This window comes from Cetorhinus maximus, chromosome 19 (genome assembly GCF_964194155.1).
Source record: "Cetorhinus maximus chromosome 19, sCetMax3.hap1.1, whole genome shotgun sequence".
Lineage (NCBI taxonomy): Eukaryota > Metazoa > Chordata > Chondrichthyes > Lamniformes > Cetorhinidae > Cetorhinus > Cetorhinus maximus.
The window spans coordinates 38,783,880-38,928,058 of record NC_135897.1 but is presented as its reverse complement, the minus strand read 5'-3'; the positions used below and the strand labels follow the sequence as shown (position 1 = coordinate 38,928,058).

The window sequence follows — 144,179 nt, the reverse complement described above, 5'->3', positions numbered from 1 at the left end:
AAATTCAATTTGCTGTTTATGCCGCTTTCATGGAGTCGCAAGGTTGAAATAAGCACAGGCATGGCCAGGATATTCCCCTCCACCCTTATGGCCATAACAGTCCCAGGCCTCCGTTTTTATTAATCACACTGAAGTCTTTTGAAAGTGCCTTCATTTCAAAGCACCTAGGTGTGTTCCATTTGCCTCACAATGTCCATCTCCCCGAATGGGGTTGTCAACCATCCAGTCCTATGAGTCCTCCCAGTCAACCTCTCGTGTCTGTCTCCTGTCCATTGAGCTTAATAGGACAGCAAATGCAGAGGTAGACTGTTAATTGGCCGCCTTACGTAAGATTGCGCCAAAGGATGCATCTCTGACCCAAATGGGATTGGTAAATCCTGGTAAATGGTCCTGATGCCTGAAAATTTTTAAAGTGGAGAAGATTCTGCCCAATGATTGCCAGATTTCAAAATAGTCTGGATAGTGGATGCAGACATCGATACAACAGAAAACTTAAAGACAGGTTGAATGAGAATGAAAGCACCTATATCAGATCTGGTTATTACAGCAAAAGACAAAATTAGAACAAAAATAATGGGTGAATGAATCCCAGGAGTGTCCAACAAAGGGTTAATGGATGCTTCAGATGGGATTCAATGTATCATTTTCCAGGGAACTTCTCAAAGCAAAGAGGCAGAGTCTTCAAATGATTCATGACAAAGAATTATGAGGCAAAGGATGAATATATTGATGAATCTGAACAAATTATACTGGTCACAAGAAGTTTTAGTCTTGTGAAGGTGTTAGCTGTGGACTCCTTTAACAATGCAGTACTAGATAGTACTTGCACCTCAATCGTGTGGTACAGATGGTTAAAATTTTATTTTGATTCACTATGTAGTGAGGATCAATGCAAGGTTAAGGAATATAAAGGTACTATTCACTTTAGGTTTGGTCATAACAATACATTAAGGCCACTAAACAAATTTGAAATTTCATGTAAAATGGCTTATTTTATAAGTAGTGATGTATTGTCTAGTGAGATACCTATGCTATTAAGTAACTCTTTATGAAAAAGGTACAGATAAAACTTGACATTGAGCATAAGGTAATTATTTTTGGAAAGTCAATTGATCTTCAGTTTACCCAGTCAGGAAATTATTTTCTTCCCTCATCAAAACCTGATGCTTCTCATCAGTGAGTGTTTGACAAGCATCAATGGAATCAGGTGAGAAGAAGCAGACAAAAAATAATAGTCTTAACATTATAAAGACAATTTGCCCACCCTACTTGTCAAAGGAAAAAAACCTGCTAAAATAAGGTATATGTGCACTTGATAAAGCATACATGAGGCTAATAGAAGAGATTAGTGAGAGATGTGAAATCTGTAAAATGTATTGGAGGACACCCTATTGTAAACCTTCCATTGGCGTGTTACTTTAACAAGGTCATTTCCATGGATTGAAAGGCATGGGATAAAGACAGAAATATTTTCATCTTACATTTTATAGACCTGGCCACCAGATGCAGTCTTTCTACTATAATACATAGTATGGACAAGTAGCTTACTATAGGCAAAATCATAGAGAAATGATGAAGGCTGGACTTGGGAGACCAGAGAAGTTTCTGACTGATAATGGAAAGGAATTTACTGATGATGAGTTCAGAGATGTATGAAAATGCGAACATCATGGTTATGAATACCACAGCTGAAAGTCCTTTCAGCAATGGACTTTGATCACTGCATGATTCCTTTCACAATGAAATTCTGCCCAAAATTGTAACTGATGAACCAGGCTGCAAGTTGACAAACACCATGCATGGGCAGGTTCATGCAAAAAATTCACTCTAGATGGTTGTCCCTAACAATTGGTTTATTGGCGAAATCCCAAATTGCCTTCTGTTCATGCGTTAGCCATCCCGGTCTTGAAAGTTGTACAATTAGCTCCATTTTTTTCTGCAAATTTGAATACTTTACATGCAGGGAGATAGAACTTCATCAAGTCTGAGGTCTCAGAGATAATTCAGAGAGCACTGAGACATCATATAAGATCATCTGAGATACAGTTTAATTCAGGAGATTTGGGGTACTATAAAAGAGAGGGTCATAAGGAATGGAAAGGCCTTGGCAAGGAAATAGGTCATGATGGTAAGATAGTGCCCATCAAACATAGTAATCAAATGGTTAAGGTTCATTCCTCACAGTAAATTGGAATTAATTACAAACACTCAGACACTAAGTAGTCTATAGAAGTAAATGAGACACCTTGTTCCTCAAATGAAAAGACAGATTTGCATTTACATAGTGCCTTTTATGACTATAGGACATCCCAAAGCGCTTTACAGCCAATGAATAATTTTGAAGTGTAATCACTCTTGTAATGTAGGAAACACGGCAGCAAATATCCACAAACAACAATGGTCAGATAATTGATTTTTAATATTGTTTGAGGGATAAATATTGGCCAGGACACCAGGGATAACTCCCCTGTTCTTCTTTGAAATAATGCCATGGAACATTTTACATCCAACAGAGAGGGCAGACAGGGCCTCAGTTTAACATCTCAGCTGAAAGACAGCACCTCCGACAGTGCAGCACTCCTCAGGAATGTGGACCTTTTCATGTGTTTTGAGATGAGGGTACAGAATGTGGTAGATAAAGAGCTGGATAGTGGTAATGGGAGTGATCATGACTCAAGTGGCAGAGCTATCATGTCTAAAGTTCAATTGCCCAGAGTGGGTATTTGGGTGGCATATATTCCAGAGGAATCTAATGAGGGGAGGAATGCAACAACTGTGGGATGCGCAGGCAAAATTTATGACAAGTTCAAATATTGGTTGAATATACAGGTTGACTGCCAAGAAGTGAGGTCTGTGAACCAACAAACTGGGTGATGGAATGGAAAGTGTGAAGTAGAGTGCAAGTAGTGATAGCAAGTTCGAAGTTACTCTTTTGTCAGACAATGATCACAAACTGGAGAAAGAACCTCCAATAGTGCAAGAGGGAGATCTCACAGTGTGGTCCCGGCAGACATAAATGTGAAAGTAGAGGCTGGAATAGATTAGCCAATGAAATAAAGGTCACAGGACAGACTCACAACAGAACTAGGAGAAATCCTCATGATTCTGAAATTTTAGTGGCTAATAAACGTGAGGATAATGAATAAGAGAGGCAAAACAAAAGAAGTTGAATAGATGGAGAGAGCTTGGAGCTTACTCTGAGGTAACAAGTAAAAGTCAACCAGCTTTGTCACATAGCTGGATTTGTGCTGAAAATGTCCATGCAGATGGGACTTAAAAGGCTAAAGCAAGGCAAGTTGTTAGGGGTTTTGAAGAGTGTCTGGGTGATACAGTTGTTAGAGTGGGGCTGGAAAAGTAATCTTGAACATCTTTTTAGCTCCTTTGGCCATATATTCATGAGTGTAGGTCAATTAACATAGAAGCTGCATTTCTGCAGGGTGATAATTTTCAGGGAGAAGTGTTTCTTAAACTTCCCAAAGAGGAAGCAGATAAAGTAGGGAAACTATGGAAACTAAGCAAATGTGTCCGTAGCCTGAATGATGCTTCCAGGGTTTGGTACTTTTCAGTGAGATCTATTCTGCTGATTTTTAAAAAAATGTTCATTCTTAGCTTGTTGAGCATTGTTGGTAAAGCCAGCATCCATTGCCCATCACTAACTACCTTTGAGCTACAACTGAATGGTTTGTTAGGCCATTCTAGACGCCAGTTAAAGAGTCAACCACATTGGTGTGGATCTGAAGTCACATGTACGCCAAACCAGATAAGGATGGCAGATATCCTCCCCTGATGTACATTAGTGAACCAGGTGGGTTTTTAATAACAATCTAGTAGTTCATAACAATTATTAATGAGACTATTTTTTATTTTATTTCCAGATTTATTAATCAGTTGAATTTAAATTCCTCCAGCTGCCATGATGAGATTTGAACTTGTGTTGCCAGAGCATTAGTCCAGGCCTCTAGATTACTAGTCCAGTAACATTATCACTGTACCATCATGGGACTAGAGGCAGGACCCTCAATATTTTATTGCTATCATAAAGGAAAAATTTCAAGCACCTTTATGACCAATGTTGATCATTCCTTATGGGGTGGTACTGGAAAATGTGATAAATATGTTAATATTAAATTAGAATTTAAAATTGGGAGGCAGGTTTGTGTGGGTTTTTAAATATATTGGGTTAGATGTTAAGCAAAAGTTGGTCTGGTATAAATTTAAATAAATAATCCTGTTTAGAGAGTCACATCCTGTTTAATTATATTTACTCCCTCATTGACCAAGCTTGGGAGGATAAGCTATTGTTAGTGAAAATAAAAACTTGGTAATGAAAAAACTGAAAAAGGAATCACAACCCAGAAAGCAGGTATCTGATTGAAACATGTGCAAAGTGGAGCTGATCAATTATCATCAGGTGGGGGAATCCTTGTGATGTACTTCTCCAGGCTGGCATCAATTTTCAGTGGTTATTTCACATCTAAACCAATTAGAATTATTACTTATTTTACAAAATCTATTCCTGTCTAGCTTGGCTGTGGTGTCTGCTTACAAACTGTAAAATTCAATAGGGGGAGCTTTGATCATAAAGAAACTGCCCTTTTGATCCAACACTTGGTGGGGTTGGGAGAAACATTGTCACTGGCCTCTGAAAGCTTCATCAGAACACCCATACAAAATGCCTGAAAGTTATTGCACATTCATACCTAGTCTGTGTCATCAGGATATATAGTTGGCTTGAGAAATAGTAATTAAACCAGGAATAGATTTCATTTCTAGTCAGACATCAGAAACAGGCAATCCAGTTTACTGAATACTGAATAACTTTGTATCTTAATAACAGCAAACCACTGAGTTTGACTGACTTCCAAGAATTTTATTTTTGATTTTTAAAAATAAATTTAGTAGTATACATTGTAGCTGGGGGGGCAATTATTGGAATGCAGTTTTCATGAGATTGACCTTGTGCTACAAGGTACAAAAAGACCTGAAGAATTTATAATAAGAAACGCAAACAATAGCTTCAAGAAGGGGTCAATACATTAACCAGCAGCTAGGTTAACACCGAAATTCTGCATTTGAATTTCTGCATACAGTACAGAGTATCAGTACTGCCTGGAAGTGAAATGCACAAGCCAAATATGTAAAGGTTTATTGTTGCAATACCATATCAACTTCTTGGAAATAAATAGAGACATTGGAAATTTGCTTGGACTTTCCTAATTTGGCCAATGTAACTTAGGTGCAAGATCCACAAAAGCTCAAGACAGATGCGCTAACAGGATTTCTAAAAATCTTCCAAAAGAATGATATTAGCCAATCAAGAGAGCCTGAGAATCAACTCTTGGTGAGGTGACAAAGTTTAGCTGCAACCATGAGATAAATGATCCTAAAAGTCAAATGGGCTGTTTGGGCCACATGAACACAAGGAGGACAGGACATCTGCCTATTAGTAAATTATACTGTTGACCTGGTCATAATTAGCAAGTTCAGCACATTTAATTTTCATGTAGTAGGCAAGGAATAAAACTTCTACATGGAATGGGAATAAAGCATCCAGATAGGAAATGGAGCTTGCAGGGTTTTAAAGCTTGCACCAATATAAACTGGCAGAATCTTCCCGGAGGGACAGCAAGACATGGTTTCTCCTCCAAGTTTTTGGAACATAGAAGCAGGGGTATGCCATTCAGACCCTAAGGTCTGTTCCACGTTCAATTGGATCATAGCTGATCTGTACCTCAACTCCATTCAGCCTTTCATTGCTCTATATCCCTTCAAAGATTTGCTTTAAAAAATCTATCAACCTTTGCCTTTTTAAATTTAATTGCCCCAGCATCTGTGGTCCTTTGTGAGGTGTTGAGTAAAGAGTTCTAGATTTTCACTGCTCTGTGAACATCTCAATTGCACTTCTAATTGGCCTAGCTCTAATTTTAAGATTATGCCCCTTGTTCTGGAATCGCTCACCAGAAGAAATACATATCAGTATACACCCTAACAATTTCCTTCATCATTTTATCATTAGATTACCCTTCAACCTTCTAAACTCTGGGACTACAAGCCAAATTTAAACAAGCTGTCCTTAATCTAATCCTTTAATCCCTGGCATCATTCTAGTGAATCTGCACTTCCAAAGCCAGTACTGTGTGTCCTTCCTGAGATTAGTTACCCAACACTGATTGCAGTACTCCAGGTGGTTCTAACCAATGCTCCAATCAACTAATGCACCACCTCCTCATTTTTGTATTCCAATGCCTTTGAGATAAAAGCTGACTTTCCATTAGCCTCTTTGATTACTTGTTGTGCTAGCTTTTAGTGATTCATAAACATGGATACTGAAATCCCATTGTTCCTCCACAGCACCTTTACTCTCACTATTACAAGAATATTCTTTGCCTTTCTAAGATTCAAAATGGACAATCACATACACCTCCACAACCTCACCAGGCACTAACAAAGGAACCCAAGAAAGAGGGTCAGGTAACTGACAGCAGAACTAAACTGAACATCTCTGAACAGATATTTGGTAAAGAATGTATCACTTAGCAGCATTATTGAGGATTCCACCCACCCCTTTGTTGATGTCTGGGAGGAGGCAATTGAAGCAGGAATTGGTCAAGTTAGATTTATCCATTTTTTGTGGATATGACATAGCTGAGCATTCTTCCATATTGCCACATTATTGCTAATGTGGAGGCTGTACTGGAATAGCCTGGTGCACAGGTGTTCAGCACTGCATCCAGGATATTGCCAGAAACAAGAGGCTTTGCTATATCCAGTATACTTAGCTGCTTCTTAATGTTACATGGAGTGAACTGAATAGGCTGCACTGAGCATTTTGACAATTAATGCCTGAACATTTCAAGTAAAGCGGTTAATGGCTTTACCAAAAAAAAGCGAACTTTCACACAAATGTGTTAATTATTCATATGCTACTGTTCTAAAACCATAATTTCAAGACATGTAGGACAAGTTAGGTACCAGGCTGATGCGTTAATATTAGTTCCTGTGGTGTTTGCTTGTGAGGTGTATAACAGGCAATTTCGTCCTATTCTGAAATCAGGCCTGGAGGTGAGCTTGTGTTTGATGAGCTGTGATTAAACTCTGTAGGAAAGTATCCAATCCAATTTATGAAAATATGATTTTCTCCAGTGTAGCCAAAAGGTAATGAAAACACCAGTGACAAAGGAAAGACAGGGATAAAGCCCATGCTTGAGTCACAGTGAATCAAGTGTTGCAGAAAATGAGATTAGTGACTGAATTTTTTATCTGTGCATACCCAACACAGAAGGTGCCAGTGAAGCAAAAATAGAATGAAGAAACAGGACTACATTTAAATCGGTATGGGATTACAGGCCCAAAGCTGTCTCATTCTAAACAAAGCAAGGACTTGCAAATGAATTCATTGAGCAGTGAGTGCTCTTTACTGCACTCACGGTTTCCACCTCATAACCAAAACCGACTTGTTTTTCTGCAAATTCCCACTAGTGAACAGTATGAAGAATTAAAATGACTCTCCAAAGTAACAGTATCTTATTTTAGTGTAAGAAAGAAAACTAGAATAAAAAGTGTTAAAGAGTTTACGTCAAGAATTTAGCAGAAAGAAAATGACCATTTAATTCTGTTCTTTCACATTTTTTTTACTATTTGTGCATAAATGCTTTTGCACTGTTGAATTCTAAATACATAAAACAGAAACATTTCCTTTAACCAGTTCAAGAATAGCATGAATTTGAATATGACCGATCTAATTTACAAAAACTACCTTGTAGTTTTAGCTGACAGTGTGAAAAAAGCTAATTCCCAATGGCAAGACTAAGAATATAATCCATTCACAGGCATAAGTAATAGCTGTCTCACATGAGAAATCTAAAGAGGCAGTTACTAGATTAGTGACAAAAGACTGATGTGTCTATTAAGAAAACATGAACTTCAGATCTTTCATGAGATGATTGTGAAAATTACATTTTGGCAAATCCCCTAACCTTTAATTTAACAAAGAAAATAACAGAAATATGATAACTCCCAAATGGTCAAACAGTGCTCCATCTTCCCATGAGAATTTGCTATAATTTTGGTTAATTTTGTTGTTAAAGTGTCTCTTGAATTAAAAAAAAAACTGACTGCAAGAAAGGGCCCAAAACATACCAGGGTGGATTTGGACATAGCTTCACAGTCTCCATTAGTCCCTCACCATTACCAAGGAAACAAATACAAACACAATGTCCAGTAATAATGCAGATTAGGGTAGTCAAACTTGTTCAAATATAGCCTAGAGCAGATCCAGTGAATGGATCCCTGTACACCATGGCACATAATGACTTGCAGCATAACACTGAGCACAATCAATTTTCTGCTGGTGCCTTATCATTTCAACTTACCTAGGCAGTCTGCCTTTACATTATTAAAAACAAACTATTTCCTTCTGGCAAAGGAAAGGGTATCATAGGCACTCGGTGTCAGTGGCAGAGGTCAGTGGAACCAACTAGGGATAAAGCTATTTTCGATCTAGTACTGTACAATGAGGCAGGGTTAATTAGTACCTCATTGTGTACGCTTGGCTGAGATCCTAGACATCTATTAGAATAAAAGAACACCTGTGCTCAAGAGGAAACATTGTTTTATTGACAGCTCAGGCTCTATGATCTTAGCCGTCAATTTCATAATGCTTGTTTTCATAAGTCAAATGGTTTCAAGCATTTGTGGTTTTTGAAACTTCAAAGGGCCTGGATGATTGACACTTTTATTAGCTTGTCCAGACTTTTTTCAAGCATAGGGGAAAGTGATCAAAGATTACATTTTTTCAAAGCTTTCTTTTCACACATTACACATTACACTGTGGTGCTCATTGGTTCTAGAAAGTGTACAGTGGGTCAATAGGCATGGAAGTTCCAAAGCTTTGCCTAGAAGGCATGGGGGGGCCTGAGGGGTGGATGGAAGGGTAAAGATTGGCATTGAGAGTATGAGTGCCTGAGGGGTGGGTGGAAGGACAGAGCCTGGCACAGAGGGTACGAGGGCCTTGAGGATGTGAGTGGAGGGCATGAGGTGGATGGATGGGGCATGGCGAGTGTTTGAGGATGAAGGGGGTGTGAGAGGTGAGGGCTGGAGGGCCGTTATGTTTTTTCTGGCCTTTTGAACAGCCTGCCTCTGCACCCAGCAGCCCTCATGACTGCCTCCACACTTCTTCCTGGATTGGCTGGCCCAACTCCAGCCCACACCTGCCCCCCAACAATGAAGATCCCACCTTTGTGGGCAATTCCTCCCGATGCGGGTAGGTGGGCTGAGCCAGGAATTTTCCAAATTCCCCCTACCCACCTCAAGGATGAAAATCTATGCTTGTGTCTTTAAACAGGGAAGGCATGTGAGTTCTTCACAATGCTACTCGGCTTGCTAAAGTGCGCACTGGATATCAGCATTGAAATGAAGATTGGGTCTACGAAGGAGCCATTCATGTGGCCATGCTTTTCATGGTGTTTGCCTGGTTGCTGCCTTGCTAAATTTCTGGTTTTACAACCCTCAAATTGAATAACTTCAATCAGGCTGTTCTTGGGAAATTTCCCTCGTCTCTCTGACAAAAGCCTTATTCTGCCTTTGTTCTTCAGCCTGTTTGGTCAGTTGTACAGCTTTGCTTAAACTTAAATATTCTCAAGACTGTAAGAAGTCAGAGAGATTCTCATCTAAAAACAGCAATGACTATTCTATCTCTTGTCATCTTATGGTGTTCCATACTCACAATTTTCAGCTAGGCAGAACAATTTGTTGATAAATGAGTCAATCTCTTCACCCTGTTTTTGACTGCTCCGATTAAATTTTTCCCCTCAATGACTATATTTTTACAAAGACTGAAGTTGAAGTCAAAGTCTCTAATGACATCCTCATTGGAGGCTGTGTCATTGTTCACCCCCTATCTGGCCAACCTGACATCTGCTATGCTCCCAATAATGTATAACAAAGTGCTAACTTGACCTTTGTTCTCTTTACTCGTAAGACCTGTAGCACCAGGTAAAACACCTTCACCCAATTTTGCCATTGCTCAGCCTTTCTGGGGCCCTCTATATTTTGAAATGCTTCTGGTAGGGGTAAAGTAGGAGCCTTTTCTCCCCCGGTTCAATGTTGTCTTTTCCTGCGATGCTCGTCTTGCCAGTCACTGGGCTGCCATTGTTATTTTGTCATCTCCTGTGTGGTTGCTGGTTGGCCTTGAAGTCCATCACCCACTGCTCTGCATGGTGGCTGGGTTTCACTTGAGGCTTTTCCTGCCATTTTCTTATGTTCCTCTGTGGGTGTAGTCACTGCTGCCACCATCTGTTATTGTGGGTTTATCTTAGGATTCATTGGCTTCTTACTCTAGAAGAGATTTTGCTGGAGGTAATGGTCTTTTTGTTCAAAAACTTTTATTTACAAGCATTAAATAAGATCAAGACGTAGCCAGAGCTACTCTCTGAGATGGTTCACACTCATCTCCTCTCAGTGAATGACACAGCTCCTTACGCATGTGCTCAGTAGCTATCTTTAGAGTTAACACTTTGCTCAACAGTCATGGTCACTATTACTGAGACTAGCTTTATATTCCAGATTTATTAATTGAACTTACCGTTGGGATTTGAACTCATGTCCCCAGACCATTAGCCAAGGCTTCTGCATTACTAGCCCAGTGACATTACCACTACACCACCATCTCCCTCTTATGTTACGTATTACAAATCTGCCCTTTTACAATCATGTAATGATTTTACTTCCCGCGGGCGGGTGCACGCTCAACCCAATCAGGTGTAAAATCACATGAGAGCATGTTGGGCGAATGTCCCAATGTCATCACGCACTCGCGCGATATTTCACTCAGTGGGCGCACACAAAAGTCCGAAGCATGCTGACCGATAATTAAGAGGGCAATTAAGCCCATTTCGTGGCCTGTCCAACCTTTTGGTTGTCAGATGAACGAATTGGTCAGGCGGACTTCACATTTTTTGTCAAACCTCATCCAAGGGCAGGGTGAGATTTCCTTTATGGAATAAAATAAAAATAAATATCTGTGGATAGCGTTTATATTGGCCATATTTTCAGGCAATTGATTATGATTCATAGACATTTTTTTTGCAGCTTTTTGAACCTTTATTTTAGCATTTTCAAGTCTGCAACTCCCTGAGACAGCTGTCTGCCTTCAGGGAGCTTTCTCGCAGTGCTCACCCGCGCCCGCGGAAACATCATTGTCTGTCCTCTCCCCACCCCCACCCTGGCAGCGCTGAGCTTTTCAGCGCACGTTTCACGCGGGCTGGCCATTCCTTGGCCAGCTAGTGTGAAATCGCAGTCGGGGGCTAATTGCGGTCAGGGGCCTGTTTCCCAATCGCTCCCAGGCCCGCTGATCACATGCACGCGCCAAAGGTAAAATTCAGGCCCATGTATGTGGATTTGACACCAAGCTGCATGCCATTTTTTGAATCATTAATTGAATCCTACAGCACTGAAGGGTGCCATTTGGCCCATTGAGTCTGCCCCTGTTCTTTGAAAGAGCTATCTAATTAGTCCCATTCCCCACCCTTTACCCCATTTCTCGCAAATTTAGGGACATCAAACCAAGCTTTTGCAGGGGGCCCTGCAAGCAAATGCCATGCTGAACAAGGTCAAATAAATTGTATATAACCAGACTTACATGCTCTCTGGAAATACAGCAGTTCATTATAGTATGGTGGCAACACTAAAATAGGATTTATCCCGGAAAAGCATAAAAAACTTTGATCAGGAGTATTTTTTTTTAAACCCCGACAGATTGCTGTACAAGAAGCAGAATATCATGAAAAGGGTATCTGTGTGCACAACTTTGATTGGGACTTGCAGCAATGTGTTAACTCCAGCGAGATTTATCTCACATGGAGGCTTCTCTATTTGATACCAAGATGAGCCATACACATTACAAAACAAAAACAGAATTACCTGGAAAAACTCAGCAGGTCTGGCAGCATCGGTGGAGAAGAAAAGAGTCGACGTTTCGAGTCCTCACGACCCTTCAACAGAACTGAATATAGTTAGGAGAGGGGTGAAATATAAGCTGGTTTAAGGTTGGTGGGGTGGGGGGGGTGGGGAGGGGGGAGAGAGAGAGAAGTTGAGGGTGGGGTGGTTGTGGGGACGAGCAAGCAGTGATAGGAGCAGATAATCAAAAGATGTCACAGACAAAAGGATCAAAGAGGTGTTGAAGGTGGTGATATTATCTAAGAAAATGTGCTAATTAAGAATGGATGGCAGGACACTCAAGGTACAGCTCTAGTGGGGGTGGGGTGGAAAGACTGACAAGGTATTAGTTGTAGATTTTAAAATAATGGAAATAGGTGGGAAAAGAAAAATCTATATAAATTATTGAAAAAAACAAAAGGGAGGGGGAAGAAATGGGGTGGGGATGGGGGGAGGGAGTTTAAGATCTAAAGTTGTTGAATTCAATATTCAGCCCGGAAGGCTGTAAAGTGCCTAGTCGGAAGATGAGGTGCTGTTGCTCCAGTTTGCGTTGGGCTTCACTGGAACAATGCAGCAAGCCAAGGACAGACATGTGGGCAAGAGAGCAGGGTGGAGTGTTAAAATGGCAAGCGACAGGGAGGTTTGGGTCTTTCTTGCGGACAGACCGCAAGAAAGCGGTCGCCCAGTTTGCGTTTGGTCTCTCCAATGTAGAGGAGACCGCATTGGGAGCAACAAATGCAGTAGACTAAGTTAAGGGAAATGCAAGTGAAATGCTGCTTCACTTGAAAGGAGTGTTTGGGCCCTTGGACGGTGAGGAGAGAGGAAGTGAAGGGGCAGGTGTTGCATCTTTTCTATGGCATGGGGAGGTGCCATAGGTGGGGGTTGAGGAGAAGGGGGTGATGGAGGAGTGGTCCAGGGTGTCCCGGAGGGAACGATCCCTACGGAATGCCGCCAGGTGGGGTGAAGGGAAGATGTGTTTGGTGGTGGCATCATGCTGGAGTTGGCGGAAATGGCGGAGGATAATCCTTTGAATGCGGAGGCTGGTGGGGTGATAAGTGAGGACAAGGGGGACCCTATCATGTTTCTACTCATTACAACTTGTTCAGCAAATAAACCTGTCACAGTCACTGACATCAGAGTCAAACCAAACTGGGCCAGTGAAAACACAATCCAACTTATTCCAATTTGAACTGGAAAATATCCAGTAAACTTGGATATAAGAAACAGCTCCATGCTCTCCCTACAGTGTACCATTGTAGTTGATTGGATTAGAAGTGAAGTAATGCAGAATGAAAGAGGGCTTTTAGTTAATTGCAGAAGAACAGGATTACTTAGGACTCTTTGTATTAGGGTTTGCATCTGAGAATTAGGAATTTCATAATGTGGAGCTTCATAATGTCAGTTTTGGAAAAGATGCAAGATTTGATACAATGTGCCCAAGTCACCTTTGACCTACAACTTTACAGTCTAGATAAACGAGAAGTACCTAGAAGTGTAGAGAAGTTCCAATTCATAATATTTAGGAATATTTATTTAATATCGTATGTAAATGTATACATTTTATTTGAATCATGATTTGTTCCTAAGTTATCTAAAGATTTTTCTGCAGTTGTAACCTTTTCCATATTGACTGAATGTTTTCACCAAATGATCAATAATCAGCACCAAAATAGTTTTCCTTCTCAAAGTTTACTTAAAATATGCCTGTTCACGTATATTTTCTTATTCATATACACATTATTATATCACTTATAAAAACCATTTAGTAATCCTTTGCCCATCTGTTTAATTGCTCCAATTCACTTTGAATGTTGGCAATCTTTATTTATGCCCATCATCTGGCCATACAGCTTATCATCAACAACATTTATTTATGACAAGTGACAGGATTCATCAGTCACTGCTTTCCACCAGAATGTTTTTCACTTATTTACATTTCTCATTCCCAAGTCAGTTTTGAATGCAGGTTGCTAATATGTTATTCCTTTCATGGGCTATCAGGTATGAAATTTTATTGATACCATACTGAAAATCCAACTGATTTATATCAATTTAATAATTTTTGTTTAGTAATTTAATTCCATCCCCAGAAAATCCCAGCACATTAATGAACCACAATTTATTGCTTCTGAATCTATGCCAGCAACTCCTGGTGGCCTCTACTCTCCAGTTTAAGGTACAGCTCCTGTAGTGATGGAGTGCCTTAGCTATTAACCAATATTTAATTTGTTTTCTCTATCACTCCTTTGTCGATCCAGGGTATAACTGGACTAGGTGCATTGTTGTCATTTGGTTCTTTACTTTTTTATAGCACATTCATTGCTGATCTTAGTGTTCAGCATTCCTGAATTAATTACCTTGCATTTTTTTCATCCTTGCATCTTTACATTACCTAAACTTTCTGCTTTTATTTTGTCTACCAGAGCCAAAAGGCCTGTTCACTCAAGAAACATCTTCACTTTATGCTGAAAGGCATAGAGGTAGACCTGTAGAGATCAAGTATGCTCCCCTGAATACGTTGGTGTTCTTTGACTACATCTAAAGAAAGATTAAACTCTTTCTCCAGTAGCCATTTTTCCTTATTAGCCTATTTACCAAGCCTACTTCAACAGCATCTTCCAGGCCCACGACTTCTACCACCTAGAAGGACAAGGGCAGCAGACAGATGAGAACTCCATCACCGGCAAGTTCCTCTCCAAGCCACACACCATCCTGACTTGGAACGATATCACTGTTCCTTCACTGTCGCTGGGTCAAAATCCTGGAATTCCCTCCCTAACAGCACTGAGGGTGTACCTACACCACATGAATTGCAGTGATCCAAGAAAGCAGCTCACTGCCACCTTCTCAAGGGCAATTATGGATGGGTACTAAATGGTATCCCGTTTACTTTGTTTTAAACATATCCCAGCATAGCCTGATCAGGAAGTCAAGTGGTAAGAAATGGTAGAATCATCACATTTGCCTAAGTGTAAGTAGATTATCTGTGATGGTCATGTCAGTCCAGTAAAACTATTTGGGAAATTGAAACTAATATTTTTTTTTAAAAAAGATAGCAACATGAAATATTGACCCTATACTTTCACAAATGGCCTCTGGAAAGTCAGATAACTTCCGTTGTGGTTTCTGCACAGAGAGAGACAATATATCTGGGAAGTTATTTAAAATGCAAATGGTTGTCTCAGGTGCTGATTGACTACCTCTCACCATTTCATTAGAAGAGTTTTAAAATGACAATGGTTGCTCGACCTGTCAGCCCCATGAAATGGGATTTCAAATAAAGCCACTCAGTGAGATGATCATAGCTGGAATGTTTGATGGGATATCAAACATTTCCCAGTTGTGTCAAATACATTGGCTCCAACCCATTATGTGGACGGTGGAATACATCAATACTGTCATCACATGACTGAAACTGGCAGGAGAGGGGGCCGATACCTTATTATCCACAAGGGAGCCTAGAAAAGCAGGCTGGGACTAGCACCTGAGAGGGAGAGATGACCTAGCAAATAGAAAGAATCCTGCCTCAAAAAGACAATAATCTCAGGCAAAGAGGGGCTGATTTGTTTCACCTATAAGATTATATTTCTTAATTATAATAACTCGGCCACAATATCATCTGAAACAGCCAGAAACTTCCAACTCCCATTTGTCTTCAAGGAACCCGGAAAAAAATCCTTCAGGCCCGCACTGTTTTCAGCCACCCTCTTAAGGGCCGTAAACAAGTGACTTGTTAAGTGCATGTTACATCTCTAGAAATCATCTTTCCTTGTGTTTGTCTATGTACATTTGGGGATTGGGTGTTTGTGTATTTACATTTTGGGTGTTGTGAAATCAAACATTTATCCTTTCTTGTGATTTAAACTTACAAGAAAGCCTAGTCATGTTGGTTCTTTAATGTCACAGCGTTCAAAAAGGGTTAAAACACTTCTCAAAAATATATCCTATTGCAGTGAGTCAAAAGGTGAGAAAAGGGGGAGAATTGTCCCACACATCTCCCTGTCCATAACACATCACATGATTGAATAGATATATATCTTACACTAAACATTTCACCCGTGGCGGAGCCTCTGGCAGCAGGTGACGATGGTGGTGGAGAGCACCGAGAACTGGTTGGCCCCTGTGTGCCCCACCCTGCAGGGAGCAGTGTCTTTGACAAGCTGAGGGGCGAAGCCAATACCGTGAGGCTAGAGAGAAAGAAGTCAGGACAAAGCCAGGACTTGTGAGTAGCAGAAGCCTCGAGCAGCTGAAACCCCTGAGAGTGGTTAAGAAGCTAGCAAGGGAATTAAAAATCTAGTCAAACTGACTGGAAGCACCTCTGAGTCTAAAAAGCCTCATGAGTGAGAGAGTGAGCGAACAGGGCTATAGCACAAGCCTGTGAGTGACTGCGTTGAGGAGCCAAGGCCATGAATAGGACAGAGGTCTGGAGCAACGGCAGTGAATATTCTCTGAAAATTGTTTGTTTTTGGAGTTACGCTTTCCCTTGAGTGTTGATACCACTTTGATGCCGGTGGAATAAACAAACCCTGTTTTATAACCTTCAAGCAGTCCATGTGCTTAAATTGCACGTTACACATAAACTTAAGAAACTTTTTCACACAGCAAGTGGTTGTGGAATGCACTGCCTAAGAGTGTGGTGGAGGCAGGTTCAATCTAAGCATTTAAATGGCAATCAGATTGTTATATGAAAAGGAAGCATGAGCAGGGTTGTAGAGAGAAGGCAGGAGAATAGCACTAAGTGAATGGCTCATTTGGAGAGTCAGTGCAGACCCGATGGGCCAAGTGGCCTCCTTCTGTGCTGTAACAATTCTGTGATCCTGTGATATAAACAAGTTTTCACAATTTCATTCTAAACCTAACTTAGCAATGTTTGACGAGAACAATGCATTTGTGTTAACCAATCTTTCAGCATATATACACACCACTAAATGTTAAATCCATATTTATGTTAAATTATTAATGCTGAGAAATATCAAAACCAACAGCATACTATGAAAGAGTGACTACGAAGTCATACTATGTGCAAAGAACAGATAAGACAGACTTATTTAATGGAGTTTATCTGAAGCAGGACAGATTGTGATGAGCCAAGCAAACTGTGCAAGTGAAAATGTAATGAAAATGTCAACAGCACTTCAAAGCCGCTACAGAGCTAGATTACTTACCATAATAATTTTGCTATCAAAACGACAGGCTTTTACACTTACATGCAGAGACCTGGGTATACCTGTAAATCTCCAGTTATGAATGTGGACAGTCTGCCAACCATTTATTTTCCAAGATAACTGGCTACAGAAGTGACACTGCAGCTCAAGGTCTACCAAAGAACAATTAAAAGCATGTATGCTGGGAAAATCTGGACCCTATAATTTTGTTCTAATAGTCAATAAATAGCAAGGCAAGATTGTCCAGGAAATTATCCATAAACGATTAAGGCTTGTAAATTGACCATCACATACAACTTATATCAGACATCACTTTATGCTCCACTCATTTTCCATCAGTCCCTTTAACTCAAAAGTAGCATCCTGTAATAATCACCTCAGGAATGAGGAAGTTGAGAGAATTCCCTACAGGGGAATCATTGAGGACAGGGACAAAAATTAATGGGAGGTCATTGGGCAAGTTACTTCCAAGTTATGGAACAATTCACGTTTTTGGAAAGTATCTAGTAAATTATGACTGTGATCAAACTGGTGCCTGTCTTTCCTAACGTCATGATTAAAACATAATACAGAGCAGACGAAAAATTTCAGACATAATTACATTATACATTAAACAGCTCGCACCAGCCATTCTTCACAACACAGGACAGCTCCTGCTGTCACAAATTGACTGATCCACCAGCAAAGATAGTTTCAATACCCTCCCATGTGTTGATTTGCACTGGAGTGTAGTATTAGATACTTTTATCCCAAGGGTGTTGTTCACCATATAGCGGACATTTCTGAAGTAGATGAAATGACACATTGGCATGATGAAGATTGCCGGAATAGTACTGAGAATACGCCCATACTCCATTGATTCAACAATCAAACACATCTGTAAGAAAATGAACTCATATGCCTAGTATGTAGGCTCTTTCCACTTAGATTAGGAGAGATAAACACGAGAGGACATGGCTTTAGGGTGAAAGGGGAAAGGTTTAGGGGGAACATTAGAGGGAACTTCTTCACTCAGAGAGTGGTGAGAGTGTGGAACGAGCTACCATTTGATGTGGTAAATGCGGGCTCACTCTTAAGTTTTAAGAATAAATTGGATAGATACATGGATGGGAGAGGTCTGGAGGGTTATGGACTAGGTGCAGGTCAATGGGACTAGCGGAATAATATTTCAGCACAGACTAGAAGGGCCGAATGGCCTGTTTTCTGTGCTGTAGTGTTCTATGGTTCTATGTCTGTGCAGATTCTTCCGATATCCTGTCATAATATGGATGGAAGGTCAGTAGAGCCCCAGGGAAATGACATAAATAGTTCAATACTTTTGCTTGGACAATCACACTCACAAGTTGCTGACATCAAAATTATGGTGGGAAATTGAGAGCCAAAAAATTCTCCACCATAGCATCAGCCAGTATTCTAGTTTGAAACCTTTACGTTCAATACATGAACTACCCAAATGCAACCAATGGAACTGAGTCTACCTGCATAACAGTGAATGTACTACCAAGTATTTCACTGGCCTGGATTTTACCGTGCTAGTGAAAGTGAAGCTGTCAATGTTGACATCACTGCATCACTGAGAGTCCCAGAAACTTCAGGGACAGGCACACTGCAGCATGTAAATTCAGAAGTTGTAGTGGGCCATTCTGCACTGCTCTGAAGCCTCTGCTGTTGCAGTTGCTGACCTCCACATTGAAAGGGAATAAATGACACTAATGAGAAGTTGGGCTAATTGCACAATAGTAATGAAGCATTTTCACCCCAACTAGTGGGGCTATTGTTTCCAGACATAAAGAGCTTCTAAAGTCAGGTTTCAAATACTTAATAGGGTGCTGGTACCAATTTCAACTTAAAAAAAAAACTGTCCGACACTTTTTCTCCCCAACTTTCCTTAAATTTATTGGACATTGATTTATTTGACTTTTTTTATGTTTAATGTGTGATGTTTTAAAATGATTCTGATCAATTTTATCTGACCAACTTTTGTTCCAATGACTTAACATGAATCTATTATGACAGATTCTGTAGTGTGGCTTTAGAAAATGTTCCAGGAACACACTGAGGCACACGCTATTAGGGAATCCTCCAGCCTTGCAAGGAAAATTCTTGCCCCCACCATTGCATTAGTCAAGTTCACACCTTAATTCAAGGTCAGTGCAAAACTGGGGCATTAAATGAATCACTTAGAAACAAACCAAAAAAATAGAGTGCTGTGTGAATGTAACTCATATCTTTCATTGCCATTAATTTGCCCATATGCTTCCTTTTGGAATTGGAAATTTTAAGTACTACCTCATTGTATTCCTTTTCAAAATAATGCAGTTGCTGAAACATTAGTCCAGACAGCTGAGCAATTTTCCAGGCAGCAATGTAGGTGCAATTTTTTAAAAATTTGTTCATAGGATGTGAGCGTCACTGGCTAAGCCCATCCTTAATTGCCCTTGAGAAGGTGGTGGTGAGCTGCCTTCTTGAACCACTGCAGTCCATGTGGTGTAGGTACATCCACAATATTGTTAGGGAGGGAGTTCCAGGGTTTTGAACCAGTGACAGTGAAGGAACGGCAATATATTTCCAAGTCAAGATGATGAGTGGCTTGGAGGGGAACTTCCAGGTGGTGGTGTTCCCATCTGTCTGCTGCCCTTATCCTTTTAGATGGTAGTGATCATGGTTTTGGAAGGTGCTGCCTAAGGAGCTTTGGTGAGTTTCTGCAACATCTTGTAGATGGTACACACTGCTGCTACTATGCATCAGTGGTGGAGGGAGTGAATGCTTGTAGATGGGGTGTCAATCTGACTTGTGCCTTGTGGACAAGCTTTGGGAAGTCAGGAGGTGAGTTACTTGCCACAGGATTCCTAGCCTCTGACCTGCTCTTGTAGCCACAGTACGTTTATGGCTAGTCCAGTTCATTTTCTGGTCAATGGTAACTCCTAATATGTTGATAGTGGGGGATTCAGTGATGGTAATGACATTGAATGTCAAGAGCATTGGCTAGTTTCTCTCTTGTTGGAGCTGGTCATTGCCAGGCACTTATGTGGCGCGAATGTTACTTGCCACTTGTCAGCCCAAGCCTCGACATTGTCCAGGTCTTGCTGAATTTGGATATGGACTGCTTCAGTATCTGAGGAGATGTGAGTGGTGCTGAACATTGTACTATCATCAGCGAACATCCCTACTTCTGACCTTGTGATGGAAGGAAGGTCATTGATAAAGCAGCTGAAGATGGTTAGGTCTAGGACACGATCATGAGGAACTCCTGCAGTGATGTCCTGGAACTGAGATGATTGACCTCCAACAACCACAACCATCTTCCTTTGTGCTAGGTATGATTCCAACCTGCAGAGGGATTTCCCCCTGATTCACAATGACCACAGTTTTGCTAGGGCTCCTTGATGCCACACTTGGCCAAATGCTTCCTTGATGTCAAGGGCAGTCACTCTCACCTCATCCCTGGAATTCAGTACTTTTGTCCATGTGAACCAAGGCTGTAGTGAGGTCAGAAGCTGAGTGACCCTGGTGGAACCCAAACTGAGTGTCAGTTAGCAGGTTATTAATAAGCAAGTGCCGCTTGATAGCACTGTTGATGACGTCCTCCCATCACTTCACTAATGATCGAGAGTAGACTGGTGGGGTGGTAATTGGGCAGGTTTGATTCATCTGCTTTTTGTGTACAGGACATACCAGTGTTGTGTGCATACTGGAAGAGCTTGGCTAAGGCGCGGCATGTTCTGGAGCACAAGTCTTCAGTATTATTGCTGGGATATTGTCAGGGCCCATAGCCTTTGCAGTATCCAGTGCCTTCAGACGTTCCTTGATATGATGTGGAGTGAATTGAATTGGCTGAATACTGGCATCTGTGATGCTGTGGACCTCCAGAGGAGTCCGAGATGGATCATCCATTCTGCACTTCTGGCTGAAGGTTGTTGCAAATGTTTCAGCCTTATCTTTTGCAATGATGTGTTGGACTTCCCTATCATTGAGGATGGGGATATTTGTGGAGTGTCCTCCTCCAGTGAGTTGTTTAATTGTCCACCGCCATTCATGACTGGATGTGGCAGGACTGCAGAGCTTGGATCTGCTCCATTAGTTTTGGAACTGTTTAGCTCTGTCTATTGCTTGCTGCTTATGCTGTTTGGCACACAAGTAGTCCTGTGTTTTAGCTTCACCAGGTTGACCTCATTTTTAGGTATGCCTGGTGCTGCTCCTGGCATGCCCTCCTGCACTCTTCCTTGAACCAGGATTGATCCCCTGGCTTCATGGTAATGGTAGAGTGGGGGATATGCCGGGCCATGAGGGTACAGATTATGGTTGAGTACATTTCTGCTGCTGCTAATGGCCCACAATGCCTCACGGATGCCCAATCTTGAGTTGCTAGGTCTATTCATAACCTATCCCCATTTAGCATGGTGGTAGTGCCACACAACAAGATGGTGGGTATCCTCAATGTGAAGATGGGACTTAGTCTCCACAACGACTGTGCGGTGGTCACTCCTGCCAATACTGTCATGGACAGATGCATCTGCGGTAGGCAGATTGATGAGGATGAGGTCAAGTATGTTTTTCCCTCTTGTTGGTTCCCTCTCCACCTGCCACAGACCCAGTCTAGCAGCTACATCCTTTAGGACTTGGCCAGCTCAATCTGTCGTGGTGTACCGGGCCACACTTGGTGATGGGCACTGAAGTTCCTCACCCAAAGTGCATTCTGTGCCTTCGCCACCCTCAGTGCTTCCTCCAAGTGGTGTTCAACATGGAGGAGTACTGACTCATCAGCTGAGGGAGGGCAGTACATGGTAATCAGCAGGAGGTTTCTTTGCCCATGACCTGATGCCATGAGACTTCATGGGGTCTGGAGTCAATGCTGAGGACTCCCAGGGCAACTCCCTTTCAACTGTATACCACTGTGCCACCACATCTGTTGGGTCTGTCCTGCCGGTGAGACAGGACATAGCCAGGGGTGGTGATGGTGGTGTCGGGGACATTGTCCATAAGACATGATTCTGTGAGTATGACTATGTCAAGCTCCTGCTTAATTAGTCTGTGGGACAGCTCTCCCAATTTTGGCACAAGCCCCCAGATGTTCATAAAGAGGACTCTGCAGGTTCTAAAGAGCTGAGTTTGCCATTGTCATTTCTGGTGTATAGGTCAATGCCAGGTGGTCCATCCTGTTTCTAAGTGTCTTGCTAGGCCATTGCAAAGGGCAGTTAAGAGTCAACTACATTGATGTGACCTTGGAGTCACATGTAGGCCAGACCAGGTAAGGACAGCAGATTTCCTTCCCCGAAGGGCATTAATGAACCAGATGGGTTTTTATGACAGTTGACAATGGTTTCATGGTCATCATTTGACTTTTAATTCCAGATTTTTATTGAATTCAAATTTCACCATCCCATGTGGTGAGCTTCGAACCTGGGCCTCTGGATTATTAGCCCAGTGACAACACCACTACACCACCGCCTCCCCCTTCTCGCGATCCTTAATCTACTTATTTTTACAATCTAAATAGAATCACAAGCCTGAGATCTACTCCAACATTTCCAAATTACAGAACAAAATGTGCCAACTGATCAAATGCAGATACATTTACAAAAGCAAAATGTGCAGATCAAACACAATAGTAAACGTCTTATGTTGGAGTCAGAAATGTACAGCTGATGTGTTTTTCATTTTAACCTACGAAAATGTGACATTTTTCAGATTTTACCTTTATAGCGCAATATGAATTTATACAACAAATTGTCATTCAAGCTGATCTTCAAAGAATTACAACTTCACAAAATTCAGATCAGTAAATTTGAAAAGATTCAAAATGTATTAAGGTACTCTGTGAGAAATACGTCTTATAAATCCATCAATTAAACTATTACTTTATGGCTGATGAATTTTGTTTACAGACAATGTGAAATATTGGAGGGTGCGGGGGCGCAGAGTGAAAATGGACCTCGTTTATCCCATATCTCAGACATGAGACAGGGACAAATAGCTCCAATTTTGCACCACTGTGAACCCATGGCTTTAAACAGTTAAGCCCCTATAATAAGGGGTTTAACACCTGCTTAGAACCCTGTTCTGAAATTGGTCAAAACCTGTGGAGCTAATACTGTACAAGCTTCCAATATTTTTTACAAGTCACGAGCAGCCTAACCTGCAGTCCTTAAAGGTACCAATGAAGGGAAGGCAAGTAAACATTTTACAGGCCAAGGAGGAGCAGATATGCACACTTAAATCCATCGGATGACTTGGGTGCCATTACCTATGCCTGAATATACAGTATAGCAGAAAGGAAGCAGGGCTAAGTTGCTTGCACAAGAGGTTCAGCCTGCAGCAGGTATACGAAAAGCCATGAGACTGCAGGCATCACAAAGGAAAGTGGGAGGGTGGAATATGCGGAAGACAAATGGAAAGATAGATACGCAAAACATTAGACTAGAAAAGAACAAGCAAGGCAATTGCATGGATAAGTCAGTCTTTGTATTTTTATCATTTTCACTGCTGACATAAATAGTAAAACTAGTGACCCATGTCATTTTGATTGCCACTTGTCAATAAGAAACCTCTGAACTGCCAGTGTTTAATTTATTTTCAAGATGGAATAAGGACCGTACAAACCTAAGTAAATGAACACAAGAAACTATGGCAGACAATAATTAAAGTTTACAAAAGATCTTTCAACTTAACATAATTGGGTAATCAAATAAATAGTTTAATTAAAATGAACAGTTTACTATTTCTGCTAGGTCAGCTAGCACTGGTGTCATGTAATAAGATGCAAGTGTTTAATTTTGTTGGTAAGTTCTTTAACTTCAGAAGATAGCATACAATATTATGGTAATGAAACAGAGCTTGAAATGTAATTTTATTAACACGGCAATAAGCATATGTTTTGTCAAACAAGATGTAATCTTGTGTAACCACACGTCATCACTGAATGCTTCAGAACAGTTTATCTAAGAAAAGTTTTCACTCATGCTGAAATGTATGACATTAATTTTCCCCGAAGTTTAAGAGATGTTGAACTCTCATGAGCAATGCCATTGGTACCAGTGCATATAGTCTATGCTGGGGAAAACTCAAGCTTTATTTTGCACTTGTCCAACTACTCTTGTATTTCAGTTTGTTACTGATAACAGTCTTTGAAACTTTTTCACTGGGGTAAAGAAAAAAATTACTTTGGGTAATTTTAAATTTAAGAAGTTCTGGTTTCAACAGAAACACCCACTGAGGGTATCGCCAGCCACCTGTACATTTAAGAAATTTAAAACATTTTATAGGCACCTCACTAATAGATACTATATTTTAGTGCAAAAATAAAATCAGTGGACATATTCCTACACAAGTTTCCAAACTAATTCCAATGTTTATTTTGAAGTGGGACAACACACTACTCCACTTACACTGTACCATTCACTAATTTTCACCAAATTAATTTTCCACAATGAACTTAGAAGGTTCCAGGTGGAATTGCCCAGTGTAAAGCACTTTTTTTATATATTCATGGGATGTGGGTGTCACTGGTTGGCCAGCATTTATTGCCCATCCCGAATTGCCCTTGTTCAGAGGGCATTTTAAGAGTCAACCACATTGCTGTGGGTCTGGAGTCACATATAGGCCAGGCCAGGTAAGGATGGCAGATTTCCTCCCTCCCTGAAGCACATTAGTGAACCAGATGGGTTATTATGACAATTGACAATGGTTTCATGGTCATCATTAGACTTTTAATTCCAGATTTTTGTTGAATTCAAATTCCACCATCTGCTGTGGCAGGATTCAAACTCAGGTCCCCTGAGTATTACCCTGGGACTCTGGATTACTAGTCCAGCGACAACACCACTACGTCACCACCTCCCCTTAATTAGTCCAATAATGTACAAGAACTTGCAAGGTAGTGCACATCAGAATACACAATAATGATAAACATCAATCATACATGCCATCAATACCTCTGAATTATTGATTAGTATCTGTGCCTTACAACTTTGTTCCATTATCCATTTCTTGAATCTACAGCTATGCCTAGTCAAAACTGCAAATTTGTTTAAGAGAACATAACCTAATGATCCTCTCAGGCAAAAATACTGATTGCAAGATATCCTATTCTTATTTACATGTACATAAGATCTCCGACCTACCCCACATGGATTCCAACTGAAGCTCCATCCCTCATGTTTCGAATCTACCCAGGATAACAGGTATCTCCGGGACATACAACATTCTTTGGACTGCTGTTCTCGCCGCATCCTGAGATCCACACTCAGTGCCATGCACCACCATATTAACACTTGGCCTCTCTCTCCAGCAGCACCGACCCGTACTACCTCAAAAATGTCCTTGTCCCCAGTTTCATTTTATTCTTCGCCTCATCTGACGCCTTAACAAGAAACTTTTCCTCTTCCTTTCAGATGCCAAGGAATGCAAGCTCCAACAACTTACCGATACCAACATCCATCCTGGACCCTCCACCCCTTCCTGTCCCTCTGACCTCATCCTGTCTTCTAATCCCAGCCCTTGCCATGTATTCACCATACCCTCTGACCTTCCCCTCTCTGATGCTGAACGTTCAGAGTTCAGCAAAGGATTCAGTTTCATACCCTTACACCCTCATCTCAATGAATTCCGGGCTTGGCACGATGCTGAACACTTCTCCGCTGCCTTTGTCTCCATGCTCACTTCTTTGGGCAGGCGTCCTCCCCCTGCTCCATGGATCCTTTCACCCACCTCCAGTATTCTCCCTCCACCTGGACCCCACACCCCCCACCCCAGGCCTCTTACCTGCTCTCGATCATTTCATTGAGAGCTGTCAGCATGACATTGGCCATCTTAATTTCTCTGCCCCTCTCTTCCACTCTAATCTGTCTCCTTCTGAACTTGCCGCATTCCGTTCCCTTAGGTCCAACCCTGACTTTGTTATCAAACCTGCCGACAAGGGTTGTGCTGTTGTTGTCTGGTGTACTGACCTCTACCTCGCAGAGGCTGAGTGCCAACTCTCAGATACTTCTTCCTGCCTCCCCAGGAACAAGACCTCACCAACGAACATCAAGCTATTGTTTCCAGGACTGTCACTGACCTCATCTCCTCTGGAGATCTTCCCCCTACACCCTCCAACCTCATAGTCTCCCAACACCGGACAGCCCGCTTCTACCTCCTCCCCAAAATCCACAAACAGGACTGTCCCGGTAGACCGATCGTGTCAACCTCGATCAGGTCGCCCCTCAGTCTTCTCTGCTCCAACGAAAACAACCCAAGTCTATCCAACCTCTCTTCATAACTTAAGTGTTTCATCCCAGGCAACATCCTGGTGAATCTCCTCTGCACCCCCTCCAGTGCAATCACATCCTTCCTATAATGTGGCGACCAGAACTGCACACAGAACTCCAGCTGTGGCCTCACCAAGGTTCTATACAACTCCAACATGATCTCCCTACTTTTGTAATCTATGCCTCGATTGATAAAGGCAAGTGTCCCATATGTCTTTTTCACCACCCCACTAAAAGGCCTGCTGCCTTCAGAGGTCTATGGACACACAAGTCAAGGTCTCTTTGTTCCTCAGAACCCCCTAGTGTCATGCCATTCATTGAATACTTTCTTGTCAAATTACTCCTTCCAAAGTGTATCACCTCACACTTTTCAGGGTTAAATTCCATCTGCCACTTATCTGCCCATTTGGCCATCCTGTCTATATCTTCCTGTAGCCCAAGCCACTCAACCTCATTGTAAACCACCCAGCCAATCTTTGTGTCATCCGCAAACTTACTAATCCTACCCTCCACATAGTCATCTATGTCGTTTATATAAATGACGAATAATAGGGGACCCAGCACAGATCCCTGTGGTACGCCACTGGACACTGGCTTCCAGTCACTAAAGCATCCTTCTGTCATCACCCTCTGTCTCCTACAATTAAGCCAATTTTGAACCCGCTTTATCAAATTACCCTGTATCCTATGTGCATTTGCCTTCTTTATAACTCTCCCATGTGGGACCTTGTCAAAGGCTTTGCTGAAATCCATATAAACTATATCAACTGCACTACCCTCATCTACACACCTGGTCACCTCCTCAAAAAATTCAATCAAATTTGTTAGGCATGACCTCCCTCTGACAAAGCCATGCTGACTATCCCTGATCAAACCTTGCCTCTCCAAGTGGAGATAGATTCTCTCCTTCAGAATTTTCTCCAATAGTTTCCCTACCACTGACGTGAGGCTCACTGGCCTGTAGTTCCCTGGATTATCTCTACAACCCTTCTTAAGTAGCGGAACCACGTTAGCTGTTCTCCAGTCCTCTGGCACCTCCCCCGTGGCCAGAGAGGAATTAAAAATTTGGGTCAGAGCCCCTGCAATCTCCTCCCTTGCCTCCCTCAGCAGTCTGGAACACCAATCGTCCGGACCTGGAGATTTGTCCACTTTTAAGCCTGCCAACACCTCCAATACCTTGTCACTCCCGATATCAATTTGCTCAAGAACCTCGCAGTCTCTCTCCCCGAGTTCCATACCTTCATCCTCATTCTCTTGGGTGAAGACAGATGTGAGGTATTCATTCAACACTCTACCGATGTTCTCTGCTCCACCCATAGATTGTCCCCTTGGTCCCTAATGGGCCCTACTCTTTCTCTGGTTATCCTCTTTCCATTGATATACTTATAGAATATCTTGGGATTTTACCAGCCAGAGCTTTCTCATATCCCCTCTTTGCTCTCCTAATTGCTTTCTTAAGCTCCACCTTGTACTTTCTGTACTCCACTAATGCCTCCGCTGATTTGCTTCCTTGTACCTGCTAAAAGCCTCTCTTTTCCTTCTCATCGTATCCTGAATATCTCTGGTCATCCATGGTTCCCTGGGGTTGTTACTCTCTCCTATCATCCTAGAGGGAACATGTTGAGCCTGTACCCTCCCCATTTCCTTTTTGAACGCCCCCCCACTGTTCCTCTGTAGAATTCCCCACAAGTAGCTGTTCCCAGTCCACCTTGGCCAGATCCTGCTTTATTTTACTAAAATCCACTCTCGCCCAATCCAAAACATTTTATTGCAACTTGTCTATTTCTTTGTCCATAACAAGCTTAAACTGTAGCATGTTGTGGTCGCTATCACTAAAATGCTCCCCCACCACCACCTGAGCCACCTGTCCGGCTTCATTCCCCAGACCCTCTACATATTGACCTAAAAAGTTCTCCTGTACACATTTCAAGAAATCAACTCCACCCAAGCACTCATCAATCACCCCAACACCTCATCCCCTTCCCACGGCACCTTCCCATGCAATCACAGAAGGTGCAACACCTGCCCCTTTACCTCCTCCCTCCTCACCGTCCAAGGGCCCAAACATTCCTTTCAGGTGAAGCAGCGCTTCACTTGCACCTCCTTCAATTTGGTCTACCGCATCCGCTGCTCCCAATGTGGTCTCCTCTACATGGGCAGGCCAATGTAGGCCCACCCAGTGTGATGCGCACCCAGAAGTGCTCAGCACCACCTGTGCGGGCAGAGGGAGGAGGGAGAGTTGGGACCTGCGCTCTGTCACGTGAAATTTCCCTGAGGCACAGAGCTGCCACAGGGAGATTCATTTCATTGTGGAAAATTGAAAAAGGTATTTAAAAAATTATTCAGACACGTCCCCTCATGTGACAATGTCACATAAGGTGGGACATGTTTATCAATTTACATGAAACATTTTATTAAATTAATAAAGCCTTCATGAAACCTCATCCGGCCCGTGCAAAGGCCGCCTGGGCTCTTCACCTGCCCGCCAACCTTAAGCTTGGACGGGCAGCCCTTACAAGTGCCTCAATTAGTTGATTAATGGCCTTAATAGGCCTTTAACAGTTCAGCGGGCGCGCACTGGAGTCGGCTGTGTGCCCGCCGAACTGAAGATCTGACCGATGCGCGGTGACATTGGGACGCACGCCTGACATCACCGCGCGTCATTTAACACATCGGCATGTGGGGCCCGCCCCCGCATGCTGACCAGAAGATTCAGGCCATGGAGTTGGGCCAGCTTTGGAAGGCAATGTGTTTCACCCCAACACAAAGATGTCATGAACCATGGGTGGGCCATGGATTAGAGTCAGGAACCCAATAAAAGATAAGTTCAAAAGGGACTGCCAACTTCATATGTCATAATGAAACGCTGTATTGAAAACATATATGACTTATGATACAGTGAGTGAAGATGTGGCTTTGTTTTGAAAAGGTAAATGACCATTAAATAATCTGTTTGCCAGGTCATCGCTTCTGACATCTGGAAAGCTGTCAAGGCAATGAACAGCATTGTGAAAGTCTTCAGATGCATTAGAGTACCTTATCACCAGGTAAAATGCTATTCTGCATTGTACAATGGTGAACTCCAGAGATAATGGTGTGAAATGTGCCCAGGGCCAGGATTTTCCAGTCATCGGGTGGGCTCAGCGGGAGTGTGCGGGGGGTTGTTGCGGAGCCGACCGCTGCCCGAGATTGGCTCCACACTGCAAGTTCACAGAGGTGGGTCAAATGGGGCCTGCCCTGCGTGGATCGTGAGCAGTAGCACGCTACCTGTGCGGGCGGGGAGAGGAGAGAGAGCGGACCTGGCGCGCAGTCCGTGCATGCGCGCAAAAGAGCACTTCAATCTCCCTGAGGCATGGAGCTGCCTCAGGGAGATTGAAGTGCTTTTTAAAAATTTATTAAATACAATAAAAACCCAATAAAAATGTCCAATCTCATGTGACTGTGTCACATGAGATGGGACATGTTTTTAATTTCAAAGGGAAGTTTTTACTTAAATTGTAGCAGCTTTAGGAAACCTCATCCAGCTCATGGATGAGATTTCCTAAAAAATATAAAGGCCTCCTGGCCTTTTTGCCTGCCCACCAACCATAATATTAGACGGGCAGCGCAAAATTAAGGTTAATTAGGTCCTTAATGGCCTTAATAGGCCTTTCAATTATTGGCGGGCATGCAGCCGACTCTTGCATGTGCCCACCGAACGAAATCTTGCACAAGTTCGCGATGATGTTGGGACACACGCCCGACATCATCATGCATCATTTTATGTTCTGGCATGTTGGGCGCGCGCCCCCACGCTGAATGTAAAATTATGCCCAAGAGCCTTGACTATTTCCTTGAAGTTCAGCTCAGCCATCTGTTTTGCTGTTTCAAAGCCTTGGCAGATGGCTGAACTTCTGGTTGTCTTCAAAAACTTTAATGGATTCAGATCAGCAGGGTCATTTATATAGTTGTGAAGTGGAATGTCATTATGAATACTTGGCTGAGTTCCAAATATACTAATGGATTTAGCTCAGCAGGTGTTGTTGACGCAGCTGTCAAGTTGTGAGATTGGCTATTTTGACAGATTTATGAGCTGTTAAGTGGATTATGTTTTTTAAGTGGATATGGAAGTAATGAGTATTTATTTTGACAGATTTATGAGCTTATGTTATTATTGGGTTTGCAAGTTCTGCTTATAGGGGATACTGGGTGAGGGGGGTATGAGGTGGGGGTGTAAGTATTATGAAGCCTCACTAACATCGTCAGAACTGGGTCAATTCCTCAGCAAATGGAGGTAGACCTTCTAACCTGGTCACCTTAGCATCAGTAAGGCTCCATCTCTGCCTCAGGCCATGAAAATAGCATGGGTAGGCACTTCACATCGGGAGGTGGGATCATGACATCAGGAAATCTCCTGACTCCTGCCCCCAAGATGGAAATCCGACCCATGTAGTGTGTCAGTTTTGGTCGAATATCAGATCATTTGCCACCAAGTTGGTGTCAAAAACCTTACATGAAGGAAATTGTTAAATAAGTTAATTTAATTAATTAGCATTTTTTAGGGAAGGAACGGGCAGATGCAGGCTTACTACAATGCAGCAAAAAACACTGCAAAGGCTAAAGGTAAAATAGCCCAATATATCATCCTATTGATTTCCTCTGAAAGTCAAAATAAACAAACAGGCGGCAGCACAATTACAAATGCTCAGCACATACCCCAGACCCATTTTATACATTGGAGAATGGGTAATACATTAGGATAGCACCGTAAATGATATTCTGCGATTGTTTAAGGCCTATTATCAGAATGACATATAGGAAGGTTTAATCTGGATTAGCCCAACCCAAGAGTGCTTGATACTGACACTGGATACCTTAAATTGAGAAGTATTGTTTGTGACAGTGCTAATACCATTTGCCTTCATAAACAGGAAGAAAAAGAGAAAATAGCACTGTGCAAAATATGATCTATAGAATTCTGGAACAACGACACTTCATTCAGGAGTAGATGGTTAATGTCATTAAATGAATTAGCTTTATGTATGGAAATAAAAATACAAAAGCTCTCTTGGGCAATCAAGACAGAAGATAACACAATTGCAGTTCTTCTTAATTGGCAACCAGCTTTAGTGTTCATGTCCTAAAATTGCTGTTGTTGAAGTCCAGGAACTCCTGTTCTACCCTATTTTGTATTAAGTATCACTCACCTATCATTTCATCCTTGTTAATCCCATTGCCTCCAAGTCTCCCAATATATTGAATACAAAATATTTGACCTTGCTTACGAATCCTTACACAAATCAGCTTCATCCTAACTCTGTAACTACTTCCAACTGTTATGTCAATAAATGTCCTCCACTCTTCTCACTTATGGCTTATGCATGCACCTCTCTGTTTCACCATAATTGGCAGAACCCTAGGTGTCTAAGAACGTTTCCTTCTCCCTAAACCTTGCAACCTCATTAACTCTCTCCCCAACTTCAGAAACCTCAAAAGCACTGCTGTATGTCTCCTCTCTAATTATTCTACTATTGCTATAAGACCATAAGAGCATAAGACATAGGAGCATAAATGATGCCAATCGGCCCATCGAGTCTGCTCCGCCATTCAATCATGGCTGATAAGTTTCTCAATCCCATTCTCCCGCCTTCTCCCCGTAACCTTTGATATCCTTAACAATCAAGAACCTGTCTATCTCGGTCTTAAATACACTCAATGACCTGGCCTCCACAGCCTTCTGTGCCAATGAATTCCATAGATTCACCACTCTCTGGCTAAAGACGTTTCTCCTCATCTCTGTTCTAAAAGGTCTTCCCTTTACTCTGAGGCTGTGCCCTCGGGTCCGAGTCTCTCCTACTAATGGAAACATCTTCCCCACGTCCGCTCTATCCAGGCCTTTCAGTATTCTGTAAGTTTCAATCAGATCCCCCCTCATCCTTCTAAACTCCATCGAGTAAAGACCCAGAGTCCTCAAACGTTCCTCATATGTTAAGCCTTTCATTCCTGGGATCATTCTCGTGAACCTCCTCTGGACCCTCTCCAGGACCAGCACATCCTTCCTGAGATACAGGGCTCAAAATTGCTCACAATATTCTAAATGTGGTCTGACCAGGGCCTTATAAAGCCTCAGCAGCACATCCCTGCTTTTATATTCTAGTCCTCTCGAAATAAATGCCAACATTGCATTTGCCTTCCTAACTACCGACTCAACCTGCAAGTTAACCTTAAGAGAATCCTGGACTAGGACTTCCAAGTCCCTTTGCACTCCAGATTTCTGAATTCTCTCCCCATTTAGAAAATAGTCCATGCCTCTATTCTCCCTACCAAAGTGCATGACCTCACACTTCCCCACATTGTATTCCATCTGCCACTTCTTTGCCCATTCTCCTAATCTGTCCAAATCCTTCTGCAGCCTCCCCGCCTTCTCAATACTACCTGTCCCTCCACCTATCTTTGTATCATCTGCAAACTTAGCCAGGATGCCCTCAGTTCCTTCATCTAGATCATTAATGTATAAAGTGAAAAGTTGTGGTCCCAACACTGACCCCTGCGGAACTCTACTAGTCACCGGCTGCCATTCTGAAAAGGACCCCCTTATACCCACTCTCTGCCTCCTGCCAGACAGCCAATCTTCTTTCCATGCTAGTACCTTGCCTCTAACACCATGGGCTCTTATCTTACTGAGCAGCCTCCTGTGCAGCACCTTGTCAAAGGCCTTCTGGAAGTCCAAGTAGATAACATCCATTGGCTCTCCTTTGTCTAACCTACTCGTTACCTCCTCAAAGAATTCTAACAGATTTGTCAGGCATGACCTCCCCTTGATGAAACCATGCTGACTTTACCCTATTTTACCATGCACTTCCAAATATTCTGAAATCTCATCCTTAATAATGGACTCTAAAATCTTACCAACGACCGAGGTCAGGCTAATCGGCCTGTAATTTCTCGTCTTTTGCCTCACTCCCTTCTTAAACAGGGGGGTTACATTAGCGACTTTCCAGTCCTCTGGGACCCTCCCTGACTCGAGTGATTCCTGAAAGATCACCACTAATGCCTCCACTATCTCTTCAGCTATCTCCTTCAGAACTCTGGGGTGTAATCCATCTGGTCCAGGTGATTTATCCACCTTCAGACCTTTCAGTTTTCCTAGCACCTTCTCCTTGGTAATGGCCACCATACTCACCTCTGCCCCCCCGGCTCTCTTGAACTTTGGGGATGTCACTCGTGTCTTCCACTATGAAGACTGACGCAAAGTACCTATTCAGTTCCTCCGCCATTTCTTTGTTCCCCACTACTGCTTCTCCAGCGTCATTTTCCAGTGGCCCAATGTCCACTTTTGCCTCTCTCTTATCCTTTATATATCTAAAAAACTCTTGCAATCTTCTTTTATATTACTGGCTAGTTTTCCCTCATATTTAATCTTCTCCCTCCTTATTTCTTTTTTAGTTATCCTCTATTGGTCTTTGTAGGCTTCCCAATCCCTTGGTTTCCCACTGCTCTTCGCCGCATTGTATGCTTTCTCTTTAGCTTTTATGCTGTCCCTGACTTCCCTTGTCAGCCATGGTTGCATCGTCCTCTCTTTAGTATGCTTCTTCTTCCTAGGGATGAATTTTTGCTGTGTCTCCCAAATTACTCCCAGAAACTCCTGCCATTGCTGTTCCACTGTCTTTCCCGCTAGGCTCATCTCCCAGTCAATTCTGGCCAGCTCCTCCCTCATGCTTCTGTAGTTGCCTTTATTCAACTGTAATACAGTTACATCTGATTCCAGCTTTTTCCTCTCAAATTGCAGGGTAAATTCTATCATATTATGGTCACTTCCTCCTAAGGGTTCCTTCACTTTAAGCTCCCTTATCAAATCTGCCTCATTACACATCACTAAATCTAGAATTGCCTGTTCTCTAGTGGGCTCCACCACAAGCTGCTCCAAAAAGCCATCTCGTAGACATTCCACGAATTCCTTTTCTTGGGATCCACTACCAACCTGATTTTCCCAGTCTACCTGCATATTGAAATCCCCCATGATCACTGTAACCTTGCCTTTCTTACACACCTTTTCTATCTCCTGGTGTATCTTGTGCCCCACATCCTGACTACTGTTTGGAGGCCTGTACATAACTCCCATTATGGTTTTTTTACCTTTGCGGTTCCTCAACTCTACCCACACAGATTCTACATCATCTGACCCTATATCATTTCTTGCTATCGATTTAATTTCATTTCTTACTAACAAAGCAACCCCACCCCCTCTGCCAACCTGCCTATCTTTTCGATAGGATGCATATCCTTGGATATTTAGCTCCCAGTCCTGATCCCCTTGCAGCCATGTCTCCGTAATGCCCACCACATCATACCTGCCAATTTCAATCTGCGCCACAAACTCATTTACCTTATTTCGTATACTGCGTGCATTCAAATACAACACCTTCAGTCCTGTATTTCCTGTCCCCTTTCTCATTGTCATCCCTTTATCTGATGTGCTTGAAGTTAGATTCCTAGCCCTTTCCAAACACTCTGTCCTATTTTGTGTTCTGGAGAATTTAATAGCCTCTCCTGGGCTCTCCTTTCTTTTCAGTTTTTTCATAGTTTTCCATGAAGTTAAATCCACCCCCCCACACGCTAACCTGCTGCTTTGTTTCCCATTAGTCATACTTCTTGGAGTTTAACCCTTCCTCCACCCCGCCCCCCCCCCCAAACCTTCTAGTTTAAAGTCCTGTTGACCACCCTATTTACCCTTTTCGCTAGAACATTGGTCCCAGATCGGTTCAGGTGGAGACCTTGCCTCTCTGTGAATTCCTTTAAATATTTACTATATTAAAAGGTCCAGCATAAATGGAAGTTATTAAGAAAGACAATGAAGTAGTCTTACAGTATATTTTGCAAAGAAAATAATTTACTATTGCTTCATGACCTTCTTGCGATTTAATTGTGCAAGACACTAGTACATCCAGTTTTGGTCTCCAAGTAAATGCCACTTCTCCCACTCATCAGTTCACAGAATCAGCAAGCTATGTTCTAACTGATCCACAGACCCATTCAATCACTATAATCAACCAGTTATGATTTAAGCTTAACCTAATTTACCTCCATTATTGGATCAAGAGTACATGAAGGAAATGACCAAATACCAATCTCTAAACACTAAAGGTTTTAAATATGAAAACTGAATCATTCATAAAAGAAACAATATTTTTTTACCACTTAGATATTTTTAAGTATAAAAGACAACTGGTGGATTGTCATTTAAATGAAATAAAATCTTACTCAATTTTTTTTTATAGCATAGGATATTTATATGGTAATGCCATCCTTGTGCAGTTACTCCTAAGGGATGACTTCATCTCCCGAAAATTTGGATTGTACTTCATTGTACTTTAACTTCACTGAATGAATACATTTTAAAAATGCTGCCACTATATGCAAAGTAAAAATTATGACAGCTCATCACTGAAGCATTTTGAGCTCATCAATTCTTTCAGAAGGCTGCCCTTTACACCAACTCCAGACAGCAGAGAATGAAAATAATAGATCGATATTCAGAGAGAGTACAATTCTAGTATTTTATGGAAAGATTTATGTGCAGAATCTCAGGAATAACTACCTTGAGTTTTTTTGGAGATTAAGTAATTAGACAAGGAGATAAAATAGAGTAATATGATTTTAGTGACTTCCATTACACAAAGTAGGAGCTTTTTATAGCATAATAAACTCAAAAACTCTGAATTAAAATTAATTCAAATTGAGATGCAAATATTCAGAGTGCTGAATAGAGAGAGAGAGAGAGACAACTGAAATCTGCTTTCATTGATAGCAAACTAAAATAACTTGACATGGACAAGGATCCTTCTGGAATACATCAATGTTTAATTTACCTTTTCTATTGTTTTCCATCATATACTGCAAAATCTGAGGCATTCAATAGCCTTCTAAATGTGGCCCCTGGAGATATCACTCTGTTTGTAAATTGGAAAGATCGCAAGAAGATTTCTTAAAACTCAATAAATTTCTTCCCAAGAATGCTTTCAATACAGAATAGAGCAAAAGCTCATACCAACCATGCTCTGCTTCAAAATAAGGTCACTGAGGGAGTCAACTCTCATGTCTCTCAGTTCATGAAATTCTGTTTCCAAATGCTACAGAAACTAAAAGCTTGGAGGTGTTTTATTGCAATGATACACATGCACTTCAGATTCTTGGGGCAAAATTTTTAGCTCGGCAGACAGGCAAAAAGGCTTAAGCGGCCTTTGCACTTTTTAGGAAACCTCATGCCCGGGCGAGATGAGGTTTTCTAAAGCAAATAAAAATAAAATAAAAATTTTAAAATTTTATTAAAAACATGTCCCTGCTCAGGGGGACATGTTTCATACCATTATTAATTTTTAAAATAGTTTTTTAAAACTCTTCATCTCCCTGAGGCAGCTCTGTGCCTCAGTTCATGAGGGGCCCGCCCCCACTGCGCCCACCCGACAAGGGCAAGATTCTGCCCTTGATTTTACTCTGTGGCAGTAAGAATAACATTGAAAGACCTGGTTTAACAGGCACACCACCAAATGAGGAATAAGAATCTGCACCTAAAGTGCTGTAAGCTGCAGGGCTATGGGCTGGGTGCAGGAAGGTGGGATTAGAAAGGGCTCCTGGGTGTCCTCGAGCTGGCATGGACAAGATGGGCCGAATTGCCTCCTTCTGTGCTGTAACTTTTCTATGGCTCTATGGTTCTAAGAACCAGATGCATTCATTGCACAATTGATTAAAGCATATATAACCAAGCAAAGCAGCATCTCCTATCTTTATTCCGATACTAATTTCACTGGCTGATGCTAAGGACAAACCCTGAGGTAGCCAAATGAACAACCTAAAACTACCCAGACCTTCCACAAGGTCAACCACGGGTTCTAAACTCTAAATTTCCTTTTGGGTTCAGGAATGCAGAGCTGTCTTTAGATAGTGAGTGTGTTAAAGGTCTGTCAATGGAACGCAGGAAACAAGCTTTGATAAAAAACAAGTTTCTCCATTCAGAAATCCACAGCAACATCGTTCTGCTTGGTCTATTCTATGATATTCAACAGAAATTAAGGCCAGGATTTTTCGGATGGAGGAGTTTCCCACTCTGACACCTGAAGAGTCAGTGGGGATTGCATCCCCACCGTTACTGGCAGCCCCGCAACCATTTAATTTCCCAAGGAGCAATAGTTGGTTGGAGGCAGGACTTCTGCCCTTCACTCGGATGGCCTCCTATCTTTATTCCAATACTAATTTCATTGGCTGATGCAAAAGACAAACCCTGAGGTAGCCAAATGAACAATCTAAAACTACCCAGGCCTTCCACAAGGTCGACCACGGGTTCGAAACTCTAAATTTCCTTTTGGGCTCAGGCCTAGGCCAGCAGCTCTGCAGTCCCAGCAACATCAGAAGCAGCAGTGGCCACTGCTGGGAGTGTAAGCAGCCCCAAGAGTCTAAGTCCCAGAGTCCAGGACCAGGTAAGTGTGGGGGCACTTAGGGCAGGAGGGGGAGGTGAGGGCTAGGGGGCTGGAGAGAGTGGGGGTGTTGATGGAGAAACTAGGGCAATGGGGGGGTGGAGGGTGAGGGAGCAGATCTTGTTGGGGGAGGGGTTGCCTGATGTTGAAATAAGCTGTTGATGGAAACACCTCCCCCGCCGCCCATCTGAGGCCTAAGCAGGGTCACTTTCCAGGCTTCCCTCCCTGCCCCTGAATGCCTCTCATCAGCCTGAAAATTGAGGGCGGCTGGAAAATGGCCCTTTGGTGGCCTGAAGGTCCTCAATTGGAGCAAGGGACAGCGGGCCAGCCTAGGCCTTGCCCACCCCACTGTAAAATTGCGGAGAAGTTGGGGTGGGTGGGAGGGCAGTGGGAGGGCCATCCGGGGAACTTTACAGGTCCCCCAATGCCTGCAAACCTGCCAGCGGGGGACCGTAAAATTCTGCCTTAAGATTTTGTTTAGGATTACAAAAGATTTTTGGAAACATCTTGCTCTGCTGAATGTGAATTCCTTTTAAAATTCTACATGTTCCAAAGTTCCAAACGAACCTGGATCAAATTCAAACCAATTTGGTACAATGAGTCAACAACATTTTAAAAACAAAATGATTCTTGGGACTATGAGCACCAGTAGCCAACATTTATTGCTCACCTCTAAATGCTACTATGAATGTGGTGACCAGCTTTCTTCTAGGAATGCTGCAATTCATGTGCTGGAGGTACTCCTGCACTGCTGTTTGGAATTGGGTGCACATATTCCAAATTGACTCTTCTCTCCCAAAAAGATTACACTTCCTTTATTACTTCCAACCTCTCAATGCAAGCTTGCAACTGAAATAATAAATTTCCCTTGCGTTTTTAGATTTGGTGAAGAAATCTGGCTTAGACAGGGAAAACATGAGGGATGGGAATCAACAGGCATATTCGGCCAGGTTTCATTAGCCAGTCCGCTCTTAGAATACATCCCAAACAAAAAAAAACTTGTAAAAGTTGACTTAAAGCATGAAAAAAACAGCTCCAAAAGGCTGACAGTACAAAAAACAATCCTGAATATAGACCTTCGGACATATTGAGATAAAATTTTAGGCTTAAAGTGTAGTGGAACACATGGCTTTAAGCTGCGGGTACACCCAACATTTCCATTACAGTAGAATAACCCAAATTACATTGAAGTGAGGTTTCTAGCATTGATACATGTAGAAATTTACAGAAGGGATACATGCATTAGATCTGCAATGTTTAGTTTTTATGGATGGGCTGGAGGAATGTGCTGCAGATAATGATTTTTAATACTTTGATTCATTTTATGCTCATTGTAATTATGCCAAAAGTTACTCCCCCTGGAAGAGTTGCAAGTTGCTCAGACACACATTTATTTATTGCTGGAAATATTTTTACAGATCTACAATAAACCCGATTGGTTGTACATTTTGCAGTCACATGCCAAAAGTGGCTTACTATCACATCAAACCCGATTCCAGATTCCAGGGTTATGCAGTGGAAGGTTGGGGTTACCCTACATGAAAGCTCTGTTCATTTAAATATTTAAAATTTTCTTTGAATAAGTATCTTCAGGAAGGATAAGAATCATAAAAACAAAACCTTAGGAACTGATTTCTAATGAAGGGTTGTAGTAAAACATAAACTTGTCTTTTCCCTTTGTAGATGCCGATTAATCTCTTGTACTCTTCATAGCTGTTAAGGGACAAGGCTAGTAATTGCTATTGGTGATAATGGGAGTTGAATACTTAACGGGCAGAATTTTCCGCCTGTCGGGCGGGTGGTGTGGGAGCGGGCACGGGCGGATGCGGACCCAATCGTCGCTCACGATCAGGTCCACACCACCATTTTACACAGGCCAATTAAAGCCCACCCAGCGTGAAACACGGCTCCCGAGGACAGCGGGCGGCGGTGGGACTGCAATGGCCACCGGGTCCAATGGCGACCCGGCGGCCTGTTTTAAAAAGCTGCTGCAGCCTTTCAAAGGCTGTGAATCATGGTTGCTGGTGAGCAGGACAGGCAGGAGGCTAGGGCAGGGGGGCACTGTGCCCCTCGTTTCTCTGATGATTGCCTTGCTGCCCTCTTCAAGGAGCGTGACAGCACGGTGGGAGGTCCTCATACCCCAGGATGGGAGGGGAAGGCCCCCCTACATGACCAAACGTGCCTGGGAGGCCCGCCCCCGGCGCCAACTCCGCCGCCCCCAACCCCACCAAGCCTGAGTGATGACTGCATTGAATCATTGATGGCATGTGTCCTACGCTGGGTGGGCCAGCAGATATTGGCCATGCCGTGGTCACCCTGAGAAGGTGGTGAAGAGATGAGTTCTGCACCCGCAGCATGTGGTACACTGAGACCCACATTAATGTTCTGGGGGCAACCTAGAGGAGCTGCACCTAGGTGCAGTGCTGGAACTCCAGGACATGACAAAGTCAGGGTGATGACATGCTGGGAGGGGAGCTTCAATGTGGCGTGGCACCGATCGATCTGCTGTCCTCTGCGCTCCATGTGCTTGCGCCTCCTTACTATGGAAGGTTAGACCGTGTGGTGCCTAATGTGATGAAGGCAGCATTTGGCCAAGGAGATGGGGGAGGGGTGGGGGACAGGCCTAGCATCTTTGTGTGAGTATGTGGCAGCAGTGGGGTGAGGAGGCACTGGAGCCCTGATATATCCCACTCTGGTTGGGTTGGGCCGTGCGCAAAGGCAGTCCCGGTGCAAGTAGCACTAATCAATGCTCTTCTCTCCTTTTCAGGAGAAGAATGCACATAATGCCACCAAGCGGGTGAGGAGTGGCGGAGGGCTGGCACAGTTGGCGATTCTCAGCTGCTTCGAGCAGGAGGCCCTAGATTTGGAGAGGTGCCATGTGCCCAGGTCCACCGGTGTCAGTGAAGCTGGGGTGCCACGGGCAGGTATGTTTGCCCACCAGTGAGGTCACCATTGTTCTCCCAACAGCCATAGCAGTGCTGAATGTTCAGTGATTGAGGTTTGCAACATGGCTTGACCATTGCTTATGGACGGATGAGCACATAATGACCCGGGAGATGGGGATGCAGATTGACATTGTCTCCATGTTAACTGATCCAACGTCCTTGATCTTCCTTTCAGCATCAGTGGAGCAGGGTCGGAAGGAGGAGCAGCAGGGGCCCCTTCTCACACCTGAAGTCACGGACTCACCAGCATCACACCATCTCTGTCAAGCAGGCACCAGTGCAGATACTAGCACCTCGTTGGGAATTAGAACGTCGGCTAGTGTCCCGGGGCACAACGGTGAGGGCACTTCACAGTCGCTGGAGGAGCTGGCAGAGACAGAGTGTGCCCATGGCGCCAGCAGTCGGAGGACTGCACGGGACCAGGCACATGCTCAGTCGGTGGCTGATGATGTGCCTCTGGAGTCGTCCGCGACGCAGAAGGTGCAGGAAATGCGGCCGGGTGTGTGGGAGCATCTGGCGGAGATACATGAGGTTATGCTTGGCATGGTCTCCGTGGTGGAGGAGTCTACGCGGATTATTGCCAAAGCAACGAGCCTCATGGCCAAGTGCTATGCGTCCTCCATGGAGAGTTTGGTGACTCTCATGGAGAGGCTCCTCCATGAGACCTGTCAGGGCTTCCTGGGGATGCGCTCTGACCAGCAAGCCCTCACATCGGCATTGACCTCAGCTGGTCAGTGCCAGTTTGGGAGATGGTCTGGGCATCAAGTTCCCCAGCTCGGTGCCCATCCATCCACAGTGAGCAGGGAGGCCCGAAGCGACCTCACATCGGCACAGCAGCTGCCTGTCATCTCTGCGGGCTCCTCTCTGGGTGCTCCGGATGAGGACGGCAGCTCCTCCACTCCTCTGCCAGTGACTGTTGCATCCGGTGAGGTTGCAACGACTGGGGAGATGTCAACTGTGGAACTGGCAGCTCCCTCCCAGGCAGGGCCAGCACAGGCTCCACAGGCCAGAGGACAACCACCAAGGTCATCGAGGCCAACAGGACAGCAGTCAGCAGGCTGTCTCAGATGCCATTCCCAGCAAGGGGTCAGCACCAAGATGTAGCACCCGAAAACATAAACGTAAGACACCGTAGGCACGCCACGGGTTTATCACTGGTGCTTTTGTGTTGGCCGCAATGAGGTCTTTATGAGTTGGTGTGATTTTTAACACCTTTGTCATTTTGTTTTCTTAAGTTCCTTTGGTTGTAATATTAAATTCAGACATGTCACCATGGCTGAGGGTGCCTCTTTTCTTCTGCAGGTGGATGATTACCAATAATGTTATGAGTGCTTTGTGGGACATTCAGCTTTATTAACAAGGCCCTTAGTTAATGTTCCTAACCAGGCAGATTTTGCACTTAGGTATCAAGTATGGAGCCTGTAGCCCAGGCTTGTCCTGGAGGTCCACCTGTGGTGTGCTAGCTGAAGGTTCATTGGATTAAAGTCTCCCGGGTGTCCCTGTCTCCCTGGAGTATGCCCGGGTCAGCGTCCACCCCCTCAGCATCTCCCTGTGCATGCTCATCCTCGGACTCACTGCTGGACTCATCGTGTGCAGCCACAGCCACTGTGTCTAGATCTTCATTGTCCACAGCGTCCCCTCTTTCCAGCGCAGAGCTGTGGAGTGTGCAGAATGACACACGATCTGGGGGGTACTGGAGTGCGCCCCCTGAACGCTCCAGGCATCGGAAGTGCATCTTGAGAAGACCAATGGCTCTCTCCACCACAGCCCTTGTGGAGGCGTGGCTCCTATTGTACCGCTGCTCAGCTTCTGTTCTTGGATGGCGGAGAGGCGTCATGAGCTACCTTCTGAGGGGATAGCCCTTGTCACCCAGCAGCCATCCATCCAGCCGGGCTGGAGCACTGAACAGCCCCGGCACCTGGGAGTGTCTGAGGATGTAGGCGACGTGGGAGCTGCCTGGGTACCTTGCACAGACTTGTAGAATCAGCATCCTGTGATCACACACTATCTGCAAGTTCATGGAGTGGAAGCCCTTCCTGTTGACGAAGGCACCGGGCTCACCTGCTGGCGCCTTGATGGTCACATGTGTGCAGTCTATTGCACCCTGGATGCTGGGGAAGCCAGCAATGGCCGCGAAGCCTCTGTCTCGCTGTGTCTGACTGGCCTGGTCCCAGCAGAAGTGGATGAAGGTCAATGCCCGTCTGAACAGAGTGTCTGTAACCTGCTTGACACAAGTGTGTACAGCTGATTGGGAGACACCGCAAAGATCACCCACTGAGCCCTAGAAGGTGCCAGAGGCATAGAAGTTGAGGACAACTGTGACCTTTAGAGCTACTGGCATGGGGTGTCCCCCCACACAGTTAGCGGAGATCTCAGGCCCAATCATCTGACAGATATAGTTGACTGTTTCCCTTGACAGACGGAGCCTCCTTCGGCACTGCACAGACATATTGAGGTAGCTGCTTCACCGCCTGTATACCCTGGCAGCAGGATAGTGGCGCCTTCTGCGGCCCCTTCCGCCTTGGACTACCTCCTGGCCCTGCACCCCTTGTGCCTGAGCCTGTCTTCCCAAAGGTGTCTCCTCTGGAGGCTGAATGTGCACTCCTGGCCTCCTCCCCCTTCTAGCCCTCCCTTCCTCCTCAGAGGAGGTGCCTCCAGTGGAGAGTTCAGCTCCCAATCCCAGGCTAAGGGAAGGCTTCCTGAAACCTGCAGGCCTGAAAAAGATTCCTCACTGCAGAGTGCTGACCTGAAGATTGTGAGTTCAGACCAAGCAGCTGGTGTGCATTTTGAGGTATTGCAGATCTCACAGGCAAGTATCAGTAACGTTGAAAAAACAATATTTAACAGAACACACTCGCGACCCCACTGACCCCTCTTATCCCGCCCGTGGATGAGGTTTATACAAATGTGTCCTACCCGCCTGCCCGTTGCACCCGTGCACCAACCCAAAGATTGCACGGTCGCCGAAAAATTGCCATTGATTGGCGCCTCAAGGACCTTAAATGGCCTGTTAATTAATGGCGGGCGCGCATTGAAGATCAACGTGTGCCCACCCACCGCAATGTCGCGGTGACATCGGGACGCTTGCCCAATGTCACGTGCATCATTTTACGTGTGGGCATGCGGAGCCCACCCCCAGACGCCAATGGGAAAATTCTGGCCAACACGTTTGAATGAATTTCCTCCTTCATAAATTAAATAGATTAATTTCACCATTAGAGTGGTGGGCAAGAATGTCATACAAATTCATAAGAATGAGATATAGGAGCTGGAGTGGTCATATGCCCCCTGATGCATGCTCTGCCATTTAATAAAATAATCGCTGATGATCTACCTCAATTCCTCTTTTCTGTCATATCTCTGCATTAAACATGAATGCTTTATTAACTGGCAATAGATTTATTTTCTTGCCTTGAGAATAAAAAAGCAATAAAGCTGTCGTCATTACAATCAAGCTTAAGTGCATCAAAATATGATTTGAAGACAGGCATAATGAGGTGTATTTTATACTCCCATGGACAACTCAACTGCCTCCAGTATAAAGTTTGAAATTGATTATACTCTTATTAATCATCCATATCACTCCTTCTGGAGGTCTTGTGGTGCAGGGTAGCATCCCTGCCTCTGACCAGAAGCTGGGGGTTCAGGCCCCACTCCATAACTTGATAGCCAATGATGGTGCATTCATACTGTGGCCAGACAGGTTAAATGTCAACTTGAAAACCTTTCCAACACATGCCAAAGGCAGACGGTAAGGACAGGAGAGATTCCTGGTCAACCATGTGATGGGAAGAAATTAGAGCCTCTACCATCACTATCCAGGCTACAATATGCATATAAAAGCGTATGTTGCCACAGCAATTCAGACTCCTTGAATGCTGACTGGCTTGGTTGGCTTTTGGCCAGCATGGATCAGATTGGTGCCAACAGCACAGGTTTCCATCCCTGTTCAGGCTGGGGTGGATTCGGGCCCTCCCTCCTTGCTCTACCTGTGGTGGAGGTCGTGGTGCTATGGGTTGGACCTGCCCTTGGGCAGAGAACTGAAAAATAAGAAGAACTGCAGTCCTTATACAGGTGTGCTATCAATCAAGTACGAGTTGTATATTAATAGTACTTAATTGGATGTAGTAGTGGACGTTAACCAGGGATTCATTTAGATTTCTTTAAATAGGAACAGAGTGGCACTAGGGTTAAGTTTATGAGATACATGTTGGTAATGTGGCAAATGTGGCTTAGTTGGTAACACTTTCACTTCTGTTTCAGGACTTGAACATAACAATCCAAGATGACAACCCAGCGCAGTACTGAGGGAGTGCTGCACTGTCAGAGGTTCATTCCTTTGGATGAGACATTAAACCAAGGCCACATTCACCTCTCAGTTGGACATAAAAGATCCCATTACACTATTTTGAACAAGGGCAGAGTGTCTTAGCTAATATTTATCCCTCAATCGACATCACAAAAACAGATTATCTGGCCATGATTACATTGCTGGTTTGTGGGAATTTGCTGTGTGCAAAGTGGCTGCTGCATTTCCTACATCACAACAGTGACCACACTTCAAAAAGGTTCTTCACTGGCCGCAAAGTGCTTTCGGATGTTTGGCGGTTGTGAAAGTCACTATGGCCAGGATATTGAGGTCGGCGAGCTGGGGGTGGGGCCCACTCGCCAACGTGTAAAATGACGCGGGATGATGTCGGGCGGAACTCCCGAAGTCATCGCGCATCATTTCAATTTTCAGGTCGCCTGGGGCGCAGCCAAATCAGTTGTGTGCCCACCAACCTGTCAACAGCCAATTGAGGCCATTTAAAAAGTAATTCAAGTAGTTAATGGACCTGCTCGTCCAACCTTAAGATTGATGGGCAGGCCGGGAACCCTGGCTGCCTTCAGAAAAAGCATGAAACCTCATCCACGGGCAGGATGAGGTTTCATGAAGATTTTTAAAAATTTAATAAAAGTTTAAATAAAAGTGATGGACATGTCCCAACTCATGTGACAGTGTCACATGAGGGGATATGTCAGGGAAATTTTATGTTTGTGCATTGACCATTTTTGAATTTGGTCCCAATCTCCCTGAGGCAGCACTTAGCCTCAGGGAGATGAGTGCACTCCTTCGTGTGCATGCATGAAAGAGCGCACTCCTGGCTTAGGGTATCCCCCCACCATCCGCACAGGGAGCGCATAGCACTTCCTGGCGGACGTCATGCTGGGTGGGCCTTAATTGGCCCGCCCACGTAAAATGGCGGCACGTCCCCAATCAGGGGCGTCGATCGGAGGCGCGCCTGCATGCGCCCTCTCCTACACGTCCCCCCCCAACGAGGGTGAAATTCTTCCCTATATAAATGTAAGTCATTTTTCATTGAAATGGGTAACTGAATAAATGCTCATGAAAGTATGTAAAGATTAGCTCCTGTTTTATCCTTCACCACCAAGCTTTCCAGGGAGTAACATCAAGGATGTTCCTATCTCAAATCTGTTTCTGTAATATATGAATTTGCAACTTGTTGAAGACTCTTTAAAAGTGATAAGTTAAACTGAAATTATGCTAGCATGAGGGATGACACTGTTTTAGTTCTTTCCAATTAGCTAGAGATTGGGTAAGTAACAGTAAGTCCCTCCTCTCAGTGTTTGTTTTCACATGTTTTCAATTTTGTTTTGCAAAGATGGCTTCTCAGGGTGAGCCCTCACTAGTATTACAATAGGCTTAGCTTCTCCCTCCACAGGCATGATGTTGTCCAACTGCTGTTATAGTAGCCCCAGCTTCTGCTCACTCCCTCCCCCAGATTCTTTCCAGGTATGGTAGACTGTCACCACAGTCTTCCTCCAATGAAATAAGCAATGACCAGGATTTTTCAGTTGGCGTGCAGGGGGGTCTAACACGCCAGTGCGTAAAATGACGCGCGATGATGTCGGGCATGCGCCCCATTCGGCAGGTGCGCGCCAGAGTTGGCTGCACGCCCACCTATAGACTGATAGACCTATTAAGGCCATTAATGAACTAATTAATGTCATTGTTTAGGCTGCCCATCCAACCTTAAGGTTGGCGGGCAGGCGAAAAGGCCAGGCGGCCTTCACGTTTTTTAGGAAACCTTATCCACGAGCTGGATGAGGTTTCCTAAAGCTTTTACTACTTAAATAAAAATTTTATATGAAAAATAAAAACATATCCCATCTCATGTGACACAGTCACATGAGGGGACATGTGTCATTAATTTTTAATGTCTGTAAAGATGCTTTTCCAAACCGTTTCAATCTCCCTGAGGCAGCTCCGTGCTAGGGAGCCCCAACTCTCCCTCCTCCCCCCAACCCGCACAGGTAGCGCTGAGCACTACCACTCGCGTATTATGCTGGGCGGGCCTTAATTAGCCGGCGCACGTAAAATGGCGGCGCGGAGCCGATCGCGGGCGGTGGTCAGCTCCGCGACCACCCCCACCCGTTCCTACTGAGCCCGCCTGACGCAGGAAAAATTCTGGCCAGTGTAACTGAAGATGAACTCAGAGTAGACACAAGTGCCTCCAAGTAATTTTATCACATTTCTGTCAAGTAAACCCAGGAAATGTTTGAGAGGGATGCTGCAGAAGTGTGTATGCATCTTTCTGAAGCTGCAGCGTCCATGCAAGTGCTGCCAGGGTGAAGTGTCAGTATATGCTCTACATTTGACAGGTTACCTTTTGCGGTTAAATCAAGCAGGCTGATACTGCAATCACTGAATGACAGCAGACCTTGTATTGAATAAGTTACTGCTGCAGTCACTGTGGTAAAGAGGCAATTGCCATTTTATATTAGTGTAATATCCACATTTATACTGCTTTTTAATGAACAGTGCAATTAGCTAATATGCTAAAAATTGATTTGCTTTTAAGCAGTCTTTTGAAAGTGGAAATTACTGATCTAACATAACGATACCAGTAAAAGCCAAACCCAATTACAGAAATTGGAAATGGATCCTTCCTCCAGCTTTTAAGTAGCAAACTGACAGAGGTCATCAAAAGGTGGAGACGAGGTCATTGAATATTTTTAAAGCGGAGGTAGATTGATTTCCTCGCCTAACAAGAATCTAAGGTTATCAGGGATTGATAGGAATGTGGAATTCAAAACACAAACAGATCAGCTATGATCTTATTGAATGACGGAGCAGGCTTGAGGGCCGAATGGACTACTTCTGCTCCTATTTCATATGTTTGTATTATCAGGGGAAGTACTGTTCATTTAAAGTGACCGATTAACAAAGATTTGGGAATACTGCAGGCTATACTTGATGGTACAAGGTTTTATATTGATTCTTTAACATGTGTATAAATTCTTTCTGTTTCTCACTGTATTAATTGACCCATGAATGGAGTAATTAATAGAAATAAGTAAAGGGGTACAACAATAAAATTGCTTCCTAAATGTGATTTCCTCTGGTGACAAGGAGCCTAAGAAAGTGAGGAGAGAGGTTAGGAGAAATGCCTTTACTCAGGGTTGTTGGAGCATGGAATGCTTTGCCACAAGCAGTGATTCATGCAGAGACTTTATCATCTTTTAAGGGAAAAGTAAACAAACGTTTGAAGCAAATAACGGTACTGTGCTTGTGAAGAAAACAGGGCAGAAGGATAAGTTTTGGATTGCTGTTGCCAGGAGCTGGCACAGGTAGAAGTCCAAATGGCCTCCTTCTGTGCTGAAAACTTCGAAGGCTCTAAGGTTCTAAATTATGCAGCAAAAAATGTTTTGTTAAATCTAATCAGATGGAGTAGAAAGCTCACTTTGTGCTGCATACCCTTGTGACCCAGGATTATTTTCTTGACCCTCTCAGTAATTGAGTTCTAAATGCTTTCAGGATAACATGTTTAAGAATTGTTACATTTCTTTGCTTCATGTTTGCTTCTTGTTTACTCAGGGTGAGGAATGGGACAATATAATGATTCTTAAACAGTGTTCCTGTTTGAAATATTCTCACGTCATTTTAAAGCTTAACAATTCTTGATGAATATTGACTGGAGCATAACATCAATATTTTAAATGTAGCCTTAAACACCATCCGGTAAGTGGAATACAGTTCCATCTGTTAATTCCATTGTATGGATGAACTAAATTGTGCAAAGCTTGCAGCGATGACAAGTAGTCCCCAGTGAACATCACAAGAGTAATTAATCACGATTATGCTACTTCTTTGAAGAGCCATCATTATGTTATAGAACATTGTCTATATAGCATAAAATGATCAGATAATTGGCCAATTAATTCATTGGGAGCCTCTGTTATCCAGGACTATCAATAAAGCCCACTAGACCTACAAGAGAAGTTAGACAAAATCTGTAAATGGATAGAACAGTTGCAGTGTAATGTAATGCAGAAAAATGAAAGGCCGTGCACATTGAAAGGAAAAAAATGAACATAATAGAAAATTCATCAGAAGAAAAGTATCAAATACATCTGACTAGTCCTATAAGTTAATAATCCTCAATTGCCCATTCTGTCAAATATTTATCCAATTCTCCATTAGATGTTTTCTGTATTAATTGCCTCCATTGTCTCACAATTTGTCCGCCATCTTTTGCACAATACAGACAAATCTCAATATGGTTTATGCATTTCCCTTTTCTAATCTTCTGACCCCTGGTTCTAGAGTTTGTGGCAATTTTAAAGATATTATCAGGATTCAATTTATTACTTGTCCTTAGCCTCTTCCATGCTTGAATAGAGCCAATTATTTTCCAAAATAAACAATGTCAGACTTCTCAACCTCTCCTTGTAGCTCAGAGGCCCTAAGATAGGTATCAGCTTGATTGTCCTGTCTCCAATGCCTGGGTGCCCTTGCTGTAATACTATTGTGAATCATATTTCAGGTGTGACTTTAAAATTGTCTTATACAGACATATTACTTTCTAATGGTTTTCTGCTCTATTCATATAGCAATACATGCAAAGATCTCATTTGTTTTCCTTACTGTTCAAGTTTGATCTTGTGAGAGGGATATGGACCCCGGAAGTGCAAAATGTTTTAGCTGACGGGCAATATGATTGGCGCAGGCTTGGAGGGCCGAAGGGCCTGTTCCTGTGCTGTACTTTTCTTTGTTCTTGTTCTTTGACTGTGGTCTCTTCATACCAGCAAGTATTCCAAAAGAGCTTTTAAATTAAGTTTTTTTTAATGATATTCCCTGTTAACATGAAAGAATAATCATTGACTTACTGTAAAAGGTAAGTTCAAAAGAGAAAAAGAATCAACTAACTCTTCAGATTCAAAGTGAAGTAGGGCATTAACATTCAAGACAAAGGATTAGACTAATTCTCATGCTCAGAAGCAGAACCAATGACTTCCAATTAAAATAATTTTCATAAGATAATTTAGCATTTATTTGCATATTTACAATATTAGCATAAGTAAAAAGAGGTGGGATTTCAAACTTACAAATGTAGATAATCATACTAATTTAAAAAAGAACTTTATTTTTGTTTAAACAGGTAATCACCTCCATTGTAATAAAAAAGGGCTCGAAATGTTAATTTTGTTTTTTTCTCTCTCCACAGATGCTGTCAGACCTGCTGAGTTTTTCCAGCATTTTCTGTTTTTGTTTCACCGCCATTGTAATAGAAAAGAAAGGGATCGTGCAAGAATGTGTTAAGAGTTTCTATAAAATATTAGACTAAATTCATGGCCAAAGACAGTTTAAAAGGCACAGGAATGATTACCTGCATCTTAAATACACACCAAAGTAAGGTGCTTGTAGATTTACTGGCTTATTAAAACAGATAGAAAATTAACAGAAATGATCAATTCTTGTTTGAGTTCTTAAAGTTAAAAGGCTGTTCACCATCTACAAGGCACAACTCAGAAGTGTGATGGAATACTCCCCACTTGCCCGGATGAGTGCAGCTCCAACAACACTCGAAGCTCAACACCATCCAGGAGAAGGCAACCACTTGATTGGCACCCCATTCACAACCCAACATTCACTCCCTCCAACACCAGTCCAGCACACACAGGCAGCAGTGTGCACCTCCTACAAGATGCACTGCAGCAATTCACCAAGGTCCCTTTGGCAGAATCTTCCAAAAACCCATGATCTACCATCCAGAAGAAAAACGGCAGCAGGTGCAAGGGAAGAGCACCACCTATGAATTGCCCTCCAAGTCACATACCATGCTGACTTAGAAACACATTGCTTTTCTTTCACTTTGTGTCAAAATCCTGGAACTCAATTTTTCTTCTCTGGAAAGTCAATTGGTGAAGGATAAAGCAGGAGCCAATCTTTACACATTTTTATTTTTATTCACAAAGTTATATATTCTAAGCGTACATCTCCTAAATCCAACCACTGCTGTTTCTGTCTGTGTCAATTTATAGGGACTCAAGTGAAGCACCAGTTAATGCCCACTCCAGGATACAATTAAAGCATATTAATATACAATTACCACCCCTAACAGCACTAACAGGTACACCTAGACCACAAGGACTGCTCAACACCGCCTTCGCAAAGGCAATTAGGGATGGGCAATAAATGCTCATCCCATGAACTGAATTTTTTTAAAATGTGGACAATCAGAAACCTTTAATCACATCCTGACCTTTGTAGTCCCATCCTATTCCTGCTGAAGCTTTACTTCTCACTTGTTTGAAAAAATAGTAGCATTGCCAGAAACTGCTTAAACAATACAACACCAAAAGTTATGCCAATATTTATAACCGCAGAGTTGAAATACTGAAACTTAAAAAAACTGTTCCAAATTTATTAATCTAGGTTATGATGATGAAAGTAGATTCTTTTATTTGATCCACTGGCCAGGATTTTCACGTCGGCGTATGGGGGCGGGCATAAAATGACGCGTGGTGACATCGGGCAAGCGTCGCAACGTCACCACGCGCCATTATGATATTCCAGTGGGCAGGCGTGTTATGATCTCTGATGCGCACCCGCCATTAATTAATGGGCCACTTAAGGCCCTTGAGGCAGTAATTGATGCTGAATGTTTTGGGGCCCGTGCAATCTTCAGGTCATCGCACGGGCGCAGCCGGGCAGGTGGGTAGGCCACATTTTTATAAACCTCATGCACGGGTGGGATAAGAGGGGTGAATGGGGTTGCGAGTGTTATTTGTCAGGCATTTAATGCTTAAAGTTACTGCTTCTTGCCAGTGTGAGCAGGAATACTTCAAAACTCTTCATAGCTGCTTGGACAGGAGTAACTGGCTTCAGGTCAGGACTATGGAGTAAACATAATTTCTGGGGCCTTTCTGGTTTCAGGAAGCCTTCCCTTACCCTGGGAATGGGAGTTGTGCTTTCCACTGGAGGCTCTTCCTCTGAGGAGGAAGGGTGGGCTAGAAGGGGGAGGAGGCCAGGATCCCACATTCAGCCTTCAGGAGAGCCACCTTTGGGAGGAGAGGCGCAGGCACAAGGGGTGCAGGGCCAATAGGAAGTCCAAGGTGGAAGGGGCCACAGAAGACGTCACTATGCTGCTGCCAGGGTTTACAGGCGGCGAAGCAGCTACCTCATTATGTCTGAGGTGCAGTGCTGAAGGAGGCTCCATCTCTCAAGGGAGACAGCGACATCCATTTGTCAGATGATAGGCCCTGAGATCTGCACCAACTGTGTGGGTGGACACCCCATGCCAGTGGCGTTGAAGTCACAGCTGCCCCCAACTTCTATGCCTCCGGCTCTTTCCAGGGGTCGGTGGTTGATCTTTGCAGAGTCTCCCAGTCAGCTGTCCACACTTGTGTCAAGCAGGTGACAGAAGCTCTGTTCAGGCGTGCATTGACTTTCATCCATTACCACTGGGACCAGGCAAGCCAGACACAGCGAGCCAGAGGCTTCACGGCCATTGCTGGCTCCCCCAATGTCCAGGGTGCTATAGACTGCACACATGTGGCCATCAAGGCGCCAGCAGGTGAGCCCGGTGCCTTCGTCAACAGGAAGGGCTTCCACTCCATGAACGTGTAGATAGTGTGTGATCACAGGATGCTGATTCTACAAGTCTGTGCAAGGTACCCAGGCAATTCCCATGACATCGACATCCTCAGTCACTCCCAGGTGCCGAGGCTCTTCAGTGCTCCAGCCCGGCTTGATGGATGGCTGCTGGGTGACAAGGGCTATTCCCTCAAAAGGTGGCTCATGACGCCTCTCCGCCATCCAAGAACAGAGACTGAGCAGCGGTACAATAGGAGCCACGCCTCCACAAGGGCTGTGGTAGAGAGAGCCATCGGTCTTCTCAAGATGCACTTCCGATGCCTGGACCGTTCAGGGGGTCCACTCCAGCACCCCCCAGATTGTGTGTCGCTGATAGTGTTTGCATGCTGCGCTCTCCTAAATCTTGCACTGGAAAGAGGGGACGCTGTGGACGATGAAGACCTGATACAGTGGCTGCGGCTGCACATGATGAGTCCAGTAGTAAGTCCGAGGATGAGCACAGTCAGAAGAATGCTGAGGGGGTAGACACTGACCCGGGCATCCTCCAGGGAGGCAGGGTCACCCAGGAGGCTTTAATCCAATGAACCTTCAGCTAGAACACCACAGGTGGACCTCCAACACACGCCAGGGCTGCAGGCTCCATGCTCAATACCTGAGAGCAACATCTGCCTGGTTAGGAACATTAACTATGTGCCTTGTCAATAAAGCTCAATGACAAACAAGTCACTCATAGCATCATGGGTTCCCATACACCTGCAGAAGTAAGGAATCACCCTGAGCCATGGTCACATATCAAAATTTAATGAATTAACAAAATGAAGCAGAAAATAAAATGAATGCAAAGGTGTTCAACATCACACCAACTTGCCATCAACTCATAGCTGGACAACATAAAACCGCCAGTGAGAAGCCTGTGGTGTGCCTAAGGTGCCTTAAGTTTATGTTTCTGGGTGATACGTCTAGGTGCTCTCCCCTTGCTGGCACTGGCATCTGAGACAGCCTGCTCACTATGCTGAGCTGTTGGCCTTGATGACCTTGGTGGGCCTTCTTTGGCCCGTGGACCCTTTGATGGCCCTCCCTGGGAGGGAGCGGCCAGTTCTATGGCTGGCATCTCCCCGGTCACCGCAGCCTCATCGGATCCCATGGTCGCTGGCAGAGGGGCGGAGGAGCTGCTACCCTCACCTGGAGCACCCTGAGAGGAGCCTGCAGAGGTGACAGGCAGCTGCTGCGCCGACATGAGGTCACTTCCGACCTCCCTGCTCACTGTGGATGGATGGGCACCGAACTAGGATACTTGGTGCCCAATCCATCTCCCACACTGGCACTGACCAGCTGAGGTCAATGCCACTGTGAGGTCTTGCAGGCCCAAGCGCAACCCCAGGAGGCCCTGATTGTTCTCCTGGAGGAGCCCCTCCACGAGAGTCGCCACTCTCTCCATAGAGGAAGCATGGCGCTCGGCCATGAGGCTCATTGCATTGGATTCCTCCAGCACGGAGACCATGCCACACATTGCCTCATGTATCTCCACCAGATCCTCCCGCACACCCTGCTGGACCTCCAGCATCTGCTGCCTCACGGACGACTCCAGAGGCTCATCATCAGCCACCGACTGAGCATGTTCCTGGTCCCCAGCAGTCCTCCGACTGCCGGTGCCATGGGCACTTTCTGTCTCCGCCGCACCTCAAGTGAGTGTGAAGTACCCTCACAGCTGTGCCCCAGGTCACTAGCCGACGATCTAATTCCCACCGAGGTGCGAGTTTCTGCACTGCTGCCTGCCTGGCAGGGATGGTGTGACGCTGGTGATTCTATTTGTTCAGGGCCTTCAGGTGTCAGTGGTGACCCCTCTGCCTTCTCCTCCCAGCCCAGCTCCAGTGATGCTGAAAGGAAGAACAAGGACATTTGATTGGTTTAAGTGGAGACAACGTCAATGTGCATGCCTGTCCCCCGGATCAGTATGTGCTCCTCCTTCCATAATCAATGGGAAACCCATGTTGGAAGCTTCAATCACTGAACATTCAGGAGTGGGATGGCTGCTGGGACACACATGGTGACCTCAGTGCACGGCAATCTTACCTCCCCCAGCGCCCCAGCCTCACCGCCACCGGTGGACCTGGGCGCATGGCACCTCTCCAGTTCCATCGCCTCCTGCTCGTAAGTGTTTATAATCACCAACTGGGCCTGGCCTCCGCCAGTCTGCATCCGCTTGGCAGCTTGGTGTGTGGTCTTCTCCTGAAAAGGAGAGAGGAGCATTGATTAGTCCCCCCTGTACCTGGGTTGCCATCACATCCCTGCCACCCCCACCAGAGTGGGACATTGCAGGGCTCCAGTGAATCGTCATCCTGGAGCAGACACACACTCACACCAAGCAGCCAGGGTGGACCCCCCTTGTCCACACGCTGCCTCCATCACATTTGCCACCACACGGTATAACCTTGCAAAGCAAGGGCGCACAAGCACATGGAACGCCAAGGGCAGCAGATGGATGGGTGCCCCACCACCTGGAAGTTCCCCTCCCAGCATGTCAGCAGCCTGACTTTGATATGTTTTGCAGTTCCAGCACTGAGCCTAGGTGCAGATCCTTGAGGTAGCCCCAAAACAGTACCATGGGTGTCAGTCCACCACATGCTGCAGGTGCACAACCCATCTCAGCACAACCCTCTCAGGGTGAACTAGGCATGAGCAATATCTGCTGGCCCACCCAGCGAGGGACACATGCCGAGAATGGTTCAATGCTGTAACTGCACTCAGAGTTGCGGGGAGGTCTGGCGGGAAAGCCTACCTGCTGTGTTAAGTGACCTCTGCCAACATGGTACTCACCCTTCCCGAGCGCAAGAGGTCGTTGAAACGTTTGCGGCACTTGACCCAGGTGTGTCGCACCACGTCATGGGAGCTCACTATCTCTGCCACCTCCTGCCAGGCACGTTTGGTCAGGTGGGGGGACCTCCTCCTCCCGTACCTCTGAACGAGGACCTCTCACTGCGCTGCCACCTCCTCCAGGAGGGCAGCTAGGCACTCGTCAGAAAAGCGAGGGGCACAGTGCCCCATTGACCTGCCCTCCTGCCTGGCCTGCTCACCAGCAGCCCTTCTGTTGGCCATGATGAACAGCCTTTGAAAGGCTGCCAGCGCGCTATTTAAACATGCTGCCAAGTCGCCGTTGGGCCCGGCAATCATTGCACTCCCACCGCTGCCTGCCCACTCCCGCTGTCCCCGGGAGCCGCGTTTCAAGCTGGCGGGCCTTAATTGGCCCGCCCACGTAAAATGGCAGTGCAGAGCCGATCGCGGGCAACAATCAGCTCCACACCCGCCCGCACCCACTCCCAAATGGCCCACCCAACGGGGAGAGAATTCTCCCCACTAACTCCAACATGGTTTCCCTCACAAGCAGTGCCTGAATCTCCTGTTTCAATCATGGTGCAATGTGCAAATTTTGTAATTTTACTTTGTGTGGACTGACTAATTGGAAGCGCTGCACACAGTTCACCAAGGTACCATGCTGCATAGGGTAACAATGCACCTTACACATAAGGGGCGAAATTTTACAGCAGCGGGATTTTATGTTCCCGCCGAAGCCAATGAGGTTTAGAATGTTTCGCTGCATTTTACAGCCCTGTCCATGCCGAAACCGGGCCGTAAAATTCTGCCCAAGAAGTTCCTCTTAACAAATTCATGGAGGGCATCAAACAGAGGTGAAAAACCTATTCAAAGTAGTGGGGGGCATGGGGAAGAAAGCCAAATAGACCCAAACTGTCCCAATGTACCTGCTGTAAACAGTGTTGATGGAAGTCTAAAAGCAAATCATCTACTTTCATCCCAAATGAGGAATGGTACATGCTACAGAAGGTACAGAATTAGGGAATAATGCTTAAAGTACCAAATTATTGCCACATATGTTGCATCAAATCTTGTTTGGGTATTTTATGCTTGGTAAGATCTCTGAAATCAAAATAGTCTAAGAACAAACTTCCCCAAGTTACCAGATCCATTAAATCCTGCCTACATAAGGGGAGACATATACATCAGATTTTATAGTAGAATGGTTAAAATTAAATAGCTAGTCGAACAGCATACACTTTATCAATTTAATTAAATTACCCATCTTTTACATCAAAAACTAAACATTTTTTAAGAGTTCATGCATATTATAAAGTTGAAATTCATGAAAGGCAATTTTGGTTTCACACTAAAGCATGTGTGAAAGGCCAAGTACACTCTTTCAGAGAGTTTCACTATGACATTAGCTGAGGCCTTAACTTAAAATGTACATTTTACCTGCAGTGTTAGTGTGAAGTGAATTGTCATAACTAATGTTACAGTTATAGTGTGAATGTATGCTAAGGATAAGTAGGAATCTATTCACTCTGAAATTAAGGCAGACAACAATACACTCAGCTCCAATGCTACAATAATATTTCAGTACAGTTTTACTGTTAATCTTTTCAGAGCTGATTTGTGTTTAGTGTTTCTTCACAGATTTTTTCCCCTTTTTTAAAGAGGTCATAGACAGAGTTGTTAATTTTAGAGCAAGGAAATAACTTATTAATTTTACTGTATGCATTTAGGATACAAATCTTACTTAATAGATCTGCAGTACAATTGTACCAAATGATGTGCAAGGCCTGTTACCAGTTGCCAAGAGCTAATCATATGCATCTTCATTCAGCAATATTCACATCGACATAAAAGAAAAAAATAATTGGACTGCAGTATTTAGTTACAGCCATTAAATTATACATGTAAACAATTTTCCTTAATCTGAAAAAATCTACTATCCAAGCATTGATGATAGTTAATATAAAAGTATTTTGTAGCACTGTGAAAGAAAACTGCAAACCCCTCAAATAATTTCTACCTTGCTGCGTTGCCTTTTCATATGATCCATATTCAGCAATCTCATCCTTTCCATCTGATCACTTCCTACATTTCAGTTGGTCATTCATTTTGCAAACAGAATTGCTTTTAATAAAACTCTTTTCAATGTGGGTGTAAACCATGGTGGATTAAATAATGCTGTATTCAGTGCCAATGCAAACGGTACCAAAATTACTAGCAATACAATATAAGACTGGCACAAGATAGAGAGACATGGAAAAATTACTGTGAGCCAAGGACCTGCCTTTGGGCAGAGCACACATAATGATGACAATATAATCTCTAACCTGAAGCCCAGGATTTATTCGGGTTCTTGAAAGTCATCGCTTGATTTATTATAGCAAAATGAGAAAAGATGTTGCTGTACATCATTTGCAGCTTCCATATCAATACAGCAAGGCTTTTGACTGCTTCAGCAACAGTCAAAAGTCCTGTTAGATTATGAAGTTTGGTAATTAAATTGGCTCATACCTCGAAGTACAAAGTTTAGCAGTAAGCACATAACTCTCTCTTGGAAGTCACAACACTTAAGTAATTCCCAGAATACATACAATTCAGAATCATCTTGGTTCATCAAACAATCATGTAAAAATACTGTTTCACATTCTTTAGCATCTTCAGGTTAAGATAGGTAGAGCACAAGACAATAATTGTGGTACATCTGGGAAAAAATATGTGCAGGTTACTTTGAGATGGTCTCTCGAGAGGTTGGAAATGCTTCCTGTTCTGTTTTTATTTATGGTGCTTAATTGCTTGATAATTGAAAAAGATATCAGAAATCCAAAGCCATGCTAATCTAATACCGATTCCAAAATCATGTTTTATGTTGTGCAATGAAACAGAACAACTGTGTTAACTAAGCCCAGTAAGCTGCACATTGGAAATCTTGACTGAGCTACACTATGTCAACACAAATATAGCACCCACCTGTTTAAAAAGGCATCAGTTATCTCAGTGATTTCTTTTTAATTGGATGCTTCTTAGCACACCACAGTCAGTTCTTTTGTTGGGTGCATCTCTTGCCTGAATGTCCATTATTAAATTATATATTTTTTTAAAGAGATACTCTTCAGAGAATTTGAAAGCAGTTGTCAGTGTTTGAATACAGAAGAAAAAGCATAAGAAGAAAATTTGCAGAATATGTTCAGCACAGGACGCACAGGAATCGAATGAAAGCGATTTTTAGGCAATGCACACCCTCCAGTACCATATAGGCCAGAATTTTACGTTCGGTGTAATATGACATGCGATGATGTCGGGCGTGCATCCTGATGTCAATGCGCACCCTCGTGATATTTCGCTAGGCAGGCATGCGATGAAGATGGAGGCTTGCGTGCCGTTAATTAATGGGCCAGTTAAGGCCCTTGAGACACCAATTGTCTCAGAGTTTATGTAGCCCATGCGATTATCAGGGTGTCGCACAGGCGCAACGGGCAGGCAGGTAGGCCACATTTTCAAAAACCTCATCCACGGGCAGGATAAGAGGGGTGAGTGGGCTCGCTAATTGGAGTTGTTTGTACTTTAGCTTATAAATTGCTGCTGCTTGTTTGTGTGAACAGGGCAACTCCATTTCGCTTCAGAGCTGCTTTGACAGAAATAAGAGGCTTCAGTTCAGGACTCCAGGGGAGTCATATCACTTGGGTCCTTCCAGGTATCAGACAGCCTTCCCTTACCCTGGGAATGGGAGTTGTGCTCTCCGCTGGAGGCACCTCCTCTGAGGAGGAAGGGAGGGCCAGAAGGGGGAGGAGGCCAGGTGCCAATATTCAGCCTCCAGGAGAGCCACCTTTGGGAGGAGAGGCGCAGGCACAAGGGGCGCAGGACCAACAGGGAGTCCAAGGCGGAAGGGCCCGCAGAAGACGCCACCATCCTGCTGCCAGGGTTTACAGGCGGTGATGCAAATACATCAATATGTCTCAGGTGCAGTGCCGAAGGAGGCTCTGCCTCTCAAGGGACACAGTGATCTCCATCTGTCAGATGATCGGCCCTGAGGTCAGCTCAGTGTGGGTGGACACCCCAGGCCAGTGGCTCTGAAGGTCATGGCTGCCCTCAGCTTCTATGCCTGCAGCTCTTTCCAGGGGTTGGCGTGGGTGACCTTTGCAGAGTCTCCCAGCCAGCTGTCCGCAGTTGTGTCAAGCTGGTGACAGATGCTCTGTTCAGGTGTGCATTGACTTTCATCCACTACTGCATGGACGAGGCCAGCCAGGCAGAGCGAGCCAGAGGGTTCGCGGCCATTGAGGGCTTCCCCCGCATCCAGGGTGCTATAGACTGTACACATGTGGCCATCAAGGCGCCAGCAGGTGAGCCCGGTGCCTTCATCAACAGGAAGGGCTTCCACTCCATGAACATGCAGATAGTGTGTGATCACAGGATGCAGATTCTGCAAGTCTGTGCAAGGTACCCAGGCAGCTCCCACGACGCCTACATCCTCAGACACTCCCAGGTGCCGAGGCTCTTCAGTGCTCCAGCCCGGCTTGATGGATGGCTGCTGGGTGACAAGGGCTATTCCCTCAGAAGGTGGCTCATGACGCCTCTCTGCCATCCAAGAACAGAGGCTGAGCAGTGGTGCAATAGGAGCCATGCCTCCACAAGGGCTGTGGTGGAGAGAGCCATCGGTCTTCTCAAGATGCACTTCTGATGCCTGGACCATTCAGTGGGCGCACTCCAGTACCCCCCAGATCGTGTGTCACTGATGGTGGTTGCATGCTGCACTCTCCACAATCTGGCACTGGAGAGGGGGGGATGCAGTGAAGGAAGAAAATGTTGACGCAGCTGCTCTGGCAACAGACGATGAGTCCAGTAGTGAGTCCGAGGACGAGCAGGGTCAGGAGAACGCTGAGGGGATAGACGGTGACCTGGGCAACCCCCAGGGGGGCGAGGACTCCTGGGATGCTTTGATCCAACGCCTCTTCAGCTAGCCCACCAAATAAGAACCACCAGCACATACCAGGGCTGCAGGCTCTATGCTCAATATCTGACAGGGACATTTGCTTGGTGAACAACATGCACTATGTGCCATTTCAGTCAAGTTCAATGACAAACAAGTCACTCATAACATCATGGGTTACCCTGCACCTACAGAACTAATGGAGCACCCAGAGGCTTGTTGAACAGAAACACATTTAATGATGTGGTGCCCAGAATACATAATACAAATGAAATTGATAGGTGTTATCCATCACACCAATTAACATTTAACGTAAAAGTGGGGGAAAAAAATATCACCAGTGGTAAGCCCGTGTTGTGCTTAAGGTTTTCACTTGCAGATGCTACGTCTCGGTGCACCCACCTCACTGGCATTGGCATTGGAGACAGCCTGCTCACTCTGCCATCCTGATAGCCTTGATGACCTTGGCGGGCGTCCTCTGGCCTGTAAAGCCTGTGTTGGGCCCAATTGGGAGGGAGCAGCCAGTGCCACAGCTGGCATCTCCCCAGTCACCGCAGCCTCATCGGATGCCACTGTCACTGGCAGAGGCGAAGGAGCTGCTGCCATCATCTGGAGTGCCCTGAGAGGAGCCCACAGAGACAACAGGCAGCAGGTGCGCCAACGTGAGGTTGCTTTGGACCTTCCTGCTCACCATTGATGGATGGGCACCTAATTCGGATGCTGGGTGCCCAATCCACCTCCCATACTGACAATACCACCTGAGGTCATTGCCGGTGTGAGAGCTTGCAGGTCCGAGCGCATTCCCAGGAAGCCATGATTCAGTTCCTGGAGGAGCCTCTCCATGAGAGTCGCCACCCTCTCCATGGAGGAGGCATTGCGCTCGGCCATGGGGGTCATTGCATTGCTCACGCTCCACATGCACTCCTCCACGACGGAAACCATGGCACACATTCCCTCATGTATCTCCGCCAGATCCTCCCGCACACCCTGCTGGACTTCCAGTATCTGCTATTTCAGGGACGACTCCAGAGGCTCATCATCAGCCACCGACTGAGCATGTTCCTGGTCCCCAGCATTCTTCCGACTGTGGCGCCCTGGGCTCTCTCTGCTTCCACCTGCACCTCAGGCGAGTGTGAAGTACTCTCATCATTGTGCACCAAGATACTAGCCACCAATGTAATGCCCACTGAGGTGCTGGTATCTGCGCTGGTGCACGCCTGGCTGAGAGGGTGTGATGTAGGTGCGTTGTGATGGTTGCTGTCCTCTGGGGTCAGTGCAGGGCCTTCAGGCTCCTCACCTCGATGGGCTGCTGGTGAGCCTGAAAGGAAGAACAAGGACATGTCATTAGTTGAAGTCATTAAGCTGTTACTGTGCATGCCTGGCACACAAATCAGGGTGCCCTCGTCTTTCCATTATCAATGGGGATTCCATATTCAAGGCTCACTTCAATATAGAGACAACAGTGAAATGGTTGCTATTATAAACATACTGACCTCAGCGCACTGCACTCTTACCTCCCTGTGACACGGTCGGCTTCCCGACCGCCCCTGACTGCTCCCACCGAACCCGCCTGACGAGGGAAAATTTCTGGCCACAGAAACAATGTTCCACATATTAATTCTTTGAGGGTAACACAGTTAGATTACAACACAAGGTCATGATATATGATGGCTTGAAGCTTCAATAAACTCAGCTACAAACTGACCAATTATTTACGAACCATTTTGTGCTTGTCACAATATCATCTGCTGGAATGATATTGGAAGTCTCATCAAAATGATTGTGTTTTTCCCCCACCAGCTATTTTTGAAATTTTGCTCATCCTGAAACAGTGCGTCAACCACAATCTGATACCCCAGGCCAAATTATACAGCTCCAATAATACTGATTGAGGACAACAGATGAAGTGGTATCATTAACCATCCTCAACATTCTTGTATATTTTTCCCTTTGTTGTCAGTCGCTGTTTGGCTTGAAGCACATCTTCAGAGTTTCACATCCAGTGCCAAGTTTCTGCTCAGTGAAGAAATGAGCCGAAATTCTGGAGACAACTCAATGAACAGCAACCTCTGCTCTGTTTTAAAACAGCCACTTAAAAACAAGGTTCAAAATATTTATGATTATATCTTTAAACTATTTGGATAACTGCAATTGAAGGTTGAATTATCTGACTGACTTAAGAAATTTGACTCAATCTTGAACAATCGCACAATGCGGTTGGATCTGCATATGACAGCTACAAGCAAAGTAAATTTGTGTTTATTGAAAACAAATGAATATGAATACTGTCAAAGGCGAGATACCATCTCAAATTAGTGAATTTCATCACAGCATTTTTCCTACGAGATCAAGCCATAAGTGTCCATTCCAATAATAAAGATAATAGGTTAAGAGCTGTCATACAAATTGGAGAATAAAAAATTCTGAGGAACAAAAAGAAAAACAAAATACTTAATTTTATGTATGGCTAAATAGCTAACGGCAACACTGCATTCCTGCAAAAATAAAATAATCACTGCACTTGTGAGCTGAGTCCATAAATACTGGAAGTATGATACTGGCAGATATCGGCACTTTTCAAACATTCTTTGTGTGGGAAAACGAACGTACTGCTCGTGTGATTGATATTGTTGATAGCTCAGACTGGGGTCATTTAATCGTGCAATCAACATCAATCTTTGGTCTATGCTCCTAGCTTTGCAATCCAAGCAGTATATAGCTCTCCAAAGGGCAAATTAACAAATCCCACAGTGCAGGTTGAAGTGAGGTGTTAACTAGCAGCCAGCCTGCAGTGCTGTAATTCGGTCCAGTATGGTAGAAATATAGAGCTAAATTCCAAGCATAAAGTGGTCAAAGTTCCCTTCCAGATAATTAATACACAGATGAAGCTGTACCACTGTATATTTAGGTCTTGGTTTGAGGATGAAATAAAAACATTACCTGAGAAAGAGATATATTCTCTCCACCTTTTTAAAAAAAAATGTCCATACAATAAAACCAACTTCCTCAAAAAAGTTGTCCTCTGGTTAATCTTCAACGGTGCAAAAGCAAAATACTGCAGATGTTGGAAATCTGAAAATGAACAAGGAGTGCTGGAAAAACACAGCAGTCAGGCAGCATCCGTGGAGAGAACCCAGTTAATGTTTCCAGTTAATAACCATGTTCTGATGAAATGTCATTGGTCTGAAACACTGAGTGGTATCTTCCATTCTGGAGTGTAAATTGGCTGGTAGGAGCAGAAATGAGAGTGACTTCCACTAGGGGGCGAGATGGCTGGCCACGGGCAATCTCGCGCTGTTCAGCTCATTACGTGTAAGACCATGGGCAGAACCCGCCCCCCCCACCCATTAGGGGGTTGTGTGGGGGCAGACAGGGGCGGGCGCGAACCCAATTGGCGCCCCTGATTGGGGCCACGCCACCACTTTACGTGGACAGGCCAACTAAGGCCCGCCCAGCGTGACACGCGCCCGGAAGTGCTGAGCGCTCCCTGTGCATGCGTGCGAAAGAGCGCAGAGATCCGTGCCTCAGGGAGATTTGTTTAAGTTATGGAAATTTGAATAAAGGTGGGAAAAAAATTTAAGGACATGTCGCCTCATGTGAAACTGTCACGTGAGCTGGGAAATGTCCATTATTTATTTCAAAAATTTTTATTTAAATAATAAACCCTTCATGAAGCCTCATCCTGCCTGGATGATGTTTCATGAAAAATGCGAAGGCCGCCTGGGCTCTTTACCTGCCGCCAACCTTAAGTTTGGACAGGCAGCTCAGTTAATTACATTAATTACTTTTTAACAGGCCTTATCGGCAGTGCACCCACCGAACTGACAATCTAAGTGACGTGCGGTGACGTCGGGCATTGGCGAGCAAGCCCCGCTCCCGCTCGCCGACCCGAAAATTCTGCCCCATAAGACCATAAGACAGAGCAGAAGTAGGCCATTCAGCCCATCGAGTCTGCTCCGCCATTCAGTGAGGTCATGGCTGAACTGATAATCCTCAATTCCACTTTCTTGCCTTTTCCCCATAACCCTTGATTCTCTTACTGATTAAAAACCTGTCTGTCTCAGCCTTTAATATACTTAACAACCCAGCCCCCACAGCCCTCTGTGGTAAAGAATTCCACAGATTGACTGCCCTCTGACAGAAGAAATTCCTCCTCATCTCTGTCTTAAATGGGCGACCCCTTACTCTGAGATTATGCCCTCTGTCCTAGACTCTCCCACAAGGGGAAACAACCTCTCAGCATCTACTCTGTCAAGCCCCCTAAGAATCTTATATGTTTCAATAAGGTCGCCACTCATTCTTCTAAACTCCAATGAAAACAGGCCCAACCTACTCAACCTCTCCTCATAAGAAAATCCCTCCATTCCTGGGATCAACCAAGTGAACCTTCTGTGGACTGCCTCCAATGCCAGTATATCTTTCCTTAGATAAGGTGACCAAAATTGTTCACAGTATTCTAGGCGTAGTCTAACTAGTGCCTTATATAGTTTTAGCAAGACTTCCCTATTTTTATACTCCATTCCCTTTGAAATAAAGGCCAACATTCCATTTGCCTTTCCTATTACCTGAACTTGTATGCTAGCTTTTTGGGGTTCATGCACGAGGACCCCCAAATCCCTCTGTGCTGCAGCTTTCTGCAGTCTTTCTCTATTTAAATAATATTCAGCTCCTCTATTCTTCCTGTCAAAAGAGTTAAACAGGCTATGTTGAGTGGCAAGGGACACTGTAGATGCAGTTTAAGAATTAAAAGAGTGTAGCTCTCCACTGTGGTTTGAACAATAGAAAACCAGAGGCTTCACTGGATATTAGGACATTGATGAGGTGTGCACATCGTTCCTGGATGTCCTTGTTCAAATGTAACTTGGTCTAACATGCAGGTGAAGACTGCAAGTAAGGAGGCAATGAGCAAAATGGCCTTGGCTGCCAGTGGGATTGAATGTAGGATTAAAGAGGCTTGAGTGTTGTTGACTGCAGCCTTTGTGGGACCTCACATTGAGAGCTGTTTGGCCTGCTCGTCTCCTTTTCAAGGGTAGGATTCAATCTCACATAAACAGATGGCAAACAAAGTGCACTGGACATTATTAAAGGACCAGGGTACAATCCCATGAGGGCCTGTGGCCTGTGTGCTGGACCATGCGGAGGAATGAGAGGTTATCCATGTGAAGTATCAAGATCTCTTATAGGGCGCTGCAGAGTATATGCAGGAATGATGTTTATTTTGGCTGGGATATCCAGAATGACGGATCACAATCTCGCATTAAGACTAGGAACATCTAGGACTGAGATTTGTAGGAATCTCTGCAATTGGAGGGTGGTGAGTGGTTGGCATTCCACACCCCTCAGGGCAGTTGAGGCACTGTCATTGAGTGGACTCCAAAGTTACTTTGATATATTTCATGATGATAAACATATCAAGGGATATGGGGCTACTGAAGGCAAGTGGTAATCTGGGACCAGTTACAAGAAATTTCCTGATCAGGGTGCATGGAGGACAAAACTTGAGGGGCCACATGGTCTACTCATGCTATTCTTCCCTGTTCATCCACATTTCTGATTCCGCCTGGAAGAGCTCTCTACAAGGTCTGCTCCCCATTCCCTTCCATTTGTCAGTGTCCAGCATTAGATGTGATTCCGCAATTGGACAACATTTACTAAATAATCCTCAGTGTACTAAAAATTACACTGACAACAAATTTAAGGTTGTCAGTCAGGCTCGCAATGGGGCACATCTGCCACATACATTACTATACATGGCCCTGTTCTTTGCAGACAGAAAGAACATGCACACACATTGTACCTGTTTCAGCTAAACAAAATAAGTGATAGCCATTCGTTGTCTCTTTCCTCAGGGCAATGCCTTGACCAATCAGAGTCAAGCTGCCTGGTTTAAATTTCAAACAATGCTTGGCAGTTAAGTTTCAGTCATCATTAACTGGTGCATTCACCATGGAAATGCCTCTACCAATCAGAGTCCACTTGCCAACCAATCAGCACTCTCTTCTCATACAGGATAAAGTTGCTGCTTCCCCTGATATTAGTATTCTTGCAATTGTCCTGATAAGTGCAAGACAAAAAGCTTCGACAAAATGTTTTGTTCAGCAATACTCGAATATATATTTGTTGAGAATTAGAAAATATTTCTTTAAAAGCTCATCAATTAGTCTTTCATGAGTAGATTTTATAAAACGGGAAAATAATTTCATACACACAGTGGCAGATTTACAGTTTTTTAAAATTCATTCATGGGATGTGGGTGTCACTAGCAAGGCCAGCATCTATTGCCCATCCCTAATTGCCCTTCAGAAGGTGGTGATGAGCTGCCTTCTTGAACCACTACAGTCCCTGTGGTATAGGTACACCCACAGTGCTGTTAGGGAGGGAGTTCCAGGATTTTGACCCAGTGACAGTGAAAGAATGGCGATATATTTCCAAGTCAGGATGGTGAGTGGCTTGGAGGGGAACTTCCAGGTGGTGGTGTTCCCATGTATCTGCTGCCTTTGTCCTTCTAGATGGTAGTGGTCATGGGTTTGGAAGGTGCTGGCTAAGGAGCCTTGGTGAGTTTCTGCAGTGCATCTTGTAGATGGTACACACTGCTGCCACTGTCCATCGGTGGTGGAGAGTGAATATTTGTCGATGGGGTGCCAATCAAGCGGGTTGTCCTGGATAGTGTCAAGCTTCTTCAGTGCTGTTGGAGCTGGACTCATCCAGGCAAGTGGGGAGTATTCCATCACACTCCTTACTTGTGCCTTGTAGATGGTGGACATGCTTTGGGGAGTCAGGAGGTGAGTTACTCATCACCACAGGATTCACAGCCTCTGACCTGCTCTTGTAGCCACAGTATTTATATGGCTAGTTCAGTTCAGTTTCTGGTCAATGGTAACCCCAGGATGTTGATAGTGGGGGATTCAGTGATGGTAATACCATTTAATGTCAAGAGGCAATGGTTAGATTCTGTCTTGTTGGAAATGCTCATTGCCAAAATGTTACTTGCCACTTGTCAGCCCAAGCCTGGATATTGTCCAGGTCTTGCTGCATTTGGACATGGACCGCTTCAGTATCTGAGGAGTCGAGAATGGGGCTGAACATTGTGCAATCATCAGCGAACATCCCCACTTCTGACCTGATAGAAGAAAGGTCTATGAAGCAGTTGAAGACAGTTGGGCCTAGGACACTACCCTGAGGAACTCCTGCAGTGATGTCCTGGAACTGAGATGATTGACCTCCAACAACCACAACCATCTTCCTTTGTGTTAGGTATGACTCCAACCAGCGGAGAGGTTTCCCCCAACTCCAGTTTTGCTAGGACTCCTTGAAGCCACACTCGGTCAAATGCTGCCTTGATGTCAAGGGCAGTCACTCTCACCTCACCTCTGGAATTCAGATCTTTTGTCCATGTTTGAACCAAGGCTATAATGAGGCCAGAAGCTGAGTGACCTTGGCGGAACTCAAGCTGCGAGTCAGTGAGCAGGTTATTGTTAAGAAAATGTTGTAGCTGCACTGGAGCAGCTTGGCTAGAGGTGCAGTAGGTTCTGGAGCACAAGTCTTCAGTACTATTGACGGAATATTGTCAAGGCCCATAGCCTTTGCAGTATCCAGTGCCTTCAGCCATTGCTTGATATCACGTGGAGTGAATCGAATTGGCTGAAGACTGGTACCTGTGATGCTGGGGACCTCCGGAGGAGGCTGAGATGAATCATCCACTCGGCACTTCTGGCTGAAGATTGTTGCGAATGCTTCAGCCTTATCTTTTGTGGGGCCCAGTGCTCAGCTTCATTTTCTCATTTATGCCAACTCTCTGCTACCTGTTAGCTAGCCAATCTTCTTTTTTTTTATTCATTCACGGGGTGTGGGCTTTGCTAGCTGGGCCAGCATTTATTGCCCATCACTAGCTGCCCTTGAGTAGGTGGTAGTGAGCTGCCTTCTTGAACCGCTACAGTCCATGTGGTTATAGGTACACCCACAGTGCTGTTAGGAAGGGAGTTCCAGGATTTTGGCCCAGCAACAGTGAAGGAACGGTGATATATTTCCAAGTCAGGATGGCGAATGACTTGGAAGGGAACTTCCAGGTGGTGGTGTTCCCATCTATCTGCTGCCCTTGTCCTTCTTAGTGGTAGTGGTCGTGGGTATGGAAGGTGCTGTCTAAGGAGCCTTGATGAATTCCTGCAGCGCATCTTATAGATGGTACACACTGCTACTACTGTGTGTCAGTGGTGGAAGGAGTGAATGTTTGTGAAGCGGTGCCAATCAAGCAGGCTGCTTTGTACTGGACAATGCCCAGCTTCTTCAGTGTTGCGGGAGCTGCACTCATCTAGGCTAGGGGGGAGTAGTCCATCACATTCCTGACCTGTGCCTTGTACATGGTGGACAGGCTTTGGGAGTCAGGAGGCGATTCTTAGCCTCTGACCTGCTCTTGTAGCCACAGTATTTATATGGCTAGTCCAGTTCAGTTTCTGGTCAATGGTAACCCCCAGGATGTTGATAATGGGGGATTCAGTGATGGTAATGCCATTGAACATCAAGGGGTGATGGTTGGATTCTCTCTTGTTGGAGATAGTCATTGCCTGACACTTGTGTGGCGCAAATGTTACTTGCCACTTGTCAGTCCAAGCCTGGATATTGTCCAGGTCTTGCTACATTTGGACATGGACTGCTTCAGTATCTGAGGAGTCGTGAATGGTGCTGAACTTTGTGCAATCATCAGTGAACATCCTCGCTTTTGACCTTATGGTGGAAGGGAGGTCATTGATGAAGCAGCTGAAGATGGTTGGGCCGAGGACACTACCCTGAGGAACTCCTGCAGTAATGCCCTGGAGCTGAGATGACTGACCTCTAACAACCACAACCATCTTCCTTTGTCCTAGGTATAATTCCAACCAGCGGAGAGTTTTCCCCCTAATTCCCATTGATTCTAATTTTGGTAGGGCTTGATGCCACACTCGATCAAATGCTGCCTTGATGTCAAGTGCAGTCACTCTCACCTCACCTTGGGAGTTCAGCTCTTTTGTCTATGGTTGAACCAAGACTGTAATGAGGTCAGGAGCTGAGTGGCCCTGGCGGAATCCAAACTGGGCATCAGTGAGCAGGTTATTGCTAAGCAAGCGCCACTTGATTGCACTGTTGATGAACCCTTCCATTTCCTTATTGATGATCGAGAGTAGACTGATGGGGTGGTAATTGGCCGGGTTGGATTTGTCCTGCTTTTTGTGTACAGGGAATACCTGGGCAATTTTCCACGTAGCCGGGTAGATGCCGGTGTCGTAGCTGTACTGGAACAGCTTGGCCAGGGGCGTGGCAGGTTCTGGAGCACAAGTCTTCAGTACTATTGCCAGAATGTTGTCAGGGCCCATAGCCTTTGCAGTATCTAGTGCCTTGAGCTGTTTCTTGATATCACATGGAATGAATCGAATTGGCTGAAGACTGGCATCTGTGATGCTGGGGACTCCAGAGCAGGTGAGATGGATCATCCACTTGGCACTTCTGGCTGACGACTGTTGCGAGTGCTTCAGCCTTATCTTTTGCACTGATGTGCTGGGCTCTTCCATCATTGAGGATGGGGATATTTGTGGAGCCACCTCCTCCAGTGAGTTGTTTAATTGTCCACCACCATTCACGACTGGATGTGGTAGGACTGCAGAGGTTAGATCTGATCTGTTGGTTGTGGGATCGCTTAGCTCTGTCTATCACTTGCTGCTTATGCCGTTTGGCACGCAAGTAGTCCTGTTTTATAGCTTCACCAGGTTGACACCTCATTTTTAGTTATGCCTGGTGCTGCTCCTGGCGTGCCCTCCTGCACTCTTCATTGAACCAGGGTTTATCCCCTGGCTTGATGGTAATGGTAGAGTGGGGGATTTGCCAGGCCATGAGATTGTGTTCGAGTACAATTCTGCTGCTGCTGATGGTCCACAGTTCTTCATACATGCCCTGTCTTGAGTTGCTAGATCTGTTCGAAATCTATCCCATTTAGCACAGTGGTAGTGCCACACAACACGATGGAGGACATCCTCAATGTGAAGGTGGGACTTCGTCTCCACAATGACTGTGTGGTGGTCACTCCTACCAATACTGTCATGGATGAACGCATCTGCAGCAGGCAGGTTGGTGAGGATGAGGTTTTTCCCTCTTGTTGGTTCCCTCACCACCTGCCCCGCCGACCCAGTCTAGCAGCTATATCATTTAGGACTTGGCCAGCTCGGTCAGTAGTGGTGCTAACGAGCCACTATTGTTGATGGACATTGAAGACCCCCCCAGAGAACATTCTGTGTCCTTGCCACCCTCAGTGCTTCCTCCAATTGATGTTCAACATGGAAGAATACTGATTCAATCAGCTGAGGGGGGGTGGGTACGTAGTAATCAGCAGGAGGTTTCCTTGCCCATGTTTGACCTGATGCCATGAGACTTCATGGGGTCTGGAATCGATGCTGAGGACTGCCAGGGCAACTCCCTCCCAACTGTATACCACTGTGCCGCCACCTCTGCTGGGTCTGTCCTGCTGGTGGAGCCTGGGACATAATCTGTAAGGTATGATTCCGTGTGGATGACACTGTCAGGCTGTTGCTTGACTAGTCTGTGAGACAGCTCTCCCAATTTTGGCACTAGCCCCCAGATGTTAGTAAGGAAGTCTTTGCAGGGTCGACAGGGCTGCGGTCACAGTTGTCGTTTTCGGTGCCTAGGTCGATGCCGGGTGGTCCATCTGGTTTCATTCCTTTTTTGTGACTTTGTAGCAGCTTGTTACAACTGAGTGGCTTGCAGAGGGCATTTAAGAGTCAACCACATTGCTGTAGGTCTGGAGTCACACGTAGGCCAGACCAGGTAAGGACAACAGATTTCCTTCCCTTAAGGACATTATTGAACCATATGGGTTTTTACGACAATTGACAATCGTTTCATGGTCATCATTGGACTTTTAATTCCAGATTTTTATTGGATTCAAATTCCACCATCTGCCGTGGCAGGATTGAAACCTGGATCCCCAGACCATTACCCTGGATCAAAAACAGAATTACCTGGAAAAACTCAGCAGGTCTGGCAGCATCGGCGGAGAAGAAAAGAGTTGACGTTTCGAGTCCTCATGACCCTTCAGCAGAACACTTACCCTGGATCTCTGGATTACTAGTCCAGCAACAATACCACTATGCCATTGCCTCCCCGTCTCTACCTGTGCCAATATATTACCCCCTACACCATGAGCTTTTATTTTCTGCAATAACCTTCGATGTGGCACCTTATCAAATGCCTTGTGAAAATGTAAGTACAGATCATCGACTGGTTCCCCTTTATCCAGAGCACATGTGACTCCTTCAAAGACTCCAATAAATTGATTAAGCATGATTTCTCTTTCACAAAACCACGTTGACGCTGCCTGATTGCTTGACTTTTTCCAATTGCCCTGCTATAACATCTTTAATAATAGCTTCTAACATATTATCTATGACAGATGTTAGGGTAACTGGTCTGCAGTTTCCTGCTTTCTGTCTCTTCTGTCTCTGCCACTTTTTGAATAAAGGAGTTATATTTGCTATTTTCCAATCTAATGAAACCTTCCCCGAATCCAGGGAATTTTGGAAAATTAAAACCTGTGCATCAACTATCTCACTAGCCACTTCTTTCAAGACCTTAGGGTGAAGTCCTTCCGGACCCGGGGATTTGCCAGCCCACAGCCCCAACAATTTGCTCAATACCACTCCCCCAGTGATTGTTATTTTCCCCGAGTTCCTCCCTCCCTTCCATTTCTTGATTTATAGATATTTCTGGGATGTTACTTGTGCCCTCTATAGTGTAGACCAATGCAAAATACCTGTTTAATTCATCCGCTATCTCCCTACTTTCCATTATCAATTCCCCAAAAGCGCTTTCTATCGGACCAATGCTCACTTTGTTAACTTTTTTTTATTTAAATATCTGTACAAACTCTTACTATCTGTCTTTGTATTATTAGCTAGCTTTTTCTTATACTCTAATTTATCTCCTTAATAATCTTTTTGTCATTCTTTGCTGTTCTTTATATTCTTTCCAATCTTCAGACCTGCCATCCGTCTTTGTGCAATTATATCCTTTTTCTTTAAGTTTGACATTATCTTTAACTTTTGTAGTTAACCACAGATGGTGGGTCCTCCCCTTGGAGATTTTCTTTCTCGTTGGAATGTATCTATTCTGTGTATCCTGAAATGTCCCTTTAAATGTCTGCCACTGAACCTCTATTGACCAATCCCTTAACCTAATTTGCTAGTTCTGCTTTCATGCCCTCATAATTGCCCTTATTTAATTTTAAAATACTAGTCTTGGGCATTCTCATCCCTCCTTCAAAATTAATGTCAAATTCAATCATATTATGATCGCTGCTACCTAGGAGTGCCTTCACTGTGAGGTTATCAATTAATCCTATCTCACTGCACAATACCAAGTCTAGTACAGCCTGCTCTCTGGTTGGCTCCAGGAAGTGCAGTTCTAAGAAACGATTCTGAAAACATTCTATGAACTTTTCATTTATGCTACCTTTGCCCATCTGATTTTTTCAGTCTATATGTAGATTAAAATCCCCCATGATTATTGCTGTACCTTTCTGGCAAGCTCCCATTATCTCTTCTTTATACTCTGTCCTACTGCTTAGTTACAATTAGGGGGCCTGTACACCTCTTCCACAAGTAAATTCATTTCTCACCTCAACCTAAACTGCTTCCAGATCCTGGTTTCTTGAACTTAGGTCATTCCTCTCTAATGTGCTAATATCATCATTAATTAACAGAACCACCCCTCCACCTTTTCCTAACTTCCTGTCCTTCCTATATGTCAAGGTCCCAATCTATATCATCCTGTAGCCGTGTCTGTGTAATGGCTGTCAGATCATACTTATTTATTTTTATTTGCACCACTATTCAATTTAAAACCCTCTCTACTTCCTTAGTTATGTGGCCTGTGAGGACACCAGCCCCAGTATGGTTCAGGTGTAGACTGTCCGAACGGTACTGATCCCACTTTCCCCAGTACTGGTGCCAGTGCCCCACAAACCGGACTCCACTTCTTCAACACTAGTCTTTGAGCCATGCATTCATCTCACTAATCTTAATTGCCCTATGCCAATTTGCTCGTGGCTCAGGTAATAATCCAGAAATTATTATCTTTGAAGATCTGTTTCTCAATTTGGTGCTTAGTTTCTCATACTGACTATGCAAAACCTCCTTCCTCATCCTGCCAATGCCATTGGTTCCTACTTGGATCACGACCACTGGATCCTCCCCCTCCCACTGCAAGTTTCCCTTCAGCCCTGAGGAGATGTCCCAAAGAAATTCCTGTCCTCTTTTAAACCTTAGGAATGGAATAGACCTTGACCTCTTACCAGATGCTCACCAAACAGCTAGCTTCATCCCCTGTAATAGAGCAAGAACCAGTTCCTACAGGGTGAAAAAGATGGAAAAAGCTTAGGAGCCCCAACCTTCCGTCCTCACCGAACTCATTCAGCTCACAAAACTCCCTCGCTCCACTGGGGTTACACACTCAGTGCTGGTCGTACTGAGAATGTCTAGATGTATATGCTCTAAACAAAGGGACTAGCTGAGCCCAGGTACAGCAAGATCAGTTCAAGCTAGTTTCCTTAATTAACTATTTCAGCTGCTGCCAGTGGATAGCTTTTGTCTCCCTGCTTAGGCCCCTGGATGAAACTTAGAATTTAAACAGTACTTTCAGTCAAATGCTACTTGCAGTCAAACGGTACTTTCAGTCAAATGCTACTTGCAGTCAAACGGTACTTTCAGTCAAACGGTACTTGCAGTCATACATTAAATACAAACAATTTTAGAATTTTAATAGTCGCTTGGTAGTACAGGACTTGAGTATTGATGGAAAGAGAGACATGTCGAAGCATCAGGACATTCACAAAAATACCAATATAAGAAGAAAACAACAATTTACGGTATGTGAAGAGAGTGCTGATTGGTTGGCAAGTGGCACTGCCATGGAGAATGCACCACTGATGGTGATCGACAGTTAACTGCCAAGCATTGTTTGAAATTTAAACAAGGCAGCTTGACTCAGATTGATCAAGGCATTGCCCTGAGGAATGAGTCAGCGAATGGATGTCACTTATTTTGTTTAGCTGAAACATGCACGATATATGTACATGTTCTGTCTGTCTGCAAAGAACAAGACCCTGTGTATTAATATACGTAGCTTCCAATACATGCAAATGTGCCACATTGTGAGCCCGACTGACAAGTGGCCAGTTCATAATTTCAATGAATACTGATTCACGCAATGGTGGTGGGTCTAGATCACCATGATATAGTGCTGCAGTGCAAATATCTATTGTTCCTTAAGTGGAACATTGGTGAATAGGTTTGTAATGTCAAATGAGCACATGGACACAGCATTGCTATCGACATGCAAGTGTGTATGCTCTTTGCAAATGTGAAGGGGTCCTTCATCGTGTATGTGAAAAACATCTCTCTGACGATGCGAGAGTGGTAAAGAAGGCAAATGGTATGTTGGCCTTCATAGCCCGAGGACTCGAGTACAGGAACAGGGGTGTCTTGCTGCATGCTCCTCAGAAAGAGAGGAGTTCTTGTGGATGGTTTCAATTTTGGTGTGCCTTCATCCCAAATCAAACAGGAAGAGGTATCTGCTTAGTTCAAACTCTGCTATTCCTAACTATCCCACCATAAACCAGCGTCCACTGAAGATTCTGAATCCTTGAAAGCGTGACTAGCTGATCTAGCACAACCATATTGCGGGATTCCAAATGAACAGTCCAGCTTTCCATGGAACGCAAATGTCTTTCAGGGTTGCGAAGCCTTAAGACCAAGCCAGACATACACATCAGTACAGCTGACAAAGGGACGGGAATAGTCATCCTTAACAAAGGAGGACACTAATAACGTACCAGAAATGTTGGGGAACACAGGGTTTAGTGAGAGGGAGGAACTGAACGAAATCAGTATTAATAGGGAAATGGTGTTGGGGAAATTGATGGGATTGAAGGCCGATAAATCCCAGGGCCTGATAATCTACATCCCATAGTACTTAAGGAAGTGGCCCTAGAAATAGTGGATGCATTGGTGGTCAACTTCTGAGATTCTATAGACTCTGGAACAGTTCCTACAGATCGGAGGGTAGCTAATGTAACCCCACTATTTAAAAAGGGAGGCAGAGAGAAAACAGGGAATTATAGACCAGTCAGCCTGATGTCGGAAGTGGGGAAAATTCTAGAGTCCATTATAAAAGATTTAATAGCTGAGCACTTGGAAAACAATGGCAGAATCGGACAGAGTTAGCATGGATTTATGAAAGGGAAATCATGCTTGACAAATCTACTGGAATTTTTCGAGAATGTAACCAGTAGAGTTGATGAGGAGCAGCCAGTGGATGTGGTTTATTTGGACTTTCAGAAGGCTTTCGACAAAGTCCCACATAAGAGATTAGCGTGTAAAATTAAAGTACTTGGGGTTGGGGGTAGTGCATTGAGATGGATAAAAAACTGGTTGGCAGACAAGAAACAAAGAGTAGGAATAAACAAGTCTTTTTCCGAATGGCAGGCAGTGACTAGTGGGGTACCGCAGGGATCGGTGCTGGGACCCCAATTATTCACAATATATATTAATGATTTAGATGAGGGAATTAAATGCAATATCTCCAAATTCACAGATGACACAAAGCAGGGTGGGAGGGTGAGCTGTGAGGAGGATGCAGAGATGCTTCAATGTGATTTGGACAAGCTGAGTGAGTGGGCAAACACATGGCTGATGCAGTATAATGTGGGTAAATGTGATGTTATCCATTTTGGCAGCAAAAACAGGAAAGCAGATTATTATCTGAATGGCTATAAATTGAGAGAGGGGAATGTGCAACGAGACCTGGGTGTCCTTGTACACCAGTCGCTGAAGGTAAGCATGCAGGTGCAGCAGGCGATAAAGAAGGCAAATGGTATGTTGGCCTTCATAGCCAGAGGACTCAAGTACAGGAACAGGGAACAGAACACGCTGCAATTGTACAGGGCCTTGGTGAGACCACACCTGGAATATTGTGTGCAGTTTTGATCTCCTTATCTGAGGAAGGATGTACTTGCTATAGAGGGAGTGCAGCGAAGGTTTACCCGACTGATTCCTGGGATGGTGGGACTGACATATGAGGAGAGATTGAGTCGATTAGGATTATATTCGCTGGAGTTCAGAAGAATGAGGGGAATCTCATAGAAACCTATAAAATTCTAACAGGACTAGACAGGGTAGATGCAGGAAGGATGTTCCCGATGGTGGGAGAGTCCAGAAACAAGGGTTTCACAGTCTGAGGATATGGAGTAGACCATTTAGGACTGAGATGAGGAGAAATTTCTTCACCCAGAGAGTGGTGAGCCTGTGGAATTCGTTACCACAGAAAGTAGTTGAGACCAAAACATTGTATGCTTTCAAGAAGGAGTTAGATATAGCTCTTGGGGCGAAAGGGATCAAAGGTTCTGCACAACATGGATTAGCCAAATGGTTGGGTGAATTGTTACAACCAGTTTTGACCAAGTTTTACACATACACGGTGAAGGACTCCTTCACATTTGCGAAGGTCATACAAGACTTTCATATCGATAGCAATGCTGTGTCCATGTGCTCATTTGACATTGGTGAATAGGCTAGCAATGTTCCACTTAATGAGGCCATAGATACTTGCACTGCAACACCATATCATGGTGATCTAGACCTGCCACCATTGCGTGAATCAGTATTCATTGGAGTTATGAACTCGACAACTTGCGCAGTTGAGTTCAGTTTCAATGACACCATGTATGCCCAAATAGATGGTGTTGCCATGAGATCCCATCTAGGTCCAGCTCTCACAAACACCTTTGTTGGGTTCCATGAGAAATGTGTCTTTGATGGAATGACTCCTAACCCCCTACCCCTTGCATATTTCCGATATGCAGATAATACGTTCACTATATTTAAATCTGCAGCTGCATGTAACAATTTCCTTACATGTTTTAATGGGCTCCATCCTGCGCTCAAATTCACCTTTCAAATGGAGCAGTCAAATGGCCTCCCCTTCCTTGACATACTAAGTGAGAAATCTGCCAGGGGGTTCTTTACCACCGTCTACTGCAAGCCTACCTTCACTGGTCAATATAGGCGTTGGGATTCTTACAATTCCACACACAAGATTGGTCCTATCGGCAACCTTGTCAATAGGGCCCGAGCCATTTGATCACCATGCAAGCTTGATGCTGAAATAGGGTGCATCAAAGGCACCTTTCAGGATAATGGCTACCCTGATCAGATCATTTCACACTGTATATCACACAAACACATGAACAGGCCCAAGGCCGTCACTTTCAGCCCTTAAAAGCCCCCAGTCTACCTCAAATTACCCTGGAAGGGCTAGATATCTCAAAAACCTGAGTAACAGGTGAAGCTAGCTGTTTCACGCTGCTACTATACAGTAGCTACACGAGTGGTATTTGCCCCTAACAGGGTGCTGCCATCAAGCCAAAAAGGTGTTCTGCCTATCACACTAATGAGTAATCTGGTATATGAATTTCAGTGCCAGTGTGATGCTAGGTACGTAGGTCATATGTCCCAAAGACTGGCAGATCATATCAATCAGCATGTCCCAGCTGCTGTTCGCAATGGGCAAGGTACAGACCCCAACCAGCCCGTGCTTGCAAAACTCAAAACCCAATGTCCAACATTAGATGTGATTCCGCAATTGGACAACATTTGCTAAATAATCCTCAATGTGCTAAGAATTACGCTGACAACCAGTTTAAGATTGCCAGTCGGGCTCACAATGTGATGCATTTGCATGTGCTGGAAGCTACATACATTAAGACACAGGGCCCTGTTCTTTGCAGACAGAAAGAACATGTACACACATTGCGCCTGTTTCAGCTAAACAAAATAAGTGACAGCCATTTGTTGACTCATTCCTCAGGGCAAGGCCTTGACCAATCCGAGTCAAGCTGCCTTGTCAGTCACCATCAGTGGTGCATTCTCCATGGCAGTGCCACTTATCAACCAACCAGCACACTCTTCACATGCAGTATAAATTGTTATTTTCCCCCTTATATTGGTATTCTTGTGAATGTAAGACAAAAAGCTTAGACGTCTCTTTTTTCAGCAATATTAGATTTTTAGATATTTAAGTTTCCATCAGCTCACCAAACTCTCACACTCCATTGAGGTCGCACACTCAGTCTTGTACAACGGAAATACAAATCAGCAAAATGAACAAAGTATGAGAAAGAACATCTTCCCATTCTGTAGTCTAACATTCAAATAGACAATGGCAACTACATTGAACAATCTATGTAAGAAATAACCACTAGATGGCGACCTGGCAGTATACCAAGTAGCTTTGGTTTCGCAGCTTTAAATCCAGGTTAAACCTGCCCGTCATTCTGTTCATGAGGAAAATTCCAATTCTTGACCCATTCTAACATTTAAAGAATACCCTCCAAATTGAAGCATTTCAGCATAAAATTGTAGCTACTTCTTCTCAGGCAGTCCCAGGTAGTGGATAACTTGCTTCCACTCCAATCTGATAGACGCTGAGATGGCTGATAAACCCAATGCGCAATCTGCAAATTCTGTCACATGCAGGGCAGGTGGTGCTTGAAGGATCGGCACGAGGAGTTGGAGGCTTGTGCCCTTCATCTGTGTGTGTTCCCAAAGTCTCAGTGCCTTCCTGAATAAACCTTCTCCATTTTGGTTGGTCACAAGTCAGGGCCTCCCATGAGTCCCACCGTCCTCCTGGGAGTCTCCTGTCGTGATCAAAGTTCTGAGTAGAACATTTGTTTCGGGAATCTGGTATCAGGCGTACGAATGACATGTCCCACCCAGTGGTGCTGTTTTGAGTGATTTGTGCCTTGATGCTGGGCAAGTTGGCTTGGGAGAGGACGCTGCTGTTAGACTGCCTTTCTTGCCACTGGATTTGGAGGATCTTCTGAAGGCACCACTGATGGTGCTTCTCCGATGCTTTAAGATGCCTGCTGTAGATTTGCCCCAGTCTCCGAAGCAGAAAGGAACATGGGGATCAATGCTGCCTGGTAAACCTTGACCTTAGCATTTGGTTTGAGATCCTGGTCCTCAAATACTCTTTTCCTCAGTGGGCCAGGGGCTGAACTGGCATATTGGAGGCGAAGATGAATCTTGTTGTCTATGTCTTCCTTCACCAAGAGAAAGCTTCCAAAATATGGAAAATAGTCCATATTTTCCAAGATCTCGCCATTGATCTTAATTGATGGGGGACCTGTTACGCTGTGTGAGCTGGTTGGAAGACGACCTTGGTTTTCTGGGTGAAAGGCCTGTTTTCTCATATGTTTCAGAGAAGGTGCTAACAATGACCTGAATCTCTGAGTGAGTGCACACACAGTGAAAAACAATAAGGCCTCTGCAGCCAATAGAATCCCTGTCAAAATTCTGAAACTTGGAAGAGGTACACTCCTGCCCAGCTGTACAACTTCAAATCACTCATCTGGGAAGAGGAATGGAAGCCAGGGGATCTCAGAGACACTGTGATTGTGACGATATTTGAGAAGGGAGACAATTGTGATTGTGGTAATTACAGTGATGTCTTCCTGCTGTCTGCCACAGGGAGGATCATTGTAAGAATCCTCCTCAATCGCTTCCTCCCCATAGCTGTAGAGCTCCTAGTGTCGCAGTGCGGTTTTTGACCATCGAGAGACACCACAGACATGATCCTCACTGTATGGCAAATTCAAGAAGAAAGCAACAAACAGCACCAACTGCTGTACATGACCTATTTTGACCTCAAGAAAGCCTTTGATTCTGTCAACCATGAGGGATTATGGAGTATCCATCTCAAACTTGCCTCCCCTTAGAAATTTGTCACCATCCTCCACCTACTCCAGAATGACCTGCAAGGCATGATCCACACCAGCCGAACCAGAACCTGATCTCAGTGAAGACCGGGGTCGAACCAGGTTGTGTCATTGCACCAACCCTCTTCACCATTTTCCTCACTGCATACTGCACCTCACCTCACCCCAAGCAAATTATCCGAAGGCGTGGATATAATCTACAAAACAGACAGGAAACTTAGCTACTTACTAGATAATCAAATGTTGCAAATAAAAAAACAGAAGAATCACTGAGGAACCTCAAAAACCCACTTTATCTCATCATTGGGTTGCACCCATTGTACTAGATTGCTCATTTACCAACTCCCTTTTGCCCTGTCTACCATTATTTATTAGGCCAAGATAGATGGCTTCAATAAGTTATTCAATCCAATAAGCATTTTATCTCATTAAAGAATGCGCTACAAACTCCCCACAGCAAAAAAATGTTATCTAAGATTTTGCATGGCACTGGCTTCTTGATTTCCATCATAGTACAAAGAGTTAAATGTCCCAGGTTCCTCCATATCTATTATTGGGTGCATCTTGCCCCACCAGCAGGATAGACCCAGCAGATTTGACAGCACAGTGGTATACATTTGACTCCACACCCCATGAAATGTCATGGACATCAGGTCAAACATGGGGATGGAAACCTCCTGCTGGTTACCACCTACCCCACCACTCAACCCACAGCTGATGAATCAGTACTCCACCTTGCCGAACACTTCTTGGAATAAACACAGACTAAAAGGTGTGTAGAATGTAATCTAGATGGGGAACTTCAATGTCCATCACTAGGAGTTGCTCAGTTTTACCATTGCTGCCAGACTGGGCTTACAGTAGGTTGTGAGAAAATCAAGACGAGCTAAACAAAAACTACTCCTGCTCACCTGTACTTGTTACAGATGCATTTGTAGGAGCGACCACTGCGTGGTCCTTGTGGAGATGAGGCCCCTTTTCACATTGAGCATATCCTCCAGTGTGTTGTGGGGTACTGCTAAATGTGATAGAGTCAGAACAGATCTAGCAACTTAAAACTGGGCATCCGAGGTGCTCTGGGCCATTAACAGCAGAGCTGTATTCCACAATTGCTGTAACTCTGCATATCCCTCACTTTACCATTACCATCAAATAGGTGACCAACCACAGTGCAATGAATATGGAAGAGCATGCCAGGAACAACACCAGGCATACCCAAAAACAAGGTATCAACCCAGTGAAGCTACAACAAGATATAGGAAGATTCTTGGCCATGCATGTTAAACAGTAGAAGCAGTGTGTTATTGGCAGAGCTCAGTGATTCCACAACCAATATATCAGATCAAAATTCTGCAGTCTTCCTGTCACAGCCAGTGATGAATGGTGCTGGGCAATTAAACAAGTAACAGGAGGAAGAGGCTCCATGAACACCTCCATCCTCAACAATGGTGGAGCCCAGGTCCGCGTGAAAAAGACAAGGTAACCATCTTCAGCCAGAAGTGCTGAGTGGATGATCTATCACTGCTTCATGTTGAGGTCTCCACCATTATAGATAACAGTCTTCACTCGACTTGATTCACGCCACATGATATTAAGAAATGGCTCAGCACACAGGATACAGCAAAGGCAATGAGCCCCAAACACCATGCTGTAGTGCTGAAAACTTGTGCTTGAGAATTAGCTGTGCCTTTAGCCAAGCTGCTCCAGTACAACTACAACACTGACATCCACCCTAAAATGTGAAAACTTGCCCAGGTAATGCTCAATCCACAAGAAAACAGGACAAATCTCAACCCCTCAGTTATCAAAGTGAAGGAAGGTGTATTCAACAGTGTTATCAAGCAGCACTTACTCACCAATAACCTGCCCACTGATGCTCAATTTGGGTTCTGCCAGGACCACTTGGCTCTAGACCTCATTGCAGCCTTGACTGTCCTAAATATCAAGGCAGCATTTGATCAAGTGTGGCACCAAGAAGCCCTAGCCACACTGAAGTCAATGGGGATCAGGGAAAACTCCAGCCATACCTCACAAAAAGAAAATGATTGTGATCATTTGAGGACTACCATCTCAGCCACAAGGCATGGTGGCAGAAAGTCCACAAGGCAATGGCCTCGGGCCAAGCATCTTCAGTCACTTCACCAGTGATTTTCTTTCCAGTCTAAGAATTGGGAATGTTTGCTGATGATTGCAGTGTTGAGTACCATGTGTAGTGCCTCAAATAATGAAGCAGTCCATTCCTGCATGCAGGACCTGAACAGTTCCCGCTACAGAAATGTCAGGCAATGTCTATCTTCAATAAGACAGTGTCTAAACAGCTTCCCGTGATATTCAATGGCATTACTATTGTTGAATTATCCAAAAACAACATTCCGGATGTTACCATTGACCAGAAATTTAACTGGACCAGCCACACAAATACTGTGACTCTAAGAGGAGGTCAGAGGCTGGGTGTTCTGTAGCAAGTGACTCATCTGACTCAAGTCTTACTACAAGTCACAATCAGGTATGGGGAGGAATAATTTCTGCTTGCATATCACTGGATGTAAATCCAGAATTCAAAGCCAGAGCTCTGCTTTCCACTAACCAGTCCTCTCTGGAGCAGTTTGAGAAACATGACAATTTACCAGTCAGCCATAGGCACGATCCAAAATCTAATTAGTCATGCACCAAACCAGAAACAAAAGGAACTCACCCAGCAGATAGCAAGGAGACTCCAGGGCAATTCTGGAGGGTTAGCAACTGTCTGCATGAAGGACAGCAAGGGTCAGCCAGCAGGAGGCGGTGCTTAGCATTGGTGGGGAAGAGGCAGAGTGAAGAAACTCACATGGGTCCAGATCTTCTGGTCTCTGGATCATCGGAGACTGGACATACCACCAAAGGTGCACAATGGTGCAATTGCCCCGGATGTTTGAACTTCCGATGGGTAATTTCCCCTGCTCCCTGGGACCGCCAAAAAAGTCTCCAACTCTGAGCGAAAGTCAAAGACTTTGGATGATTCCAAATTACTTACCTGAACAGTTACCCAGGATATGTTAGTCTAACTCCAAGATAACTATATAAACTGACACCCCTCCCACCCTCACTGCCCCCTTGACTATCCAATTCACCCGACTCAACCCGACTAGCTCTCACCACCTGACTCCCCCCCCGTCGACCCACTGCAATAACATCCAGCATCCCAACCCTACCAAACTAGCTCCCATCACCTGACTCCCTCTGGAGCACCCCTCCCCACCTCCCTCAACTCCCCCCAACCCGACCTGACCACCCTACCCAGCTGCCACCCTGTCTCCTTACCCAATTACCTTGCCCACCCTATCACCTTAACTCACCCACCCTACCCCCTTACATACCTACACATTCACTCATCCATACACTCTAATGCACTGAGAAGCTTTGGGACATTTAAACTCTTACTTACCGGAACATGGTAGCTAGCGCTGTAAAAAGAGCATGGCTTCTGCGCAGATTCTCTCCATTGCTCCCTCCAAGGTTTCCTACACTGAGTGAGTTCTCCAGGATCCTCCATCGGAAGATTGGCCAGAAAAATCGGAGGAAGGTAAGTGGGTAGCTTTTTGTCTGATCGGGGGTGGGAAACAGGGGTACCAACCCTGGTCAGAACAACTGGGTCTAGAATATAATGATCTCAGCAGTTTATATTCAGTAATAACCATGCCCTGTCTACCGCTTTGGGATTGCTAGATAACTGGTGCTTATGAAAATATCATTGCTTCGTGAAAACAAGCATTTGTCCCAGTGAGAACTTGACTAGCCTTCAGTTTCCCCAATTTCCTGGAGAAGGGTTGGGGTTGCCAACTATCCAGGATTGGCCTGGAGTCTCCAGGAATTGAAGATCAATCTCCAGGTCACCGCTGTGTGCAATCTTGGAGAAAAATTATTGGGACAGTTTATTTGTCATTTTCTTTCTTGTTATCAGATATAAAAATATTTAAAATGGCAAAAAAAAAGAAGGCTGTTTGGCTGACAGTCAAGCATCATCCAATTAGATAATGAGTCTTTTTGCTTTTCAATTGGCATAGGAAGGCAGTTACATCACAAGGATGGATGTGTTGGACGATTAATGGCTGGAGTGTGGAGGCAAGTCATGTGATGATACCTCCAGGAATACATTTAATCACAGTTGACACCCCTAAGATGGGTGCGGAGATGGAGCTAGTCACGTATCTTATAGGAGGAGAAAATGAACGTCCGAACTGAGCATTCAGGGTTGGAACCTCTATTTCCACTCTGAACAGGCAAAAAAATACACACTTATCTTCCTCCAAAATTTCAGGGCAGTCTTCTGATGGAGGATCCTGCAAAACTGACTCAGTGCAGGAATCCTTGGAGGGAGCAGCAGAAAGAATCCACACAGAAACCACTCCCCCTATTCACGGCATTAGCTACCATATTCTTTAAGTAAAGAGTTTAAATGTCCCATAGCTTCTTTGAAAAGCTACGGAGAGAAGTGTGTAGGCGAGAAGGGTAGGTACGGGCGTAGGGTAGGTAAAGGGGTAGGGTAGGTAAGGTAAGTGGGTTAGGAGGTGGGGTGGTAGGTGGATAGGGCGGAGAGGTCAGGTCAGGTCAGGTCTGAGTGGGGAGTTGGGTGCTGTGTTGGGGATGTGGGGGGGAGTCAGAGGATTGGGCGGATAGCCAGGGGGATTGGCGGGGGAAGATAGGGCGGTGAGAGCTAGTCAGGTCGGCTCGGTGGGGGGTGGGGGCAAGTCTAGGGATTGGGGGGGTTTGGTGTTGAGGTCGGGTCAGAAGTGCCAGGTGTTGGGGGCTCGTCAGGTCAGTTCAGGGGAGTCAGCGGGGTAGATGGGTGGTAGGAATAATCAGGTCAGGTTGTGGGGGGGTGGGGTGGGGGTGTGGTTGGGGTAATGTGAATGACTGGGAGGTCAGTTGTATAGTTACCCAAGAGTTAGACCAGGATTCTTCTGAGTAACATTCCTGTGTAACAATCCAAGTAAGTCAGAACTGTCTGGAGACTCAGACTCTAACTCAGAGTTGGGGACTTTCTCGGAGGGTCTCGGGAAGCAGGGGTATTGCCCATCGGGAGTTCAAACTTCCTGGCTGATTCCCACGGAATCACTGCGATGATCCAGAGACCGGAAGATTTGGGCCCCAAGTCTTTCCATTGTTGTTTGCACCATCTAATCAAAGGTTACTGATTAGAGGTTTCAATCCTTAACCAAACAGAAATAGAACACCTGAGCAACAAGCCCTATTCAATGACATGGTTTTAAAATTTCCTAATGTCATGTGATAGAATGCAAATATCACTGAGAACTAGGACACTGCCAATTCTGTTCCAGATAGGTCAGTGTTTTAAATCCACAACATGGAAGACCCACCTTCTGAAGACAACCTTATAAAACCAATGGACACAAGAGACAAGCAACAGGGTGACTTTGCGAGCCATGGATGAAGGCAGAATTCTTGATCCTGACAACTCATCCCAGTTGATTGCCCCAGTGGAGTCTCTGTGTCCTTTGCATGAAAACTACAAACATATCTTGTTACCCATGACTTACAGCGTGGTAGTCATTTTGGGCTTGCTATCCAATGGGACGGTGCTGTGGTTATCCTGCTGTCAGACTAAGACATGGAGCTGCACCATCATTTATTTGACTAACCTGGCAATCACAGACCTGCTGCATGTCCTTTCTCTCCCCTTGCTGATCGTGAACTATACCTGGAAGGACAAGTGGCCCTTCGGAGACTTCCTCTGCAAACAAGTCCGCTTCTGTTTCTATGCCAATATGTATGGGAGCATTATGTTCCTGACTTGTACCAGTGTCCACTGCTACCTGGGCTTTTGTTTCCCTATGAAATCTCTGAGGTGGAGGACTTGGAAACTAGCTATCGTGGGCAGCATCGCTGCTTGGTTTGTAGTCATATTGGAAGCGTTACCCACCTCTATCTATGCACAGACAGGGGGAATGCACAACCGGACCATCTGTTTTGACCTGACAGGTCCTGAGAATTTCTTCAGCTATTTCCCCTATGGGGTAACGTTAACCGTGATGGGCTTTCTTATACCTTTTACAATAATAACCTTGTGCTACTGTTCCATTCTGAAGACACTCGTTACATGTGGAGACAACCCTCTAGTGGGGAAACCAGCAAGGACCAAGTCGATCTGCACCATTCTGGCCGTCTGTGCTCTGCTGGTGGTTTGTTTGGTGCCATTTCACATCACCCGCATAATTTACCTCTTCATTCAGGCCTATATGGTCCGAAATTGCACCACGCTGCAGTCTGTCAGTGTTCTTTACCAAGTCTGCCGAGCCCTCCTCAGCTTCAACAGCTGCATCAGCCCTATTCTGTGTTTACTCTGCGGGAGGAAATCTTGCGGCTGGCTGCTCAGGAAAAAAAAAGTTGCTCCAGCCTTTAGAAGTCAATGTCCAGCTGGAGGACACGCAGCTCCGCCCCGCCCCTTGGCATTGACCTGGATCCCTGGTTAATTGAGCCACTCAGAAGGTGCTTTAACCCATGATATACTGAAAGGATTGGCAGCTCACCTCTCCCATCAATCAAAAGGCGACAGGTCAGAGAGCAGGTGAAGCTGGTTGCACCAAACCTGCTGGTCTGTAGGCCCCTTACTGTGGGGCAACAGATCCTGTGGATCACCCGCCAGTCCCACTCTACCCGCTTTCACTCGGCATCGCAAAAAATACTCATCAGAATTAATGGGAACTTACGGAAACTGTAAAAATTTTGCTGCTTTTTTGCTACTAAATGTTATAAATTTATACTCTTTTTAAATTAAATATCAGGAAATTATTAATTCATGCCAGAAAAATTATAGACATTTTCATATCATAAATACTACAAGAGAACATGTTTATCTGAACCATTCCAATGTTATAAAATTATCCCAATCATCTTCTGAGAAACTCTTACCTTACATCTATATTAATAAAACAAAATTAACAATAATGTAAGTTTTGCTTATAAAGCTACATTCTTGTTACTGGTGTTTTATTCCTGTCGAGCACACAGGAGCTATTCTGGCTGTGAATCATCACGAGTAGTGGGGTAAGGGTTCTGACCTGTTCTCTCAAATGGCCTCAGCCATGGCGTTGCATAAGGACTAGGAGCTGGAGTAGGCTATTTGGCCCTTCGAGCCTTCTCCACCATTCAAAAAGGTCATGCAGATCTTCTATCTCAATTCCATCTTCTCATACTATCCACATATCCCTCCATTCCCTTAGTGCCCAAAAATCTATCAACCTCTGCCTTGTATATACCCAAAAACGAGCATCCACAGGTTTATCGGATAGATAATTCTAAGGATTGTTAGTGCCTGCATGGTACCTTCCAGGTTGCTGAACATCCATGCACACACACACACAGCTGAGAGGCAACATTGGTTGTAGGGCTGAAGGAGTTTACAGAGATAGGGAGGGGTGAGACAATGGAGGGCTGGAGAGTTTTAATTATGAGGAGAGATTGGATAGATTGGGGTTATTTTCCCCAGTGCAGAGGAGATTGATGGGGGGACATGATTGAGATGTATAAAATTATGAGGGGTATAGATAGGGTAGACAGGAAGGAGCTTTTCCCCTTGGTGGAGGGATCAATAACCAGGGAGCATAGATTTAAGGTAAGGGGCAGGAGGTTTAGAGGGGATGTGAGGAAGAATTTTTTCACCCAGAGGGCAGTGGGAATCTGGAACTCACTGCCTGAACGGGTGGTAGAGGCAGAAACCCTCATAAGTAGTTTAAGAAGTATTTGGATGTGCACCTGCGATGCCATGGCATACAAGACTATGGGCCTAGTGCTGGAAAATGGGATTAGAATAGTTAGGTACTTGTTTGACCGGCGCAAACTCAATGGGCTGAAGGGCCTTTTTCTGTGCTGTAGACTTCTATGACACATCAGGACAACTGCTGTGACAGCCCGTTTGTTTAATGTAAAATAGGCTCAAGTCCAATTTTCAATAAGGCCAGGGTGTGAAGCAACAGCTTGGCTGCCTTGTTGCCCATTTTGGGTCCAAGTTCAATTTCTCAACGTGTTCGTTCGTGACCCCTACACTGGGCTATGTTTAGCGGACGAAAGACCTTTGGGACATTATTTTCTTTCACGGGATTTGGGCAAGGCTAGCATTCATTGCCCATCCCAAGTTGCCCTTGAGAGGGGGGTGGGCCTTCCTGAATTAAAACAGAGCAGCTTGGCCACTTAAAAGAACAATTAAGAGTCAACTATGTTGGTGTGGAACTGGAGTCACAAAGGCCAAAACAGACAAGGATATCATGTTTCCTTCCCTATGTAATATGAATTGGATTTTACAACAACCCAACAGCTACCTATGCCAGTTTTTTAATTCCAGATTGAAAAAAGATCTTTGCTTGTTTTAATAAAACTTCCATGGTAAGATTTGAATTCTTATTCTCTGGATTACTGGTCCATTAACCACTACACAACCATTGTTGAAGACTTCATTTAATATTAAGATTTTGGTTAAATGAATCCACTACAAAGTACAAAAAATGTGTAATTGAAATATTTCTAGTAGTTCAAACGCAAAACACTGCAAATGCAGAAAATTTGAAATAAACACAGAAAATTCTGGAATCATTCAGCAGTTCTGGTAGCATCCATGGAGAGAAAAAAGTCATCGACTTAAAACATCAGCTCTGTTTCGCCCTGTAGATGCTGGCAGACCTGCTGGGTAATTCCAGTGTTTTCTGTTTGAATTTCATATTTTAAGTTCTTGGCATTTCTTCACGGATGAAGATTTTATGGAAAGTTGTATTTTTCTCCTCATCAGTTGCAGGACCGCTGGTGACTAGTCAGGCCTACCTGTGACTGGCAGATCCTCCCACAGTGGTGCAGGCGAAGGTGCAGCCACTGCTGAGAGCAATAGGATCTTTCCTTCTCCTTCTTTTCTCTTTCATGCTGTTTCTTTGCTCAGTCTCAAAGATGTCTGTAGCACTCCCGATGTGATATCTCCAGGCGTCAAAATCTACGGCCTGCGCTTCCCACTGGTGATGGTCGATCTGGCACACAGAGAGCGACTTCTTCAGGAGTCCTTGAAACGTTTGCCTGGGGCTGCTCTGTTCCATTTACAAGTGGTCAGCTCTCTGTATGACACGTGTCGTCCATCTGGCCGGTGTCGTCCATCTGGGCAATGTGACCTGCCCAATGCAGTTGGCTTTGCAGGAGGATCACCTCAATACTGGCGATGTTGGCTGTTTCCAGGTCTTTAATGTTCGTGATGCAGTGGCAGCGCTGATTGAAGGACTCCAGAAGGTGTACGTGGCACCGGTACAGGTCCCATGACTCGGTGCCATACAGAAGAGTGGTGAGGATTGCGGCTTTGTACACTTCGAGCTTGGTCTGTGCTCTGAGGTTGTGGTTGTTCCACACTTGTGTGTAGAGCCTGCCGAATGCATTGTTTGCTATTGAAAGTCTATTGTCCCCTTCCTTGTCTATGGTAGCATACGAGATGATGCTCCCCAAACAGGTAAACTGCTTGACAGCATTCAGCTCGGTTCCCTTGATGACAATGCTTGGTGGTCTATATTATTCTTGGGGTGCAGGCTGATGCAGGACTTCAAGTTTTCTTTAATTTGATTTTTAGTCTGAAGAGTTAGCGCCACCTCGGAAAAACGTGTTGCTATACGTTGCAGGTCTGATTGACTGTGGGCCAGGAGAGTGAGGTCTTCAGGAAAAAGAAGTTCATGGATGCATTTTTCTTGTGTCTTTGTGTGATCCTAAAGTTGCCCGAGGTTGAAAAAACCTGTCAGTCCGGAAGTGTACGTAAAGTCCCTCAAGGTCTTCCATTGCCTGCTGCAGCATCACGCTGAAGATGGTGAATAAGGTCGGGGCAAGCACACATCCCTGCTTCATGCCACTGGAGATCCGGAAGGGACTTGAGAAGTTGCTGCTGTGCTTGACTTGTCCATATTGATTTTTGCTGAAGCTGCTTCACCATGGCCAGGAACCTGGGTGGGCATCTATGTTTTTCAAGGATTTTCTAAAGTCTGTCTCTGCTCACAGTGTCGAATGCCTTGGTGAGGTTTACAAAAGTGACGTACAGGCCTTTGTTTTGCTCATGACACTTTTCTTGTATTTGTCTGAGTACTAATACCATGCCTGTGGTGCCTCTGTTTGCTCTGAAGCCACACTGGCTGTCCATGAGGTTTTTTCCCGCAACGGTAGGTATAAGCCTTCTCAGAAGTATCTAGACAGGATCTTCCCAGCAACAGAAAGGAGAGTGATCCCACGGTAAGTGGAGCAGTCTGACCTTTCTCCTTTATTTTTGTACAAGGTGATGATAACGACATCACAAAGATCCTGTGGAATCCTGCCCTGTTCCCAGCAGGCCATGAATAACTCATGGAACCTGGTATATAGGGCAGGGCCACAATGTTTTAAGGGTTCCAATGGAATTCCATCGACTCTGGGGGTTTTGTTGCTGTTCATCTGGTTGATGGCGACACAGTTTCCTCCAGAGTTGGCCTTTCATCCAGTTCTTCTTTGACAGGCAGTTGTTGGATGCGGTTGATGGCATTATCATACACTGTGCACTTGACACTGAAGAGTGTTTCAAAGTACTCCGGCCAGTGATCCAGGATTGACTCCATGTCAGTGTGTGGTTTCTTACCATTGGCGTCCCTCAGGGGGTTTTTGGTTTGATATACAGGTCCATTGGCAGATTTTAGTGCTTAATAGAAGCTTTTATCACAGATATCAGCATACAGTTGAGTTTTTTCCGCAAGTGTGATCTACCAGTCATTTTAGATGTTCCTTGGTTTATGTTGAAGGGTGCTGCACACTTGGCTGGCCGGCTGAGCCTCATGAGCTGACCTGTTCATTGCTAGCAGATCTTGTTTAATGAGGTAGTCTTGTGACACAGTGGGTTGTCTCTGAGCCAGAAACTCCTGGTTTGAGTTCCACCTCAGGACTTGATGGCCAGTGAAGGTGCATTCATAACACAGCCAAATAGGTTGAGTATCAACCTGCAAATCCTTCCAATACACACCAATGGCAAGCGATAAAAGTGGAAGAGATTCCTCTTCAGCCATATGATGGAAAGAACATTTGGAGCCACTACCATCACTATCCAGAGCTTCAGACTACGACATGCATGTAACCACAGCAACTTAGACTCATTGAGTGAACTGTAACACCACTTAGTTGAATATATTTTAGTTTGATAGAGTTTAAGTTTGTCAGATTATTGTATTTTGAGACTGTAGCTTTTTATTTAGAGGTCATGTGGCCTGTGTCATGAAGCTATTAATCTACATAATATTTTGGAAAATATTTTTCTTTTAAAATAGAGATTTAGTCTGTGGATGTGTCTTAACTGGATTAAAGCCAGCTAGTCTGGGTGCTTTGATGTGTACTAGTTTCGATATGTAAGAGAGATAGCGTGTATTTGCATTTTTTGAGTAGAGCATTCAAGAAGTGGGGTGAAAACTGGACGACTATCTAGCAGCTACCAAGCAATATATTTATATTACTAATAAAATTGGTACTATGAAAGGGGTTTCATTGTTAAAAGGTGGAGTTCAAAGAGGCTGGTGAGACAATGAGAATTTACATTCAATCAGTGGTGGTAGGTATAACTTTAGCAGCTTTGGGTGTGCAGGGTAGAGGCAATGTAACATCAAAGCAGCTGTAAGCCTCCAACTGACTCCACAGGAACAAAGTGAAAAGAACCTCATTTTGAATTCGTACGGTGAAAATGCTTTGTCTGGTGTTTGGTTATGTCTATGGGTCGCTGTTGCTTTAATGGAAATTAGTTTGGAAATTTGTTAAAAGTTATGATAGTAGTAATTTGTAGTCATGTACATATATATTTTAACCTGTGTAAATTAATTTGTTTCATTTAGTTTAACGTAAAACCTCAAGAACTGGTGGTCTGATTCTCAAATTTAGAATCGCATCTCAAACATAACACAAAATTATAAGTTATGACAGTCGTTTAAAGTTTCCCTCTGGGATTTTTAAATAACTCCACATTGTCATAACAGCCTGTTCTGTTCTACAGTCTGCCTAACAGTAAACTTGGGTGGTTTGATTGTTAGAGATCAAGTAAAGGCTTAGATTGTTTTACTGAGAAGATGGTGCGAGGTATTTATGCTTGGAAACAATGCAGCAACTGTGTGTTTACAATTAGACTGACTTTCTTGAAGTCCCTGAATGGTGTTGAAGTTACCGGATTATAAATAGTTGTGCTTTCAGCTGTACATTTATTTCCAAGATGAGAGTTCAAATCAAGGATAGCTAATTAGCATTTCTACCTGGATGCAAGGTTAATGTATTTCACGTTGCCATGGGGAACAGGACAGAAGCCGTCCCTTTGGAGATCAGATTACAGGTTCGCCTACAAATCAATGGATATCACAGACAGACAGCAGTTTGTGTGGTCAGCTGAGAAAGACGGCTTGGCTTTGCCAAAGCCAGATGCGGGAGGGAGATAGCCTCTAATCGATGAGATGCCTCATGCAGCCTTCTAAGGATTCAAGGAGATTTGTCCTGGCATGGCTGGGCGGGGTGGTGAGGGAGAAGAATCATCAAAAGAGGGTTTGCTGCTGGTGGTAGATTTAAGAAACTCTCTAAAAACTGAGGAAAGTGCCTGGAGATGGTCACTCCAAGTTACTACTTGGCGAAATAGGAATACGGGAACCCATTGGAAGTGGGAATAACTGAGGACTGTTTGCTAAAAGGACTCTATTTCTGTGGAGAGTGCGAGTGATAATTATACAAGGGGTGTGTCACTTTCTGTAGCTTAAAGTATAAATTGCCTACAAAAAGCGCTTAGTCAAGTTTTTTAGTTGTTTGTTACAGTAAAGATTTTAAAACATGAAATCTTGCCGTCATTCTCAGCTGGTTACTGGAAACTTGAATCTTAAAGTTATTGGTCTCTGAAGATCATAAAACTTAAAGCTATGAATACCTCACTCTCTGTAATTTAAGATTTATTTTATTCCATCCTCAACATATATTTTGTAGACTGAAAATATTGTGAATTTTCTAAAATATTGTGAAGTTCTAATTTTCAAAAAAAAACTCCTTGGGAACCGAAGTCTCAAATCCTCTGGGCTGGAGGAAATCATATACATTTATTTTTTAAATGTTGCAGTTTCGTTTCCCTATTCAATTCTTCCCATTCTTGAGCACGATCAATGGTCCTACTGGAAACCCAATAAGAATGTAAAAGAGTAGAAGAACAAACCATTTTGGCTCATCAAGTACATTTCTTCTGGATATAATGCATGTATAATTAAGTTTATCACAGATTATACTCTGATCCATTTACGCTGCCTAACATAAGGTTCTGCAAATCTTCCTTCCAAGTAAATCACAATGACAGTTATAATACATATTAATTGATCTATACGATTCATGGGATCTTAGTATGCAGAAAATGGCTACCATGCTTGCCAATGTAAGTAAATCCCAACCCTCTCCAATATACCAACTTTTGTTGGTAAAGTAACATAAAGTAACAAAACTGCAAATAATATTCCACATCTGAGATCTCAATTTATACCTACTTAGAGTAAGTTTTTGATTTACTCATAATACTTTTTAGATGGTCATTTCAGGTCAATGATCTTTTGTGAAAACTAGACCAGTGACCTGAAACATTAATGCTGTTTCTCTCTCTACAGATGCTGCCAGTGCTGTCGAGCATTTCCAACATTTTCTGTTTTTATTTTAGATTTCCTGTATCTGCAGTATTTTGCTTTGTACCTTTTAGGGACATGGTATTTAAGCCATGTTAGGAGTTTATTTAATAAACAGATCATATTGATTAGTAACTGGATATGAAAGTCGGTAATCACAAATCTGGACCACCCTTTCATATTCAGGCATTGGATATTTATCGTTCCAAAAAAACACATTAAAATGTACCATTGCTGAACTTCCAGATGATTTAAACGCTGTTAATCTCTAAATCACGTCACCTAGCTATAGAACTAAGTTTCTCCAAAACTTTGTGAAGTAAAACAACAGGGCAACGAGACCTGGTTTGTGGAGAACTGCACTACTTACTACTCCAGTTTCATTTTTATTACTTTCTGCTTTAAATTTTAAGACAGAATATATCCCAGAAAGGATCTGATGAAGCTGGGATATAACCTAATGGAACATTAAAATAAACTAAGTTGATCATTCACTCACTACTAACTCAAGGACACCTGGCATATATACTGTCCAGTCACCAATCACCAGATTTGGCTAAACTATGTTAAGTTGTACCATGCCTTGTTCCCTTTAGCCAAAACCACCCATTATTCCAGAATCATCCTGGAAGGCAAGGCAACCCAAGATCTTCTCTGGGGTGAACTGCCTCCTCAGACCGTTTTCTCTCACCTTCAATTGTGAGGAATAAAGAATTATTTCATAGATTGATACAATCTACGTAGCTGCCTTTACGACTTCCTTCCTGTCTGCCACTAGTTCTATGACACCATCATTGTGCAGTTTTACCCTCACTTTTTTTTTCGGGATCCAAGCTTGCTCTCTTGTTCCACTCTCCAGCTGATCTCTGAACTATTCCCTGCCCCTCCTTACAAAATTACCATTTTCAGCCCCTCCTCGAAAATCCCACCCTGGACCCTTTCTTGTCCGGGGTCTCAAATGTAAATACCTCTAAATTCCATCTCTCAAGACTGCCTGTTTGAATCCCTTCAGCCTAGCTTCCACATTTGAGATGTGTTGAGATGGCTCGAGGCAAAAACGTGAATCACTTCCTTTATGACCATGTCTATTGTGAAATCTCTCTTCATCCTGAATCTCTCCACAGCATTGATACAATAAACTATCCACACTTGTCTGTCTCTCCTTCACTGTCCAGGCCCGTGGAATCATTCTTGCATGGTTTCATTCCTACTTATTAAAACACAATTGGCACATCTCCAGCAATGGCTTCTCAGCTTGTTCCTTCATTATTGTCCAGATCAATAATCTATCCTCCATTAATCTATCAATAGGTTGTCCCCTAAGCAGCATCACCCATTTATCACAGGGCCAATTTCTGTGCATAGGCTGACAATATCAGATCCATGTTTCAAGCTCCTCTCTCGATCCCTTAACCACTTGTGCTGTTCAACTGTTTGTCTGACATCATCATTGACTTCCTCAAATTGAACATCAGAAATATCAAAGCCATAGTTTTATGCTCCCACTCCCTTCCCACAGACTTTTGACACTTACTTGGCTGAACCGGTCATGCAAAGCTGTGACAACCCTGCTCAAATCAAAGCTGAGTTTCAAATCCCACGTCTCATCTACATATACTGCCACGTCAACAACAGACTGACTTGATTCCTGCCCTCAGCCCATCTACTACTAAAATGCTTATTCACCTCTGGACTTACTTGCTCCACCCTCCAAAAACCACAACTTGTCCAAAAAACTACCTACATCCTGCCCCATACTTGCTCATTAGCCACATTCCTTACTGATTTACATGTACCATATTAAATTTAAAATCAACTTCAAGTCCCTCATAGCATTATCACTGTGTTGTCTGGCCTGCACTTGGGTAAATTGATCTAATGTACACTACTAAACTCTACAATTAATTACAATCTTGTGCCCTTTTTTAAGCAATAATGAAGCCACGCTTAAAAGATTTAATTTTACAAAAACACTTTATTCATACAAAAAGGTCATTTACAATGAATGTACAATTCTTGGACGTGTTGATGAAGGCTGAACAAAATTTGTAACTTTGCTCTCAAAATTGAGCTATTTAACTGCAGCTTTAACAATGATTACAGCCCAAATTACAAAGCCAAAATTTATGGAAGTGCAAATTATCCAAAAACTTCGGAATTTCCTAGACCTTCAAGTTTGTTGAAGCACAGACATTTTTAGATTGTTCAAGCGTCTGAACTTCTCATATTCCAATTCAACTAAAACATTGGCTATTATACAAATAAAATACTTATTTTAGATACATTGAAAAGTACGTCTTTCTCCAAGTGGAAAACAGCATGTACAAAATAAACAACTTTATCTGATTGTGCATCCATGATTCTTCCATTAGAAAAGTATTGTAACAGATTTCTGCCAGTCCTTTTTCACCAACTTCAGATTTGTGAAAATTAAAAGGTAGCAATTTTCTCTGTGTGCATCTTCAAGTTATTTGAGTATACTCCTATATGCCAGTGCAGATACATGAAGGCTGTAGTGTTCTGGTAACTGCAAAAGCAAAAACACAGGGAAAGAGCTCGCCACATCTTGCAAGCAACATATTTTACAGCAAATGAAGAAAATAAAAACAAATATAAATCTTCCAGTACTAGCTAGCCTTGACATCAAACCAGGAATGCTGCAAACAGCAAAAAAACAAAATACTATTCTGAAAGCAAAATAGTGGGACATGATTTGAAAATCAATTGACTGACTTCTAGACAGAATTAAAAATACAATAAATCTCTTTAAACCAATCCTGGATGATGAATTCTTGTTCAGTAGAACTGATTTACTCTAGGGTACAGTAAGTCACTAGCTGCTATTTGGTCATTTCTGGGTTTCTATGGCAAATATTCAAGATATCATTGCACAATCATAAAAGTGATCCATTGTGTAACTTTTACCACTCCTTTATATTTGATGTGATCTTAATTGCTATTTCATAATATTTTTCTCAAGTTTATGTTACAACAGCACATGGTTCCCTTACTTGTGCACCAAGTCTGGAAAGGTATCTGTTCCTTACTGCAAAAGCACTCATTGGTTGAATTCTAGCCAAATCTTCCACTTGCTGTTGACGAATGCGTTCCTCTTTCTCAGCCCTACAAAACAAAAATAAATCATGACAACAAATTTAGGTTTTCAGTGTGTCAGGCTTTGAACCAAACAAAATGCCAAGTAGCGAATCACAAAGCTTTTTAAGAAGTGATCGATAGATGTCACTAGTTTTGTGGCTTTTTCCCACCCATGTTATGCAGATACTAAGTAGGAGTATCCAATCTGCATTCCCCAGGACCACAAGTGGCACCCAAAGTCCAGGTGACACAGCTCTATTTGCACTTACATTCCTTATTCAATGGTTTATTCTCTAAATTGTACGCATGAAGGGTTTGCAAACTGCTCCCTTTGCATTCTTGCTTCACTGGTGGGTAAATGCAAGATCTGCTTGTATCAAAATATATTACTTTAATGAGAAAATGAATTGAAACAATATTCATAGAGGTTTTGTGGTATGTACTCATGTGATCCACAAAAACAAAAGTTTGGATGCTCCTGTATAGAGTATCAATATACAAGTTCAAGAATAAAATTTGAGCCAAACACAAGCAGAAATTTTAGCGGCATATATTTTTGATTACTCAAACAAGGAGACATAGATAAAAGAAATACATATTTCCATTTATTTGTTAATGAATTCTTAGCTCAGTTTAGCATACAAAATCTTTCACATAAGATTTAATACATCTGATTTTGTCAACTAATTTAAGTTCCATTTTTAGTTCAAATGGAATAAAAAATGCAATGATTCTTAAAAAAAAATAAACAATCAGTTCTACTTGCTTATCAAGTAAAAACTAACTTGCAGTTAAACAGTAAATAGAAAATGGACTGTCCAGCAGTTTTTCATTAGGTTAAGTGCATTGTAATACATAAGTCAAGTACAAAAGTACTACATGTTCTTTTGCAATGTATTATTCACACAGCCATTCCAATTGTTTCACTGACAGCATCCATTACCTTTAATATTAATTTGTTTTGGAAGACATTATGCATAGTTTTAGTAGTAAGCAGCTCATTGGTTTTTAAGCAACAAACATTACTTGAAGCTCAATATCATTCTATGATACTACAGTATGATCCAACTTTCATTAGCATTAGCACACAAGCCAAAATCAATGCTATGCAAGAGGTTACAAGTATAAGATCAAAATTGGAAAACTTACCCATTCATGGAATACTACTAACTCAAATGTCGACAACAGAACTAGATATGACAAGGCCTGTTCCACATTTTACAACCATTAATAATATTCTCAGCAGGCATTAACTCATAGCTCCTATTTAAAAAATGAGAAAATATACCAAAAACCTTTGACAACCACCTAAAATATCACAAAAACATATTTTAATATTCAGACTTCGATACTCATTTGTCAAAATTACAACTAATTGCAACCAAATTATTAGTGGTCTTCAATTAATTTAAGTGCTTTTCTCCCCCTTTTCCAAAATCTCAAAGTATATTAAATATATTCTTCAAGTTGATGTTTTGATGGTGAAAGGTTGTGTACTTCTGGCCGAGGGCTGCTAGTCCTAATTCTCATCTGTAAAAAATTGTGGTGAAAATTACTTTTATGAATTCAGCTGCATGGAATTATCAACACTAAAATGACCACTCATGAGTTTCCATTCCAGTTAAACAAACTGCTTTTCTATGCCACAAGATAGTTATTCCTGTGCTACAAGTTCCTCCAGCTAATTACAGTGTAAGATGTTGTTAAAGCTGTAAAGTTTTAAATGGTAAGTGCCATTCATTCCTGTGATTTGATTTGTTACAAGTTTGACTGCACATGTCCGAAAGCCTACTCAAAAAAATGGCTGAGGATATCATTGGCAGTCCCTGTGCACAGTGTGATTGATTTTGACTGGATTTGAAGTGGTCATGCAGCAATATTTATCTCGGTGAAAGAGAAACAGAAGGATAAGATGCTATTCAGATTCAAAAGGGCTAACTACTACATAAACCAGGTTACATGATTACAATAATATAAAAGCAAAAAACTGCAGATGCTGGAAATCCAAAACAAAAACACAAATATATCTGGAAAAACTCAGCACGTCTGACAGCATCTGTGGAGAGGAATACAGTTAACGTTTCGAGTCCGAATGACTCTTCATCAGAACTAAGGAAAAATAGAAAAGAGGTGAAATATAAGCTGGTTTAAGGGGGGGTGGGACAGGTAGAGCTGGATAGAGGGCCAGTGACAGGTGGAGATTGCCAAAAGATGTCATAGACAAAAGGACAAAAAGGTGCTGACGGTGGTGATATTAGCTAAGAAATGTGCTAATGGAGACATTAAGGGTAGAAAGCAGGATTAGCAAGGGACAGATAGCCCTAGTGGGGGTAGGGTGGGGGGGAAGGGATCGAAATAGGCTAAAAGTAGAGATAAAACAATGGATGGAAATACATTTAAAAATAATGGAAATAGGTGGGAAAAGAAAAATATATATAAATTATTGGAAAAAGGGGAATCGGAAAGGGGGTGGGGATGGAGGAAGGAGTTCATGATCTAAAGTTGTTGAACTCAATATTCAGTCCGGAAGGCTGTAAATTGCCTAGATTTACTTAAATAAAGTGATGTAGGAATTTTAAAAAGGTGGTTCTTGATTAATTAATGCATGATCATGCTGTCTTTTCACTTAAATACCAAGCCCAGTTCCAAATAGATGTATATCCAGAACAGAGTCAATGTGGTTCATGAAGTTGCAAAGTTTGGATGTTTGGAAAGATGGTGAAAACTGATGGAACATACTGCAGGTGAACATCAAAGTAGAAAAAAACCAGTTACGATCCTTGGCCAGACCCTGGGATGTGGAGGGAGGTCAAACAAAGTCTGATCAGAAAGACTTAAAGTTAAGGTGCTCTACAGTTAGCATGTGAGAAAGAAGTCAGAATATACGATTGAATGGTAAGTCTTGATTACAAAACAGTGGAAATATAGGAAGAAGAAAAAGAACACATTGCACTGAGAGAAAATTTCAACTTTGGTCACCTGTTTTGTGCCTACAAAATAGACGTTAGACCTTCAAATTTCATATTGCAATCTGTTGCGGCTGATTTGGACCAGGGAAGCACTTAACATTGCAAGTCAAGCAATCTCCAATCAGGGTGCTCAAATGAAGCAGGAATGTTCCTCTAAGACCCACGAAACAACTGCAATCTACTGCTAGTGCAACAGATAGACAGCAGTAACTGCCAACCTCATGGCCATTTTGGACTCATTGAATTTCACTCCCAATGTCTTTGAAGCTTATTAGGAACTCTAGGAATACAGTATCAATAAAGACAAGAAATGTCATGAGGGGAGACAAGCCTTTTCTTGCATCTCAATCAGAGGTACAAGGTGAAACTCCTAAAAATAGGATAATAAGTCATAATTTTTTTAAACAAGATTTTGAGAAAACAATTGTGTGACACAAATGACCAAATCAAGCCTTTTAGCAACAGTATTCGCAATGGAAATGTAAGAGCTCCATTTGAAGTCCAAAGAAGCATTAAGGCCAAGAAAGTTGGTGGAAGATGGCCGAGAAGTGGGACCAAAGCCAAGAGAATCTTACTGACATCTTTACCAGTTCCACGTAGCAATTTGAAAACATGGCATACTTCACAACCAATGAATAGTAGCCTCATGTATCAAAAAGGGGTTCATTAAGATGCTCAAAATGAGAACAAAATTAGGTTATAAATAAAATGGTTCGTTTAAATGTTCGATTCACTGCTGAATCAGAGTGTAATAGGATAAGTTTATTAATTACCCCAATGAATGGGATTGTTGATGGCTTGCAAATTAATTGAATTTTGCATTTTTATTTTTACCATGTGATCTGGTAGTGTCTTAAAAGCATTAGTGCCTGATCTTTCGCCATAATTAGTCCTTGAAGGCAAAATGTTAGAAGAATAGAGAGGAAGCTTTCCCCATCCAAGTCACACTGCATCAGACCAAGACAACCAATACAAAAATTAGTGCAAAGAGAGTGAAAGCATTTCACCAATTAGAAAAATAGTTGAAACTCAAGACTGACCCTTGTAATACCAAAAATGAGCAAAATATCACATGGCAACCTTCAATCACAACTGAGTTCCCAACAATTACCAAAGAATAGCACAAGCTCCAGATCAACTGAGTTCCAGAATATCTGCAGCTATTCCATAATTTGTGACTGTTCTCATTTGCGACTCCATTCTTCTACAATCCTCAATGTATCATATTTCTCCAGTTTTCAAAATTAAAACCTGACGAAAAAATCTGATCTACAGAGTGAAACTGCCAGCTATTAAGGAGCTATTATTAACTTTGCAACGAAGCAGAATTCAGAAATTTGGTTGTGACAAGCTGATGAATGTCACAGACATTCATTTGTCTGGGGGCGTAGAATAAAATGTCTGACATTCTCATTTTCTAAATTTCCTCCCTTTCTATAGGAAACTTCCTTGTTTACATTTTATGGTTCTTCTGCATTCTTCTGTTTTGGTCTTGGGGGCCTTCCATTATATTACAAAGAAAAAGCCATATCCAAATGTTTCTTCCCATTCCAAGTGGTGCTGTCAGCTATCAACTTTTTAATCTTAAGCACACTTGCCAAATTTAAACAGATATTCAGCAAAGGCATAGTTTGAGATAGTGTACACCACTCACTGAGAAATGGCTTGCAAACAACTTTGTTTATTATTTCTAACACTGTGTACTCTCAATGCCTTTTTTGTGGACAGGGAATGCTCTGTCTTTCCTTTCCAGTTAGCCAAATTTCAGAATTCTGTGAAGCTGCCGAAATTTGTTACACAAAAATACACTAAAGCACAACTATAGTCCCTGTATTGCTGTATCCCTGTTGTGGATAGGGCATTATAAGTCACTTATTCGCCTACAGCTGCTGCAAGCCTAATTGATCATCAGTACAGAACCCATCAGAAAGCTTTCCTACACCCCAGCTGCATCACGTATTTCATTTAATTCACAGACTAAAGAGACCTATAAGTTTAAATTAAAGCAGCAACAAAGCTCCTAGAGAGAAATAGAACCATTGCACTAGTCTGGATCTCAAACAAAATGGCATAAAACAATACAAAAAGAAGTTGGGAATGTAACTGTAAAAGGTAGATTTCAGATAAAATAAAGTTTATATGAAAGGCGTAACTAATTATTTTAGGATAGTTCAATTCTTACTGCTAACTGTATTATAGAAATAAACTTTCTGATTATAATAAAACAGCTTTAAGTGGCCATCACATGAAGAGTACTAGATTTCCTATTGCCGATTTTTTAGAAAAACTATTATCCGCAGTTACTTCTATTAGATTCCCAGAAGTTATAGCAAACAATGAAGGATCAGTTACTGTTAAATATATCTGCTCACAGCAAACACTCCCCAGATTCAGATGGAGCATGGATGATGGTGCAGGACAGAGGTTTCCACACTGTCTCAAAATGCCTTAGAGAGGGACAAAGATACTTTCCAGACACTTATGCAAATACTTGGCAAGTTCAAGATGGGAAAACAAAATAATTTTCTCCTATGATAGGAAAATGGAATTAAAACTTGTGAAAAAGGAATTGTAACCTACTTTGTACAATCCTATTTGAAGTGATTTCATAAATTTAATATATTGAGACTTTTCTGTGTTTATTATTTTGCAAAACATAAAACTATTTGGCTATTATAGTTTAGGAGTAGTGGTGACCCTAACCTTTTGTGCAGTTCAGCAACTTCAGGATTGCAGCACCTTAATTTCAATTATCTCAGTCATAAGTACGACTCTAGAGCTCAAGTTTCTTCAATCCTTTTCAAAGGTCAGTCCAATCATAAGAGTGTAAGACATTTTAACAGGTTAAGTTTCTGAACAGCCTGACAGATAACCAACTATGTCTGGACAGCTGACAAGTTAGGAATTTAAAAAAACAAGACAATACATTGAGCTGATAACTGAAAAGAACCATCACAATCAAGTAGTAAATAAACTTCAAGGCAACCTTCACCAATCAGAATCAAGCAACTGCTTCAGACCTCAAAGCAAAAAAAAACCTCTGAACTCAGACTTTGATCTGTCATGATTTCTGAAATTCCCTTCAAAGAAGTTGCTTTTGCTCACTAAAGTCATTGAAATCAGATGCAGAAAGGGGGGGAACTTGGGGAAAATGCTAAAAAAGCAGCAGGAAAAATAGCCCTCTCCCATAAAAAGCACTGAGTGTGCAAAGTATCAGAAACAGGATAGATAAGATCATCAGCAAGCAGTTTCTCAGTGGGTGGCATACAGTAAATATTCCAACCATGCCTTTGTTAAATCAGGTTAAACTTGGTGGGGGAAACAGATAGTTGATAGCCCAGCAGCACAGAACATTACGGGCTCCAACAGACCAACCGAGATTTGATTTGTACTTATAGGTCACCACTTGTCCTATCTGCCAATTTCTCCAACTAAACTTTGGTCTGAGGCGGGTGGTGGTAGAATGAGAATTTGAGCAAAATTCAGCAGACTACTGATAGCCCCCTCTCAGCTGCTGGCACTGATAGAGGCAAAGAGCAGGTTGCTCTGCAGCCTGGGAGACATAAAGTAGGAGGAAGAATATGTAAACCTTCGCAAAACTCCAAACAGATATTGAAACCAAGCATCTCATAGATAGAGGTTTCATTACATTTTTTCTAAAGGAAAATTTCTAATCAAGCCTACACTGTCACTACTTGAAGAGCTAGAACTACAGCCTTCTTTTACTGTAGCCCATTGTTTCATACCAGCACGACAGGAGTAGGAAGTAAATATTATAAGCAGCCATTTAGCCCCGAAGGGCAAATGCCAAATAACCCCGACTACACTACTCAGTGGGGGCCAATTAGCTCAGTTGGCTAGATGGCTAGCGTGTGGTTCAGAATAACACCAACAACACAGGTTCGATTCCCATTCTGGCTGAGGTAGACTTGGGACCTGCTTTCTCTCGCTGCCCCAAAGAATGGAAGGCAATGGTAAACCACCATTGGCCAAAACTGCCAAGAAAATGGCTCAGGATGATCCATCTGCAGATAATGAGCCAAGGACTCGCCTTCAGATAGAGCAAATGAATGAATGAGTGATGCTATTCTGTAGCAGCATCCAGGATAGTAAAACCAAACCCAATATAAAAGATTACAGTTAATAGCAAAAATCTTCACAATATATGTGCTAGAATTTGGATTTCTGCAAAGCACTTGGTACAATTCAGAGCTTGGGTTTCTTATATTACATCCACCTGACACAGGTAACAGATTCATTCAATTCCAGAAAAGCATAGGGGACCATGTTGATATAAATTAGAATATATTTATACAATATGCCAAGACCACAGTGGATTTCTACTTAAGTGCTTTGATCGGGGTAGTTTAGACAGAACAGATATCTTCAAGCAAAAAGCTTAAACAAGATGGCACTTGCACAACTTGAGTTACATATAAGAGCAAACAAAAGTGAGCAAAGTGAATACTGTTTTTACAGTAAACATTACTTGATATAGAACGAGATTTTCAAATATGTAATTTTTTTCTATTGTTCTATAATATTAAAGTGTTGGACATTTTGCTCTAAAGAAAATAGAGGAAAGTTCTTTTCATTATCAGAGGATTGATATCAGTGAAATTCACAGCTTAAATCAATTGCACAGAAATAAGCCCAAGGATATGTGCAATAAAATTAGTGACAAAACATGAGCCAATTTTCATACAATTCAAATTAAAAACAAATCCCTTCATTGCAGTTGTATTATGCTCTGCTAAAATCTTCCACAGTAAGCTCAATATTATGATACTAGTTTGAATCTCATCAAGGAGGTCATTAAAATAACCCAAACACATGAAGAGTTAAAACTCTGACATTTTCCTAAGTAAAAGCTTTAGCCAACCATTATATTTTTCACTACAAAAACATTCAAACACTTATTACATACAATTTTCAAATAAAACTACCCGACAACCATCTAATCCAAATAAACCAGGAGAGTGGAATACTCTGAATAATCGGCTTACCCACAAACATTATTCTATTCTGATCAACCAGCAGAGGTACAGCTCAGTCAGTGCATGCCACCATTCCATTAGGATGGAGCCAGTCACCTTACTGTGATGTCTCGTCTTTGCCAGGGAAGACAAGAGTAGCTGGCAGAATTGAGTGTCAAATTGCCAACTTCATTGGGCTTCCAGCATTTTGGATACTTGCAGTTTTCAGTAATTTTTTTCTCAAGCTTTATACAATCCAATAGTTCAGCCATATAGAATGGAATACCATATGACCTTATATTTGGAATAGGAGGGGTTACAATAACAGTTTTTCCAAAGAAACCATACACTGTCCTAAATAGTGTATAAGGAATCATTAATTGAAAAGCAGAATACAGTGCATGCTGGAAATCTGAAATAAAAACAAAGTGCTGGAGATACTCAGCAGGTCAAGCAACATCTGTGGAGAGAGAAATAAAGTTAACATTTCAAGGTCTTTCATCTGCTAAGTATTTCCAGCATTTTCTGTTTTTACTTTTGAGGGATTATTAGTTGTCTCTTAATTTTTCAGATATCCTTTTCCATGGGCTTTTGGTTACCAAAATCAAGGGACATGGTAGACAGGCTGTGCATGATAGAATTCGGATTTCCAATCCACTGACCGATAGCTGAGATTGCTGCCATTGACATGAGAAAGATGCCCGATAAGGAGTCCAAAATGGAGCTACATATTCGTAGCTAACTAGGGACAGTGGTATCAAAGTTCTCAATCAGCTTAACGATTCTTGGTGACTCTGCCCACGTTAGCTTGTTTTTATGTGAACAGTGACAAATGATGAATTAAAATAAGAGATGCAATTTTGTACCCCATACCCAACATCCATGCACTTGTTTGGTCTCTATACATGTATTAAATTGAAGATTTTAAAAAAATCATAGCTGCATTTTATGCACAGAACATGTGTTTCACATCCAATCCTACTCAAGTCTAAAGTCATTAAACTATTTCCAAAAGAGCGGATAAGTACTGGTCACTAGTTTGATAACAATCAAGATTTGATTTGAGAAGAATATTTATTTTGTTCCTCGATGTCACACCATTTGCTACAGCTACAGGAAATACATTGGAAACTAGAAATGCCCATACTAGAAGATTTTTAAAATTAGATCAAAGATGTGTATCCATTTATAACTCATCTGCAAATACTACACACTATAGTACTTCAGCAATGTTAAAATAATTTACAAGTTACTGAGTTTTGGTGGAGTTTTTATTTTAGCAAATAATGTCTCACATCCAACTTAGGACTAAAAAAGAATCTAAGTTAAAGGCTAGGATCCACAATGTTGGGCAATATAAAGCTAATTCAGCATATGGGTAAGCAAAGTCAGAAAACGTTTTCTATACTGAATATATTGAATGCCATTTCCAAAAAAGTTGAAATTACTGAAAGTTTGGGCTCGGAAGACATTAATATCAGTCTGCAAGGATTTCTTTTTCTTGCCTTCCTTCTCTTCACAATAAAGTGATTTCCTTTCACAGAATTCATATATACAATTGTTTTAAATGGCAGTAGTCGGCACAAAGCAGGCAATTTCTCAAAGCAGTTAATTGCAGATTATACTTCGAAACTGAACCACACACTTCAGTTACTGACAGTTTTCACCAAATTTTCAGTCTCCCAGTCTTATACACTCATTGATCGGATTTTTAAGACCACAGCCTCTCCATCCAAATATGAGTACTTACTCTGCTGCAGCAACACCTTGGAGTTTTAAACGATTCCATGAAGTCACATTGAGGTCACCTTCTAAAAAGTTTAAAACAAAGGTCACTATGAATAATTTCGGAGGCACTTTGGAACGTGAGAAAAGAAAAATTTCATTCTTATGTTCATACCTGACAACAAATCCACAAAGTAGAGCATTACAACAGCTATAAGCGCCACTGGAAGATAAAAAACAAACTGTAGTTGAACCCCAACAAATACACATCATTGAACTAAAATGAACAAAAAGTACAAACAATTTTAATTGAAGATTACGTTTTTTTTTGAGTATTGCTGAAATAAAGACACGTGGAAGCTTTTCGTCTTGCACTCATCGGGACATTCGTCTTGCACTCATCAGGACATTCGTGGGATGAAGGTGCAAAATATTCACACCTGCAAACAATGGCCTAAGCAGCAGTGCTGAGAGTGGATAGACTCCAAGTTCCAGAGAGATGTTAGGCATGTCAGAATTTATAAACGTTATACTTTAAACTGTGAAGTTGGGGGTCTAGAGGATAGCTAATTAACGTTTCTATCTGGATATAAGGCTCTAGAAGTTCACATTGCCATGGAGATTTGGTTTTGAGAGGGGAAGATGCCATAGGAAGAAATTGTAGTATTGGGTTGGAGGTTTTCCCAAGATATCCCTAAATCCCCACAGTCTGCAAGAATCTGAGGGAAATTGCAGTGAGATAGAGGCAGCAAGTCTCTATTATTCACTGTAGCTATTCACTCTATTATTCACTCTAGCTGTAGCTAGAGGGAAGAATCTCCAGTTTGTCCTTCACTGTGAAAGTCAGTTCTGGGATTAGGAGCTACCCAGCTGGGAAAGGAAAAAAAAGAACCAAGAATCATCTTTAACTGATTCCTGGAGAAAGAAGAGTCCACCTAAGGGACAAAGTATAACTATGGAAGGGCATTTTCAGTCAATTTAGAGGTTAATGGGCAACCTTACTGTAGTTTAGAGTATACGCTGCTTAATGAAATGTTTCATGTTGTGAGATTGTCAGTGGAAGCTCAATTTCTTTTAAAAAAATTATCAGTCCCTATGGTGATCATAACACAGTGAGGCTCCATCTTCCCAACATCCAATTTTTTTAAAAAAAAGTTCTCGTTCAAAAACAACATCGAGTTCTATATTGTCAACGAACATTCAATATCTTGAAAAAGATTGAGGACTAATGTGGCACCAATATTTCCTTACAAGTCATTAAAAGACATTTCAATGTATTTTCTGGTTTGACTGGCCCATGTTAAGTTTAGATATAATTCACTAAAAGTCAACCATACCCAGCCATCCAACTGGTCCATCAAATAAGAAAACAAAGTGCTGAAAATACAATACTTACCACAAAGACAAGCACAGAAAAATACTTCGAGAAACAGATATCCTTTGGAATCCAATATGGAACCTGCAGCAATTGCAATCACGGCAAGACCCAAATTTTGTATGGACTGCATGCTGAAATGGCGTGTTTTAACATTAAAATGGAAAAAAATACATTTAGACAGCAAAAGCTTACAAACAGCTCATTATGCAAAGAAAAACAAAATTAGGAATTTTTAAAAAAATCTTTTAACAATCAGTTTCTCAAGACTGTGAAACAGGAGGCTGCTCAACATGGAACATTCAAGAAGAGTGGTTAGGAAAAGATATAAATGCCTTTAACAACCTGTGGACACTGCAAAGCCAACTTTTAAGTGTGGTCACTATGGTAATGTAGGAAATGCAGCAGCCAATTTACTCACACCAACATCCCAAGAGATAATCTGTTTGTGATGTTGGTTGGTTTATGCCTTGTTAAATCTAATGATCTGTTTATACTGCACACACACATTTTACTCATTACAATTTTAAGAGTGCAATAAGCAGACAACACAAATATTAAATGCTGGGATGATTTAAGAAAACCTACTTCATGCACATTCTTGGCAAAACTGATTCTTCCTTTTGTCAAGTTGTGGAACATTATTGGTTTATAATCCATAATAAAATGAGAATTTCCCCAAAATTGGGTACTCACATAATATGACAAGTTGGTCTTCAGTCAAGGGTCTTAAGCAAGCAGGCATGAAGAAGTTATTTCACTTTGAGACTACAAGCTTGCAGTCGAAATGCAAAATAAATTCTTAAAGGTTGAACTTCAGGGATTATAATATCCCTCTTCAGGTCTATCCAACGCACAAATCCACATGTGAATGCACAATTTTTTTTTCTCTGGCATACCCAATTCACCTCTCATCTTGTCTGTTAAGTTTCCTCTACCAAATGTTCCCTCAGAAACATCTGCTTAATCTTCTTAAAACTGTGGTCTAGATTTCAAGTATTCTAAATCAACATGTTGAGGAATCAATTAGGGAACAGGCTATTTTGAATCTAGCGCTGTGCAAAGAGAAAGAGTTAATGAATAACTTTGTCGTAAAGCCACATCTATGGAAGAGTGGCCATCATATGATAGCGTTTTCTATTGAATCTGAAAGTGATTTCATTACATCCAAAACTTAAACCAAAACAAAACAAATTATGTAGTGTAATGAGCTCTGCAGTTTGCAAGAAGCTTGTATTTTTGAGACATCCCCTGGCCGAAGTGAAGCCAACATAATTCTGGAAAGGCTGGTACAACTGGATTTCCTGACTATGAGATCATTTCTGACAAATGACCCAGTGACTTGAGGTTGCTGTGGAAAAGAAAGCAAGGTAACAAAAAAATACAAATAGAAGCTAATTGGGGTATAAGGTTTATGACTGTTGTGCAGAACTCAAAGAACTCTGGTGTTCAGAAGCAAGCAGAGTTCTCTACAATAAGGGTCATTTTTCACAGACAAGAGTTCTTGGTGAAGCAATATGCGAGCTAGCCAAAAGGGAATAAAACCTAAAGGCGGTGTCAATCACTCAGGTATGCTAAAGAGCTGGGTGTTTGAACCAGACATGACTAGGCTGTGATCTGGGGTGCTTTTGGTTGGTCAGTTGAGAAGAAACTCTGATGAGCTACCCATTAGGTGCCTGAGGAAGAGGGGGTTCGGGAAAGTGTGCCTTGCCAGTGTCAATTGTATTCAAGGAACTCAGGTGGAATAAAGTTGCTGGTGAAAGCGACTCGAGGACCACATCCAGCGAGTGAGAAAAGTAAGAGATCCTAAGTACAGGGGCTCGGTTAGCTCAGTTGGTTGAATGGTTGGTTTGTGATGCACAGTGACGCCAACAGTGCAGGTTCAATTCCCGCACTGGCTGAGGTCATCCATGAAGGCTCTGCCTTCTCAACCTCACCTGAGGTGTGGTGAACCTCAGGTCAAACTCACCACCATCGTCTCTCTCTAATGAGAGAGCAGTCTATGGTCCTCTAAGACTGTGGCTAATTAGACTTTAGTATTTTTATTGGTTTCTATGGAGGTCATAACAATCATAATAGTAGGTATGAGGGGCAAGTTAGCTAAGGTAGGTCGGGAATCTACACAAAGATAAGACAGTAGATAAGCAATGACTCACATTGAAAGTATACATAATTTGTAACCAACATACATTCCCTTCAGGTACAAAAACCCCAAAGAAAAAGAGGTCCATCCATGGCTAACAAGATGGGTGAGAAAGGACTATCAAGAGACATATAAAAAATTACAAATGTTTCTATAGGTATGTAAATAGGAAATAGTACTGCAGAAATTAAGGGGAATAAGTGAAGATAAACCCCTCTGACCTGATGACCTGCGTCCTTGGGTTTTAAAAGAGGCAGCTTCAGAGATAGTGGATACTTTGGACTTAAAGAATTCCATACATTCTAAAACAGCTCCTCAGGAGTGCAAGGTAGCAAACAAAGCCCCACAATCTGACAAGGGAGGAAGAGAAAACGAACAGGAAGCTATAACCAGTTAGCCTAACATCATTTATCTATGGTTAGGGACATGATAATAGGGCACAGATCATAATGACTAAATAATCAACAGATTTATGAAAGGGAAATCATGTTTGATAAATTTGTTAAGAGCATTTTTGGGGACATTACTAAGCCAGAAAAAGGAGAACCAGTGGATGAAGTATATTTGGATTTTCAGAAAGTTTTCAATAAGGTGCCACAAAGCAGGTCATTGCACAAAATTTAGCCCCCTTTCCTGCAGTTGGCAACCTCATATTCGGGTGTTCTGTGCATCAACAGTTCTACTGTACCGCAACCAGGTGGAAAACAAACATAGGTTCATTTTTACAACTGTGCAGTTGCAACTCATTTGAGGATAGATTGTGTTACCATCTTGACCTCAACTCCACTGAAGACAGACAATAGATACCACTTTTCCAAAGATTAAGTACACTTTGATATTTTCCATCCCACCATGACATCCAAACTCTTTGCTGTCAGTTTACTTTAATCTACAAATATCTACAGCTACATTGAAGCAATTTTGGAATATTATTACTTACAAGCCATAAGCTGTTCCCAGCTGGTGCTCAGGAACAACAAACGCCACCATTGGCCACAACGCGCAGGCAAGCAAAGAATAGGATATTCCCAACAGACACTGAAATAAAAAACACTTTTAAAAATTTGTACTTGAACGCAAAACATTTAATAAAAATTGGCTTCAAAATAAATAAAGATATGATAGTGGAAATTTTCTAGGCTGCACAAGTGAGAGATTTGTCAAACTTTTGAACCATGAGATGACAACTATATGAAATAGGTTAAGTGAAGTGTAACTCAATGGAGGAAAGTATCAAGCACAGATTTACCTCCCTGCCTGAAAATCTGCACAAAAATCTGAAGTTTTATGGTTTTAATTCTATACTAATGGCAGTAGATTCCTAATTTCCACAACACATTGTAGTTTTGTAGTTATAATCACAACTTTAGAGCCTTTAAGCATCAAAGCAATTTCAACATATTTCTTGTTGAACAAGTAGCAAGGGTGGGGGGAAGGGGTGAAGAAAGGGGCTAAATTCTGAGAAATATTTGTAGGAGGCTTAATAGAAAAGTGAACTGGGTAGAAAATGAACTAAGACACTAATACTTTGAGAACTGGATTGGAACCCAGCTCAGACAGATGAAATACAAGAATCTATTCACAAACAACTTTGAATTTATGTGAAATGAGCTTGAACAATCAACTTTGCTCTGAGTGAACGATAGTTGAAGTCGTAGTGTGTTTGAGTTTGATTGTGATTAATTTCCACTTATAACTATTTTAACCTCCTTCCCTTTCTCCTCCCCTCTTGTAGAAAAAATACAAACCAATTAAAAATCTACAGGATAAGTCACAATTGAAGTCTGCTTAACCTATTCATATTCAAAGGCTTATTACCATGGCAATCCAAGGGTTCCAGAAGGTGAATGCCAACATCATATGAGCAGCCAATGTGATCAGTACAGAACACATCACCCAAAGTATATTCTTTCCTACTTTATCCACTAGAAATCCCAGAATAGGTGAAGCTGGAGCAGAGATAATGTACACAATGCTAAAAAGAAAAACAACCATGAGACAAATATTCAACATAATATTAACATTCAAATGTTTTGTAAATACAAGCTGTTACAATCCGGATAGAGAATGGAAGCTTTTAAAAAATAAATTTCAATTCTTAGTGACCAACTTCAAGGAACTGCGCAACAAAATTAAGTTTCAGGTCATTTACTGTAACTAAAATCAACATTGACTAAACACTATTTTTAGGTAACTTACACTTCAAACTATAGAAAAATTCCTTTGTGAATGCTTTAAGAGGACCAAAATTCTTCCTCCATGGCTATACTTTACTTTGCCCTTTAAGCGGACACTCCATTCTCCTGGAACCAGTCCAAAGTGATCCTTAGCTCCTGAAGGCTTGTTTCCTTTCTTTTATTTTTCTAGCCGGATAACTTCCAATCCTCAAACTGGCATTGGGTTACCCTGGGAATCCCTCCCTCCAGCCAAAGCTAAGTGAATCTTTCAGTCTTGTTTAAATCCTCACGAACTCAGTCTCTTCAATCCAAGCGCAAGCTCCCACTTGCGGTCTTGTGTGATGAGTCAGAGAGGTATGCTGCCTTCATCTTTCTGCTCTCTCTTGGATTCTTGTTGACTGACCCTGTGAGATTCAGTGATAGTTTTAGTGAAATCTGTAATCCATTCCTACAATGGCTTCCTATGGACTGTTCCCCTCTCAAAGTCCATCGCCATGGCAATGTGCATCACATGGACATGCATTCAGGTAGAAATGCTAATTAGCCGTCCTCTAGACTCTCAGCTGTCTTCTATCTTGGATTTAAATAGGCAGATGAAAGTATAACCGTTTATAAAACCTGGCACTCCTACCACCTCCCTGGGACTTGGAGACCAACAATTTATCCATAGTCAACAAAGCTGCTCGGGTCATTGTTTACAGGCTTCAACCAATAGGACAACCTGGGCCCCCCCTTTAATCTTTAACAACCAAGCTACCCAGGGTTGCTGTTTTACAGAATTCAAAACAGGTCACATTGCCCACCTTGAGTGCTCCATTTTACTATAAATTAAAGAGACAGTCCCAAAACATACAATCGTATAAACCTCATATTTGTAATAAAGCAAGATGAAATATTTCTGATTTTTGAGATTCTACAAAGTTTAGTTCTGAACAAACTCCTGCCAGCTTGTAAAGCAGTTTCGCTGTACAGCACACATGAAACCACCCTGTATCAAAAATCTACCTCTCTCCTGACAGAACAACACTTAAAAAAAAATTGTTTAAGAAGGTAGCAATTTAAAATGGAGCTTGGTGGCAGCGTGAGCAAAATCAATGTGTCACCTGCAGAGTAATAGGGCACATCCAGCGAAATCACTTGCATTGCTCCCAAACACCAGGGGTAGAAAACAAAATAGAGGCCAAAACATTTATCCAGAGACACAGAATAAATCAGAAGTAGTTTTATCATCAGTATTCACATACTTTCAAGGATGAAGTTTCAGAACAACATTAACGATGGTCTAGAAGCATATAAGCAACAATGTGATCAGACAGCATACACCATCCAAAATGTATTGTTTCCTACTTTATCCACCAGAAATCCCAGAACAGGTGAACCTGGAGCAAAGGTATTGTACACAATACACAATAGAAAGTATATAGGAAATCTCAAATATATTGAAATTGAGAGCTGGATCACAGCTGCTTTGGGCAAGATGTAGGAAAAATAGAAGATATTGGTTTCTAGATTTCTTAAAAGCACTGTTTCCAAGGCTTCTTCCTCACCTTCTGTGCCCACTATTACGTGTGCTTACTGGATAAGTGAAGGGAGATGATATCTGAATGTAGGGTAACTAAACTGACAAGAATGCAGTAACAAATGGTCAAAATATCAGACTGCTCCAGTGAGGAAAGAAATTATTTTTAAAATAGGGCTCTAAAGGAGAATCTCAATTCATGTGTATTAATCTTCAATTAGGAAAACAGGCAAAACTTGCTGATACAAAATGCTGTAAAAATCCATGCCAAAAAAAACAGAATACAACGCAAAATTAGGATTTTGTAACTCAAGTGCAAGCAACGCTTTTAACAATTATAGAATTTAATTTTTTTTAAAAACAGACGTCAAACTTTTGAAGTCCTTTACCCATTATTGAGTTTCAATAGATTACTTAATTGACCAGTAAATCAAGATTCATCAGGTCCAGTTGTTGATCATAAATTAATTACCTGTTGATTAAACTGGCTTGTTTCAGAGAAAAGTTGAATTTTTCAACGAAGAATAGTCTATGAATACAAAAACACACTTGGTCAAACACACAGTTCAAGAAATATAGACATGTTGTGGACGCATGGAAACTGACTTCTAATGGATACCTTTCAAGTTTTATACCAGATGATGGCACAATTTAATGCAGAGCTCTGAATTTTCTTTGGGGTGAGTGACAGGGAGAGTGCAAAGTGGGGAGAGGGAAAAAGTCATGCAAATTCTATAGATCTGGTTGACAAGAGTAAAACTATGCTTAATTTATGGGCCTAGAGTACAAATTCTGTCCAGAGAAGTTTTATATCAGAACCAAGAATAAAGTAACAGGAACTTAAAAAAAAAAATCAATAAAATTCTCTACAGATATTACAGCATAGATCACTCTCAGAATGAGAGAGATGGAGATTTGAAAGGAAAACCTTCCCTGAAATAAGCAGAAGGCTGAAGAAATCTGAACCTTTATACAAATCTTCAAAGCAGTACTCAGACCAAGTGGTTATCTACCAATTTTTGATAAGTACATGACTTGAGGTTTGAGGTGCTAAGTTAAATGGGTGTAGAAGGAAAGTGAAGTGAAGGTCGGTCGGTTTAGATTATAAGTAACTCGAGTTCATTGTGCTTTTAATATCCTTAACGTAACTGGCTATTTAAGATAGAGTGAATGAATTATGAATTTTCACATCATTTGATTTTGGTGTAGTAAAATTCTTTTGATTTAAAGGGTGAACCTTGTGGCTTCAGGGTTTTGGATTGTAAAATAAACTAAGCGTTACTGGTCTCTATGGAGATCATAGTGTATGCTACTGGTAGAATGTCGTCTCAGGAATTAATACATCACCTCTTGACAGGTAGCAATTAGACAAACTAATCTCTGCTTCCCATGCAATGAGCTAGTTGTCGCTGAACTGATTCCAACATGTGTGTGTTTAGCAAGTCATCCTGAACTTTTTTTACATTCTGCTTCAACAGGAATTAGCATATTTTCCCTAGCTGGTTAATCCTTGATGCTCTTACCCTGTTTTGCTAGGTTTGCTTGTTTCTTTGAGGACTGATTTCTCACAATCTGCATCTTGAGGTAATATGCTCGTGAACCATTAAATAAAACAAATTGTTGAAGGCTCTTGCTTTTCAGATTTAACCAAAAACAATTCTGCTCTGTTCTATCAATTGTACTATAAAACTGGGGTAGAGCTGACTCTTTATAGTGAAAACAGATTTTGTGGTACAACTTATGTTGCAACAAGAATCTGATTTTAATTCCACATCTTCGGCCTTGTGAATGTAAATAGTTGCATTTGATATGGAGTTCTCCGAGTTCCACTTCAAGCTCAACTCCCAGGTTTCATCTTTTCATCTAAACTGACACTCGAATGTTGCAAGGTTGGGAGTCACTCTGGATGAGATGACAAAACTAAGCCCAACCTGACTCTGGTGATATTGTTTGACAAAGAGGTGTTGCTCTCATTTTCTGACCAACTTTCCCTTCAATTTACCACTAAATTAACTGGTCAAGCACCTGATTTGTTTGTGGAAACATCCCATGCATGAAGTAGTTGTCACCTCTCACTATAAACAGTAACTTCTCTTGAAATTGCCTTCTTGTGCATAAAGTTTTCAAATAATAAAGATAGTTTTGAAAGAAATGTCAAAACACTGTGGGTCAGATCATTTTTATAAATAAAGGCATGTTAACAATGCAAGTCTTTATTAATGTGCAAATCAACCAGCAAATTGAGGGGTTTATGAGATATGCCATAAATCTCCAGAACATTTATGCCCATGTGACTCTTTCGAGTACATTCACAGTTCTTGACTTTTTTTTTCCGGGAGTGGGACATGAACCCACAACCTTCTGATTCAAAGGCGAGGGTGCTATGAATTGAGCCACAGCTGACACCTAGAACATTTATCTTTTGTTCCATCCAACTGTGTCTTGAAACCTCTTTCGAGTTATCAACAGATCGCATGTAACTCTTTCGAGTACATTCACAGTTCTTGGTTTCCGGGAGTTGGACATGAACCCACAACCTTCTGATTCAAAGGTGAGGGTGCTATGAACTGAGCCGCAGCTGACACCCAGAACATTTATTTTTTTTAAAAGGCAGGCCGTGCTTGACTAACCTAATTGAATTTTTTGCTGAATTAACAGAGAAGGTTGATGAAGCTCTTTCGGATTATCAACAGTCACAGATTGCAACTCTTTTGAGTACAATCACAGTTCTTGGTTTCCGGGAGTGGGACATGAACCCACAACCCTCTGATTCAAAGGCGAGGGTGCTATGAACTGAGCCACAGCTGACACCTCGTAGCTTTGCCAGGCAGTGGAGGAACAGCAAGGAAACAATGTTGATGAAACTCTTTCGAGTTATCAACAGTCACAGATTGCAACTCTTTCGAGTACAATCACAGTTCTTGGTTTCCGGGAGTGGGACATGAACCCACAACCTTCTGATTCAAAGGCGAGGGTGCTATGAACTGAGCCACAGCTGACACCCAGAACATTTATGGTGCTCCACTGTTTGCTTCACACAAACGGCGTCTCATCTTAGCCACCGTTATTTTTAAGCACTTGCTGGAATTGCACGTTAATTGCCCATTAAACTCACCACAAAGTTAAATCTAGTAATTAATAGCACATGTACTCTTTTAAAGATGTGATAATTGCTAATGCAGCAACAACCAACCTTTCTGGCTCAAACTGAACAATTTAAACAATTCTTCAAGTGGTAAATTATTAGCTATTAAAGCCAAATTTTATTTTTTTTACTTTGTCTAATCTTTCTTTCTCTATTTCTCCTTCTATACCTGATTTGACCCTAATTCACCATCCTTTTCAGTTATTCGTCTGTTGCTTTCACAATCTCTAAAGGATTGACATTTTGAGCTCTCCTTTTTGCTGGCCATTACAATAACCATTTGAAGGCATCTTTCCTCTTCCCTGTTGAACTTAACAGAAGGCTCATTTTAAATCCTGTATAACAGGAAACTGCTGTTGTGATGGATTTTTTAAAAAAATTGAGCATTGATCACTTGGTCTCCTTGTAAGGTCAGCATTCTTTTATTCATCAGTCTACTTGCTTCTTTAACTACATTGGGTATTTATTCTTTTAGAGATCAAGGCTGGATAACTTCTTAGTGTGGTTAAAACTGCTGGATATCCATCCCGAATTATTGCTCCTTCTTTTTATTATGGAATTTATCTTGTCAGAGATCTTCTGGCTCCACTTCAATAACTGCAAATCAGTATTAAGATATCTATCCCTCCTGTATTACTTTATTAAATCTGCATGCAAGATACTGCAAATTATGGCAAGACATCATGATCTTTCAAGTTTATGTTCTCAGACTTGGTTTAAGATTTGCTGGGTCTACCTCACAAACATCAATTTTATGTGCAACAGGTTCTGATCGACTTGTACTTAGTCTGCCCAATGTCAGATTAACACCATTAAATTAATCAATTATTGCAAACCCCTAAACTAAAAAAAAGCATAGATTACACATAAGTTTGAACAAAATAAATGCACTCACTTTCCAAGTCCAATAAATGGGAAAACAGCCACATAATAAAAAACACAGATAAGGAATATCAGCCAGAGGGATAATGGAAAATCTTTCACATCTTTCAGTTTAACAACGTCACCTAGAAAGATTTTTTAAAAATCCAATATTAAAAAGCAATTTATTATCTCAATTTTAAAACAATGCAGTAAACTTGCTGTACATTGGTTGAAAACACACTTGTGACTATAAATCAAATAAAGTGTCAAATTTGTTGAAAAGCCAATTTTTTTAAGTCTGCCTAAAGTTTGTTACAGGATTAGTTATTTGGTGCTGCTGTCTCTTAACCATATATTTCTAATCTATAGTAAGAATTTAAGTAGATTGTCAGCTAAGGATAATGAAGCATTAAGTCAGGTTTTTGATTTGATTCGTTGGCGTTTGGAAAGCCCGTGTATGGATTTTAAATTTGAGTTAACCAAAGAGCACCAAAAATTTCAATTAATGTAACTTTCATACTATATAAAACTGGGATCATTCATTGAAACAGAAAACATATACAAAAGAGGAAATACAGCCATTTCTTTATTTAGATAACACTGTAACACATTAAAACAAGGTAAAAGAATTAAATATCCCTGTGTGATGTGTCAAAGCTTTGGTTTGCATTCCTACATGACATTCCTATTGATTAGATTGCCTCTTTGGAGCTGATCAGCAATGAATAGCAGCCTAAAGTAAAAAAGACCATCAAGTCTTAAGGAAATAAGTGAGTGTAAGTGCCTGCCAGAAATGTTATTTCCACTGCATAAAACTTGTACATTTGGACAAAGAGTTATAAAAATACACAGTATGTGAATCTGGCTTAAGGTCACTTGGCTTGGTTTCATACAGTAACTTTTAAAAAGTCCAAGATAAAAGCAAAATACTGCAGATGCTGGAAATCTGAAACAAAAATAGAAAATGCTGGAAAAACTCAGCAGGTCTAACAGCTTCTGTGGACCCCACCCTGTCTTCTAATCCCAGCCCTTGCCGTATATTCACCATATCCTCTGACCATCCCCTCTCTGATGCTGAATGTTCAGTACTCAGCAAAGGACTCAGTTTCATACCGTTACGCCCTCATTTCAATGAATTCTGGGCTCAGCACGATGCTGAACTCTTCTTGCGCCGCCTTCGTACTCACTTCTTTGGGCAGTAACCCTCTCCCTGTTCTATGGATTCTTTTACCTGCCTCCAGTATTCTCCCTCCAACTGGATCCCTCCCTCTGGCCTCTTACCTGCCCTTGGTCTTTTCATTGAGAACTGTCGGCGTGACATCAGCCGTCTCAATTCCTCTGCTTGTCTCACCCACTCTAACCTGTCTCCTTCTGAACTTGCCGCACTCCGTTCTCTCAGGTCCAACCTTGATTTTGTTATCAAACCAGCTGACAAGGGTGGTGCTGTTGTTGTCTGGCATACTGACCTCTACCTTGCAGAGGCTGAGCGCCAACTCTCAGACACTTCTTCCTACCTCCCCTTGGGCCATGACCTCACCACCAAACATTAAGCCATTGTTTCCAGGACTGTCACTGACCTCATCTCCTTTGGAGATCTTCCCTCCACAGCTTCCAACCTCAGTCTCTCAATCCCAGACAGCCCGTTTCTACCTCCTTCCCAAAATCCACAAACAGGACTGTCCCGGTAGACCGATCGTGTCAGCCTGTTCCTGCCCACGGAACTCATTTCCTCCTATCTTGACTCCATTCTCTCTCCCCTTGTCCACTCTCTTCCCACCTACATCTGCGATTCTTCTGATGCCCTACATCATGTCAACAATTTCCAGTTCCCTGGTCCCAACTGCCTCCTCTTCACCATGGATGTCCAATCCGTCTACACCTCCATCGCCCACCAGGATGGTCTGAGGGCTCTCCGCTTCTTCCTTGAACAGAGGCCCAAACAATCACCATCCACCACCACTCTTCTCCATCTGGCTGAACTTGTTCTCTCACTGAACAATTTCTCCTTTAACTCCTCTCACTTCCTCCAAATAAAAGGTGTGGCTATGGGTGCCCGCATGGGCCCCAGTTATGCCTGTTTCTTTATGGGGTATGTGGAACACTCCTTGCTCCAGTCCTACTCAGGCCCCCTCCCACAACTCTTTATTCGGTACATCAATGGCTGTTTTGGTGCCGCTTCATGCTTTCATCTGGATCTGGAAAAATTTATCAATTTTACTTCCAAATTCCACCCCTCCATCACCATCACATGGTCCATCTCTGACTCTTCCCTTCCTTAACCACTCTGTCTCAATTTCTGGTGATAGACTGTCTGCCAATATTCACCACAAACCCACCGACTCCTATAGCTACCTTGACTACAGCTCCTCTTACCCTGCTTCCTGTAAGGACTCCATCCCATTCTCTCAGTTCCATCTCTGTCGCATCTGTTCTGATGATGCCACTTTCCAAAACGGCGCTTCTGACATGTCTTCCTTAATCAAGGTTTCCCACCCACTGTGGTTGACAGGGCCCTCAACCGTGTCCGACCCATCTCCCGCGCCTCTGCTCTCACACTTTCCTCTCCCTCCCCGAACCATGATAGGGTCCCCCCCCTTGTCCTCACTTTTCATCCCACCAGCCTCCGCATTCAAAGGATCATCCTCCGCCATTTCCGCCAACTCCACCATGATGCCACCGCCAAACATATCTTCCCTTCACCCCGCCCCGTCGTCATTCCATAGGGACCGTTCCCTTTGGGACACCCTGGTCCACTCTTCCATCACCGCCAACACCTCGTCTCCCTCCCAAGGCACCTTCCCATGCAATCGCAGAAGGTGCAACACCTGTCCCTTTACCTCCTCACCATCCAAGGGCCTAAACACTCCTTTCAGGTGAAGCAGCACTTCACATGCACCTCCTTCAATTTGGTCTACTGCATTCATTGCTCCCAATGCGGTCTCCTCTACATTGGAGAGACCAAACGCAGACTGGGTGACCGCTTTGCGGTCTGCGCTTCAGTCTGTCCGCAAGCTTGATCCAGACCTTCCTGATGCTTGCCATTTCAACACCTCATCTGCTCTCATGCCCACATGTCCATCCTTGGCCTGCTGCAATGTTCCAGTGAAGCCCAACGCAAACTGGAGGAATAGCACCTCATCTGCCGATTAGGCACTTTACAGCCTTCCAGGCTTAACATTGAGTTCAACAACTTCAGATCAGGAACTCGCTCCTCCATTCTCACCCCCTTTTTATCCCCATTTTTCAATATTCATTCTTATTTCTTAATTTTTACTTTTTCATTTTTCAATTTTTATCCACTTATTTTCATTTTTATTCATTGTTTTATCCCCACCGTTTTTCCTATTTTCAATCTTTTTTCCTACCACCGTCCCCTCCTCCCACCCCACCCCCACAAGTTCATGTTGTTCTTCCCAGAGTGCTTACCCTTGTCCTGCCATTATCACATTCTGTTTTTTTGATCTTAATGCCACCATTAGCACCTCCTTTAGCCAGTGTCACTGTTATTAACACCCCCTTGTCCATGACATCTCTGCAATCTCTCCTTTGCCTCCACCTATCACTGGCCTTCTATCCAGCTCCACCTGCTCCACCCCCCTTAAACAGTTTAAATTTCATTACATTTTTACTTCTCTCTAGTTCTGAAGAGTCAGAAGGACTCGAAACGTTAACTGTTTTTTTTTCTCTCTACAGATGCTGTTAGACCTGAGTTTTTCCTGCATTTTCCGTTTTTGTTTAAAAAGTCCAAGTTCTTTAGTACTGAAACAAGTGAGAATTTGAGAATAAAAACATCAGTGCAATTTCTAGCACACATCAAAATTAATTAAATCCCAGGAATATATAAGATTGGAAGCCTGATGAACACAATTGTTTACTTAACAATATTTGAAGATGTGTATTTTTCTTGTTTTGAGAGATATGTTATGGAATATATAATTTCTGGAATATTTATGAAAGAAATGCTGACAATAAGTAGAAGAATGTTGACCCAACATTACTGAAAAACCTAAAAAAAAGCATAGCACTTAAAAGTACAAGTAACATACATACAAATGACCAGATGTATGATCTAATTTCATGACTCTTAGAAGGGCAAAAGAATATGATAGAACAGAAATGGCTTTGGATTATGAAGGAATAAAGATTCTAAGAAAATAAAAGTAAATAGTTATAAGTGAAAACCAAGGTACAATGAGCCCTTATTTTTATCATGTTATCAATGGACCAGTACGTTTAAGTCTTGCAGCTTCTCCATTTTGACACAATGTCAGTTCAACATTAATGTCTAACCAAACGTACAACTTCAGTGCACTAAAGAACTGCTACATTGTCTTTCTTCAGCCAATGTTAAGTGACCAGAAAAAGCTACAAGTGATCAAATTACTGTCAAATCACTATTATGTCATATTAAAAGGAGATAACATCCATGATCGAAAATGGCAGTTTATTAGAAGTTCCCATATTTCAGTTTCACAGAAAGGCTGCAGCAGGAAACGAAGACAAATTACAATATATATTCAAAAAATGAGCAGTTTTATTCATTAAAGAATTGAAACAAACAAAAGAGGTTATGGAATAAGGCAACACTCCATGAAGAATATGTTAAAAGCCATGGTAAACAGTTTAGATACTGCAATTCTATTGCATCCAACTACTGACTATCCTGAGAACTGGACAACGGGACCTGAAATCAAGAGCAACATAAAATGCAACCTGAACTAACCTACACCAAATATAATTAAAATTTACAACTTCAAACCGAGCAATGATAATTTTTCCTCCCTGAAAAGACTTCAAGAAAAAAGAAGTCTTCTAAGTAGCTCCTGCAGACCACAACAGGATAAGCTGATTTGTGAGTCTGATCAAATTTTCTTTCAAAAATTCATATAGTTATGAATCCCCAAGCTTTAAAAAACTGCAGCAGCATTTTGCAGCAGAATGACATTTTGTTCACACAGCACTAAGTATTGTATGAAAGCACCAAAAATTGTCTGAATGCTAGTTTACTACAATTTATAAAAGAAAAGAGACATTTGGAATATAAAGTTGCAAAGAACTCAGTAAAGACTATTTAAGTAATTTAGCCAAATTGTGTACAACTGCAAGTGCTTTTCTGGTCAACAACACAGGTAATGCCAAGTTCAGGCCTACCTTCAACCCTTGCTGGCTTTCAGAATGTCAATAACTGAAAACCTGTTGTGTTAAACAGTCAAAATTTTAAAAGACATTACTCAAACGGATATAGTAAGAAAATCAACTGGCAAAATACTCAAAAGAAATTACATTTCAGTATCATTGCTTTTTGCTGAATTTAAAAATGCTCTGATTTCAATTTCAATTCCCTACCTCAAAACATATGGAGTGAGAAATAACAACTTTGAACTAACCTGTTTTCCCTTGATCTTTATTTAAAATCCTCTCAGCTCTTTTGTCTAAGTAAGCAATGGCTAATGCACACAACAAGGAGAACACACATGTTGAGGCAGCTGTACAGAGAAAAGTTTAAATACTATTAAGAATATTAAATCACACATTCCAATACGCAGCAGGAACAAATGTAAAATATAGACTAAAGAGTCCAAGAAACTAGTTTATGATGATTCATTCCTCAACCAACCAAATATGGATTAGTCATTTCGCTCACTGTCGTTTAATGAACCTTACTGTGCATAAAATGGCTAATAAATTTCCCGACATGACATTTGGTTGTTCATGGGAAATATTAACCAGTACTCTTGGGAGAATGTACCACATTTCAACTAATGCCATGGGATGTTTAATATTCACTGGAACTGCCACAATAGGCAGATCCATTGCTTAACGTTTAAGTGAAGTCAGTGAAGGTCAGTACCTCTAACGATTCAGTGATACACGACATAACTAAACCATCTTGAACAGAGCTTGAATTCACAGCCTATGGAATGGCTTGGAACTGAGAGTGCCTAGAGCCAAGTGGCTGAAGGAGGTTGATTGGCACCCCATCCACAAACATCCCTCCCCCAGCAATGCACAGTGGCAGCAGTGTGTACCATCTACAAAATGCACTGCAGGAACTCACCAAGGCTCCTTAGACAACACCTTCCAAACCCACGACCACTACCATCTAGAAGGACAAGGGCAGCAGACACATGGGAACACCACCATCTGCAAGTTCCCCTCGAAGCCATTCCCCATCCCGACTTGGAAATATATCACTGTTCCATCACTGTCGCTGGGACTCCCTCCCTAACAGCACTATGGGTGTACCTACACTACATGGACTGCAGCAGTTCAAGGAGGCAGCTCACCATCACCTTCCTAAAGGCAATACGGAATGGGCAATTAATGCTGGCCTAGCCAGTGACACCCATATCCCATAAATGAATTAAAAAAGGTGGTGGTGTGCAATATAAAACTATTTCAAAACAATTCGCTATTGGTGAAGCACTTAAAATGAAGGGGTGCTAATGAACTAAATAAATTCAAGCCTTTATGTATTGTGATTATTGAATGATGTTGAAAAGAAGGGAATTATGCAAAGAAAAGGGTATAAAATAAAAACCCATTTGATAAATTTAAGTTCCATTGAGCACAGGCCAAATTGCCTCTAATTTTGAAACTGTGTGTCTCTTGTTAATGTTGATTGAAAAAGTAGTCACAATGATCATTTTTTAAAATCCAAACATCATGCAATCTTAGAATTTCCAAGAGTATGAAGCCATCCTACAAGTTTGCAAATATAAGGAGTCAGGATGAAAAACATCTTTCTCACCTCTTCCTAGTCTTAAAAAACATTGAGTGTGCCAATACAAAACCAAATGAAGATCTTGTAAGTTAATGGAATCATCTATTTACTGTTGCCAAACAAAATGTCAAAGATTTATTCACCGAATTGGTTATGGGCGTCAAAGGAATTGGATTAACAAGCAAATACCATAGCAGATATTGACTTTGATCAAAAGGATTCTGCTCACCATGAGGGAAGATTCTGCTGAAACAACCTTATGCCAGGATACAGCTTATTAGTATAATTCACTTCTTTATTTGTGCTACAGAACAACCATTCTTGACTTATCTTGTAATAGGTCATGATAGCACAGTTAATGTACTGAAAAAATGAGTTTCTTTGGGCCTCACGTTTTTTTGTTTATTCCAGACTCTCTTGCTATATTCTGAGGAGTATTGCATTGGCTAACCCAGATTAACAATACCTGAACAACCAAATGAAGACTAAATTAATAAAAAGGAAAGTCATCTTTCTGATGGAATGTTTAAGTGTAAACCAACTCTGAAAGAATATAAACTACAGACAGTGTTCAGTTTCTAAATTGCTATTGTCATGATCCCAGCCGATGTTATTACTGGACAAGTCGGATCCCAGAATGGAACCTGGCTTAATAGACCATAATTTTTTTTTAAACTGTGGAGGGTACTTACTGAAACAGATTCACAGGAGTCTGCTGTTGACTTTTTAACCAAAAGGTAAAACATTAACTATATTACACTAGACAACAAAAAGATTGGAAAGATTTCAACACAGACATCAAGGGAAAAAAAAAATTCAAACTCATGCTATCCCTCTTATCCCAGCAATACCTTACAGACCCAACACTCCAGTGAAGAGGTACCACTATGTCCACACCAAAGCTAGAGCTGGTTCAGTTAAAAGGGGTTTATTTTCCAGTAGAGTTCTGAACATTCACTAGAAGTCCTTCCACAATTGATGTTTCCCTTGAGATATCCAGAAAATTCACGAAATTCACTATAACTTTAGGGCAATATACATGAGTTCCTTAAACTTATTTCCTCAGCAGTCTGGCATCATTTCCAGCTAGACTTTTTCTGTCTTCACTCTGTAGTATACATGTACGAACTGAACTAAAATCTGCCCTTCTTTCTCTCCCTGTGGGTCTCTTTATGATCCCTTGTTGCTGGGCAACAGCACAGTTTTTTCCTGCTTTTTGTGTTTGTTTTAACTTCCCTAAACTACTAACCCCATGGTAACCCATCTCTTCACTTCAAGAATCATAAAACCTCATTAAAAATGCATATATACACACAGGCCTGAAGACTTCCCAGCTCCATCTCAAAAAAACTCTAAAATGAAACCAAACCCAAGTCTCACCTTTCTTAACATACAAATTAAAAAAGTCTAAACTAATCTTAAAGCTATATCTTGCTCCTAACACCCAAAACTACAAAATATAATTTAAAACTATATCTGGTTCCTAACTTACTCACAGTGATCCAAATTACTCAGTGAATGTTACTGACCTTCCCATATTCACTGTGTTCTGTGCCTGTTAATCAATGTCATTGGAGGAAATGGACCTTCCAGAATTTCATGAGAATAAAAATACATCCAAGCTAATATTAGCATAGACAAATCAATTGTGGCTAATAGGAATTCCAGTTGGCATTCATGTTGGTAGCACTAAATGAAAACAAGGATACACACCTATCATGAGACTTATACCAAGTGTGCTGTAACTCATAGAGCCCACCATCTTTGCTGCTCTTGCATAGATCCACCCCATAATGTTCATGTTCACAGTACTACCCTGTAAAAAAACAAAGTAGATTAAATTCTGCAGACTTACTTCAATGCAAGACAGATTTATGCGCGCTGCTTGCCATGCATTTACATTTTTCAAACCTGCAAGTGTCAATAAAAATTAAGTCTAAAACTTGTACAAAATACCCAATATCCCACAATAACTACATTTGTCACTCCAAAGAGATTCCACTGCCTCAACTTCCTCCTTCAGCCTGAAAGGAGGTTGGACAATTTTATGCCATGTTTAGTCAATGGGGCTCTTAAAAACTGCACTTCCACCATGAATTGATGGATTTTATGAAACTAGGTGCTACAAAGTGTTGCATCTAGTAAAGTTAACTCAATTCATTCGTCAAAGAGAACGAAATTCAAGCAAATAACACTGGATCTAAACTGAAACCCTCTATGTAAATTACACGTACTAAACTTCTTCATTCTCCCCGACACCCAAGTTTCATTTGAGTGGGAAAATCCCATTAGGTTACACTTAAACTCTGCTCAGTTAGAATTAGTGTCAATTTGTCATTGTGTGGGTACATTCTAGCATTTGTTAAAAGTTCAAAAACAATAGGCTTGAATCTTTTATTTTGGAAAAGCTGCTCTATTTTGTGTCCCTTTCTTGGGAAACAGACCTTCACCAATGGAAATAGCTATTAGGAGGCAAAATGCAAGTGCAGCTTGGAGAAAATTTTCCCTCCTTCAAATACAGTGTAAAAGCAACAACCTAGTGATACAGGGAAAATCAACCAAGGTTGACTGAGAACAGTCCTAGTCATCTCTCCAGGCACCTAGACTAAATAGAATAAGGAGTCTCCATGTAGTAAGAATTCTGACACATTTCCTGAAAACAGTTGGATTGAGTTGGGGGTGTTTGTCAGCTCTTGTTCCTTTAATAAGTCCCTCCGCAGTAGACATTTTCCATAGCCTCCACAAATGCTGTTAACACTGCTCTTTGGAGACACTTAAATAGAGCCCCAACAGGTTTTTCCAGTATATTCCTCTCCTTGTGGAAGGAAATTGTAAAATATATTCTTCTAGCAGTGGACATTGATCAAGTTTGCAAAAGCTACCAAATTAAGAGCAGTAGAATCAGAAGAGGCAGCTTAGAAATCACGGTGAATAGTTATATGGGAAAATAATGGGTGGTATTTAATATAAATATAAAGTATTGGACCCAGTCTATGAGTAGTACTCAAATAATGAGAAAATAAATTTGAAAGACCTAGGACTCTTAAGTAATTTGATGCTTGACATGTCCCCCCAATACAATCAACAAAATAAATAGAATGGCAGCAACACAGCCAAACAGCAAAACAAAGGTCAGAACAAAATCATGATCAAACTCTATCTTAAGCAATGTGTTCACTTCTGGTCGCAGTGATATCAAGATGACATTCACACACAGAAAGCTGTGCAGAGAAGAGCGAGTATTTATGTTGTAAAGAATGTTTAGTAGGCATCGAGATGTGGTTTGAGGAATATAAGAATGTATGTAAACAGTATGAAAAATTATTTTACATATTGAAAGTAGGACAAGGTGCCACAGGTTCAAGCTAGTAAAAGACACATTTTGCACTGAAAGTACAAGTTATTCTTCACACAAAGTCAACAATAATGGAATGGACTGCCAAATACTGGAAGTGAGAACCTTAGAATCTTTTAAGAACTGATGAGATGAAGTTAAGAGGGAACTTCAGGATCATTCTGAGTTAAAGAACCAAGATAGACTAAGCAGTGCTCTTCATTTGTAATTATCTAGTGATATCCAGAATCTGTCATGCGAGGGATCACAGGTGTGCACAATACCCTACTTCTTGAGAATAGTAGAAATACATTTTCAGTGGGTTTCACTACTGTATCTCCCAAAGTAATTTTATAGAATTGAGAATGTTGGCAACAGAACTGCAACAATCAAAACTACCACATGTGGTAACCACAATTTAAGAAAAAGTTGCTTAAGAAAAATTAGGCATTTGATTTTTAAATGTTAAATGGGTACTGCATTGTCATTTTCTCCTTCCTGCTCCCAGTCCTCATCTAGTCCATCCTTCATTAAATTTGCTGCCTTAATAGCAGTAGAATGTTAGAAAGTTATATGCATTAAATAGCTTCTTTATTTGATATAAATGTAAACTAGCAGAGCATACGTTTCTGCAGTCCAGCTCTAGAAGTGTCCTTTTTCAGAATTAGCTTTCTGCTTTCCTATATTGCACAGGGTGATGTATAAAGATGCTGCTTATTTCCAGAGATTTTAATAAGATTAACACAATTATGGCAAACTATTTGGGTTTTTGTTATATCTCAGGATCTAAAATATGCTACTCATACCAGTCTAGCCATGCTTAGTTGCAACCCAAACACAAAGTTTAGCTCTTTGCCTTTGAACCAGCTGACAGCGTACGTGTTTTGTGCGACAGCTAGTGACTCCCCACCAATCCTATAAAAGTGAAAAGAAACATGTGATTAAGTCGCAATTACTTTACAGCTCAATTTTACTCTCAATTACTTCCAGGATCAAATTAGGCAGAGTGCCATCCTGATGTCATGTAAGTAAAGGCATTGTGTAACTGAGCCTTCTCAGCTCAGGGGAGGTGGCAATAAGATTGGAAAAGTAGTAAAATAATTACATACTGAAAGCTACGTTCTAAACTAAACAGTTGTCCAATTGTTAAGTTTCAGCTTGACTTATTTGGTAGCCCTAGAACCTTAAGAGATTCAAGTCCACTCCAGAACTTGAACACAATCTAAGTGGACACTTTAAAGGTAGCGTTGGTATGAGGTCAATAGTTCAACATAGTAACAAGGGACAACTAAGAGATAATAGGAAGTGTAAAATGATAAATAATGCATTTATCCTTAAAATATACACAGGTGGAAGTAGGTAGTCTTTTGAAGTAAAGGGTATAGGATTGGAGGCTCTGTTCAGGGTCAAATAGGAAGCCTAGGCTAGGAACAGCCTGAAACGCTAGCTGGAAAGGAGGAATTAATCCATGGTGAGGGAACAGAGTTTGTGGTGGGGGGACAAAGGCACAGGTTTTGGTCTTTCTCATGTCTAATTGAACAAAATTGCACTTCACTCAGGCCTGAATATTGGACAAGCAGGGTGAGAGCAGAGATACTATCAAGGGGTAGAGAGAACTGGTGGAGGTGCAGCTGGGTTTCATCAACATACACAATGTCATGACAAATGATAGGCCAAGGTGCAGCACGTAGATGAGAAACAGGTTGGGGTCAAGGGCAGTCCCTTGGTGGGCTCGAGGTAATGGTGAGAAATAGCAGAAAGAGAAACCACTGCCGCAAGATTCTCTGACTACACTGGATTGACAAGAGTGGAACCAGGCAACGGCAGTTCCACTTAGCTAGATAATAGAAGAGATACAATGGAGGACAGTGGTGTGGTCAACCTTGTCAACAGCTGCAGAGGTCAAAAAGGATGAGAAGTGAGAGTGTACTGTGATCAAAGTCACAGAGCATGACATTTATAACTTTGTTTAGAGCCCATCCGCAGCTGTGACAGGGACAGAAACCTAATTGGAGAGGTTCAAACATGGAATTGCAGGGAAGATGGGCACAAATTTGGGAGGTGACAACAGGTTCAAAGGCTTGAGAGGAAAAAGAGGTTGGAGATGCAATGGTTGCATGCAAATGTTGAGGGCAGTCTAGTACTATTGGATCTCAATCCCAAGATAAAGGGTCAGCCATTTTGGAATGAGATTAGGCCAGAGCTGTGAATCTGTAGAATTCTCTACCCAAGAGCTGTGGATGTTCTGACGTCAAGTATATTCAAGGCTGAGGTCAAAAGAATTTTGAGCAGTATGGGTATCAAAGGATATGGGGATACGGTGAGAAAGTGGAGTTGACATACAAAATCAACCATGATCTGAATAAATGGCAGAGCAGGCTCAAGGGGCTGTATGACACACTCATGCTCCTATTTTGTAATGTTCTTAACAGGATGTGTAACATCTTTAAACAAATGGGTTAATGCCAGCATTAAAATAATAAATTGGAAAACTTGTTGTCACATTGCCCAGCAAATAATCTAGAGATTGCTTATATTTTTAAAATGTATTTCCATTTTTACTCATTGTTTTATCCCCAGCTTTTAGCATTATCGATTTTTTTCCCCCCTACCTCACCCCCACTAGGGCCATCTGTCACTTTCCATAGTGCTTACCCTGGTCCTGCCATTATCACATTCTGCTTTCCACTCTTAATGTCACCACTAGCACCTCCTTTAGCCAGTACCACCACAACCCTTTCATCTTTTGTTTATGACATCTTTCGCAATCTTTCCTTTGCCTCCACCTATCGCTGGCCTTCTATCCAGCTTCACCTGTTCCGCGCCCCTTAAACAGTATATATTTCACCACATTTCTACTCCCCTTAACTCTGAAGAAGTCATATGGACTTGAAACGGTTAACTCTGTCTTTCTCTCCACAGATGCTGTCAGGCCTGCTGAATTTTTTGTTTTTGTGCTAGAGATTACTTAGTTGGTTGTATAGCATCTATACTAACAGAAAATAATCAACTCACCCAAAGACAAATCTTCCCAGTTCCATTAGCCAAAATGCATTCAACAGTGCTCCAGTAGCAACAATAACCTTAAAAAGAGAGATGCACATATTTATATTGTTTTCCATCCATGTGGATTTCTTCTCCTTTATTAGGTCTTTCACACCTTGGAAAGATAAAACAAAAGAACCCACAGCACAATGACTATATGCTCAACCTTTTCATTACCGAACGAGATATCTTATAACCAAGTTAGGAGGAGGTCTCTACACTTTGCTATTTTGTGATAACTTGATTTCTGGCACCCAGGGAATGGTCAGCTCGTGTCTAATAAAAGTGTACATTGCAGTGAATCAGAGACAGCGTAAGCTTCAGGATGAGCTGCACTTTAAAAAAAAAAGTCCAAGGCCAGAAAACTGGTCATTTGCCTTGTGCACATAGACATGCCGATTTGCCACTTTGGCAAACTCTTCACCTCCTTTGGGCATCAAAAATTAAACAAATATTTAGACTCCAACATAACTTTGGCAATTAAAGGTAATTACAATGAAAGGTGCCTCTGGAGGGATGGTTTTATGGGACTTCTGTTTGAAACAGAGGAGCACAGTTGCAATTAAAAAGTTTAGGCACCAAGGTCCACACTGTTGAAACATTTAGAATCTAACTTCTGGGAGAAAACTTCTGCATATCCATGCAAGCTCAAAGCTCTTTTCTGGATAGCAGAGCTAAAGGAACAGTAGGGAAATGTGAAACAGAGTGCTGGCTGGCTGAAACCCAAGACTGGCAGCTGCAGTCTAAATGCACTCTTGAACAGAAACACATATTAAAATGATCTGGTTGACTGACACCAGGGCAGATACTCAAGAATGCAGTATTCTTGATTCCATTGAGCGCTTTATAAACAGTCACAGAATAAATGTGAATTTTTACTCACTTGTCCAACACAGACAAACAAGCTGAAGATTATGGTTCCCAAACTGCAAGAAAAGTTTTAAAAGTTATATTTGTAGCATTCAGGTCACACAATTCCATTTTAAAAATTAAAATTAGTTCAATCATTTATAAGAAAAGCAATAAAAGTCGTTGCAAGCTTCTCTTGTTGATGCTCTTACCGTATTCCAAATACTCTGTCCAGTAAAAATCCTCCAAAAAAGCAGAGGACAACATTGGGCCAGGAATACCATGCATACATTTGCATGAATGTGACAGTATTAATCTTCATATCCTGCCAAAAAGAGAAAAAAAAATCATACCAAGTTGGAATTTCAAATAATGTAGTCAAGAATTCTAAAATTTTACAGAAGACAATCAACTACATTGAGTAATAATGTGTCATAATACACAATCAATACCTACAATCTGATCATCAGATTTTAAATTGGCAAGTCACAAGTCATATATCACATCAAGCAATGCGGCACTTATTAGATAAGGTTGAAAATTCAAACTTTGAGTGTTTTTTCTAATCCGGTCAATTCCTCTTACTTCGATTTATAATTCCAAATGTCCTAGCACCATTTTCCCACTTTTATGGATTAGGTTACTAAATAAATCTGATGATTCAATTTTATCATAAAACTTTGTCATCATCAGGAAGAAACTGTATAATGATAACTCCACAGAAATGTTAGGCCAAGTAATGTTGACAGATTGAGAAAAGGAATAGAAAATCAATTTAAATTCACTAAACTCATTGGTTTAAATTTAGGTTTAAATGACAAGACTCATTCTTAGATTCCAAACTGAACATATTGCAGCCAATATTACATATTAATCCACAGCTTGTATTACAATTCCTGCCATATTGCGTAGTCGACAGCGAAATAATTAATTTCAACTAATTTACAGCTTGGAAAATTTCCATTATTTAGAGTATAAGAACTTCAGCAAATTTCAAAGAATCATTAAAACTATAACTACAGAATTAACAGATCTATAGACAAACACATTACATTACTTACAAAGCTGTAACATTAAGACGTCAACCTGTGCACCACAATGGACAACTTCTATCATCTAGGACTTAGTCTCGACATGAACCTACATCTCAACATAAGCATAGGCGAGTGCATATTCTCCTTCAATTTTGCACTTGTAACATCACATACCTATTCTCATGTTGCAAGTGTTGCATGTTGCAGTACTTTAATGTGCTTCATGAAATTATTTTTACACTATACAAAGTGTAAATAATCTCTTGTTTTTGTTTTTTTTGCAGCAATGACATTTGTATCCATGCTAAACTTAAACTAGGTATATCCCTGCCTCACTAAATGTTTGGGTGTTGAATACCAAATATTGCAAAAGTGTTCTCCCCTACACATCAAAAATATTCATAAAAACAGAAATGAACATGCGTTTATCACACTTTTTTTCATAAAGTAACCATGTTCAATTCATGCATTCTTGAATGTATTGCCAATAACTTCAATTGGAGTGTTACGTAAATAAAAAGGCACTGGGATTTACGGACTATAATTTGGTTATACTTTTTACGGCTAGGTTTCAGCAGAAACACAAGCACTCAGTAACTAATTTTAAACATTGAAAAACAGATGATATTGGCTACCATGTGTGATTTGATAGAGGTATTCAAGATCATGAGGGGTCTGGGATAGTGTAGATAGGGAGAAACTGTTCTCATTGGTGGAAGGATCGAGAAGTAGAGGGCAAAGATTTAAGGTAATTGGCAAAAGAAGCAATAGCCATGTGAGGATAAACTTTTCCATGCAGTGAGTGGTTAGGATCTGCAATTTACTGCCCGAGACTGGTGGAGGCGGTGTCAATTTTCAAAAGGGAATGGAATCATTACTTGAAAAGCAAAAATTTGCAGGGCCGAGGGGAAAAGGCAGGTGAGTGGCACAAGGTGAATTGCTCCTTCAGAGGGACAGCAGGCACGATGGGCTGAATGGCCTCCTTCTGTACCAGAGCCATAAGAACAAACTTACTCATTGGTGAAATAAAACAATCAAAGTCTGTATTTGGCTTTGTCATCACTGTGATTGTTTCATTCACATGTATGATAGATGCTACTTATTTCATATTATACTTCTGTGAGCAACACATGTATCAACAAGCCTACTAGGTATTTCAAAGGACATTAATACTCAGCCAGGTAGGATGGGACTGAAGTCACCTGAATGGAAGCGGTAGCAAACTCTCTTGACCAAGTTAGTTAGGTTTTTATGACAATCGAGAAGCTTTCAGGGACCTCTATCCCTGGTCCCAGTCTATGAGTTATCAGACATATTGAAATTAATTTCAGAACTTTGCTATGTTGGATTTGAACTTACAACTTTCAGGTAGCTGATTCAATACCATAATATTAATGTACACCTACTTTAATTCAGTAATATTTCAATGATGCTTTTTCTTTCTTGCCCAAAACATATCAAGGCATTAAATATACTATAGCTTGAGGGAATTTGGAATGCCATAGCCTGTGACTTGACATCTATTTCCAAATTAGTTCCATTATTTAACTTTTTAATGCAGTATATAAGCTTTCCTCCAATGCTTTCCATTAACAGCATGGTGGAAAGAAAAAAACTGGTGAGATCATGCCATTTTATTGCAGCTTATATCTGATTTGCAAAGGAAGACATATCAACGTATTATTTTCTGACAGTTAAAAAACAACATTGTACAGAACAAAACCTGAGTAGTTTGTAATTGCCATTGCTCAATCTCAACAACTCAACCCCCCTGGTCACATCACAACTGAACTGGTTTAGGAGCATTCAAGGCATCATGATTCTAGTACATAACTCAATAAAAGAGTAAACTATATAATTATGTTTCTGCATATCAAACATAAAATTTGCCATGAACCAGAGCATTCAGGCAGCGCATTAGAACATATTTTTGAAAGAATGCATGAAAATATTTGTTGAGCTACTTAAGAGTGGTATCCTGCTGCAGCTTTATCAATACAGCTGAAAATATGTTCATCAAAAAAATAAGCACTTTTATTCAGTGACCAATCCAACAACTAAGAGTAACATGGTTTTAAAGGAATAAAATAACTTTAAAAATGCAGAATCATTTACTTGTTTATTAGGTGTACAGTAATCAGTATCATAGTACATTGAAAAAAAATGCTTTTAAAATTTGCCTAGTGTCCCAATATCTAAAGGAAACTTAATTTTGAGTGTCTTCTCGAAGGTGAGCCAACAGGGGCAATTTAATGAAAACTCAATTCAATCTGGAGGCATGACCAATTGTGTGGGCAGGGCTACAAATGTGTTCCGAAAGTTGTGGTTGAAGGGTTTAAATAGCAAAAACTCTTCAAACCATTAGCAAAGTTGTAAAATTGTCCCAAAAAATAAAATCCAACCTGTTCTAAGCAGCTATTTCTAATATTATAGCGCTTTGCACGTAAGAAATAAGTGCATTCTGGAAGGAAAGTGGTTTACATAGATTCAGCAACCACTGCTGCAGTCAAATAACAGATTTACTGAACTGACCTATTTATACAAGTGTAATTGAAGTTAACATATGACTATTAAATGTTGGCATAACACCTGAAGTACTTAAGTGTTCATGAGTGTCATAGAATTCAAGATACAGGTAACATGCCAATCATACAATAAATATTCATAGCACCAGTTGCACTCCAATAGTTTTCTTTAAAGTTAGCAAGTGCTGTACTGTATGTTTAAAATTTTCAACTTACACTCAGAAATTGGGTCTGCAGAGCAGCTGGATTATCATAGCAGAAATAACTACCTGAAAAAGAGAAAACATATCCATATTGTTATGTATGCCTAATATCATATGTATATTTGAGGTATAGCTTTTAGAAATCCAATCTTAAATATAAGTTCATTGGGGGAAAATCCTGGCAAACATCTAGAGGCTGACTTACCACACAGACTTCAGATAATTACAATTCAAAGGGTAACTTGCGTTTATTGGATAAAGTCAGAGTAAAAGGGTGAGAATCAAAACAGCAGCTGATCTTAAACAGGAGACATACATTTGAATTAGGAGCAGGACTAAACCACTCGACACCCTCGAGCCTACTCTGCCATTAAATAAGTTCATGGCTCATCAGGCTGTAACCTCAACTCCACTTTCCCGCCTACCCCCTATAACCTTTCACCCCCTTGCTTATCAAAACATGACGTCTGCAATTATACCAGTAAAAGATGTCATTCATGTGTCTTCCCAGAATTAAGAAAACCTTTGAAATTAAAGGGGATTAATTTATACTTCGACCTGGGAACAGGTTGTGTATGTCACATTGCCATAGAGATGGGTAGAGCTTAGTGGGATTCTTTGATTTAGTGTTTATCCTTGGGAATTCAGTTAGGGTATAGCCAGTAGGCAAGACTGATTATTTGGAAAAGCTTCGACTCTTAAGGAGTTTTCAGTTCCTTGGAAGTGGGGAGATAAAACCAGATCAAAACCTGAAGCATATGAAATGCTAGATCTATCGTCCACGACACACCCTTCGAGTTGGAGCTGGTATAAGACAATTCAGCATAAGACAAAATTGGAAAGAGGAAAAAAGAAACAGGAAGATTTGTTTAGATGGAAGGTAAAGGAAAAAATCGACAGTAATCCTCTCAATAAAAGGCTGCTAACCTTGTTGCAGTTGGAGTTCTGGAAGTAATCAGCTTGGTTGCAGTTTGAAAGCATAACAGTGGTCAATTGGAAATTAAGGGTGCTTGCTAATGTTTCAAGCCACTCTGCAGGAGTCACAGGAAGGCCCATGCTGGAGCTGTGAAATCTTGAGTTAAGAGGTTAGGAAAAAAATTGGAGGTTGCTTAGCCAAAAGCCAATGGAAGGGCCCCCATGAAATCTTGTACCTGGGAGAAGAGTTGGATCACTGAAGAGAAATCAGAGTGAATTCCAGAAAGCAGTGATATGCCTTTTGAGTTTGTTCCAGGAAAAGCAAATGAACACTTTTTTGTAATTTTGAAAGATCAGATAACTCTTGGGTAGGGGGCAAAGGAGAAGTAAAAAATATAACTGAGTTTATAGCATAAGGCTTTATAAACTATAGTGTCAAGTTAATAGTGCGTGCTTCTTTAATTCTTTTTGAAATATAATAAAGCTTGTTTTTGTTCTAATCCAGGACAATCTGTGCCTATCTTCTGTTGATGTTTGACTATAAACTGTTTGATTAAAAATACGATAAGCCTATCATCAAGTTCTGCTGGGAGATGCTGATTCTGGCAATTTTCATTTACCTAATTTGCAACTTCAATTTCCAACTATGACCACACGCTGGGCTCTCCTCTGTTCACACATTTCTTAGGCATCTGCCTAAGATCTGTCGACAACCTCCTCCAATCTCTAACATTCTTCTTCGATATTTAGAATTCTCTAGCTGCTGCACAATTATTTGTCTCCTCTGCAATCTCAACAACTTTTTGTGAACTGGGCTGTGTATCTGCCATTCCTTTTTGATACCATGCTGGCATATTAGAGGGCTGGATTGGCAGGAATGCAGCACGCAGCGAGGTGGTAGCCTTGACAGCATATGTTGACGTGTACAGACACAAGGAGCCAAACAGCTGCCATCAATAGTGTGCTAGCCTATGATTCGATGGTGTGCTAGTCTATGATTCTATCAATATGCAGGTTTGCACCAGGGCGAGTTTGTCTTCAGTGGCAAGCAGGTGGTAAGTACAAAGAGTTTGCAATTTTTGACCAAAAGTCAGGGGCCAACCACTGATTTGAGTTGGTCCAAGTTGAGTGGAATGCCTGAGGTGGTGGTTGCGGCGAAGGGCGGTGCGTCCTGCAAGTTGTCAATTTCAGTTGTGAGAAGGGATGATATACTAAATGGGTCAACAAACGAGGCTTTATGGATTGAGCTTAGAAATAAAAAAGGGGCAGTCACACTACTGGGTGTATACTACAGACCCCCAAATAGTGAAAGGGAGATAGAAGAACAAATATGTAGGCAAATTTCTGCTTGTAAGAACAAGAGGACAATAATAACAGGAGACTTCAACTATCCTAATATCAACTGGGATTCAAGCAATATAAGGGGCACTGAGGGAGAAAAACTCATGCAGTGTGTCCAGGAAAAAATTTTCAACCAATTAGTGACAAACCCAACAAGAGGAGATGCAATTCTAGACCTAGTCTTGGGGAACGAAGAAGGGAAAGTGGGTGAAGTGACAGTGGGCGACCACATCGGGGACAGTGATCACAATTCAGTTAGGTTTAGCATTACCATGGAAAAGGACAGAGATAAGGCAGGAGTAAAAGTCTTGAAGTGGGGGAAGGCAAATTTTGCAGAAATGAGAAGGGACTTGGCTGAGGGAGGATAAAACAGTGGAAAACCAGTGGGAAGCACTAAAAAGCGAGATCCTAATTGTACAAAGTAGTCATGTCCCCAACAAAAACAACAGTGGTACCACCAAATCTAGACCCCCTGGTTGTCTAGAGGAATACAGGGGAAGTTCAAACAGAAAAAGAAAGCGTACGATAGGCACAAAGAACTAAGCACTGCAGATAGCCTAGACGAATATAGGAAGTACAGGGACGATCAAAGAGAGGGCTTGAAAAAAGATTAGCAAGTAAAGTTAAAGATAACCCAAAGATGTTTTACCAATACAATAATGCTAAAAGGTTAGGTAAGGAAAAAGTGGGGCCTATCAGAAACTTGTGTGTAGATGCAGAGGCTGTGGGAAGGGTTTTAAATGAATATTTTGTCTCCGTGTTTACAAAGGAAAGGGAGGATGTAGATATAGTAGTCCAGGAGGAACACTGCGAGATATTGGACGGAATAGTCATAAAGAGAGAGGAAGTACTTGAAGGGTTGAAATCCTTGAAAGTTGATAAGTCACCAGGGCCAGATGGATTGTTTCTGAGGCTGCTGAAGGAAGTCAGGGAGGAGATAGCAGATGCTCTGAGGATGATTTTCCAATCTTCACTAGATACAGGGGAGGTACCGGAGGACTGGAGAAATGCAAATGTAGTTCCATTGTTTAAAAAGGGATCAAAGAAAATGCCAAACAATTCTAGGCCAGTTAGTCTTACATCAGTGGTGAGCAAATTAGTAGAATCAATCCTGAGAGATAGGATTAACTGTCATGTGGAAAGGCATGGACTAGTCAGGGATGGTCAGCATGGATTTGTTAAAGGAAGGTCTTGCCTCACAAATTTGATTGAATTCTTTGAGGAAGTGACAAGAAGGGTTGATGAAGGTAGTGCAGTGGATGTTGTGAACATGGATTTTAGCAAGGCATTTGACAAGGTCCCACATGGCGGATGGGTCAGGAAAGTAAAAGCCCATGGGATTCAGCGTAATGTGGCAAACTGGATAAAAGGTTGGCTTTGTAACAGGAAACAAAGGGTAATGGTCGATGGATGCCCTTGCGAATGGAAAGTTGTCTCAAGTGGTGTTCCACAGGGCTTGGTGTTGGGACCCTTGCTGTTTGTGTTATATATTAACAATTTGGACGTGAATGTGGGTGGCACGATTGGGAAATTTGCAGACGACACAAAGATTGGCTGAGTAGTGGATAGTGTAGAGGATAGCCATAATCTCCAAAATGATAAAGATGGGTTGGTGGAGTGGGAGGTAAAGTGGCAGATGGATTTTAACATAGAGAAGTGTGAGGTCATACATTTAGGGAGGTCAAACAGTTACAAGGATTACACAATAAATGGGAATATACTAAGAGGGGTAGATGAAGTGAGAGATCTTGGCGTCCAAGTACACAGGTCCCTGAAGGCAGCAGTTCAAGTAGACAAGGTTGTAAAGAAGACATATGGAATGCTCTCCTTCACTGGCAGAGGTATAGAATATAAAAGTTAGGATATAATGTTGGAATTGTATAAAACACTGGTGAGGCCACAACTGGAGTATTGTGTGCAGTTCTGGTCACATTACAGAAGGACGTAATAGCTCTGGAGAGAGTGCAGAGGAGGTTTACAAGAATGTTGCCAGGGTTAGAAAAGTGTAGCTACGAGGAGATATTGGATAGGTTGGGGTTATTCTCCTTAGAACAAAGAAGGCTGAGAGGTGACTTGACTGAGGCGTACAAAATTATATGGGGAATAGATAGAGTGGACAGGATAAAATTGTTTCCAGTGATGGAGAATTCTAGAATCAGGGGACATAGATTCAAGATAAGTGGCAGAAGGTGTAGGGGGGACATGAGGAAGAACTTTTTTACGCAGATGGTAGTGGTGTCTGGAATTCGCTGCCCAAGTTGGTGGTAGAGGCAGAAACTTGAAACTCTTAAAAAGTACCTGGGTCTGCACCTTAATTGCTGTAAGCTGCAGGGCTATGGGCCAGGTGCAGGAAGGTGGGATTAGAAAGGGCACCTGGCATGGACAAGATGGGCCGAATGGCCTCCTTCTGTGCTGTAACTTTTCTATGGTTCTATGTGACTGTGTCACATGAGATGGGATATGTTTTTATTTTTCATATAACCTTTTTGTTTAAGTGGTAAAAGCTTTAGGAAACGTCATTGCGTTCGTGGATAAGGTTTCCTAAAAAACATAAAGGCCGTTTGGTCTTTTCGCCTGCCCACCAACCGTAAGGTTGGACGGCCAGCGTAAACTTTACATTAATTACTTTATTAATGGCCTTAACAGGCCTATAAATTAGCGGCGGGCGTGCAGCTGGCTCCGATGCGTGCCTGCCGAACGAAACATCGCGATGATGTCGGGACACACGCCCGATGTCATCACGTGTCATTTTACACGCCGGCAGGTCTGGCCTATTCCCACATGCCGACTGAAAAATCCTGGCCTTGAAGCTTGGAGTTCGGCAGTTATCTCGCAAAAGAACAGCAGTGTTGATCATATCCACTCTCGAATGCTTCCAGACCACAATCGTGTAAGTCATCTGAGTAACTATAGTAATTAGGGCCAAAAATGACTCTGCAAGCCATTCTGAACACTTTTCATGGTTTTACATCACTGCTTTTTGATTCTTCTAAACCGCACAGGTGCCCCACGTTCCAATACAGGACCAATAAAAGACGTGAAAATGGTTACAAGGTCATCGCTTGAGAGGGATTGAAATATATTCTCAAGCTCAGCTGTACTGCCTCACAGCTGATAAATGTTATTTCACAAGCAAGATTGACAATACATTGTCACCAGATCTCTCAACCTTACATTTGCTCACACTCAACACCATCTGATTCTTGACAGTCCAGCTCCCCAGCATTGTTCTCCTTGTTTTCACTATTACACATTTCACATATAACATGCACTACTTTATATTCTTGAACATGTTTCATTTCCCCTCTCTACATTTTTTTCTAAAAGTCTGATTCAATCTGCTCCCACCCATTGAGTTCACTGTTTATTAAAATGACTAAAAGTTACCAATGTCTTTGGAATAACAGAAACCGTCACACATATATGGGGAGGTGGTGGCATAGTGGTATTGTCACTGGGTTAGTATTCCAGAGACCCAAGGTAATGCTCTGGGGACCGGTGTTTGAATCACAACCATTTATAATCTGGAATTAAAAGTCTGGCAATCACCATTGCAGATTGTCATAAACCATCTGGTTCACTAATGTCCTTTAGGGTAGGAAATCTGCTGCCCTTACCTGGTCTGGCCTACATGTGACTCCAGACCCACAGCAATGTGGCTGACTCTTAAAAATATCCTCTAAACAAGGGCAATTAGGGATGGCAATAAATGCTGGCCTAGCCAGTGATGCCAATATCCCATGAACAAATGTAAAAAAAATGATTGAGCTCAAAATAGATTAGCTTGGTTTCTTGCCAAGGCACATCTGATCCTTACATTCCTTTACAAACACTCCTTTCAAGTGAAGCAGCTTTTCACTTGCACTTCCCTCAACCTAGTCTCCTGCATTCGTTGCTCCCAATGCAGTTTCCTCTACACTGGAGAGACCAAACGCAGACTGGGTGACCGCTTTGCAGATCACCTTCGGTCTGTCCGCAAGCATTACCCAGACCTCCCTGTCGCTTGCCATTTCAACACTCCACCCTGCTCTCTTGCCCACATGTCTGTCCTTGGCTTGCTGCATTGTTCCAGTGAAGCTCAACGCAAACTGGAGGAACAGCACCTCATCTTCCGACTAGGCACTTTACAGCCTTCCGGACTGAATATTGAGTTCAACAATTTTAGATCTTGAACTCTCTCCTCCATCCCCACCCCCTTTCCGTTTCTTCCCCCTCCTTTTTGTTTTTTCCAATAATTTATATAGATTTTTCTTTTCCTACCTATTTCCATTATTTTTAAATGTATTTCCACCCATTGTTTATCTCTACCTTTTAGTATTCCCCCACCCCCACTAGAGCTACCTGTACCTTGGCTGTCCTGCCCTTTACTCTTAATTAGCACATTCCTTTAGATAATATCACCACCTTCAACATCTCTTTGTTCTTTTGTCTGTGACATCTTTTGGTTATCTCCACCTATTACTGGTTGCGTGTCCCAACAACCCCCCCCCACCCCTTAAATCAGCTTATATTTCACCCCTTTCTTATTTTTACTTAGTTCTGTTGAAGGGTCTTGAGGACTCGAAACGTCAACTGTGCTCTCCTCCGCCGATGCTGCCAGACCTGCTGAGTTTTTCAAGGTATTTGTTTCTTATTCCTTTATTCCAGTTTTTCAAACTACCCTAATTGCTGCTTCTATAGAATATAAACCACCCGGATGGCAAAATACAGTCCGCACATCAATACCTGAAAGTCTTAGAAGACAAATTACTTTGTAATGAACTATTGAGTTCCTACATGCATTCCAAAGTGTACGCGTGAACAATGTAGTTCCTTGCGTTCGCTACCAACTTCAAAGAAAGTTTCGTGCAACATAAACACACTGCAGTTTCACAGGAAGTCACATTAAAGTCAGATGGCAGCCCCCACCTCAATCACAACTGCAGCATTCACATTAGCGACTGAATGTAAATTCTCCAACTAACTTTAGGCATCTTAAAAGAACATCAAAGACCTCGAGAGTAAATAAAACATGAGTGGGGACAGGTGGGTTACAAGCACTAAACGACGAGAGCCCCGACCGCAACTTCCCCACCAGCACCCGGCCAGATTGGGTTTAAATCATGTCCCCGAGTCCCGCAGCAGGTGAAGCCGAGCCCGGACGGTGGACACCGACTCGCCGGCGGCAGGGTCTCCTCCCTCCCGGCCCCATTCCACTCACCGAAGCCCAGGAAACACATGAGGGCCAGCACCACGAAGCGGTGCGGCCATCTCCGGGGATCAGACAGGGCCGCGGCACAGCCTTGGCTCGGCCGATCGTCCGACTCCCGGCCTGGCTCGCCGGCTTCCCCGGGCAGCAGAGCTTCTCTCTCCGCCATCCCGTCCCGTCCCGTCACCGGGCCGCTGCCGCTGCTGCTGCCTCCCGCGCGCTCACGTGACCCAGGTCACCTGACATCACGGCCCTCACTTCCTGGAGACCGGTCAGGGACTTCCTGGAGACGGATGGGGATCCTCCAGCAGAGCAGGTAGGAAACACTCAGCCATTCTCAACATCAACACAAGCTGAGCTCGGCCGTCCCCTCATTCCTAATCCCATCAATGTCACAATGTTCACACTTCCCCTGATGTTGACAAAAGGAAATATTAAATATGAGAAAGCACGATCGAGCTCTCCATTCCCTATTAAAACTGAAAGGAGAAAGAATTTTGCTCTCCCAGTTTGTTGATGCAAAGGTCTCCCAAACACTGTATTCCAGACTCATCGAGTACAGGACCCAACAAACATGGATTTAAAAAAAAAATGATGCTCACTCTCAGTGTTGTTCACTTTTACTATCTAAGATTTTAGATTTTTAAAAATTTGTTCTTGGGACATGGATGAAGTCGACAAGGTCATGTTTATTGCCCATCCCATGCCTTAAGACGGTAATGGTGATGGCTCTTCTCAAACCAGTCCTTGCTTCACTACGGTTTTCGAACACCAAAATGTATATTTATATAGCATTTTCAATGTCATGAAAGGTCCCAAGGTGCTTCACATTATGAAATAAAGAATGACACCAAACCACATGGGAAATATTACATCAGATGACCACAGCCAGGTTACGCCTGGGCAGCACCAGGACTAACGTCCTGGGGTGTACATTTGCTAGAGTGGTTGGGGAGGGTTTAAACTAAAATGGCAGGGGGATGGGAACCAATGCAAGGAGTCAGAGGAGGGGGAATCAAGGACAAGAACAAAAGACAGAAAGAGGAATAAGAAAAGTGATAGGCAGAGAAATCAAGGGCAAGAGTCAAACAGGGCCTCAGTGAAAAATAGTGGGAACGGGACAAGTAATGTTAAAAAGACAAGCCTTAAGGCTTTGTGCCTTAACGCGAGGAGCACTTGCAATAAAGTGGATGA

General features: G+C 42.4%; 2 protein-coding genes across 3 annotated transcripts; one reads left to right on the top strand and one right to left on the bottom strand.

Annotated features, from left to right (window-relative positions):
• The first annotated feature begins 85,609 nt into the window (after window positions 1-85,609).
• Window positions 85,610-89,856, top strand: LOC144694070 (P2Y purinoceptor 3-like). The gene is made up of 2 exons (XM_078564430.1): window positions 85,610-86,452; window positions 89,779-89,856. The coding sequence occupies exons 1-2, from the start codon at window positions 85,610-85,612 to the stop codon at window positions 89,854-89,856; spliced, it is 921 nt and encodes a 306-aa protein (XP_078420556.1).
• Window positions 89,857-95,793: 5,937 nt separating this feature from the next.
• mfsd1 (major facilitator superfamily domain containing 1) lies at window positions 95,794-143,243 on the bottom strand. Of its 2 annotated transcripts, XM_078563750.1 has the most exons (17): window positions 142,998-143,203; window positions 135,555-135,607; window positions 131,992-132,104; window positions 131,814-131,856; window positions 130,901-130,968; window positions 128,692-128,800; window positions 126,265-126,367; window positions 123,215-123,313; window positions 117,859-117,970; window positions 114,291-114,347; window positions 111,941-112,097; window positions 111,063-111,160; window positions 108,001-108,113; window positions 106,780-106,827; window positions 106,630-106,690; window positions 96,850-96,961; window positions 95,794-96,365 (listed from the first exon to the last, which is right to left on the bottom strand). In XM_078563750.1, the coding sequence occupies exons 1-17, from the start codon at window positions 143,152-143,154 to the stop codon at window positions 96,306-96,308; spliced, it is 1,563 nt and encodes a 520-aa protein (XP_078419876.1). In that variant the 5' UTR covers window positions 143,155-143,203; the 3' UTR covers window positions 95,794-96,305. The 2 variants fall into 2 exon arrangements, with proteins under 2 accessions (XP_078419876.1, XP_078419877.1); XM_078563751.1 differs by lacking the exons at window positions 95,794-96,365; window positions 96,850-96,961 and adding an exon at window positions 97,469-98,464 and having other exon boundaries at window positions 142,998-143,243.
• Between the last annotated feature and the right edge of the window lie 936 nt (window positions 143,244-144,179).

What these genes read in the sequence shown, in the direction of transcription:
- LOC144694070 (XM_078564430.1), top strand. Translation starts at nt 85,610, where the DNA reads ATGGATGAAGGCAGAATTCTTGATCCTGACAACTCATCCCAGTTGATT. An exon ending in ATTGCACCACGCTGCAGTCT is followed by an intron (nt 86,453 to 89,778) that starts GTCAGTGTTCTT and finishes TTTGATTTTTAG; the next exon opens with TCTGAAGAGTTAGCGCCACC.
- mfsd1 (XM_078563750.1), bottom strand. Translation starts at nt 143,154, where the DNA reads ATGGCGGAGAGAGAAGCTCTGCTGCCCGGGGAAGCCGGCGAGCCAGGC. An exon ending in CATGTGTTTCCTGGGCTTCG is followed by an intron (nt 135,608 to 142,997) that starts GTGAGTGGAATG and finishes TCTCTTTTTCAG; the next exon opens with GTAGTTATTTCTGCTATGAT. An exon ending in CTGGGAACAGCTTATGGCTT is followed by an intron (nt 108,114 to 111,062) that starts GTAAGTAATAAT and finishes ACGCCATTTCAG; the next exon opens with CATGCAGTCCATACAAAATT.